Source organism: Argopecten irradians, chromosome 9 (genome assembly GCF_041381155.1).
Source record: "Argopecten irradians isolate NY chromosome 9, Ai_NY, whole genome shotgun sequence".
In the NCBI taxonomy this organism is placed as follows: Eukaryota; Metazoa; Mollusca; class Bivalvia; order Pectinida; family Pectinidae; genus Argopecten; species Argopecten irradians.
The window spans coordinates 37,792,239-37,936,417 of record NC_091142.1 but is presented as its reverse complement, the minus strand read 5'-3'; the positions used below and the strand labels follow the sequence as shown (position 1 = coordinate 37,936,417).

The 144,179-nt window shown below is 36.4% G+C and overlaps 2 protein-coding genes and 1 long non-coding RNA gene across 3 annotated transcripts; 2 read left to right on the top strand and 1 right to left on the bottom strand.

Annotated features, from left to right (window-relative positions):
• Nucleotides 1–36,973: 36,973 nt before the first annotated feature.
• Nucleotides 36,974–42,092, bottom strand: LOC138332255 (uncharacterized). Its single transcript, XM_069280275.1, has 2 exons — nt 41,129–42,092; nt 36,974–38,398 (listed from the first exon to the last, which is right to left on the bottom strand). The coding sequence occupies exons 1-2, from the start codon at nt 41,532–41,534 to the stop codon at nt 37,413–37,415; spliced, it is 1,392 nt and encodes a 463-aa protein (XP_069136376.1). The 5' UTR covers nt 41,535–42,092; the 3' UTR covers nt 36,974–37,412.
• Nucleotides 42,093–53,629: 11,537 nt separating this feature from the next.
• On the top strand, nt 53,630–101,109 carry LOC138330971 (uncharacterized). Its single transcript, XR_011209637.1, has 3 exons — nt 53,630–54,187; nt 80,378–80,430; nt 100,835–101,109. It is a non-coding gene; the product is annotated as an uncharacterized lncRNA (long non-coding RNA).
• A 5,364-nt stretch (nt 101,110–106,473) lies between these two features.
• LOC138332254 (uncharacterized) lies at nt 106,474–142,660 on the top strand. Its single transcript, XM_069280274.1, has 2 exons — nt 106,474–107,144; nt 138,012–142,660. The coding sequence occupies exon 2, from the start codon at nt 138,012–138,014 to the stop codon at nt 140,067–140,069; it is 2,058 nt and encodes a 685-aa protein (XP_069136375.1). The 5' UTR covers nt 106,474–107,144; the 3' UTR covers nt 140,070–142,660.
• The last annotated feature ends 1,519 nt before the right edge of the window (nt 142,661–144,179 follow it).

Genomic DNA, 144,179 nt, shown 5'->3' with positions numbered 1-144,179 from the left:
TGTTGTTTTGGATAGTTACACTGTTGCTTTGGATAAATACACTGTTGTTTTGGATTATTACACTATTGCTTTGGATAGTTACACTGTTGTTTTGGATTGTTACACTGTTGTTTTGGATAGTTACACTGTTGTTTTGGATAGTTATACTGTTGTTTTGGATAGTTACACTGTTGTTTTGGATAGTTACACTGTTGTTTTGGATAGTTACACTGTTGTTTGTTTGATAGTTATACTGTTATTTGGATAGTTACACTTATGTTTTGGATAGTTACACTGTTGTTTTGGATAGTTATACTGTTGTTTTGGATAGTTACACTGTTGTTTGTTTGATAGTTACACTGTTGTTTGTTTGATAGTTACACTGTTGTTTTGGATAGTTACACTGTTGTTTTGGATAGTTACACTATTGTTTTGGATAGTTACACTGTTGTTTTGGATAGTTACACTGTTGTTTTGGATAGGTATACTGTTGTTTTGAATAGTTACACTGTTGTTTTGGATAGTTACACTGTTGTTTTGGATAGTTACACTGTTGTTTTGGATATTTACACTGTTATTTGGATAGGTATACTGTTGTTTTGGATAGTTACACTGTTGTTTTGGATAGTTATACTGTTGTTTGTTTGATAGTTACACTGTTGTTTTGGATAGTTACACTGTTGCTTTGTATAGTTATACTGTTGTTTTGGATATTTACACTGTGGTTTTGGATTATCACACAGTTGCTTTGGATAGTTACACTGTTGTTTTGGATAGTTACACTGTTGGATAGTTACATTGTTGTTTTGGATAGTTACACTGTTGTTTTGGATAGTTACACTGTTGTTTTGGATAGTTACATTGTTGTTTTGGATAGTTACACTGTTGTTTTGGATAGTTACATTGTTGTTTTGGATAGTTATACTGTTGTTTTGGATAGTTATACTGTTGTTTTGGATAGTTACACTGTTGTTTTGGATAGTTACACTGTTGTTTTGGATAGTTACACTGTTGTTTTGGATAGTTACACTGTTGTTTTGGATAGTTACACTCTTGTTTTGGATAAATTTGTATACTGTTGTTTTGGATAGTTACACTGTTGTTTTGGATAGTTACACTGTTGTTTTGGATAGTTACACTGTTGTTTTGGATAGTTACAATGTTGTTTTGGATAGTTACACTGTTGTTTTGGATAGTTACACTGTTGTTTTGGATAGTTATACTGTTGTTTTGGATAGTTACAATGTTGTTTTGGATAGTTACACTGTTGTTTTGGATAGTTACACTGTTGTTTTGGATAATTGGAATAACGCTGTGGGCACTTTAACGTTGTTACCTATACATACTGTCGATACATCCTTTTGTAGTTTTTATAAACATTTACGTTCCTATATTAACATTTTCACTGCAGTCCCACTTTGTAAATTTACAAAGTGCAGTTTGTAGTCATAGAGACTATGTACTACAATCGCTTATAATGACGTCGTTATCATTGTGACGTCGCACTTGTCGTGCCAGCCATCACGGAGAATGGCTGTTAAAATGGCTATTCCATCCTTGACGACAACGAATGATTAATTCATTATAGATGCAAAATCCTTTGGTATATCAGCAAAAAATTGTAACCAAATGAAATATAAGCATTGAACGTCTTTAAGTTGGCATTCATAGCCAATATGAATGCCAACTGGATAGAGACAAATCCAACATGAAGCGCTAGCGCTCCAAGGAATTTGCCTCTGTTCAGTTGGCATTCATATTAGTTATGAATGCCAACTGAAATACGTTCAATGTTTAAATAGTTGCCACTGTTGTTAAAACAATACCATAAACCTCGATATTCTACAGATTTTTATTTCTGTCTGCACTGTTACTTATATTGGTGTTTTTACGCAAGTTCTGTGAGCAAAATTTCAGTGGTAAACTAATTTTAGTTTTATTTCGATTTTTTAAGATCTTTGTTTGACTTTTCAATTTCAGCTTTGGTGGAAGTCTGGGTCATTGGCATTTTTTGTGATTGAATTTATTTTGTTTTCATATTTTATATTAGTGACGGGTTCCATTGTTCTTACGTAATATCAGCCGACAAGAGTTAATGCTATACTTTGTCTCTAAAATACGTCACGCGCCAACGCACGTGGGATGGTATATGTAGTAATACGGCGCTAGACACAGAACCATTGAAACATACATCACTATGTTTGTTATAGAGTATCGTCAAATCAAAAGTTATTTTGGAAATCTTGAGTTTATTTGAATGTTGTTTGTGGTTGTTTTGTGTCGACATCAGTGATACATTTATGACCTGGAGGAATTTGTATAGCGTCATTACTCAAAACCTATACTGACTCGTTACTCTTAGACATTTTGTCGTTTGCTTGTTGAACTCGGACCGAGATTTTGTCGTTTGCTTGTTGAACTCCGAGATTTTGTCGTTTGCTTGTTGATACTCCGAGATTTTGTCGTTTGCTTGTTGAACTCGGACGAGATTTTGTCGTTTGCTTGTTGAACTCCGAGATTTTGTCGTTTGCTTGTTGAACTCCGAGATTTTGTCGTTTGCTTGTTGAACTCCGAGATTTTGTCGTTTGCTTGTTGAACTCCGAGATTTTGTCGTTTGCTTGTTGAACTCCGAGATTTTGTCGTTTGCTTGTTGAACTCCGAGATTTTGTCGTCTGATTGTTGAACACCGAGATTTCGTCATTTGATCGTTGAACTGTGGGATTTTGTCGTTTGATTGTTAAACACCGAGATTTTGTCGGATGATTTACCACATATTGTGTCATTTCATTGTCGGACTAATCTACCATTTCGATTTCATTGTTGATCTACAACATATTGTGTCATTTCATTGTTGAACTACCTCATATTGTGTCATTTCATGGTTGAACTACCACATATTGTGTCATTTCATTGTTGAACTACCACATATTGTGTCATTTCATTGTTGAACTACCACATATTGTGTCATTTCATTGTTGATCTACCACATATTGTGTCATTTCATTGTTGAACTACCACATATTGTGTCATTTCATTGTTGAACTACCACATATTGTGTCATTTCATTGTTGAACTACCACATATTGTGTCATTTCTTTGTTGAACTACCACATATTGTGTCATTTCATTGTTGAACTACCACATATTGTGTCATTTCATTGTTGAACTACCACATATTGTGTCATTTCATTGTTGAACTACCACATATTGTGTCATTTCTTGTTGAACTACCACATATTGTGTCATTTCATTGTTGATCTACCACATATTGTGTCATTTCATTGTTAAAACAACCACATATTGTGTCATTTCATTGTTGATCTACCACATATTGTGTCAATCCATTGATGAACTACCACTTGAACTACCACGTAATGTGCCATTTCATTGTAGATCTATCACGTATTGTGTTATTTCATTGTTGAGCTACCACATATTGTGTCATTTCTTTGTTGAACTACCACGTAATGTGTTATTTCATTGTTGAGCTACCACATATTGTGTCATTTCATTGTAGATCTACCACATATTGTGTCATTTCATTGTTGAACTACCACATATTGTGTCATTTCATTGTTGAACAACCACATATTGTGTCATTTCATTGTAGATCTACCACATATTGTGTCATTTCATTGTTGAACTACCACGTAATGTATCATTTCATTGTAGGTCTACCACGTATTGTGTTATTTCATTGTTGAACTATCACATATTGTGTCATTTCATTGTTGATCTACCACAAATTATCGTGTCATTTCATTGTTGAACTACCACATAATGTGTCATTTCATTGTCCAACTACCACATATTGTGTCATTTCATTGTTGATCTCTCACAGATAGTTTGATCTCTGACCGAGTTGATGAAGGCTGTACTCATGCCCATGTATCTATGTAATCCCGACCATTACCCGTCTTTTCGGCTCCTCGTCTCTCTGTTTGTATCCAATCAGTCATGTCCCACGTGGGCCAGCATTCCAAAATAAACTCAAATCGAATTGCATCACCGAGTTTTCGCTGATTTTTTCCTGCGCACTGTCGTCACTTTTCAAAACTCCAAGCTCTTTATTATTTATATTGAGAATTTAAAACATGCACTTTAATATAAAATATTATCCTAATGATGAATTTTGCGAATGAAAGGTTTCTATGATCCTAAAATATGCCATTGATCCAACCAGTATTAAAAGATAGCCAATACAGACTGCTACAGAAATAATTGATTATAATTACCAATTTCTAAAATAACTAGAACTTACGGTAATCCAATGGCTAACAGATTTATCCTCGCTACCCACACGTGAGGCCATGGTAACTAACTGATGTGTTATTTTTGAAAATGGTACCAAACATGCTCACTAATTACCATTAACAAACGGGGTCGTTTTTGTTCCCTTTGACGCTTGATTGGATAACGGTGGCTACTATAGCCATTGTCATTCATAAAAATCAGATAGCATATTTACAGCTTTATCGAACAATATAATATCTAAATTTTGACAAATCTGAAGCCTCCTTTATGTTTCCATGGTAACCACTATTAATTGTATTAAACCATTTAATGTGTGAAACAATAGGCATCCATATGTTACATCACTTGAATCAAAAATACTAATGAGTTATTGACCATATTAAAAAATCTGTGTATAGTGACCTCATTACCATGACAACCAAAATATTCGATTTTTTCAAAATTGGTTCAGTAGTTTAGGAGTTACGGACGACAGACAGACAGTATAGGGTTACAGACCTACTATTGTACTTGAGTTCGTCCTATCATTATCTTGTATACAGGGGACATCAGGCGAAAACGCGAAGAAAAAACAAATCTTCAAAGACGAAAACCCGCGAGAGCCAAAATCCTACAGACAAATTCTGTGACGAGATGATGCCAAGTCGAGGTTAAAATGTCACCAAAGCATATTAGGTTACTAAAATCAGCATTTGTTTGATTATTGTGAAATAAAAATGTTTCTTACTCCATATATCAATAGTACTTAGCCACATCCAGGCGTCGATGTCTTCTGTGGGGTAGTATTTTACATAAAACATTGGCGGAATATCGGCATCTTATCTGTCTAACATTTAGTGTAAGACGGCAGCATAGTTAGCGTCATGTACCAGCGGTATAACTCGTTCTAATTTAATATCAAAATATGGCTGTAACCATAGCAATAAACTTGGGGGAAATAAACGGTTAAAAGTGTGAAACAAGAAAATAAATTCTTATATGTAATCAATACTCGTAGTTGTGGTAACTGGATGTTTAGGAGATCTTTCCTACTGGCCACCATATAGCTTTTTATTGAGTCTATTTGTATTGTGAACAACGAGATTGATTTGACAAGCACAGGGACTTGGCATGATTTTCCAGTCTATTGTCATTCCATGAACATAGTATGCTGAGATGAAGGACTACCAAGTTTGTTCATAAGAATGTCCTTGACCACCAGTCAAGGTAACTGGGGTTAAATAGGCTACAATCTTCTAACGAGTAAAATAACTACGAGGCCTAGAAACCTGATATGAAGGGCTACCAAGTTTATTTAAATGAATGACCTTGGCCGGCATTCCAGGTCACAGGGGTCAAACAGACTAGACTATTTTAACAACTTATTGCAAATTATTAAGCGGCGTAGAGATATGATATACGACCCGTTAATTACTGGGATAAAGGGCTAACAAGTTTGTTTATATGAATGACCTTGACCACCATCCAAGGTAACAGGGGTCAAACAGGCTAAAATCTTTAAAAGACTTCTCGTGAATAACTAAGAGGCACAGATACCGATATTGAGCCTGTAGAATGCTGGGATGAAGAACTACCAAGTTTATTTAAATGACGGACATTGACCGGCATACTAGGTCACAGGGGTCAAATAGACTAAACTATTTTAACAACTTCTTGTAAATTACTATGCGGCGTAGAGATACGATATGCGGCCTGTGACTTGCTGGGATGAAAGGCTACCAAGGTTGTTTAAATGAATGACCTTGACCACCATCCAAGGTCACAGGGGTCAAACAGGCTAAACTCTTTAAAAGACTTCTCGTGAATAACTATGTAAGAGGCACATATACCGAATATTGAGCCTATAGCATGCTTGGATGAAGGGCTACCAAGTTTGTTCAATGCATAACTGTGACCGCAATTTTTGGTTACAGAGGTCAAGTAGACTAAGAACTTAAAACAACTTCTTGTGTATAGAAAGAGGCCTAGGGACCTGATATTAGACTTGCAGCATGTTCTCGGCCTGAAGGACTACCATGTTTATCAAAATGAATGACCTTGATGCAAGGTCAAATTCATCAAATATATCAGAAACTGAATTTAGTCTATTTAAGAGTTCGTTGTGCTTGCCACTGCTATTCCATGAGGTGTTGTATCGTGCCAACTGATCCGTGAAGGTCCATGGGTTTTTTGTTATTTGATACTTGAACTCGTGAAAAGTATGAGACAAATGCAAATTCTTACCGGTACAAACCAACAAATTGATTTTCTATGTAATGTTAAGATATTAGCAGATTTTAAGTCCTCTTATAAACTACAATCCAAATTAATAACTCAAATACAAACTGCGATAAACCAGCGAGATCAATAGAAAATATTTTCGACTACTAATGTTATGACCATACTTCCCAGTGTGTATAAATAAATATATAATGATACACGGCACAGGAGGTATGAGATTTACCCTTCGACATATGTTGACATTTTTTCAGTGGCACTCTTTTGATAACCCACTTAGCCCGAATTTTAGTTATTCATCTTATCAAGCACCTTTTATAACACGTTACAGTTGAGCTAAAACATTGTTACGTCATATCGATACAGGACACGCTTGATTACCTAACGCTAAAGTCCTCGTCGGTTACTCACGTAATGGTCGAGCATAGTGGAGTTTATACGCGGGGTTTCCGAGGGAGTATTATATTTCATTTGCACTTCAATCCATACATTGATATCTTATGATGATAAAGAAATAAAATGAATTGTATTTCTTCAGCATTTCATGTCGAACAAAAGACCCTCCGAACACTAGCCAGATTCTTTACTCATTGAATAGCCCCCGGAATATCGAGCATGGTCCAGGGGTGGATATAATGACAGTGATAGTAACCACTGGAGTATTTAGCATGGTCCAGGGGTGGATATAATGACAGTGATAGTAACCCCTGGAGTATCGGGCATGGTTCAGGGGTGTATATAACGTCAGTGATAGTAACCCCTGGGATATCGAGCATGAGAGCTGTACCTGAATGACAGGTTAACTACATCTACTACATAGCTCCTTCGTATCTAAAATCTTCATCCCTAAGACACATGTAACAACCAAGGTCAACAACCACTTCCAAGCATTTTCTTTCTAAAACCAAGGTTTAGTCACGGTACAGAATGTACGTGAAGATATAAAATGCACGACTAGATCTGCGTTCGAACCCGGAAGCATTAAAATTAGCTGGTTCGATTTATTTGGCTTATCATTCTATTACCAGCTACAGGGTCAATCATTTAAAGGCGTGTGTTCAATGTCTTCCAGTTATATACAATGTGTCTGTGTTGTGTCTGTTTGTGATACTGAGACTTCGTCATTTTTATAGTGCTATCTCACTGAAACACACCACCATAGACACCGAACAACACACCCCATCCGGTCACATTATACTGAACGCTAAGCAAACTTAATAGGCGGAAACTTATCCGAACTAGCTGGTCGTTGTTGCTGAGTATATTTCAGATCTACAACGGGTACCTATACACAAATGTTCCTATACACAAATGTACCTATACGCACATGTACCTATACACACATGTACCTATACACACATGTACCTATACACAAATGTACCTATACACACATGTACCTATACACAAATGTACCTATACACAAATGTACCTATACACACATGTACCTATACACAAATGTACCTATACACAAATGTACCTATACACACATGTACCTATACACACATGTACCTATACACAAATGTACCTATACACACATGTACCTATACACAAATGTACCTATACACAAATGTACCTATACACAAATGTACCTATACACACATGTACTTATACACAAATGTACCTATACACACATGTACCTACACACAAATGTACCTATACACAAATGTACCTATACACACATGTACATAGTGATATGCGTGCCATTGTTCCGATTATATAATATGCAGTTGTTAAATACGTTTGATGTTATATAAAAACAGCAATGGCCATTAATATCCTATAAATTAGCAGACAAGCCTAAATTTCATATAAAACTACGTAGTAATTTGGTGTCAACTTTACAAGGTACATTTATCTAATACATTAATGATAGAACGTATGACGTCAGACAGAGTGATATGGAGACAGTTCGTGACCAGACAGTCCCAGGGTGCCGTGGGACACTAGCCTGCCCCCTGGTGGCAGTGGTCACTTAGGCGGCGTACTGTGGACTAATGGCGATGGTACATAAAACTCGACAATAACACAACATCCACTGGCACCCATTACCATTGTAATGTAAGACTGGGGTAGGTTTTAGTCTCTCGTCCTAATAATCCCGGTCATACACTCCGCTCTCTTGTACTTTGTTATAGATGGATGGCACATCGTAAATGTTTCTTAATGAATAATCTCTATATTGTTTCCATACATGATCGATCCGTATTTCGTGCGTTCTGGTAAGTTCGGACTAACGTTTAAAAGGCAGATTTATCTCTCCTTTGATTGCTGCACCGCTAGGTGGCGCTTCATACCCATGGGACGTATGTGCAGTTTAAACATGGCGCCGGTAATTGTATTAGCGAAGTTATTGGAGTCGGGTTACTGTGATATGTATTTGTATGGTCGCTATCCAACATTACCAAACATTTAACGGTCGATAGAGAGGCACGTGACAAGAGATGATGATGGGCGGCTGTCACAACGAACAATCTAAGATGTCGGCTTGATGGTATTCAAGATATATACACACTGCCAAAATAACAACAGAATATATTTATATTATGACAGATTAAAGCTATTATGATAGAGAAATTGGCAACGTAACGGCAAACTGAGGACATGCCGACTTTTAAAACTGCTGACAGATTGTATGCACTATCATCATCACAAAATCGAGACCTTATGACAAATTGATAGCTTTGGGATATGCTTATTGGCACATTACGACACATCGAAGACATAACGAAACAATGACAACATTGTGACAGATTTGAGAAGTTTCTATATTTTGGAGATATGACGAAACATCGATAAAAAAACCAAAAAACTGACATTTTTGAGACATTACGACAAATGGAAGTCGTACTAGAATATAAAAGAGACATAATAGAGACAATAGAACAGTAGAGATTGGTGTCACTGTAGGACAGATGAAAGTCATACTAGAATAGAGATATAATAGAGACAATAGAACAGTAGAGATTGGTGTCACTGTAGGACAGATGAAAGTCATACTAGAATAGAGATATAATAGAGACAATAGAACAGTAGAGATTGGTGTCACTGTAGGACAGATGAAAGTCATACTAGAATAGAGATATAATAGAGACAATAGAACAGTAGAGATTGGTGTCACTGTAGGACAGATGAAAGTCATACTGAATAGAGATATAATAGAGACAATAGAACAGTAGATTGGTGACACTGTAGGACAGATGAAAGTCATACTAGAATAGAGATATAATAGAGACAATAGAACAGTAGGATTGTGCACTGTAGGACAGATGAAGTCATACTAGAATAGAGATATAATAGAGACAATAGAACAGTAGAGATTGGTGACACTGTAGACAGATGAAGTCATACTAGAATAGAGATATAATAGAGACAATAGAACAGTAGGATTGGTGCACTGTAGACAGATGAAAGTATACTAGAATAGAGATATAATAGAGACAATAGAACAGTAGAGATTGGTGTCACTGTAGGACAGATGAAAGTCATACTAGAATAGAGATATAATAGAGACAACAGAACAGTAGAGATTGGTGTCACTGTAGGACAGATGAAAGTCATACTAGAATAGAGATATAATAGAGACAATAGAACAGTAGAGATTGGTGTCACTGTAGGACAGATGAAAGTCATACTAGAATAGAGATATAATAGAGACAATAGAACAGTAGAGATTGGTGTCACTGTAGGACAGATGAAAGTCATACTAGAATAGAGATATAATAGAGACAATAGAACAGTAGAGATTGGTGTCACTGTAGGACAGATGAAAGTCATACTAGAATAGAGATATAATAGAGACAATAGAACAGTAGAGATTGGTGTCACTGTAGGACAGATGAAAGTCATACTAGAATAGAGAATATAATAGAGACAATAGAACAGTAGAGATTGGTGTCACTGTAGGACAGATGAAAGTCATACTAGAATAGAGATATAATAGAGACAATAGAACAGTAGAGATTGGTGTCACTGTAGGACAGATGAAAGTCATACTAGAATATAAAAGAGACATAATAGAGACAATAGAACAGTAGAGATTGGTGTCACTGTAGGACAGATGAAAGTCATACTAGAATAGAGATATAATAGAGACAATAGAACAGTAGAGATTGGTGTCACTGTAGGACAGATGAAAGTCATACTAGAATAGAGATATAATAGAGACAATAGAACAGCAGAGATTGGTGACACTGTAGGACAGATGAAAGTCATACTAGAATAGAGATATAATAGAGACAACAGAACAGTAGAGATTGGTGTCACTGTAGGACAGATGAAAGTCATACTAGAATAGAGATATAATAGAGACAACAGAACAGTAGAGATTGGTGTCACTGTAGGACAGATGAAAGTCATACTAGAATAGAGATATAATAGAGACAATAGAACAGTAGAGATTGGTGTCACTGTAAGACAGATGAAAGTCATACTAGAATAGAGATATAATAGAGACAATAGAACAGTAGAGATTGGTGTCACTGTAGGACAGATGAAAGTCATACTAGAATAGAGATAAAATAGAGACAATAGAACAGTAGAGATTGGTGTCACTGTAAGACAGATGAAAGTCATACTAGAATAGAGATATAATAGAGACAATAGAACAGTAGAGATTGGTGTCACTGTAGGACAGATGAAAGTCATACTAGAATAGAGATATAATAGAGACAATAGAACAGTAGAGATTGGTGTCACTGTAGGACAGATGAAAGTCATACTAGAATAGAGATATAATAGAGACAATAGAACAGTAGAGATTGGTGTCACTGTAGGACAGATGAAAGTCATACTAGAATAGAGATATAATAGAGACAATAGAACAGTAGAGATTGGTGTCACTGTAGGACAGATGAAGTCATACTAGAATAGAGATATAATAGAGACAATAGAACAGTAGAGATTGGTGCACTGTACAGATGAAAGTCATACTAGAATAGAGATATAATAGAGACAATAGAACAGTAGAGATTGGTGTCACTGTAGGACAGATGAAAGTCATACTAGAATAGAGATATAATAGAGACAATAGAACAGTAGAGATTGGTGTCACTGTAAGACAGATGAAAGTCATACTAGAATAGAGATATAATAGAGACAATAGAACAGTAGAGATTGGTGACACTGTAGGACAGATGAAAGTCATACTAGAATAGAGATATAATAGAGACAATAGAACAGTAGAGATTGGTGTCACTGTAGGACAGATGAAAGTCATACTAGAATAGAGATATAATAGAGACAATAGAACAGTAGAGATTGGTGTCACTGTAAGACAGATGAAAGTCATACTAGAATAGAGATATAATAGAGACAATAGAACAGTAGAGATTGGTGTCACTGTAAGACAGATTGAAGTCATACTAGAATAGAGATATAATAGAGACAATAGAACAGTAGAGATTGGTGACACTGTAGGACAGATGGAAGTCATACTAGAATAGAGATATAATAGAGACAATAGAACAGTAGAGATTGGTGACACTGTAGGACAGATGGAAGTCATACTAGAATAGAGATAAAATAGAGACAATAGAACAGTAGAGATTGGTGACACTGTAGGACAGATGAAAGTCATACTAGAATAGAGATATAATAGAGACAATAGAACAGTAGAGATTGGTGACACTGTAGGACAGATGAAAGTCATACTAGAATAGAGATATAATAGAGACAATAGAACAGTAGAGATTGGTGTCACTGTAGGACAGATGAAAGTCATACTAGAATAGAGATATAATAGAGACAATAGAACAGTAGAGATTGGTGTCACTGTAAGACAGATTGAAGTCATACTAGAATAGAGATATAATAGAGACAATAGAACAGTAGAGATTGGTGTCACTGTAGGACAGATGAAAGTCATACTATAATATAAAAGAGACATAATAGAGACAATAGAACAGTAGAGATTGGTGTCACTGTAAGACAGATGAAAGTCATACTAGAATAGAGATATAATAGAGACAATAGAACAGTAGAGATTGGTGTCACTGTAGGACAGATGAAAGTCATACTAGAATAGAGATATAATAGAGACAATAGAACAGTAGAGATTGGTGTCACTGTAGGACAGATGAAAGTCATACTAGAATAGAGATATAATAGAGACAAGAACAGAACAGTAGAGATTGGTGTCACTGTAAGACAGATGAAAGTCATACTAGAATAGAGATATAATAGAGACAATAGAACAGTAGAGATTGGTGTCACTGTAGGACAGATGAAAGTCATACTAGAATAGAGATATAATAGAGACAATAGAACAGTAGAGATTGGTGTCACTGTAGGACAGATGAAAGTCATACTAGAATAGAGATATAATAGAGACAATAGAACAGTAGAGATTGGTGTCACTGTAGGACAGATGAATCATACTAGAATAGAGATATAATAGAGACAATAGAACAGTAGAGATTGGTGTCACTGTAGGACAGATGAAAGTCATACTAGAATAGAGATATAATAGAGACAATAGAACAGTAGAGATTGGTGTCACTGTAGGACAGATGAAAGTCATACTAGAATAGAGATATAATAGAGACAATAGAACAGTAGAGATTGGTGTCACTGTAGGACAGATGAAAGTCATACTAGAATAGAGATATAATAGAGACAATAGAACAGTAGAGATTGGTGTCACTGTAGGACAGATGAAAGTCATACTAGAATAGAGATATAATAGAGACAATAGAACAGTAGAGATTGGTGCACTGTAGGACAGATGAAAGTCATACTAGAATAGAGATATAATAGAGACAATAGAACAGTAGAGATTGGTGTCACTGTAGACAGATGAAAGTCATACTAGAATAGAGATATATATAATAGAGACAATAGAACAGTAGAGATTGGTGACACTGTAGGACAGATGGAAGTCATACTAGAATAGAGATATAATAGAGACAATAGAACAGTAGAGATTGGTGTCACTGTAGGACAGATGGAAGTCATACTAGAATAGAGATATAATAGAGACAATAGAACAGTAGAGATTGGTGACACTGTAGGACAGATTGAAGTCATACTAGAATAGAGATATAATAGAGACAATAGAACAGTAGAGATTGGTGTCACTGTAGGACAGATGAAAGTCATACTAGAATAGAGATATAATAGAGACAATAGAACAGTAGAGATTGGTGACACTGTAGGACAGATGAAAGTCATACTAGAATAGAGATATAATGGAGACAATAGAACAGTAGAGATTGGTGTCACTGTAAGACAGATGGAAGTCATACTAGAATAGAGATATAATAGAGACAATAGAACAGTAGAGATTGGTGTCACTGTAAGACAGATGAAAGTCATACTAGAATAGATAGATATATAGAGACAATAGAACAGTAGAGATTGGTGTCACTGTAAGACAGATGAAAGTCATACTAGAATAGAGATATAATAGAGACAATAGAACAGTAGAGATTGGTGTCACTGTAGGACAGATGAAAGTCATACTAGAATAGAGATATAATAGAGACAATAGAACAGTAGAGATTGGTGTCACTGTAGGACAGATGAAAGTCATACTAGAATAGAGATATAATAGAGACAATAGAACAGTAGAGATTGGTGACACTGTAGGACAGATGAAAGTCATACTAGAATAGAGATATAATAGAGACAATAGAACAGTAGAGATTGGTGTCACTGTAGGACAGATGAAAGTCATACTAGAATAGAGATATAATAGAGACAATAGAACAGTAGAGATTGGTGTCACTGTAAGACAGATTGAAGTCATACTAGAATAGAGATATAATAGAGACAATAGAACAGTAGAGATTGGTGTCACTGTAGGACAGATGAAAGTCATACTAGAATAGAGATATAATAGAGACAATAGAACAGTAGAGATTGGTGCACTGTAGGATGTGTCACTGTAGGACAGATGAAAGTCATACTAGAATAGAGATATAATGGAGACAATAGAACAGTAGAGATTGGTGTCACTGTAAGACAGATGGAAGTCATACTAGAATAGAGATATAATAGAGACAATAGAACAGTAGAGATTGGTGACACTGTAGGACAGATGAAAGTCATACTAGAATAGAGATATAATAGAGACAATAGAACAGTAGAGATTGGTGACACTGTAGACAGATGAAGTCATACTAGAATATAATAGAGATATAAATAGAGACAATAGAACAGTAGAGATTGGTGCACTGTAGGACAGATGGAAGTCATACTAGAATAGAGATATAATAGAGACAATAGAACAGTAGAGATTGGTGACACTGTAGGACAGATGAAAGTCATACTAGAATAGAGATATAATGGAGACAATAGAACAGTAGAGATTGGTGTCACTGTAAGACAGATGGAAGTCATACTAGAATAGAGATATAATAGAGACACAATAGAACAGTAGAGATTGGTGACACTGTAAGACAGATTGAAAGTCATACTAGAATAGAGATATAATAGAGACAATAGAACAGTAGAGATTGGTGTCACTGTAAGACAGATTGAAGTCATACTAGAATAGAGATATAATAGAGACAATAGAACAGTAGAGATTGGTGTCACTGTAAGACAGATTGAAGTCATACTAGAATAGAGATATAATAGAGACAATAGAACAGTAGAGATTGGTGACACTGTAAGACAGATGAAGTCATACTAGAATAGAGATATAATAGAGACAATAGAACAGTAGAGATTGGTGTCACTGTAAGACAGATGAAGTCATACTAGAATAGAGATATAATAGAGACAATAGAACAGTAGAGATTGGTGTCACTGTAAGACAGATGAAAGTCATACTAGAATAGAGATATAATAGAGACAATAGAACAGTAGAGATTGGTGTCACTGTAAGACAGATGAAAGTCATACTAGAATAGAGATATAATAGAGACAGTAGAACAGTAGAGATTGGTGACACTGTAAGACAGATGGAAGTCATACTAGAATAGAGATATAATAGAGACAATAGAACAGTAGAGATTGGTGACACTGTAAGACAGATGGAAGTCATACTAGAATAGAGATATAATAGAGACAATAGAACAGTAGAGATTGGTGACACTGTAAGACAGATGGAATATAGTCATACTAGAATAGAGATATAATAGAGACAATAGAACAGAACAGTAGAGATTGGTGACACTGTAGGACAGATGAAAGTCATACTAGAATAGAGATATAATAGAGACAATAGAACAGTAGAGATTGGTGTCACTGTAGGACAGATGAAAGTCATACTAGAATAGAGATATAATAGAGACAATAGAACAGTAGAGATTGGTGACACTGTAAGACAGATTGAAGTCATACTAGAATAGAGATATAATAGAGACAATAGAACAGTAGAGATTGGTGACACTGTAAGACAGATGAAAGTCATACTAGAATAGAGATATAATAGAGACAATAGAACAGTAGAGATTGGTGACACTGTAAGACAGATTGAAGTCATACTAGAATAGAGATATAATGGACAATAGAACAGCAGAGATTGATGACACTGATGACACTGTAAGACAGATTGAAGTCATACTAGAATAGAGATATAATAGAGACAATAGAACAGTAGAGATTGGTGTCACTGTAAGACAGATTGAAGTCATACTAGAATAGAGATATAATGGACAGGAAACAATAGAGCAGTAGAAATTGGAGAAAATGGCATATAGGAGACATTGCAGGAAAGAAGAGATTTTGTTTGATATATCTGAGACGTTCTCTATGATGTGTGCCACCAGGCCTGTTTCATGGTGTCCAGGCGATACTGTCAGTGTCCACGAAAACAACAATAAATGACTTATAGCAAAGAACAATAACTCTCTGTGATTAGCTACACCAGAGGGCGCTGTTTGATGAGGAGCTTTCGGATGTCAATTTGTGTCGTCCTTATTGGATAAAGATAATATCATTTCAAACCGACACTTATCATTGTTTCTTCTCAAAATTAAATCACAACAGCTTCTTCTTTGGCATATTTGTCTCTGGTGGCGTTACTTAGCCTTTTGTCTTCGCCTGGCGATTTAGAAAATTCAAGTTTCAAAAGAAGAAAAGAAATGAATCGAAAATCGTTTATTTTATTATAATGGTGAATTTGAAAAGACATCAAAGCTTAAAATTTTATTTTTAGAGAATATCTTCTTAATGTATTGTCTTGTCTATCTGTGCGACATTGTGATCTACTCTCTCTCTCTACTCTGCTTTGAATTTCACCTTGGTGGTATTTGTACCCGCCGGAATCACTTTATTTTGTTCAATGGAAACCCTTTATTACACACAATAAAAATACTGAAATGTTGATAATATAATAATTCTGTAACGAAACCATTATATTAACTGAATCAGAGGAACACACGCACTCAAAAACCCTATCGATTAATATGGCGGGCAAACTATCAAGAGAAGCGAGAAATGATGAGTGTTTGAAATCGCTTTAGCAAACATATACGTATTCAACGTTTTTTCAGGCATAAAACTTCGTCATATTAACGCTTTGAAATGCTTGGTAGCCGGATCGATCTACTTGTGGTGTGTGGTATTCGGTCGTCGGCAGCAATAGGTTTTCTGCCAAGGCAGAATCCCGGGGGACCCGGGGATAAAGTGTTACTGTCACCCTTACCATAGACACATAGAACAGATAATGACTGAAAACCGCGTGCTTTCTGATTACAACGGAAAACAAATGAAACTCAACAAGTAAATGATTATTTTCAGAACAATTCCGTATCGGATGAGATTGAACTGATATACTTTGATGTGAAATTCTTTCCGAATTACTTCTGAATGCGTGGGATATTGCTATCTACATGTCAAAAATTTCCACACCCAAACCGATTATTTATATCACAGTATTTTAAAGTTATTTTTAACTTTTTTTTTATAAACAACATCCACTCACATCATTCTTAGCGTTTGTCAGAAACAACAAGTCAACCATCTTTCTCCGCATGACCTTGACCTCAATTTCGTCAGTCTGTGACCTTAAACCACAAGCCCGTGACTTTTAGCGCAAAATCAATGATCATCAATTCGTAATAAAATGTAATTTAGATTAAAAATGAAAGTTTATGATAATAGCCCCGTTGGGTATAGTGAGCTGTGATGATAACTTGTCGGAGATTGAATCGACCATCGTTAGGACGGCCCGATCAGAGAGACAATAAGACCTTCGGTTACAAGGCGAGGTGTTCATATTGGCGTTTCAGAAAAAGGCCAATGCTTTATCAATAATAATTAAACTTTTAATGTGAAATTAAATTCCAATATGTGGATTAAGGTCGGGAAACGCTAGTGTTTATGTCGAGTAACTGTAGCTTGGTTTGACATTAGCCACGCCGCTCTCGAGTAGTTGGGTATAAACCAGGGCTCCCGGGGGATATCTTTACCGAACATATTCACCACACATCACCATCCCTTTACTAGGCGATGCTATAGATATCCTTACAGTGTTTAATTCCCCGCCATCGCACATACTTATGCATAACTGCTTTTAAAGCATATTTCATTTTGTTACACTTGGGGTATTTTTAAATTTGATACCAATCCTAAAAGCGCTTTGAATTGGATTTCACCAAGCGATGAGCTTTGAAAATTTATATCGCTGGCGTTACATTAATATAAAGTAAAAGTGACAAAGGGAAATAAATTCCTTGGTGGGCAGGTTACTTAATAGAGCGTACATGTTCTAAGTAACGATGCACAACTTTGATGAAACATTTGAGTTTTGAATGCTCTGCAAAATTGTTAAATATTGTGATCCATACCTTCCTGGTGGTTCGTTTGACTCATCTATCTATATGACACATGGTATTTTATACATGGATATATTTTCATGAGACTGTGTGTGTGTGAAATTTAAGAAAAATCATGCTGGAACGTCTGTAAAAGTTGTAATAATGATTTCGATCCGGGAAGAGCGACAATGCGTCATGCGACAAACACACGGTGTCTCTTCACTTGACACCTTATCGCACTGAGACTCTTTGCTTTCTTCGCATTGCTCTTCGCATTGTTGCACTGTCATTCTTTGCTTGGCACATTGTCGCTCTTCGTTTGGTACATTTTCGCACTGTCGCTCTTCGTATGACGCATTGTCTTTTTCGGATTTCGCATTGTCACACTGTTGCTCTTCGCGTGACGCAATGTCTCACATCGTTTGGCGCATTGCCGCACTGTTGCTCTTCGCGTGGCACAATGTCTCACTTCGTTTGGCGCATTGTCGCACTGTTGCTCTTCGCGTGGCGCAATGTCTTACTTCGTTTGGCGCATTGTCGCACTGTTGCTCTTCGCGTGGCGCAATGTCTTACTTCGTTTGGCGCATTGTAGCACTGTTGCTCTTCGCGTGGCGCAATGTCTCACTTCGTTTGGCACATTGCCGTTCTTCCATTATCGCATTTTCGCTCATCGCATGGCGGGGTCGTCAATACGACAGTACGACACATATTCTTGGCATAAACCAAAACTTTGACAGATGGGAGTTTTTATGCAAATGTTCATGTTGATTTAACCACGGTTTATAAAACCTTGAATATTCAACTGTAAATACTGTATATATATATATTGTCTGTGTATTTATTTACAAGCCTAGTATGATAACAGTCGCAACTATTGCGAAATTCATTATCAGAGAATATAACAAAAATATTGAGTATCGCGTCATTACAATAAAAGATCACAAGATCTAGTCCCTCGATCGAGGCAGTGCGAGTTAATATCTTAATGGATGTTTAAGAGAAGATGTTAATTATCTTATGAAGCGTACGAACAGCAATCGAGGATGTTAGATCAATATGGCTTACGTTTTTACAGAGACGATGCTTGAAAGCTCTGGGTGTCGACTGATACACAGGTAATTATCCTGTACGTAACACAAACAAAACAGACCAAATTAGAGGAGGCTTTCGTCTGACCACTGGCATGTAACAAAAGTATATATAGATGTAAATTAACTAAAAAAAATATGATATACAGATGTAACTGAACTAAATGAAATATGATGACATTCAGAAGAGTATATACAGATGTAAATGAACTGAATGAAATATGATGAAGTTCAGCAATAGTGTCAATACATCAACAATGATCTTAGTAAATCAAACTAAAATTGCCCTTGATATTCCAAGGGTTACTTTGTCTTCCCTGTGATAGGTCACAGTGAAACTGGGCAGTTAAGGAGAAAAAAAACCTGCATGATCGAGGACAACGGAAGCTGTAGTGTCACTTAGTCTAAATCAGATTGTTTAACTGTGATGTTTCTTAATTGCATAAATGTCAATATAAATATACCACATTAAGTTTGAAACCACAAGAACATGGGTCGTGGGTTATATATATTATACCTCAAGTGAGAATTCTGAATTCTGATTGGTCGAAAAATCTTTGGCATTTCACACTGTCACAGGGACAGTTAGTATTAGCACACTAGGAGACAACTGGCACGTTCGTAACAACCCCCTAGTACCGGGTAATATGGCGTCTTACTAAAACAAAAAAAAAGTCATTTAATGACGAGTCAGGTTGATATGGTAGAGGAAAACCAGAATACAAAGATAAAAACCTGCGACCTACCTCATCTAGTCATTACCTAGCAACTGCCTCACATGGGTTTCTAATTCATAACTCACAGTAGAGGACCAGTAGTATTATGTCGATGCATCTTAACCACTCCCCGAGCGACTCCAACCTCAACACGCTTCGTTACTTTTGATTCTCAAAAATCCATTGTTACTAATCGTATTTTCTACGATGCTGATAAAGGATATTAAAATAATGCGCTTAATGCTATTATCTCTGATGTATTTTGATCATTTTAACTTATTAAACGTGACGTGTCTGACCTACTTTTATTCACGTTAAGTTAATTACAATGTAACTGATATTAACTACATGTAAGATATAATGTTACTGTGTAACTCAGTTACATCATCTGAGACAATACTTTACTATAAACTCACTTACATCATCTAAGACCATTCTTTATAATAAACTCAGTTACACCATCTAAGACAATACTTTACTTTAAACAGTTACATCACCTAAGACAATACTTTAATATAAACTCAGTTACATCATCTAAGACAATACTTTACTATAAACTCAGTTACATCATCTAAGACAATACTTTACTATAAACTCAGTTACATCATCTAAGACAATACTTAACTATAAACTCAGTTACATCATCTAAGACAATACTTTACTATAAACTCAGTTACATCATCTAAGACAATACTTTACTATAAACTCAGTTACATCATCTAAGACAATACTTTACTATAAACTCAGTTACATCATCTAAGACAATACTTTACTATAAACTCAGTTACATCATCTAAGACAATGCTTTATAATAAACTCAGTTACAACACCTAAGACAATTCTTTATAATAAACTCAGTTACATCATCTAAGACAATACTTTACTATAAACTCAGTTACATCATCTAAGACAATACTTTACTATAAACTCAGTTACATCATCTAAGACAATACTTTAATATAAACTCAGTTACATCATCTGAGATATAACTTTACTATAAACTCACTTACATCATCTAAGACAATACTTTACTATAAACTCAGTTACATCATCTAAGACAATACTTTACTATAAACTCAGTTACATCATCTAAGACAATACTTTACTATAAACTCAGTTACATCATCTAAGACAATGCTTTATAATAAACTCAGTTACAACACCTAAGACAATTCTTTATAATAAACTCAGTTACATCATCTAAGACAATACTTTACTATAAACTCAGTTACATCATCTAAGACAATACTTTACTATAAACTCACTTACATCATCTAAGACAATACTTTACTATAAACTCAGTTACATCATCTAAGACAATACTTTACTATAAACTCAGTTACATCATCTAAGACAATACTTTACTATAAACTCACTTACATCATCTAAGACAATACTTTACTATAAACTCACTTACATCATCTAAGACAATACTTTACTATAAACTCAGTTACATCATCTAAGACAATACTTTACTATAAACTCAGTTACATCATCTAAGACAATGCTTTATAATAAACTCAGTTACAACACCTAAGACAATTCTTTATAATAAACTCAGTTACATCATCTAAGACAATACTTTACTATAAACTCAGTTACATCATCTAAGACAATACTTTACTATAAACTCAGTTACATCATCTAAGACAATACTTTAATATAAACTCAGTTACATCATCTGAGATATAACTTTACTATAAACTCACTTACATCATCTAAGACAATACTTTACTATAAACTCAGTTACATCATCTAAGACAATACTTTACTATAAACTCAGTTACATCATCTAAGACAATTCTTTATAATAAACTCAGTTACATCATCTTAGACAATTCTTTATAATAAACTCAGTTACATCATCTAAGACAATAATTTACTATAAACAGTTACATCATCTAAGACAATACTTTACTATAAACTCAGTTACATCATCTAAGACAATTCTTTATAATAAACTCAGTTACATCATCTAAGACAATTCTTTATAATAAACTCAGTTACATCATCTAAGACAATACTTTACTATAAATAGTTACATCATCTAAGACAATACTTTACTATAAACTCAGTTACATCATCTAAGACAATAATTTACTATAAACAGTTACATCATCTAAGACAATACTTTACTATAAACTCAGTTACATCATCAAAGACAATACTATATTTTGACACGTTTTTGATCTTACGACAGTTTTCAACTGTTTAAAGCGTTCATAGAAATTAAATCACGTTAATAGCAATATTTTAGTTGCATTATCTAACTTAACTCAAAGACATATTGAGAACGTTTAGTCAAACTTAAACCAAACACACAAAATTTATATGACGTGTTTTAAAACCTGACTTTGATTTAACACAGTTATGTTTAGCATGTTCCTCATGAATGATTTCAATATATGTAACTTGATAAGTCATTATGTAGCTTGAGTTTAACCTACTTCAAAGTTCCAGTTAATGCTTGATACGCCGAGTTTCGTGTTGGTCATTGCGTTCGACGACTCCTCTCAGATGTAGTTTAGTTTTCTATAATGTCGTCTGATTTAATTTCCTAAATTGGTATCAAACCTCTTTAGTATTTTTTTGAATATCTCGTATGAATATAAAGTGTTTTAGGCGGCATATAATACAGATACAGCTTAAAACCAGACAATTGTTTCCAAAACATAAATGAATTTAACGAGATATTCTATTTTGAATTGTTTAAATCTCATTGAAAGTAATAATGATAAACACTGCATCCCATTCCTGGTAGCGAACAAGCTGCTAAATTCTCGTAAAATCACCCGATTCAGCTGACAACACAGCGATAGGCTCGAGTGTTCTCTTCCGTTGGTTTAGAAGGTTATCGCGGGATCGGAGCGTTATGGTTCTCTACTGGGAGAGCGAGGAAACTTGACGAAAATTACCACAGAATCCGAGAAATGGTCGATCTTCGTAGGTTTGTGAAACTAATAATCAAATTGTCGTTACAGCATATGGCAATCCGTGTAACAAAATTATTGAATTTGTGTTCTCTTGGGGGGATTAATTTCCATGCTCGACGATGAATCAGAGGCATTGTGACTGGTCCATTACTCGAACCTTCCTCAAATTTCATAATAAATTCATAATAAGTCCTACAATTGTCTTCACATCGCTTCAAACATTAATCCTTTTCGTCTTAATCCGAAATGCTGCTTCTCCGATATACTGCAGCTCATACTCAAGAACTTTGTAAAACAATCTAACTTTATGCCTATTCTGTGTTGTCAAGTATCAAATTTATCATTTCCTTAGGAACGGTAAATTCGGTGTAATACATGTATTTCATTGCAAAGGTTAAATTCGACAATGTTTTATTACGAAAGGTCAAACTCGATACAATTTTTCTTTATGAAAGGTCAAACTCGATACAATGTTTCCATATGAAAGGTCAAACTCGATACAATGTTTCCTTATTTAAGGTCCAACTTGATGCAATGTTTCTTTATGAAAGGTCAAATTCGATACAATGTTTTTTTATGAAAGGTCAAACTCGATACAATGTTTCTTTATGAAAGGTCAAACTCGATACAATGTTTCTATATGAAAGTTCAAATTCAATACAATGTTTCATTTCAAAGAGTCACACTCTACTAAGTGTCACTATGTTTTCGATCGAAAGGTCAAGATAACTCGATACAATGTTTCCATATGAAAAATTAAAATAAATTGATACAATGTCTGCGAGCAAACTTTCAAACTCCATATAATGTATCAAACACAATGGAATATGTATTTTAGGTCAATTTTGATATAGTTCCTAACGACAGCTATAAGATAAAATGATTTTGTATTAAATGTCAAACTTGATAAAGATATCTCCATATAAAGGTCAAATGGAATTAAAGGCCTCCTTATAAAAGGTCAAATTCGATACAATGTCTTCGAATTAATGGTAAATCTAGGTACAGTGTATACCGGTAGTATACTTACAGAATGGACCTTTGTTGAGGTCTATATGGTGTTTTACTGTCCTGATGGAATTAAATAGTCAAATAATTTCAAATTTTATCAGAACGATATTACACCAAATTCAGCCGCCTAAAATGCCTTTATTTTTATATTAGTTAAGGAGTTTGTTTAAGAATATGTTAATATCATCATGTGACATAAGTAATTTTAAAGAAGAACTATGACCTTATGACACCACTTTGAGGAACTCAATGTTTGACCAACGTTATCAAATATATAAGGTCACAAACGCAATAACAACCCGGTTGGGACTTGATGATAATAATATTAATTTGGTGTTTTCTAAAACTGAACACAATGCTTTCCTACGCTTTAAATCGACTTCCGTGCATTTTACCATATATTTGCGAATGAGAACAGTGGAAAACCATAGCATATCTAATACATAATCTGAAATCATGGTGGAGACTGATACTGGAAAGTTTGAAACATTAATCTTTTTTTTTATATTTACAGAAACATCAAAATTACATCAGTGTTGTTTGTTTCGCAAGTCCCAAATTTGAATTTGATAGAAAAAATAAAATACGATACAATTAATATATTTTACTTACTTAGATCTTATTTCAATAAAGACTTTCGAGATTTGTAGTCTGAGTGCCACAGAAACAGTGACGTTAAACTCCCGTTACCTCCCACAATGCATTGTGCATATTAAGTCAATATAAACAAAATGGCTGGTCGAAAACGTTGTTGACGCGAACACCAACATGTTCCTATGAAAACAGTGGCGAATACGATTGGGACATTAGGTAAATACAAATGGATCGGTGTAATGGAAGAGACGGGAGCAATTTCCCACTTTATACTTGTGTGATGTACATGTGCAATTAAGACAGTGATCTCCCTTTGTGGTACCCCGTAGAATGAAAACTTTTCATTTGACTTTCGATTTATATTTATATCATTCTTACGCTAAAAACGAATTGCTTTATAACGAATATTAACAAATATGGCTGATACCTCATATGTCAACAATCGTAGAAAGCGAATGTTCCTTGCCGTGGCAGCATCTTTTTTGTTCAGTACAGCCTTATTTTCGACCAACTTTCGTTTTGCGTTCCAAAAATAGAATCTGACGAGAGATTTTTTATTCCCAAAGCTTTTCGGACTTTTTAGACATTGTAGTGGAATCATTAATTAACATCTAAAAATCATATTTAAACATACAGAACAACTTCTTATGGGTCCATGTCTCTTTTAATATCTGATTGTTCTAGGTTGGCATAACATCATATTAACCTGAACAAAAGTCAATAAATAATAAATAATATATCAACTGTAAATAGAGAATAAGGAATGAAATTATAAAATATGTACACACGTAAAATATACAGACATGTTGTGTATATCTATACATATCTCACTTTACCAGAATACTAAATTTGGAATGCCGAATTAGATTACAATGCCAGAATTATCTAGGAAAGTGATAATGTTTTACCAAACCAATACACTAGTTGTCGACATAGTCGGTGAACTCAGATGGGACCATCTTCTCACGGTCATTGATCTAACAGTTGATCCAGTGTGGTAGGCTTCCAGGGAAATCTAACTTGACGTTTATGGTATTAAGTAGAAAATCTCATATTCTTCGCGACCTGATGCAGAAAAGTTAACGCAAAACATAGGTCTCACCGGGGTATAGAAATTTGATAGAAATTTCATTTCACAAGTTAACCTACAAAGCGCATGCTCGGTGGCAAAAAAACAGGATATAGAGTCAGTGTTTCAATGTAATCCAAGATCTGTAAAAGATATTGATAGGTTAGATAATAGTGATGATAAAGGTGGCGACTAAAACAAATAGGTTTCTCCCACAAGGACATAATCAATGTTCTCTATGAAGACAAAAACTAACATGTCGAGGAAGACGACTACAACAACAACGACAACGACGACAGCGACGACCTGTCGACGACGAAAATGATGGGGTCGAAATAACAGCGACAATATAATAGATGATAAAACAGTGATGTTTCGTAAGCTTCAAAATGGGGAGGAAGATGACGACGATAATTGACTTCGACGATGATGACGACGACGTCCGACGATGACGACAATGATGTCCCTCTGCTTTGATATCAATATAAAAAAATGATTGAGGTTATAGTATCCATATCAATCATAATATTTTAATCGGCAATCATCGTCAGACACCGGATTACATTCGGGGATCCCCGACGGACACCGGATTATGTTCGGTTATCCCCGTCAATCATTGGATTATATTTGTGTATGGATGTCAGGCCGCGGATTATGTGAGGTTGTCAGTCAGCCGGTCTTTGGCTTTTTCGCCGTTAAAACATGTTAATCCTTTTTTATATCATTTTGTGTGTGAGGCGTAATACGGTAACTTTTTTCAAAACTGTAACTATGATTGTGATTTTAATCCATGATAATTTGTTTCCTCATATAATATAATATAATATAATAATATAAACTTTATTTATTTTACATCGATTGAGATACAACTTATATAAATCACTCTCGATGGCCCGAATGTAAGCACGCGAGGGGTCCTTTTCACGTCCGTGCCGGGGATCGAACCTCGGCCGGCTAGGTGAAAGGCGAGCCGCTTCACCACTACACCACCCGATCACCCTAATACATTTTGGAGATTATCGATAAAACATCCTCAAATTAGAACATCAGTCTACAATATAATGTCATTAGTTGTTGATTTAAGAAGTCCAGAGACGGATAAATTAGATTTATGTCATAGGTGTGGGAAAATGTATAATGATATATATACGCATATTGTTTTACAGTGTGGATTTACGGAAGAGGTGCGAGGTCGGTTATGGTGTGAGCTTATAAGTATAGATGGAATCGGTTTTAACGTATACTTACATTCCCATTCAGACTTCCAATTATTTCATATACTTATAGGTGGTAAAATTATGTATGATTTGAACAGTATAGATATAATAAAATTTCGCCACGTTTCTGTCAGATATGTTTCAAAAATGTTAAATGATTTTTTTTCAAATAGTTATCACGTCTAATTATGACTATTCTTACTACTTGTATGTGTAATAAATTGATTGGGTTCATTGTGTATATACATACTGAAGTGTTAATTTTTTCCCCTGTTTTTTTAATTTTTTTATTATTATTATTACTCTTTTTTATTTATTTACTATTATTATCATCATTCTATTATTATCTTTTAATTATCTTTCACCACTATAATGCACTATAGATAGTACTTAATAGTTGTATGTACATTTGCTCTACTAGTTGTCACATCACTTACATTATTCTTTGTACAGATTAAGCCATGTTGAATATTGTATTACATGTATGTTATTCTATTTATGTAATCTTCAAATCGGAGGAAATAAAGAGAATAATAATGATAATAACCGAGCACACATGCACACAGACATCCACGCCCATAGAAATAAATACAACTGTTGTAACCGAAATCAAAGGTCCCAAAATAAGTAATTAACCAATATTTAATATTTACCATGACGTATGCTCATATCATACTTGTAATTAAGAGAAATTCAAATTCAAAAGTGAATTTGAACCGGTTACCACTTAGTACAACATGATGAAAGACTTAGTACGATGCACATTATATTTGGTTTGTCAGATTGTCTTAGTCTGGTGTCAGGGAGAGAGGAAAGTCGGGCTAAGTTTTTTTTTTATTGCTATCACATGAAGCTTGTTATTTTTTTTATCCTAGATCATGCCGACTGTACCAATCTGCCTGATGATATCAACGCTATAGAGATGTTTTACCATGAATATTCACACGTGAGTATAAGTGTATCTGTAATGATTATGTGTTTATACTGTAATGTGTCCCGTCAACTATCTAAACTGTGGCAAATCGTGGACCGTGCTGAATGTTTTGTTGAGAATTGAAATAACATGTATTAAGGATTGCGAGGGGGTCACACTGGTGGAGAAAACTGGACTGCGTGGTCAAACATATTCAGGAAAAAGCTGCTTTAATCGAGTGATTTAAAATGTGTCTAGACACATTACTATTAGCGCTTCACCTCGGAGTAGCGAGTTCGAACCCCATACAGTCGAGAATGGTTTTCTCCGGGTACTCCGACTTTCGTCCAACACATAGACTTGGTGCGTCCCTTAATCTTGCTGTCACACATAAACAGAACGAAGAAACGAATGTATTCAGTAATCGAACCACCGACCACCTCAGTGAAAAAAATATGATAATTAACACCTTGTTATGTGGACTTGAGTTCGAATCCGCTCTCGCAATCTCTTAAAATGTGCGATGTTTACTTTCGACAATAAGCATATCAATAAACAGAACGTAAACTTAAACAACTTAAGTGGCTGACGATTCGGCCTACGTGGACACCATAATAATTCTATAACATTTCATAATAAAACCGTTGTTCTTGTTGATGTAAGGCAACACCACCTGTTTTGACATGATGCATGGCGATGGGGAGGTATCTGTGTGGACCATTGAAAGTCTAACTTTGGTGTTAGAGCTAGAGGATACTCGGACTTACATGTAATATATTGACATAGTGTGTCGAAAACCAAATGTCTGAAAGTTATAAAAAATTAGAAATTCTTAGAGAATATTTAAAGAAAATAATTAAAAACGCATATTAGAAATAGAAATATCTCGAACTAAATAACCTACGTAATTTTGTGAATAACACGAAATTTGAAAAAACGAAGAAATACAAAACAATCAAACACAAGTTACAAGAAGCACGATTTCGAATTATGAATTTCTTGATTAACTTTGGTGGAATAGATGAAAACTCTCAAGTTTAAATGTTGAAACTGACTTAATGGATTACATGGATTTTATCATGTGTTTAATATCTGGTAACAAGGACGATTACATGGTTGTTTATGGGACCAAGGAGGAATTTAATACCAGAATCAGACTTGATAAACATCGCGAGATCAATCTCTCCAAGACAAGATAGGCAAGAAGGTCCATATGCTTTTCAAATACAAATGTAACTAACTTATGGAGAGTACTTTAATCATTGAGTTTTATTCTGATTTTAATTTTCAAATCTTAAATTGAATAAGTATGTCACGCACAACAACGCTATGATACACGATGCTAACAGATTAACGCTGCAGTTGTATAACACTCCACTCGGGAGCCTTCAGTAATTTCCGTAGACGAGAAAATATGAGATCATACTAGGCATTCTCTGGTTACGGAAAGTTCCCGATTATCTCATAGTACAGTTAAATCGCAACATTTCGGGAAATTTCCGACATTATTTGGTTATATTTCCGAAGATTGCCGGAAATTTCTCCGAGGTACTGTGATGAAGACAAAAAGACGTTGTTGTATCCATGTTTTCCCCTACTGTCAAGTATCTGTACTTTGTATATTAGAGAGACAATTGGACAGCAAGAGTTAATAAATAAAGTTTACTGTCGCTGTCTTTTGACCGTGAAAACATCGTCGTGAACTCTTAACAATTATTTTCTTCAAAAAATGAAATGTCAAAAGTGCCATAATCTCCCGGGAACACGACTCCATTGAACGGTCAATGGAATATTAGGAGTTTCTTACATTAGTTAAAAACTAGCCACTATATAAAAACAAACATGCGTGTACAGATATACACATCAGACGTGAAAGACATTAAAACAAATTACAAGATGTCGTCAATATACGATGGCTGATTAAAAGCTATACAGAATTTTTTGAATAGCTTAATTAGGCCACTAGTCAGCAGTGCTTTCATTTGAGTTTATCAAATCAATGCAATTCTTATAATAAATCAGAAGAATTTGAAAAACAGGATTCAGAACTGTTTAAATCTGATAAAAATCAAACATAAGAAGAGACAATCAAGTCTTTTATAACTAGCAATTAGACTACACTAGTGGTACGTAATATAACGGAATACATCAATCACTAAGCTACACTAGTGGTACGTAATATAACGAAGTACATTAATCACTCAGCTACACTAGTGGTACGTAATATAACGGAGCACATTAATCACTCAGCTACACTAGTGGTACGTGGTACGTAATATAACGGAGTACATTAATCACTCAGCTACACTAGTGGTACGTAATATAACGGAGTACATTAATCACTCAGCTACACTAGTGGTACGTAATATAACGGAGTACATTAATCACTCAGCTACACTAGTGGTACGTAATATAACGGAGTACATTAATCACTCAGCTACACTAGTGGTACGTAATACAACGGAGTACATTAATCACTCAGCTACACTAGTGGTACGTAATATAACGGAGTACATTAATCACTCAGCTACACTAGTGATACGTAATACAACGGAGTACATTAATCACTCAGCTACACTAGTGGTACGTAATATAACGGAGTACACTTAACATAACGGAGTACATTAATCACTCAGCTACACTAGTGGTACGTAATATAACGGAATACACTAATCACTCAGCTACACTAGTGGTACGTAATATAACGGAGTACATTAATCACTCAGCTACACTAGTTACGTAATATAACGGAGTACATTAATCACTCAGCTACACTAGTGGTACGTAATATAACGGAGTACATTAATCACTCAGCTACTCACTAGTGGTACGTAATATAACGGAGTACATTAATCACTCAGCTACACTAGTGGTACGTAATATAACGGAGTACATTAATCACTCAGCTACACTAGTGTACGTAATATAACGGAGTACATTAATCACTCAGCTACACTAGTAGTACGTAATATAACGGAGTACATTAATCACTCAGCTACACTAGTGATACGTAATACAACGGAGTACATTAATCACTCAGCTACACTAGTGGTACGTAATATAACGGAGTACATTAATCACTCAGCTACACTAGTGGTACGTAATATAACGGAGTACATTAATCACTCAGCTACACTAGTGGTACGTAATATAACGGAGTACATTAATCACTCAGCTACACTAGTGTGTACGTAATATAACGGAGTACATTAATCACTCAGCTACACTAGTGGTACGTAATATAACGGAGTACATTAATCACTCAGCTACACTAGTGGTACGTAATATAACGGAGTACATTAATCACTCAGCTACACTAGTGGTACGTAATATAACGGAGTACATTAATCACTCAGCTACACTAGTGGTACGTAATATAACGGAGTACATTAATCACTCAGCTACACTAGTGGTACGTAATATAACGGAGTACATTAATCACTCAGCTACACTAGTGATACGTAATACAACGGAGTACATTAATCAGTCAGCTACACTAGTGGTACGTAATATAACGGAGTACATTAATCACTCAGCTACACTAGTGGTACGTAATACAACGGAGTACATTAATCAGTCAGCTACACTAGTGGTACGTAATATAAACGGAGTACATTAATCACTCAGCTTCACTAGTGATACGTAATACAACGGAGTACGGAGTACACTAATCACTCAGCTACACTAGTGGTACGTAATATAACGGAGTACATTAATCACTCAGCTACACTAGTGGTACGTAATATAACGGAGTACATTAATCACTCAGCTACACTAGTGGTACGTAATATAACGGAGTACACTAATCACTCAGCTACACTAGTGTTCGTAATATAACGGAGTACATTAATCACTCAGCTACACTAGTGGTACGTAATATAACGGAGTACATTAATCACTCAGCTACACTAGTGGTACGTAATATAACGGAGTACATTAATCACTCAGCTACACTAGTGGTACGTAATATAACGGAGTACACTAATCACTCAGCTACACTAGTGGTACGTAATATAACGAAGTACATTAATCACTCAGCTACACTAGTGGTACGTAATATAACGGAGTACATTAATCACTCAGCTACACTAGTGGTACGTAATATAACGGAGTACATTAATCACTCAGCTACACTAGTGGTACGTAATATAACGGAGTACATTAATCACTCAGCTACACTAGTGACGTAATATAACGGAGTACATTAATCACTCAGCTACACTAGTGGTACGTAATATAACGGAGTACATTAATCACTCAGCTACACTAGTGGTACGTAATATAACGGAGTACATTAATCACTCAGCTACACTAGTGGTACGTAATATAACGGAGTACACTAATCATTCAGTTATACTAGTGGTACGTAATATAACGAAGTACATTAATCACTCAGCTACACTAGTGGTACGTAATATAACGGAGTACATTAATCACTCAGCTACACTAGTGGTACGTAATATAACGGAGTACACTAATCACTCAGCTACACTAGTGGTACGTAATATAACGGAGTACACTAATCACTCAGCTACACTAGTGGTACGTAATATAACGGAGTACATTAATCACTCAGCTACACTAGTGGTACGTAATATAACGGAGTACATTAATCACTCAGCTACACTAGTGGTACGTAATATAACGGAGTACATTAATCACTCAGCTACACTAGTGGTACGTAATATAACGAAGTACATTAATCACTCAGCTACACTAGTGGTACGTAATATAACGAAGTACATTAATCACTCAGCTACACTAGTGGTACGTAATATAACGGAGTACATTAATCCCACGAATACATCGACGAATAGTTGTTTTAGATACAAATGAATGTATGAAAAAGTCCACGACACTAAAAGTCGTTGTCGATATGTACAATAATATTCCTCCATTTAATGCCTCAATAACCATAGCACTATTTCGCTGGCGCGCAATAATATATTTTACGATGTCTTTCCTTAGCAATCATTCCTGCGTACTGATGGCATGATATACCATTTTTTGTTATATCGATATCAGCCCACGTTTTCAGACGACATGACACGGGTTCATAGTTACTTTATAATATAACAGTATGTCAGGTTTCTCTACACACCTGAAAATCAAAATCTCAAACTGCCTTAACCCTGCGTGTCATTCCTTTCGTCATTTCAAGTCACCTGTCAGTCAGTAAACAAATGCACATCAAATCAAGATGGCGTGAATTATAATGGGTTCCCTGATTGGCAAGTCCAAAACTTAGAAAGTTTCTCCTATTTAAAGGTTTGAAGCGTGGTTTCCAATAAGCTTCATTCACTCTCAAGTATGACTGTTTGGTGGTTTTGAAATGTAAAAATCTGCATCTATTTCGAAGATCTATCGCATTACTACTGGTATACCAGTTTTTAGGTCACCTGAGACGAAGTCTCAAGTGACCTATTCTAATCGCCTTTTGTCCGTCGTCGTGCGTCGTGCGTTGTCCGTTGTGCGTCGTGCGTCGTATGTCCGTAAACAATTTGCATTTTCGACTTCTTCTCCAAAACTGCTGAAGCAAATTCAATGAAATTTTGTACAAACCTTCTTAGGCATAAGGCCAATCAAAATTGTGAATTATATGGCCCCCACCCCCAGGGGGCTGTGGGAGGGGCCAAAAGGGGTTAAATTGACTAAAATTTCAAAAATCTTCTTGTCCACTCACAGATGTGGTAGAATCAAATACTCTTCATAGATAGAAAGGTCTTAAGGTCCTTTACAAAAATTGTGAATTATATGACCCTGGGGTCTCTAGTTTCCCCCTCGGGAGGGGGTTAAGTTTACTATAGTTTATATTGGGAAAACACATTTTTGCGCATTATTTGGTCATTTGTAATAGGAAATGAGTCAAATGTTGTCAGAATTATCAGTATGAGATGGCCATTTAATCCTATTAACAAATTTTCTATGACTGACCCCCAGGGGACTTAGGGGCGGGGTCAAAAATAGGCTAAAACTTCAAAAATCTTCTTCTGAAATTCTGGAAATGGTAGAATCAAATACTTTTCATAAATAGAAAGGTCTTAAGGTCCCTTACAAAAATTGTGAATTATATGACCCTGGGGTCTCACGTTTCCCCCTGGGGAGGGGGTCAAGTTAACTATAGTTTATATAGGGAAAACACATTTATGAGCATGTTTTGCTCAATTTTCATTGGAAACGAGTCAAACTAGGTTAGAATTATTATCCTGAGATAGCATTTTAATATCATATCCACATTGGTCCTGGCCGACCCCCCTGGGGGCAGAGGGGCGGGGCTAAAAAGGGGTCAAATAGGCTAAAACTTCAAAAATCTTCTTCTGAAATTCTGGAAATGGTAGAACCAAATACTTTTCATAAATAGAAAGGTCTTAAGGTCCCTTACAAAAATTGTGAATTATATGACCCTGGGGTCTCACGTTTCCCCCTGGGGAGGGGGTCAAGTTTACTATAGTTCATATAGAGAAAACACATTTATGAGCATTTGTTGCTCAATTATCATTGGAAACGAGTCAAACTTGGTTAGAATTATTAGCCTGAGATAGCATTTTAATATCATATCCATATTGGTCCAGGCCGACCCCATGGGGGCAGAGGGGCGGGGCAAAAAAAGGTCAAATAGGCTAAAACTTCAAAAATATTCTTTTAAAATTCTGGAAATGGTACAATCAAATACACTTTATAGATGAAAAGGTCTTAAAGTTTGTTTATAAAAATTGTAAATTATATGACCCTGGGGTCTCACATTTCCCCTTGGGGAGGGGGTCAAGTTTACTACAGTTTATATAGGAAAAACACATTAATGAGCATTTTTTGCTCAATTTTCATAGGAAATGAGTCAAACTTGGTTAGAATTATTAGCCTGAGATAGCATTTTAACATCATATCCACATTGGTCCTGGCCGACCCCCTGGGGGCTGAGGGGCGGGGCTAAAAAATGGTCAAATAGGCTAAAACTTCAAAAATCTTCTAAAATTCTGGATATAGTACAATCAAATAATTGTAGATAGAAAGGTCTTAAGGGGTTTTATAAAAATTGTGAATTATATGACCTTGGGGTCTCACGTTACCCCCTGGGGAGGGGTCAAGTTTACTTTAGTTTATATAGGAAAAACATATTTGTGAACATTATTTGCCCAATTTTCGTAGGAAACTAGTCAAACTTGATTAGAATTATTAGCCTAAGATATAGCATTTTAACATCCATATCCGTCCTTGATGACCCCCTGGGGGACCAGAGGGGCAATTAAAATTAAAAAAAAATACCTCTAAGTTCACAGGTTTGATGGAAGCAAATACTCTTCATTGTCTAAAAAGTCAAATTTATAAATCACTGACCAACTTCAAGGCCCAGCATATAGTGTTTATATGTCTTTAATTTTTTTCATTATTTGTTTCATTATATATTCTAACTCAGGTGACCGTTAAGGCCCATGGGCCTCTTGTTTATATCCCCCTCTAATGCTCTTGGTTCTTCACATTCTTCAAATGGACCTATAGAAAGTCGATCTACTGATGTCGGTTAATTGGGTGTCTTGGGTGTCTAGTTTTTAACGTGCCATTACAATGATGATCGCGTACGCCGTTGCATGAAGGTAGGCTGTTCAAATTGTATTTCGTCCGCGATGGACGGTCGTGGCTAAACGTCGTGTTGGTTTTCCCGTTTGTTCCACAGTTGTACTTATTATGTATTTGGATATTACACAGTTATCTCCTCTTACGGGTAGGTATTAATTGTGTTTGCGAGCACAACGTCATACTTTTCGGAGAAAACGACGTGAATTGTTCTCACAAAATAATGACTTAACAATCGATACCTACTCGTAAGGGAGCTAACTCTGTAATATGCAAAGACGGAATTGTTTTGTGGGGATGAAGCGATAACAAGGTATAGTTGATCGGCGGCCATCCTTGATTTTTGACACGTACTAAAGTAAACTCTCTGAAGTATCACGTATATTGTTCATATTGGACCCCAATATTGTAGTTTTGGGACTCAGTTGAAAACAGGAAGCTTGACATACGGCCATCTTTGGTTTTGGTAACTTCAGTTTGTTATCACTATTTTTCGGAAGGTTCTTCATTTTTGAGTGAATTCAACATCAACCTTGATTAGTTCTGTAGCCAATGTTTCCCCAATCCAAAGGTAAACTACAGCGTAGAACCATTGCTTTACCCTCGCTATACCACGTAATAGACGTCACTTCGACCTTATAGTCTACAACTGGTGTAATAATTACGAGATTTCTAACAAATAAGATTTATTGGTATAAGTGCATAAAAGAGCATTTAAATGTTCACAAATCCTTCTAAAGGACTAGGTATGTTAAGGGTCTTTTGTGGCCCCAAATCCGTTATTTTTCAAAGTCTGCTATTTTAATATGTTAATCTTGCATTTCAAATATTAACTACATACCTGACATATTTGATAGTGCTTTTAGGTAATATAGCTGTTCTAGTTGCCATGGCAACCATTTTTATTATACATAAATTATGCAAAATGTAAAAATTTCATCAAAATTGTCCTTTTTATGCGGTTTTTCATCTAGTTAACATAGAGCGCATTCTAGAACAAACTTTAGATTTCTCAAAATGATGTATTCTTCGTGTCGGCTAATTCCCTTAAAATAAAATGCTTGTTCTAGGTTGTGCTCTATTGCTTTTAAAGAGACAATTCACTCAGGCTAATTATTTTACATAACCAAGAGGCCAAATATAGCATAAATGTATTGTTCTACATTTCTTATGAAACATATAACGTAAAACATTGACAAATTCCTCAACATTGTTAAGTATTTTAATTAATATCGTTGAAATATCAAATCGTTGTTCAATACGATTAAGCAGGTACTATATGAACGCTGTACCCATAACCGAGCCAAATTCACGCACGTTAAACAAATGAACTACATAACCACTAAGATGGTGATAAAATGATTTTTTGGCAAGACAATTCACATAATAAGGTAAACACACTACTGTCAGAGCGATTTGAGCAGTTCTAGACAAAAGTTGCATTACTCTACGAGCACGGGATAGGGTTCGGCATACAAGAAGTTTGACCACAGTGTGTAATGGCGGACAGCGAGAGAGTTGGAACATTTCACACACATGTCACCACCATGGGCTTTTCAGGCATATCACAGTAAAACCGACTGATCTAATTTCCATTAGAACTGGGTTTTTTTCGATATATGTACAAATTTTAATGTTCTCTTAGACTGAATTGCCCCTTTAAAAGAAAAAAACTATCAAAAAATATGCCAAAATTGACCAAATTCTCCACCTCCCTATGGATCGATAAACAATCAAGGACTGAAATTTTGCCGGAATAATTTAATGAAAGACAATTATATACACAAGAAAGAGGTGCAGTGCCCCACATATTTCGATAATGTCACTACAGCTGAATGTAATCACTAAAGTCCATCATATACATTTCAGCAATTAACTAGTGAAAGCACTGCACCCCCTTATAAACATATAACATAAAGGCAACATATATTAAGCAAACTAGCACATTTAGCAAACTAGCACATTTAGCAAACTAGCACATTTAGCACAAATCAACACACTGGAAGCTTGCGACTAATAAATATTAAACACATACATCCATTGCCACATTCACAAGACATAACTTGCACATGCACCATTGAAAAATACACCATCATCCGCCCGCCAAGCCATCGGCCCCCAAAAAATAACCCACAGTCATACGGTCAACGAGTCTGATTAACTATAATGGCATCCCTAACATGCCTACAAACGGCTAACTTATCCTCTAAAGAAAAATCCAGATAAGCCTTATATGCGTCGCTGGCCCAATCTCCCTGAAGCTGAATAAGTTCCCCCGGAACCTGACAACGAAAAGCCCAACTGGCGCCCCCTCTCCGAAAGCTATGGGACGAGAAAAGTTTACTGTTATAGCCTGCTCGAGCCAACGAATCCCGCAGAAAGCTCTGAAGCTTGGGGTATGTAACTGGCCTAAGTTTTTTACCCTCAGGAAGCAAGAAAGCCGGGCTGGAAGGGGGAGCTGGAAGCAGGGCACACATATGTTTGAAGGCCTTGACAGGACAGAGAGGAGACTCGGGGATGGCAATGAGGGGGGATCTTACCAAACGACGGCCGAACTGATTAGTTTTGGACCATTTTAAAACCACTAGTAGTAAGTTACCCTCTTGATAAACATCCTGCCTAAGCAACTGCTTCGTCCTATCAAAAGTATTGACAGTGTCTGCCACCAAATTAGATTTTCTTAACAATAAGAAAAAGGCGAAAAGGAAGAGACACCAGAAGCTGGCATGAGAAGGGTCGGACAAATCCAAGATTCTGTAAATATCCTGGAGAATTGAGGGGGTTATAGGGGCTGCCTGGACGGGGAGGTGTGGGTTAAGCCTAGAAATACCTCTCAAGGCCAAATTAACCTCATAGCTCCTGACTTCAAAGGGGATATCGGACAATAAATGCAATGATTTGACCCCACTAACATAATTTCTTATTGAGTCTGAACTTTTCATGGAACGACTTAAAAACTGAATAAATAAACACAAAACTTCTGTACAAGTGGGAATGGCTACCAGTCCAAAGGCTTCGCAAAACAAAAAATATGCCTTCCATTGAGTTTGAAGATTTTGTTGAGTGCCGGCTGCGAACGCTGCCTTCATGGACTCTTTTAAATCCTTCTTCAGGGTAACTAGGGGGGAACCTGAAACAGGGGAAACAACTGTGAGGGACAAACTACCTCCACCTAGTCAAACACACCGAGAAACATATATACAATATACGCGACAATAAAACAATGCCAGCAAATGACTAAGTCATAATAACTACGAATAGTAGAAACTATTCTACCAATCGTGAGAGAAATTGAACATCTCTGGACTTATTCTATATTCACAGACCTCAACACTTCCTGTCAATTGGAGAAAGGCCTCCTTATGAGAGTCGCTGAGATGCCAACGTGATAGGTGATCAGGGATTCTGTTCTCTGCACCCACAATATGCTTGGCCCTAACTTCAAACTCTCCCTGGGCTGCATGAAAGCAAACTTCCCGCAGGCAGCTCTGCATGAACACTGCTCTGGCCTTCCCAGAGTTGAGAACACTTACTGTGGAAGCATTGTCACACCAGATCAGGATTTTCTTACCCCGTAATAGCCTACCCCACAGCTTCACACAAATCATTACTGAGAGAAGCTCTAACACATTGATACTGAGCTTCTGTCTCATAATTTCCTCAGGGAAGACCGTGTGAAAATACCTACCTGCAAAAAAGCCCCCACATCCAGACAGACAGGCGTCAGAAGCAAACTCCTCATCCGGAGAACACCAGAGTTCCAGTGACATCATAGAGACACCATTGTAATCCTCTAGAAAGAAATGCCACCACTGCAAATCCTTCCGAACTTCACCAGGCACACTAAAAACTACCGAATTGCCTGAGTGAAGACTTCTGAGCCAATTCAAAAGTCTGCTTATGAACAGACGACCTGGCCGGACACAAGAGGCCACAAACACCAGCTTCCCTAACAAGGACTGTATTTCTCTGAGGCTCGCCACCTCCTTACCTAGCCAGGCCCCAACTAAGGAAACTATCTCCTCTAACCTCCACCTAGGGACCTCTAAAGTGAGTGTTTCAGAATTGTACAGGACACCCAAAAACACCATTTCTGTGCAGGGAGGGACCGACTTTTCCTCTGATTCTTCTAACCCACAACCTTGTAGAATTGACCCTAGGGTCTCCTAAGCCTCAAAAGCCTTCTGTGGAACCTCTGCCCCAGCAAAATCATCCAAATAATTCAACACTTGGTATCCCGCCTCAAGGGCTAAGTAAGACACAATACTAGTTACCCTTTGACAGATCTGAGCGGCTGACCTAAGCCCCATTGACAACACTCTGTCAAAATAAATAGAGCCTTGCCAAACATAACCTAAGTAAGGGATGTCACAAGGATCTACAGGTATTTGTCTGTATGCTTTTTTCAAGTCCTTTTTAAAAAGAAGACATCCTCTCCCTTTCTCCTTAATTATGTCCACCAAATCATCTACCCTAGGATAAGAGAGAGTAACAGGCTTACCTAAATATGTGTCCTTAGGAATAGCACTATTAACTGAGATGCCCTCTGGCCAACTAGGATCAAGTATAACTCGCCTCTCATCCGAGTCCCTTTTGGGAACCGTGTTCAGCGGAGAGATAACAATGTGGGAGTCAAACGGGTTACTCTTGAAAGGGCCTAAAACTGTACCCTTGGCTACTTCTCTCTCTAGATACTGCTGTATGTCTTTCGGGAAATCCCTAGCCCCCTTATGATTTCTGCGATAAAACACATTACCCAACTCAGTCAACACGTCCGGTTCCCTAATAATACCTACAGGAAACCCAAATCTGATAAGGTCACAGACCTCCTGATCTTTATATTCTCTCAATCTCTCCCTAAGAAACTCTAGATTAAACTTAGAGTAGACTGGAATCCTAGCACCTAAAAAATTTGGAGTACTATCCCTAAGGGGTGAACCTTGGCCTCCGCTATCCAGTTTACTACTATTTTTACATTCCAGCAACTCACCTTCTGAACTTGGTTCTGAGAAATCAACAAAACTAGGGAGAAACCAATCAACACAAGAGGATTCTGGAAATGACTTGCCTTGGCCTAGTCATAACGAATAGGGACAGGCTGAAGCACACTCTGGGTGAACCCGTTTGACAGAGTCCTTCTTCCAACAAGTGGCACAAATGTGCTGGAGTCTGCGTTTAACCCCCCTAATCTCACCATCATGATCCCCAGCCTCTGAACATCTGTTCTTCTGGAACAATACGCAAAACCATACCCGTGTACTCTCCCCATGAGCCGAATTATTTGCCCCCGACTTGAATTTTTCCTGCTTATCTGACCTCAACACGTGCTTTGCTAAAATGGGAACCTCGATAGAAGTGGGGTCATCCCTCCACCTTCTCTCTCCCAATTCAATTCTACGCAACCAGGCTGCATACCATGACAACAACGCCTTCCATTCGTAAACATTACTGTAATATGTGATCTTTTTCAAAAGCGAGGTACGCCCAAACTTTTCCTCCTCAGATGCTGCACGAGCAATCACTTCAAGCTCTCCCGCTACAAATAATCTAAACGAGAGCTCTGAGAATTCTATATTTTTGTTCACAAATTCGTACTGAAGATAATGATGAGGATAAGCTTGAGGGTACCTCACTCTTTCACCTGCCTTGATTTTCAAACCTGACTTTTTAACTGTTTTGGCTGGCATAGACCTTCGACTGTCCCCAGATCCGTCCGATTCAGACGAACTGGAATCGTCGAAATTCGGCCCACTGCGCCTCTCAAATTGTCTAAGATTATTGTTAGCTTTGAATACCAAATCATCCATTTTGCGAAGTCTATTTAAGTCTATGTCGTTATCAAAACGCCTCTCTGCCTCACCTGTGCGGTTGCAACACGGATCGTCCTTGACACCCTCACGCCTGTCAAGCTCCTCCAACTGCTTGCGTAGTCCTCGAATCTTTTGTTGTTTTTGTTGCAATACCTGTGTCGTACGAGCAGCACTCAATCTTTCCTTCAACTCCCGAATTTCTTCGTCAGCTGCAGATATTGCTTTCTGTAACCGGAAGTTGTTCCCGTCGTCACCAGAGTCCTCTCGTTGAGACGCTTGAAATTGGCTAGGCCTATTCTCCGGATCGTCCCGATCCGAAGCCTCATGATCATCAGAACCACACTCCACATTGCCACTTGGCCCTTCAAATCCCTCGTCTGTGCCCCGATGCATGGCCTTATAATCTTTGGGAGGTAGTTTCCTCGTTTCCACGCCCGATTTATTACTGTACGCCATCACACACTAAATCGGACTGTTATCCCTGTTTGGAATCCTGACTATAGTAGTAGCCTAGTGCTTAGAAATGTTGCACTTCCGATGTATGACCCAAGATATTTTCAGGCCATCGGAGACGAGGATTTCATATTTTTATAGATCGAGTTCTATATTTTAATAAAGTCAAACTAGCTTCGAACGTAAGGCACTTCCTTTAACCAGTTCGTGAACTCGGTGATTAATCAATGTCCCATTCGTCTGTGAAACTCGTGTAACTTAGTCGTAAGGTGCGCGACTACTCTTGGCCTACAAGAAGCTCATACAAGCAGCGCAATGTCGTAACAGAAATTATACGTCCGCACTGGACAAGTGTGTATCTCGTAATGCCCGAAAACCCGCCAACTTCGGACAATGAATGGTAAGGGTCAAACTTGACCAATCGCGAGGAAGGTCACGTTTTGACACAGGTGAGAATTTCTCAACACATACATACCCAGAGAGAAGTACTCAAAAGGCATGCACATAGTGTCGTGGATAATTAGGCAATTTGCCAGGGTCAAATTTATACAATTTACATAATTCATGCAAAGTTACTATGGTTATATAGCAAAAACATACTTTCTGTCAACAAAAATATAATTTAGTTTTTATCAGGGGCATATTCAATATTTCAAACGCAGAAACTTAATTTCTAAATACTTAAATTCAAATTTGGTAGACTTAGGGGCCAAAAAGAGCCATTACCATATCTAGTCCTTTGCGGATTACACAAGCGTTATATGTGTACGTATACCCATGTAGTTTTACTATTTTTACGTCTATCTGTTATACTACTTTAGATCGTTCTAATTTCATTGTTTTGTTTAATTTATTATAACGAACTGATTGTATGATAGCCTGCTAGATTGATGAACATAATCATTTCATTCAGATGACGCATGTGTCTTTTAAATGCTTTCTTTACGTCCATGTCAGTATTAAATGTCCGCCAATACGTCCAGTCAATCGTTATTTAGACCCGACAAAAGCCATACTCCACACTCGTTTAAGCTCAGATGAAATATTCAATCGTTACTGTATAAGTTAGTGAAGCATTAGAGTGTTTTGATAGAGTATCGACAGGTCTGTATGATCCCCTCTATACCTCTGTACAGGATCGATCGCCTGCCGTGTCAATCTGTAACCCTATACTCCATTACAAGCTCAGATTCTTGTGTTTACACAACTGATTTAGAGTCACTCTATTATTATCATCACTTATTGTGTTCGGACAACCAACCCACGATCTCACTCGCCTAATAGATATTGTTTATTTCCCGTTCAATATGCACCTGTGTGTCTCAGTGTTCGTTTTGTTCTGTCTATCTTTCTTCCTGCTGTCTCGCCTTTTCTGCGTTATCCCGATTTTACGACGTCCTCTGTATGTTTTCTTGTTTACCCTTGGTTTTTTTTTTATATTTTTTGTTATAAAGATTCCTCAATCTAACTTTTTGACAGATTGCACCAGTACACTGTATACATGATTTGTGATGCATTTCTTGTTATGTCATAATGGAAATAAAAAAAAAACGGTAAATAGCGAAAAAAGAATTTGTATTATATTATTTCTAGACGCTTTATTTTGAACCCGTTACGGATTGTGTTGCTCTCTCCTTTTCATATGCATTGACATTATCGTCTCCTTTCTGGCTTAACAATGATTTGTCCAATGTTTAAGCTTGACGACAATCACTTTATATATTCTTAGCGATATTCAACTGGCCGACAATCAATCAACTATTTGTTGACGATGGTTTTTGCATTATTTCAAGTTTGTTCTCTCTATCATTTCTAGACGACGGTTTTCCATTGCTTCCAGTTTGAAAACAATATTTATCGTTTTTTTGGCGAAGGTTTCTCCGTTTCATCTAATTTGAAAACGTTCTTTCCCAATTTGTTCCATCTGACGACGGTCATTCCATTATTTCTAGTTTAAAAACATTCTGTCTATCATTTCTGGAAAACAGTTTCTCCGTTGCTTTTTTGTTTGAAGACATTTGTTCTTTCCTAATACTTTTTATGACGGCCTTTTCATTGGTTTTTTAAGAAGATAATTTACCATCATTTTTGATTAATGTCTTTCATTCATCTAGTTTGATAAAATCTTTACCGACATACTCTAACGTCTTACATTGTTTTTGGTTTGAGGATAATGTTCCGTCAATTTCTGACGACTGTCTTCCATTGATTTTAGTTTGAAAAAAAACCCACTTTACAACATTTTCTAACAACAGTCATTTCATTATTTTTATTTTGAAGACAATTTTCCATCATTTCTTAACTATGGTCTTCTGATTTTTTCAGGTTTGGAGACAATTCTTCACAATATTTTCTGACATACGATATTTTCATTGTTTCATTGATGGCTTTTAAGCTGTTTTTAGTTTGAAGACAAATATTACTACCATTTCGTCACGGCAGACTTTCTATTGTTTCTTTTGTTTGAATATAAACTTTTCATCTCTTTTGACAACTTTATTCTATTGATTTTAGTCTGGAGATAATTTCCCATCATATCATGTAAAGTAACAATCTTCCGATTGTTTCTAGTTTGAGCGCAGTCTTTCCATTTTTTTTTATTTTGAAGGTAATATTACATCAGGTCCTGACAGTAGTCTTCCATTAATCCATTAATCCCACTTTGAAGAAATTAACTCCCAATATTTTTAACAAGACTTTTTACAGTTTTTAGTTTGGAGACTTTGAAGAAGATCTTTCCAACATTTTTAGGTTCGACTTGGGATTGTTTCTAATTAGAAGAAAATCGTTCCAACTTTTTTTACAATTGTCTTCCATTGTTTTAAATTGAAGATGATTTTTCATCATTTCCTGACGATAGTCTTCCATTAATGCTAGTTTGAAGAAATAATTTCCCAACAACTTCCTTCAATAGCTAGCTTTCCACAACTATCTTTCGATTGTTTCTAGTTTGAAAACAATATTTCCCAACATTTTTTGACGACTATCTTTTTATTGGTTTCAGTTAGATGACATTTCTTCCGTCCTTTGTTGTCAACTACCTTCCATTGTTTCAAATTTTGAAGGCGATTTTCCATCATTTCTTACGCTGGTTTTTCATTGTTGTACGATCTGTACACCATTTCCAGTTCCTGACGACGATTTCTTCATTACTTCTAGTTTGAAGACATTCTTTCTCATTCCCAACATTTCTTCTGGTTGTTTTTAGTTGGAAGATAATCTCTCCATTATCAGAACGACGGTCTTTCATTGCTTCTAGTTTGAAGACATTTTCCCCAACATGTTTGATAAAGATTTTCTTTCAATATGTTTAGGTTAGGGGTACATCATGTCATCATTTCTTGACAACGGTCTACCCATCATTTCGATTTTAAAGAAAAAATGTTCACCATTTCTTGGCAACCGTCTTTTCATCATTGCTTCTATTTTGAATACAATTTTCCCACTTATTCTTGCGGACAGTCTATTCATCGTTGCCAGTTGAAACCAATCTCTTCAATAATCATTAACGACCGTTTTCTCGTTGTTTCTCGTCTGAAACATAATCCCCACTTGTTTGACAACGCCCTCTCCGTCATTTTAGTGCGATGGCAATCTCTCTTACCTGTTTGTCATATTTGACGCCGTTTTTTTATATAGACTGGTTCCCGCCTCAGTTACCTCCCTTGCGTACGTTTCACTGAGGACCGGTAGCGAGTAGCCATCTTGAGTGAGAATTCCAACTCCAGAGTAGTGCGCATCATTTCTGCGCATGATATGTCATCATGAAGACGGCTACTTCCGTTAAGAGAAAATAACGTCATTAACGTCGTTCCTATGAACACACTAAACTCTGTTAGCACGAAATGATTTCAAAACTTAAGATCTTATTTAATTTTGTTTATATATCGTTCAAATAAATTATTTATTCTTTACGTTAAGATCCGTCGCTTCGTGCGTAAAGGGGTTTCCCACGTCTAAAAAAAAATACCAGCGAAACGGATATGTAGATTGACCAATCAAAAAAATCATCATGGTTACCCGCTACCGGTCCCTAGTGAGCGGAGCGCAGCCTGGCGGAGAGTAGAGAACTAAGGGAAGGGAACCAGTCTATTTTTTATACAGTTTTTCCGCGCCATAATCTTGATTCTCCTAACGTTTTCTAAGCGTTTGCTCTGGTCAGTTTTGGTTTACGACTATGCCCTCACTCATCCCTATTTTCACTTTTCAGATTTATGTAAGTCTATATACCTACATCGTGATTAAAAAAGATCCTAATCGGTGTCATTATTTTACATATACTCTATATAGCCATGAAAATCGACCTTGAGAACAATAATCAGTACTCTTTTGTCTTTAATGACGTCTTTCCCATATACATGTACGAAAGACAGATTTAAGAATTAATCCTGTCGTCACCACGTTTAGGCGATACGTTTTATTCTATTACTATTAAATTCAAATCATAAGAACCATTACGTTGACGAGGTCTACTTTTACTTTAACGCGTTCTAAACCTTAGGTAATATCTTACCTCGTACCTAATGGAGTCCATATATTAGAGAATTTATTTTTTCCTTATATTTTTTGCCTGGGTCCACGGTACAAAGAATTGAATGTTACGTGATAAATGTAAAATTGGGAAAATGAGTAATACACTTAACTCCATATTATTCTAGCTAAATATAAATTGAATAGATTTTATGCTTATAATCATAATTCAATATACTATAAATGATCTCTTTAAATTTCTCAATTCATTTTTGGACCCTTTTTAGGTCACCTGAGACGAAGTCCGTCGTCGTGCGTCGTCCGTCGTGTGTCCGTAAACAATTTACATTTTCGATTTCTTCTCCAAAACCATTGAAGCAATTTCAATAAAATTTTGCACAAACCTTGGCATAAGGCCAATCAAAACTGTGAATTATATGACCCCCAACTCCCAGGGCGCTATGAGAGGGGCCAAAATGTGTAGAATTGACTAAGATTTCAAAAATAATCTTCTCCACTCACAGATGTGGTAGAGTCAAATACTCTTCATAAATAGAAAGGTTTCAAGGCCCTCTAAAAATGAGAATCATATTACTCTGGAGTTATTGCTCTTTGCAATAATAATGATTCTTGGACTTTATGAACATGACAACTTGAGTAAATGTGCATTCATTTTCATGAAACTTTGTATTAAGACAATCATTGGAAAGATCTCGGACGAGTTCAAAAAACGAAGTTATTGCCCTTTGCAATAATAATTATTGAACCTTGTGAACACGATCATTTGAGTGAAAATACACAGTGCTTAATGAAACTTTGTATGTAGGCTAACATTTGAAAGATCTCGAACGAATTCAAAAATCACCTTGATTCGATTGTAATTTACAGAGTTATTGCCCTTTGCACTAATGACTATTGAACCTTGTGAACACGTAGACCTATGATATCAATGTTACTATATATTTCTTGAACAAAAGACATCAGTTGGCTAGTAAATAATATCAAATATCAGGTGACAGTTAAGGCCCATGGGCCTCTTGTTTAAAAGTCATATGGCCGCGAAAATTAGTTGGTTTTCAGAATTTCCAAACTCCACGGCTGTATAGTGTAAACAAAAGGACCATAACACATCTCACATAGGGCTCGACAATTTCTGTTAACGTTTTTAGGTTCTTAGTTTTGCTGATTATAACACAAAGGTTCCCTTTATGGCCCAACAAACTATATTTTCTTGTGAGGAATTGGTGTTGATAAACTAATTCGAAAAAAAATGGAAAGTTTTCTTACGACATTTTTCTATGTCATTGGTCACTATCAAACATAGATTCTTGTAAAAAGTAGACTCTGGATGGTCAGAAACTAGGTCACTGTTGCTATATGTGTAAGCTTGTCAATAATTTGGGCGGGATGTCTATCGTGTTCAGTATTACACCATTGGGGCGAGTCGTGGTCGTTCTGCTGGTTTATAGACCAAACAAGGTATGCATGACAGACGCGTACAAAGACTGGTACGGGATGTTTCTAACAAATTTGAATTGATAAGGCCGAAATATACCCTAGACGATCTGAAGCACGACAAGGGTATAGTGTGTATCTATATCGAACCAAGCGTAAAACCTGCTGCTTCTATGTAGCATGCTAACCATTGAACCTTCACTAGACATATACATTAATGTGTATACTATCTTAAAGAATATCCTGTAGCGTGACGGGTCCCCACGTGCATGAAGTCACGTGAGTTTTGATGCATATGCTTATTATCGAAGAACGTAAAGAGACGAAATTGTCTGGAACTGTATATGTACCCCAATCAACGGCATGTAGTCTATTTCAACGACAAGTATTCGAATATCCTGTCATTAGATTTATATAAAATATAATCAATGATATCGCAAATAATAATAATAATAATAATACAACAGTATTTGCTAATTCGTGCCTTTGTGTGTGTGTGTTAAATAACATAAGCCGAGATTTGACACCGAGTTCCGGAAATAGGTAATAACTCCTGCAAATAGAATTCTCAATAAGTAGTGTTCTGTTAACAGAGGTCTGTTTGCTGTCCTTTCCATAACAGTGGATTATGTTATACATTATATAGTCTTCTTCAAAAGGAAAAGCATTCCTACCGATAAACTACTCTAGCTCAAACTGACCACGTATTAGGAAGCTATTTTGAAGAAGAAAAAATCAGCATTTACGTTTTGAAATGTTAAACAAACACAAAAGAAATCTCCAACTTTTGAGAAATTTCTTTAAATTCTCGTCAATACAAATGATTCCCTATTAAAAAGTTCTTATCGGAAAACCTGCTAGCAGTCAGTACAGCAATAAAATCAGGCTTGTTAACAAAACATTTCCTAATGAAACAGTCCGGCGGTCTATATTACGTCACGGTGTCAAGTACCGGAAGATGACGTTTCATTGTACTTGTAAAACAAGACGGACCGCGAATCCGGAGATCATTTGACAGTTAACCGATAGCAAAGGATGGCTCAATTAGCAAGCACTATTATTCTCCACGTATGCGTTTGAGAAAGGAAGAGAACAGAAAAGCGATTATTTGTTTTCTTTCCTTAAATCTTATTTAAAAGAAAATAATTAAGACCTAACAGAATTAAAATAAATTGTACAAAAACAGGATTGTAATCTTGTTGTCATGCTCGTAATACGAGTAACATGTACTTCAACTTGACAGAAACCTCGGAGGATATTTAGTGAAATCAGTAGGCGTTCTAGATTATGAATTAAAGGGGCAGACTTCCACTAAATCACAGAAACTATTAGTGAATTAAAGAGACTCATTCCAACGCAACATGAGTTCAAAGGGAATAGGCAACGAATTGGAGAGAAATTATCTACTTAAAAGTAAACAGTAAAACCTGTCTTAGCCACTACCTATGTAGACGGATAACCTGCGTAATAAGGCAATTTTTCTAGGAAACCAAATCGTCAATTTCAAAGCCAATCTTTGTATAAAGACTTCTTGGCTAAAACGACAATCTCCCTCTGTCCCTTGGGTGGTCTTTATAGATGTTTACTGTCACTAGCTACAGAATGTTCTCATTTCAAAAAAGATACAGTATTTTCTTTCTTGATCATTTACTAAGCGAAGGTACCATATCTGCCTTCTTAACCAGCAAACGTTGTATTTAATTGATTGAAATAGAGCATTTCCAGGAAACCACGGATATTCTCTATTATTTGATAAAATAGAAATAATCATTTAAAAACGGAGAAATTCCGATGTTATCAGAAGACAACTATGATATATATATTATAGTTTAAAATCAATAGATTTAAGGACAAATCCAAAATGGTCATTGGTACCATTCAAACGCATATATGGAGTTGGTTAAAGGGATATCTTCCAATTAAAATCTTGTGCATCTTACTTCGTTTTTAAAGGAATATCCTCGTTTACATGGGCTTATTTGGTATGTGAATTGGTATGTGTGTATTTGAATAAATCAAAATTCATTAGATAGAGTTTGTATTGTTTTTAAATGGTTTAGTGTAATTGTGTAAATGAAAGGTTACCGTTTGTCTAAACAATCCGTGTCTGTTTTAAACGAAGAAACTTAAACTAAAGTCGTAGAAATAAGACGTTTCCGTCTACATATACATTGCCATCGCGGATGTTTAAGCTGTCTTGCCTTTAAACTCCTCATTTGTGCCTTGCGGTCCGCGACAAGTGTTGTGACCACATCCACACAGGATCGGTATTTTCTGTTTCCAATTTACCACAATTTTTACAGGCTGTAATTTCCCGACCATATTGTCTTAGCTAACATCCGCCCTGCGGAGCCGTTTGGCCGCGGTTCCGCCCCCTTCGTCTCTCGACTCATTACCCATAGAGAGTCGCTCGCACTCATCAGTCTTATACAACTATGCAGTAGATTTCCCGTTAAATCACGTGACACATTTGCGAGGAAATATCTCATTTCCGGTTTCACTAGACAACCGGAAAACTATACTTGGGTCACGTGACCAAGTTATTGCACATGTGATGCTCACAAAGCATCTCATTCGATGTTTGGTATCTTTAATTCTATGATGTAGTACAGAATAGCGTTCACTGTCTGATAAAGTTAGATCTTACCAAACCCAGTATTGGAAATCAGACAGAAACCGAATGGTAATTATTGATAATGAGGAAAAACGGTATAAAGCTAGTATATTAATAATCCGAAATAAAAGGCGAAAATAAATTCATAGTAAAATCAAAATCATTTCTATGGAATATATATTCAGCCACTATAGGGCCTTCTTCAGTCCGAAATAACACAAAAACCGAATAATTATTGAGGCACGGATATTTGGTGCTTAAGTTACAAGAACTGAAAAAGTCCTATGGTGCACTATTCCTTTTGCAGGTACTAAATTCCAAATAACCGAGACATATTGGCATTTTAAAAACACAAATGGAATGCAAATAGTCGCAAAACTCAATATAAAGTCCAGTGTCGTAGCCCTAAAATGTCCGTTTGACTGTCGTTCTGTCCACAATTTCTTTTTTTTTAAATGATAAAAACCAACTGACCTACATGCTCGATATTCCAGGGGTTAATATCATCAATGTCGTTATATCTACCACGGAACTATACCATGGCAAAGTTGAAGATTCTTTGTGCGACAACAGTTAAGACATGTACATTATAGTCATTTTTTACATTAAAGGAATGGAATAAAAGCATGACTTTGAAGTTGGGTGTTGCTCTCTGTAATATTCAAAGTAAGTCTGGTTTCTTCAAATGCCTTCAGTTTCGCAATGACATAATTTAGGGGGTAATATAGATTATATCATCCCTAGACTAAAATTCAAACCCATATTTGAATTGTTCCTTAAATCGAAGATGGCTGTTTTTGTCCTCTTGATCTTAATCGTAAAATTGTCCAATTTCGATTGGTATACAGCGGTTCACTGTATCACGGTCATGGTCTCTAGAAGGGAGCTTAAAGCGGCCCTTTCTACCGGACGTCAATGTGTCTGTCCCATTGTTTGAATACTTACTAATAAATACAGTGTAGTATTTTTGTCTTTTGTTCGATATAAAACAAATATATATACTATGTGCCTTTACGGATGGTGTATAACCTTAGTGGAAAGTTTGAAATGTTGCGTATTAGATATTTTAGGTCAATGATTTAAAAACGTTGCCGGGTCCAAGAGATCTGACCAATGTTACGTGCGTCTTGTGAGTTTGTTCCGACACGTAATGTATACACTGATATTTTGTTAGGTGTTGATGTGGCTTGTGGCAACGACAGTATTTCTTAACGGGGTATGCAGATTATCAGTAGTTTTCGCTTTGTCTGCAGTAAATCACACTGGTGATATATATTTATGACGAGTTATAACAGATATGTCTCATGTATATGACAATACGGACACATAGATTTTACGATCTGCGCTTTGTAGATCATCAGGAGCTAACACCTACAGCTAAGCTGTTGAATATGCTAACGTATCAGATCTGGGTTTAGCTTATACCAGCAGAATCCCGCCTATCGCTTAAACACAGTTTTATATATTGGTCTCCGTACATCCATCCAAATATCTTTCCAAGTCGTAGCTGGCGATTCCCGGGGGACGGGGACCGGGACATGCGGGTGATTTAGCAGTAGACCGACCCAAGCTATGCCGACTTTACAGTGTCACAATGAAAGTACAATTCAATTACCTACCCACAGGGAGTTACAGGAATTTAATCGCTCTATCGTTTATGTGGAGTTTTGTGTTTGTGTTGTTTTAGATGGATCCACAGCTAGATATAGGTACAAACTAAAGTCGGTAAAACATGCTTTAAACATGTGATCATCTGGCGAAAAGATGTCACAATGGCTTCTCGCACGGTGCAAGACCGGAAACTGGACAACATATTTTTGATAATGCCCCCATCCCCGACATCTCCTATCTCCCTCCAACTCACCACCCCGTTAACCACTCCCAGATATAGTGACGTTAGGGGTTGTATTCAGGGGGAATAACCTACTGTCGTGAAGTATATTACAATTTAGTGGTAGACTTCGTTGGGGTGACCTGAGCGTCAATATAAAGAAAAGCTCTCTGGATGTCATTAAATGTTGGTGGTAATTACGTCCTGCACAGTGAAAACCTTATGTCTAGAACTACTGAAATCGCTCTTACCTTTTAAGATACGTGATATTGTCTTAAAAGTAACTTTCTATAGGAAAAGGCACTTTTACATGCCTCAACTGACACCGGCTCGGGTATGGGTATCGCGTACACATTGTACTTGCTTGATCGTAAGCTAATTTGCATTTTATTTTCATAAGGGATATAGAATATGAATTTTGTGGTATAACTTCACTGAATTGTACATTTTAGAAATAATTCAAGATTATCTGAACATGATGTATAAAAAATATAGAATGAAGGTCTATTTTGAATAAAGAAGAAAATTAAAGTTCTGGGAGTCTGAGTGTTGCATGCTTCTTCTTTCTTAAATTCTTAAAGGAAGAAGCGGTATCAGAAAGAAGTTTCTCACGTGTTAAAATAGGTAAAGTCATAAACTTACCATGGGATAGGAAGTCTAGCTACTATCTACACTTATTAATCCGCATGCACTACAGTCCAAGTGAGGTGCAACAAAATATTGATTTCCAAGTATGACAATTAATATTCATCGTAAATCGTGAGAATAAAGTGATAATGTGTTGGGCTTGACAGTGTGGCACGGCTGAAGAAATCGTTATACATCCGCTTTATAAATAAAGGAGTATTCAATACGCTTTCCCTATGTACAATGGATCGACTATTTATGAATAGACGGAGTTGCTTCTTACGTAACCATGGCCCTTTATTGTAGATACTTAATAACATCATTTTATTTGTAAGCAGATCATTTGATCATTTATTATAGCGAGATTTGCAGTTGAAATTGTTCTAAGCATTTAATATCAGCAATTACACCTTGTATCACCAATACAAAATTGCTCTGTTCTGATTTCGATTGAAATAAACTTTCTCAATGAAAAAGTGTAGTTTTAACGGATATGAAGTGTTCGATTGCAACACAGAATATTTTAACATGAAATGAAACAAATAAATGAGAAAGGGAGAAGATAGTGTTTACCTTAAGAGGAAGAAATGGTTCTGAATGATAAGGAGAGAAAATGGTAATGATGTTAGGGTGTGTGTGGTGTTCAATGATAAGATCCAAAATTTAAGGCCAAATATTTAAAACCATATCTTTTATTATAACAATCGTATTATACTTATATATATATTAGATATAGTGTTCACATAATAAGCATATTTAAATTAGCTCATGTGTCCATATTACTGACGTTGGTTGGTGAAATTAATGTTTTATGATTTTTAGGACACAGTCAAATATAAAAACACTGTATAAAACGGTCATATGTCCTGAAGATGCTCATTTGGGCTGATTTATTTAGTCAATTGGTAATGTTTTGGTCAGTTTTAGGATAATTTAGTAAATGGGTAATGTTTCAAGCATGGTTCAAAACGGATAAAAATGTGTTATCTAAACACCATTGTATATTAATGAAGTGGGCGCTAACAAACGATATATGTCGTTTATTGTAATAGAACCAGTATCTATATTTCGTAGTGTCAGCCCCAGATGACTGCTGTTGGTGGCACAATGGCCTAGCGCACGTGCTTATGTTAGTAAACCTATCATACTACCATTTTAGGCTCGGCAAACAATAACCCTACAATTACCATAGTATCGAATGCCTACATCTACAGAGTTTATCAAATATTTATCCAGGCAAACCTGAGGGGGACCAGAGGCCTTGTACTCTGGCGATGTACGGGTGTGACGGTGTAACGTCTGTGACACACGACCAGAAGTGTACATACTACCCGGCATTGATCTGTCTGTCCAAACACACAGTGTCCGGGGTATAGTACCAGGATCATCGGTAGATCTAGGGACTTTTAGTACAGTCTCCCAAACCTTGTGGAGTGTATCGAGCCATACTGTTGCTTGCAACCAAATTAAAGCTGAGAAGCGTGCTAAAAGCCTCCTGTCTCTAGATTCATAATTTAGAGACGTGTTTCTCCTGTGACTATTGTAACCGCACGTGCCGAGTGTCTAGTGAGTGACAGGGATCAGGAGGCACAAATAACCTCACCCTAAAAGGGGTCATTACCTTTGAGGACTGTTATATCGGGATTTCACTGTAGACAGGTAGGTTACAATATTTTATTATATTTATTGTTATATGTGTATACTGGGGTCAGAGTAAAACAGTATCGTGTCGTCTGGGGTCGGAATCCTGTCTCCGTCCTAACATTATCATTGCTCCCGGGGTGGGGATACAGCGACCACGCCTCCCGGGGTGGGGATACAGCGACCACGCCTTCACTTCATCCTGGCACCCGGAATACAGGCAACGTCGCCGCGTCACCCAGATTACATGTATGGGGTGGGAACAACTTCCTTATACTAACATTATCATGTCACTCCGGGGGTGGAAAGTTACCCCGGGTGGGAACAACGTTCCCGCTTTGACAGTCCTGGGGGTTAGGGGTCAAGTCCCTATACTGACTCACGTGATCGTATCTTGTCGTTGAAAGTTTAATTGCCAACACAAGCCGTTACGACCTTGAAACACTTGTCGCTGTGTTCCTGTCACTGAGGCAGGGAATCCCATGTGTGCTAAAGCAGTTTGATGTTCTAATTAGTTGACACGTGACTCGTCATCTGAAGCCATTCAGCGAGATGACAGAAAGTCCGTCGGTTACTGTTAAGAAATCTCTCCGTCAGCCTGTCATTGTGTACGCCGAACCTACCGTGTGCTCGCGTCGGCCGTCACTATAGGACGACGTCGAGGACATCTCAATACAGGTGAAACATGTCAGATAAACGGTTTGGTCACGGACGCACGGTCTTCTATCGGCGGAATTAGCCGTCATTATTGGTGTCTGATTCGCGCTGTATAATGATAATCATTACAATTACGTCAGGGGATGAGGGATGGAGGCAGTTAGGGAGCATTCGTACCTGTCAATCAAACCGCGGGGTGTTCAACACAGCAGATATACATCAGCATGTCGCGTAACGTTCGTGTTCAGTTATTTAAGGATTAACTTGAATAGATTTTTTACGTTATGGAGATATAACACAAAAATCTGAGTGTACTCTAAATAAACCGTGAAGCGGTTTATGATGAGAGTACACTCAGATTTTTGTGTTATATCTCCATAACATAAAAAATCTATTCAAATTAATCCTTATAATTCAATTTACTAAAGATAATCTCTCCAACATTTAAAATTCATTTTGGGACTCTTTTGTCTATGAAATTATTACGCCGTCATCTCAGCCAATCAGAAGCGACGTTACAAACGGCGACGCCATTTTTCCCTTTATGGGCTGATAAAGTAAATTGTTAAGCCAATGAAAATGCTCGTAACAAGCAAAATTGAATTATATATATATAGTCATGCTTACATTGTGGGCTATTGTACACGCATATACTGCTGATATCGTGGTAACGTATTCTGTAATCGTACTTATTTAAGCGGTAGTTTTATTTTAGCGCTTTTTTGCGATGTACTTGAAGCGCAACTTCATGCTCAGCGCTAACTTTTGTAAAAAGTTATTTCCAGTAATTAACCACCAAACTGTGCTGCTAATATAATGGTTGATTACACATACGTGTTCAGCTGATATCGTGGTTAATTTTACACACGTGTACAGCTGATATCGTGGTTAATTTTACACACGTGTACTGATAATTACACACAGGTGTACCGCTAATATCGTGGTTAATTATACACACGTATACTGCTGATATTATGGTTAATTACACACATCTGTACTGCTGATATCGTGGTTAATTATACACACGTGTACTGCTGATATCGTGGTTAATTACACACACGTGTACTGCTGATATCGTGGTTAATTTTACACACGTCTACTTCTGATATCGTGATTAAATCTTCAAACGTGTACTGTTGATATCGTGGTTAATTAAACACACTTCTACTGCCGATATCGTGATTAAATATACGCACGTGTATTTCTGATATCGTGGTTAATTATACACACTTGTACTGCTGATATCGTGATTAAATATACGCACGTGTATTTCTGATATCGTGGTTAATTATACTACCTTGTTCTGCTGATATCGTGATTAATTACACACACGTGTACTGCTGATATTATGGTTAATTATACACACGGGTACTGCTAATATCGTGGTTAATTATACACACGTGTACTGCTGATATCGTGGTTAATTATACACACGGGTACTGCTGATATCGTGGTTAATTATACACACGTGTACTGCTGATATCGTGGTTAATTATACACACGTGTACTGCTGATATCGTGGTTAATTATACACACGTTTACTGTTGATATCGTGGTTAATTATACACACGTGTACTGCTGATATCGTGGTTAATTATACACACGTGTACTGCTGATATCGTGATTAATTATACACACTTGTACTGCTGATATCGTGGTTAATTGCACACACGTTTACTGTTGATATCGTGGTTAATTAAACACACATGTTCTGCTGATATCGTTGTTAATTATACACACGTGTACTGCTGATATCGTGATTAATTATACACACGGGTACTGCTAATATCGTGATTAATTATACACACGTGTACTGCTGATATCGTGGTTAATTATACACACTTGTACTGCTGATATTATGGTTAATTATACACAAGTGTACTGCTGATATTATGGTTAATTAAACACAAGTGTACTGCTGATATTATGGTTAATCATACACACGGGTACTGCTGATATAGAGATTAAATATACGCACGGGTACTGCTGATATCGTTGGTAAATATACGCACGGGTACTGCTGATATCGTTGGTAATTACACACACGTGTACTGCTGATATAATGGTCAATTATACACACGGGTACTGCTGATATCGTGGTTAATTATACACACGTGTACTGCTGATATTATGGTTAATTATACACACGTGTACTGCTGATATCGTGGTTAATTATACACACGTGTACTGCTGATATTATGGTTAATTATACACACGTGTACTGCTGATATTATGGTTAATTAAACACACGTGTACTGCTGATATTATGGTTAATCATACACACGGGTACTGCTGATATAGAGATTAAATATACGCACCGGTACTGCTGATATCGTTGGTAATTACACACACGTGTACTGCTGATATAATGGTCAATTATACACACTGGTACTACTGATATCGTGATTAATTATACACACGTGTTCTGCTGATATCGTGATTAATTATACACACGTGTACTGCTGATATCGTTGTTAATTATACACACGTGTACTACTGATATTATGGTTAATTATACACACGTGTACTGCTGATATCGTTGGTAATTACACACACGTGTACTGCTGATATTATGGTTAATTATACACACGGGTACTGCTGATATCGTGGTTAATTATACGCACGGGTACTGCTGATATCGTTGTTAATTACACACACGTGTACTGCTGATATCGTTGTTAATTACACACACGTGTACTGCTGATATAATGGTCAATTATACACACGGGTACTGCTGATATCGTGATTAATTATACACACGTGTACTGCTGATATCGTGATTAATTATACACACGTGTACTGCTGATATCGTTGTTAATTACACACACGTGTACTGTTGATATAATGGTCAATTATACACACGGGTACTGCTGATATCGTGATTAATTATACACACGTGTACTGCTGATATAATGGTTAATTATACACACGTGTACTTCTGATATCGTGGTTAATTATACACACTTGTACTGCTGATATCGTGATTAAATATACACACGGGTACTGCTGATATCGTGATTAATTATACACACGTGTACTGCTGATATCGTGGTTAATCATACAAACGTGTACTGCTGATATCGTGGTTAATTATACACACGTGTACTGCTGATATAATGGTTAATTATACACGGGTACTGCTGATATCGTGATTAATTATACAAACGTGTACTGCTGATATCCTGGTTAATCATACAAACGTGTACTGCTGATATTATGGTTAATTATACACACGTGTACTGCTGATATTATGGTTAATTATACACACGTGTACTGCTGTTATAATGGTTAATTATACACACGGGTACTGCTGATATCGTGATTAATTATACACACGTGTACTGCTGATATCGTGATTAATTATACACACTTGTACTGCTGATATCGTGATGAATTATACACACATGTACTGCTGATATCGTTGTTAATTACACACACGTGTACTGCTGATATTATGGTTAATAATACACACGGGTACTGCTGATATCGTGATTAATTATACACACGGGTACTGCTGATATCGTTGTTAATTACACACACGTGTACTGCTGATATTATGGTTAATAATACACACGGGTACTGCTGATATCGTGATTAATTATACACACGGGTACTGCTGATATCGTTGTTAATTACACACACGTGTACTGCTGATATCGTGGTTAATTATACACACGTGTACTGCTGATATAATGGTTAATTATACACACGGGTACTGCTGATATCGTGGTTAATTATACACACGTGTACTGCTGATATCGTGATTAATTATACACACGTGTACTGCTGATATAATGGTTAATTATACACACGGGTACTGCTGATATCGTGATTAATTATACACACGTGTACTGCTGATATCGTGGTTAATTATACACACGTGTACTGCTGATATCGTGATTAATTATAAACACGTGTACTGCTGATATCGTTGTTAATTATACACACGTGTACTGCTGATATCGTGATTAATTATAATCACGTGTACTGCTGATATCGTGATTAATTATACACACGGGTACTGCTGATATCGTTGTTAATTACACACACGTGTATGCTGATAGCTTTAGTATTTTAGCGGGAGTATTTTCAAAATTCGCGCCATTGAATCCGGTTACAAAGGAAACATTACGTCATTTCTAGGCACATATTATTACGCTCATGAGAGTGATTAGTATTATTTATGCATAATGATAATGGAAATTACAATTAATGGGTAATGTAGCGGCGACCATTTACATAATGAGGTCAGCTGTAACTACAGTTTGTATCCGACATTACACATAACATATCCAGAGTTGTGACGCCAAGTTTTGTGTTACCATTAAAATGTCGTTATTAAATTATACCGGCTGTGAGAACGCGACCAAAGTGATGTGGTCCCAAGGCTGGGCTTGAGTTTCTCCTGTTATTGTCACATTTAGAGAACACTCAGTGTAAATGGATTTCTGTAACGGTGCATTAAAGTTTAATAGCACACTATATCGCGTACAAGTTCGTTCCAGTATCGGAGGACCAACAAAGCGTTTGTTTATATCACGACCGGGCGCTCATCTCGCTCCTAAAACACGTGACACATTGGCGCGAGATTTACACCACGTGCGCTTTCTTAAATTTTCAGTTTTGGAAACCTGATATAGATGGGAAGGATTCATAAACGACCACCAGCATACGCACAACTCGTGATTGCTACGAGAACGCGCCGACAAATACACGACTTTCTACTTATGCTATATATCATGAATGTATGTTTATCGGAGCTATTTCTCAGCTTTTGCAGAATACTTGGGTGTTCGGAGACTGACATTTCAATGAAGATTGATCTAATATATCACAATGTTCCGGCTCTGACACGTCACCCATCTAATTATTTACATATCGTATATCAAATTCAACACGAGCACTGTCACTACCGAGGGCGTATGTGTACGGACAGTAGGCCCACAATGGAAACTACTACGACACTTTAAAAAATAGAAAGTGTATTTTGAGAGATAATGAAAGGTTAAAAAATACTATGCATTTAATTGTAATTTTTATATTCCTTTTCTAGATAACTCAACATACATTGTATGAATGTACAAAGTTAGTTTTTTACCTTAGTAGAATGGAAGTCTCTAAAGGCCTGTAATTAGCCTATATTTAACTTTAGTATTGACTTCAGTTTTGCTATGAAATTATCCAGGGGTGGATGTCACAACAGTGATAGTAACCCCGAGAGTATCGAGGATGTGTCCTACGAGCACATTGAAGTGGGATGTTGTAAATGGATCATATTCAATTATAAAACAATAAAAATCCTTCTTTACAATATAGATGACTCGAGTTTTAACATGGTATAAATAAACAAGAGGCCCAGAGGGCCTGTATCGCTCACCTGGTTTGTAATGCCAAGTAATGTTCTGAATACAGGTTCATTGTTTCTTTTCTGAAGGAATTTTAATATTAACCTCTAAATCCCCTATTGGGCCCCACCCCTCCTGCCCCTAGGGGGTCAGAGCCAAAATTTATACAAGTCTGTTCCCCTTCCCCCAAGGATGTTTATGGCCAAATTTGGTCACATTCCAAGCAAAACTCTAGGACAAGTAGCGATTTAAAGGATTTACCTCTATTTCCCCTATTGGGCCCCACATCTCCTGCCCCCGGGGTATCAGAGCCAAAATTTATACATGTTCTGTTCCCCTTCCCTCAAGGATGTTCATGGCCAAATTTGGTTACAATCCATGCAGAACTCTAGGACAAGTACCGATTTATAGGATTTACCTATAATTCCCCTATTGGGCCCCACCCCTCCTGCCCCCATGGACCAAAGCCAAATTTATACAAACTCAGTTCTTATTCTCCCAAAGATATTTCTGGCCAAATTTGGTTACAATCCATGTAGAACTCTACGACTAGTAGCGATTTAAAGGATTTACCTCTATTTCCCCTATTGGGCCCCGCCCCTCCCGCCCCCGGGGGGTCAGAGCCAAAATTTATACAAGTTCTGTTCCCCTTCCCCCAAGGATGTTTGTGGCCAAATTTGGTTACAATTCATGTAGAACTCTATGACTAGTAGCGATTTAAAGGATTTACCTCTATTTCCCCTATTGGGCCCCGCCCCTTCTGCCCCTGGGGGACCAGAGCCAAAATTTATACAAGTTCTGTTCCCCTTCCCCCAAGGATGTTTGTGGCCAAATTTGGTTACATTCCATTCAGAACTCTATGACTAGTAGCGATTTAAACAATCTGATTGAAATACAGATCCTTATAACCACTCCGTTCAATAGAGGATCTGAGAAAATCCGATTAAGGGTCATGTTCGGATGACCTTTATACCACGTGTAATTCAAATCAGATGCATTTTCTGCACGTTGCTCTGTCAATTGACAACGCCATTTCGCCCTTGCATACAAATACTATTAGCTTTATTGTGCTCTTTGGGCGAGATGACTACGTACACGGAAATTATTCTGACAGATTTTCAAACTATTTCGTCCCCTGAAATTCACTGTCAAAATTTTGCCAGCAGCAATTTGATTGGCCGTTTACAAAGGTCATTTGGACATGACCCCTAATGGGACTTTCTCAGATCCTCTTATCTAACGTAGTGATAATAAGGATCTGTATTTTAATCAGATTGCGATTTAAAGGATTTACCTCTATTGGGTCCCGCCCTATTGGGCCCTATTGGGTCCCGCCCTTCCTGCCCCCAGGGGACCAGAGCCAAAATTTATACATGTTCTGTTCCCCTTCCCCCAAGGATGTTTGTGGCCAAATTTGATTACATTCCATTCAGAACTCTATGACTAGAAGTAATTTAAAGGATTTACCTCTATTTCCCCTATTGGGCCCCGCCTCTCCTGCCCCCGGGGGACTAGAGCCAAAATTTATACAAGTTCTGTTCCCCTTCCCCCAAGGATGTTTATGGCCAAATTTGGTCAAAATCCAAGCAAAACTCTAGGACAAGTAGCGATTTAAAGGAGTTACCTCTGTTTCCCCTATTGGGTCCTACCCGTCCTGCCCCCGGGGGGCCAGAGCCAAAATTTATACATGTTCTGTTCCCCTTCCCTCAAGGATGTTCATGGCCAAATTTGGTTACAATCCATGCAGAACTCTAGGACAAGTACCGATTTATAGGATTTACCTATAATTCCCCTATTGGGCCCCGCCCCTTCTGCCCCTGGGGGACCAGAGCCAAAATTTATACAAGTTCTGTTCCCCTTTCCCCAAGGATTTTTGTGGCCAAATTTGGTTACATTCCATTACAGAACTCTATGACTAGTAGCAATTTAAAGGATTTACCTCTATTTCCCCTATTGGGCCCCGCCCCTCCTGCCCCCGGGGGACCAGAGCCAAAATTTATACAAGTTCTGTTCCCCTTTTCCCAAGGATTTTTGTGGCCAAATTTGGTTACATTCCATTACAGAACTCTATGACTAGTAGCAATTTAAAGGATTTACCTCTATTTCCCCTATTGGGCCCCGCCCCTCCTGCCCCCGGGGGACCAGAGCCAAAATTTATACAAGTTCTGTTCCCCTTCCCCCAAGGATTTTTGTGGCCAAATTTGGTTACATTCCATGCAGAACTCTATGACTAGTAGCGATTTAAAGGATTTACCTCTATTTCCCCTATTGGGCCCCGCCCCTCCTGCCCCCGGGGGACCAGAGCCAAAATTTATACAAGTTCTGTTCCCCTTCCCCCAAGGATGTTTGTGGCTAATTTTGGTTACAATCCATGCAGAACTCTAGGACAAGTAGCGATTTATAGGATTTACCTCTATTTCCCCTATTGGGCCCCGCCCCTCCTGCCCCCAGGGGGTCAGAGCCAAAATTTATACAAGTTCTTTTCCCCCTCCCCTAAGGATGTTTGTGGCCAAATTTGGTTACAATCCATGCAGAACTCTATGACTAGTAGCGATTTAAAGTAAATGTTGACGGACAGACGGACGACGACGGACGACGGACGACGGACGACGGACGCCGCACCATGACATAAGCTCACCGGCCCTTCGGGCCAGGTGAGCAAAAAAAACGGAAGGCAAGCCAAGCACGAGCGGTTTTATCAAAGCACGTGTTTTGAGTCGCGAGACTTGGCTTTGGTACCCCTCGGACGTGACGAAACGACCTGAGCCCTGCGAGCACCTTGATCGATACTCTCAACTTAACGGCTAATACCACTTTACCTTATTACATTTGATGCCACTTTAAATATGATTTTCCTGTTCGCCATTCGTTAGATAATTCTAGGGTTGTAGCATAGCAGTCACTTTGTGTCTTCAAGAAGGCGGTATCTTGTCTTTATTTTGTCCTCAACGACTCGTAATGTCTGAATCCTCGTCAGCGCTCTCCCGGGACAGCGAACAAATGGCGAAAAGATTACACGAATCTTGTCAGGATGGAATCATTGCAAGTGATGAACATCTCGGTTTTTTTTCTATCCGTTATTAATGCAAATTTCAAGACATTTTATAGTTTAATACATGCGAAGACAACTATAAATTTGCCATTACTATTTCCGCCTATTGACAAAAATCAAATTATTTTATTTTGAATATTTTAATTGAATTGTAGAGAGAAAATTCTTTTGAAAACATCTTGGAGAGGTGTGGCTATATAATTCTTTTGAAAACATCTTGGAGAGGTGTGGCTGCTTTAATCAAGTAAGAAGTTAGTTATTGGATAATTTAATCCACACAAAAGATCTGGATTATCAATTAGAGTCTTCACAGAAATCTAAAGAAATGTTAATGTCAGAATGTGGTACACATAGAGAATCCCCCAACCCCCGACCATCTCAAAATGAAAAAAAACCCAGAAAGATGAAGAAAAAAATATTTATGTACATTTTGGTAATGAGTTATTATATTTTTTATCGTATTAATTTTATACTGCGTAAATAATCGTAATGTTTCAAGCAACGATAAAAAAGGAACTCTTTCCATGACACCATCCCAGGTAAGAACTGTATAGACTGATGTAAATAAGACATGTACGTTTTGTTCAACACAGGGAAGATAGAGTTCCAGCATAAGATCACAACTTCCCACGGGAAATAAAGCGCCAATGCTTCTACAATTTTCTGTGCGACAAATTCTGGAAATCAGTGATTAATTTCAAAGCTAGAAATCCTATTTTCTCAAGGATATGTGTGTGCTGTTCGTAGTATAATAGTCAGATTATATAACTACAATACAATGTATAAACACTGCAAAACATTTACTGTACAACATATACATACACTACAACTCATACAATACACTAAAACACAAACATAAACTACAACGCAAAAACTACAACACATACATTACAACACATTCAAATTTACACATACATAAAACACATACATAAACTACAACACATACATATTCTACAAAATATATACATACACTACAACACATACAATACACTAAAACACAAACATTAACTACAACACATACATATTCTACAAAATATATACATACACTACAACACATACAATACACTAAAACACAAACATTAACTACAACGCAAAAACTACAACACATACATTACAACACATTCAAATTTACACATACATAAAACACATACATAAACTACAACACATACATATTCTACAAAATATATACATACACTACAACACATACATATTCTACAACATATACATACACTACAACACATAAACTACATTGCATACATTACAACACATACATGTACTACATACATAAAGTACAACACGTACATGTACTACATACATAAAGTACAACACATACATGTACTACATACATAAAGTACAACACATACATGTACTACATACATAAAGTACAACACATACATGTACTACATACATAAAGTACAACGCATACATGTACTACATACATTAAGTACAACACATACATGTACTATAATACATAAACTACAACACAAACAAACTTCAACACATACACTACAACATACACTACAAAAGATACATAAACTACAACACATACATATTCTACAAAATATATACATACACTACAACACATACATATTCTACAACATATACATACACTACAACACATAAACTACATTGCATACATTACAACACATACATGTACTACATACATAAAGTACAACACGTACATGTACTACATACATAAAGTACAACACATACATGTAGTACAACACATACATGTACTACATACATAAAGTACAACACATACATGTACTACATACATAAAGTACAACACATACATGTACTACATACATAAAGTACAACACATACATGTACTACATACATAAATTACAACACATACATGTACTACATACATAAACTACAACACAAACAAACTTCAACACATACACTACAACATACACTACAAAAGATACAAAAACTACAACACATACATAAGCTACAACACAAACAAACTTCAACACATACACTACAACATATACATAAACTACAACACAAAATCTACAACACATTGATTACAACATAAACACATTCTACAACCCATAAATACGCTACAACACATACATATTCTACAACCCACACATACACTAAAACACATAAACTTCAACACATACATGTAATACAACACAAACATACACTACAACACATACATCAGCTACAACACATACATCAACTACAACATGCACACTGCAACACATGCACAAACTACACAACAAAACATACATAAACTACAACACATAATTTACAACACATACATAACAAGACATATATATTGTAAAAGATATATATACACTACAACACATACATAACAACATATATATACACTACAACACATACATAACAACATATATATACACTACAACACATACATAAACTATAACACATAAACTTAAACATATACATACACCACTATACATACATGAACTTCAACATTTACGTAAGCTACATCATATTCATACATTACAACACATACATAATCTACAACACATAAACTACATGTTCAACACACAAAAACTACAACACATACACTACAACACCTAAACTACAACACACACAAAAACTTAAACGCAAACATAAACTACAACACATACATAAACTACAACACATATACTGCAACACATACATAAACTACAGCATACACTACAACGCATACATAAACCAGAACACATACATTACATCACGTACATATCCAGCAATTACATACACTACTGTTTTATCGTAAACTGTAACACATATATATTCTATAACACATACATATTCTACAACCCATACATACAAAAAAGGCATAAACCACAACGCATACATAAACTACAACACATTCATAAATTACAAGACATACATCAACTACAACACATACATCAACTACAACACATGCATCAACTACAACATACACACTTCAACACATACATAAACTACAATACAAACATGAACTACAACACACACATAAACTACAACACAAATATAAACTACAACAAATACATTAGATACAACACATATAATACAAAACATTCATAAACTACAACACATACATAACAACATATATATTCACTACAACACATGAAATACAACACTTACATAAACTACATCACATCCATACATTACAACACATGCATACACAACAACTAATATATAAACCACATCAAATACATTCGCTGCTACACATACATGCGCTGCTACACATACATGCACTGCTACACATACATGCGCTGCTACACATACATGCGATGCTACACATACATGCGCTGCTACACATACATTCGCTGCTACACATACATGCGCTGCTACACATACATGCGCTGCTACACATACATGCGCTGCTACACATACATGCGCTGCTACACATACATTCGCTGCTACACATACATGCGCTGCTACACATACATGCGCTGCTACACATACATTCGCTGCTACACATACATTCGCTGCTACACATACATGCGCTGCTACACATACATGCGCTGCTACACATACATGCGCTGCTACACATACATGCGCTGCTACACATACATGCGCTGCTACACATACATGCGTTGCTACACATACATTCGCTGCTACACATACATTCGCTGCTACAAATACATGCGCTGCTACACATACATTCGCTGCTACACATACATGCGCTGCTACACATACATGCGCTGCTACACATACATGCGCTGCTACACATACATGCGCTGCTACACATACATGCGCTGCTACACATACATTCGCTGCTACACATACATGCGCTGCTACACATACATGCGCTGCTACACATACATGCGCTGCTACACATACATGCGCTGCTACACATACATGCGCTGCTACACATACATGCGCTGCTACACATACATGCGCTGCTACACATACATTCGCTGCTACAAATACATGCGCTGCTACACATACATGCGCTGCTACACATACATTCGCTGCTACATACATGCGCTGCTACACATACACATTATTTGATAATGCAACTCATACCCATTAAGTAACTCATTCATACACCGAAAATATATCGTCGTGGTGAAAGACTGCCATGTTGTAGTTTCACCGCCCGAACATGTTATTATGTATGCATAGACATGCTTGGGATTGTGTATTAAGGTTAACTTTCGACAATTTTTGCTTCTGTACCCAATAAACAACTAAGAGACAGAGATCGTTCTAGCGCGCTAGATTTAATAGCTACGTTTCCTCTCGATGCTGTGACGTCACAATGAGTCTTGCTCCACCAATGAATGCTTATTGTTCGGTTGAGGAATTTCTGAGTTAAGTTAATCTAACTGGATGGAAATTGTAGTAATTCTGGATCTCTTCCAGTCGGTGGTATGTTATTAAATTTATTTCCTTCTTCTGGCACACACAGGATTAAATTTTGTTCATAGACTGTAGAAAATAGATCGCCATTTTACACATATGTATTTACCCGCCATTACAAACTTTCTATAGATTTGTCGTGTATCGCTTTATGGTTAACAATTCACAAAGAAACCAAGAAACCGACAAAGCAGCAACAGTTATAATGGTGGAAATACATTCCTAGTTAAAAGTCCAAATTAGGAGAAGAGTAGAATGGCGGTTATATTTGTGACAAGTTAGGAGAAGGGTAGAATGGCGGTTATATTTGTTATAAGTTAGGAGAAGGGTAGAATGGAGGTTATATTTGTTACCAAGTCCAAGTTAGGAGAAGGGTAGAATGGCGGTTATATTTGTTACCAAGTCCAAGTTAGGAGAAGAGTAGAATGGCGGTTATATTTGTTATAAGTTAGGAGAAGAGTAGAATGGCGGTTATATTTGTTACCATGTCCAAGTTAGGAGAAGAGTAGAATGGCGGTTATATTTGTTGTAAGTTAGGAGAAGAGTAGAATGGCGGTTATATTTGTTATAAGTTAGGAGAAGAGTAGAATGGCGGTTATATTTGTTACCAAGTCCAAGTTAGGAGAAGGGTAGAATGGCGGTTATATTTGTTATAAGTTAGGAGAAGAGTAGAATGGCGGTTATATTTGTTATAAGTTAGGAGAAGAGTAGAATGGCGGTTATATTTGTTATAAGTTAGGAGAAGAGTAGAATGGCGGTTACATTTGTTATAAGTTAGGAGAAGAGTAGAATGGCGGTTATATTTGTTATAAGTTAGGAGAAGAGTAGAATGGCGGTTATATTTGTTATAAGTTAGGAGAAGGGTAGAATGGCGGTTATATTTGTTATAAGTTAGGAGAAAGGTAGAATGGAGGTTATATTTGTTACCAAGTCCAAGTTAGGAGAAGGGTAGAATGGCGGTTATATTTGTTACCAAGTCCAAGTTAGGAGAAGAGTAGAATGGCGGTTATATTTGTTATAAGTTAGGAGAAGATCAGAGTAGAATGGCGGTTATATTTGTTACCAAGTCCAAGTTAGGAGAAGAGTAGAATGGCAGTTATATTTGTTACCAAGTCCAAGTTAGGAGAAGAGTAGAATGGCGGTTATATTTGTTATAAGTTAGGAGAAGAGTAGAATGGCGGTTATATTTGTTACCATGTCCAAGTTAGGAGAAGAGTAGAATGGCGGTTATATTTGTTGTAAGTTAGGAGAAGAGTAGAATGGCGGTTATATTTGTTATAAGTTAGGAGAAGACTAGAATGGCGGTTATATTTGTTACCAAGTCCAAGTTAGGAGAAGGGTAGAATGGCGGTTATATTTGTTATAAGTTAGGAGAAGAGTAGAATGGCGGTTATATTTGTTATAAGTTAGGAGAAGAGTAGAATGGCGGTTATATTTGTTATAAGTTAGGAGAAGAGTAGAATGGCGGTTATATTTGTTATAAGTTAGGAGAAGAGTAGAATGGCGGTTATATTTGTTATAAGTTAGGAGAAGAGTAGAATGGCGGTTATATTTGTTACAAAGTCCAAGTTAGGAGAAGGGTAGAATGTCGGTTATATTTGTGACAAGTTAGGAGAAGGGAAGAATGGCAGTTATATTTGTTACAAAATAGGAGAAGAGTAGAATGGCGGTTATATTTGTTATCAATAACAAAGTCCAAGTTAGGAGAAGGGTAGAATGGCGGATATTTTTGCTATCGAGTAAGGAGTTAGGTCGGTCGAATCTCGGTTATCCTGGATGAAGATCTATCAAGTTAGATAACGACTGTCTTTGACACCTAGCTAATAGAATGACAGTTTTATAACCTTGGCGCCTAGTTAATTGATTAGCAGTTATCCATGAACAAGGTTGTTTAATGGAAGTTGCCCTTAATACTGGTTAAAGTTTACACTGTAAATGATGGTTATCCTTGGCGCCCACTTAATAGATGGTTATCCTTGGCGTCCAGTTAATAGATGGTTAGCCTTTGCGCCCAATTCATAGATGGTTATCCTTGGCGCCAACTTATTAGATGGTTATCTGTGGCGCCCAATTAAAAGACGGTTATGCTTTGAGACCAATTAATAAATGGTTATCCTTGGCGCCCATTTAATAGTTGTTATCCTTGGCGCCACTTGATATATGATTATCCTTTGCGTCCAGTTGATATATTGTTATCCTCGGTGTAAGGTTTAGAGAGTTTGCTACAATAGACAATGCACGAAGAAACATATTTCAGTTTTATCTCAATGTTAGTTGACAAATCGTACAAGAACACGATACTGACAAATGCAAATGAACAGCATTTGTGATGGTAATTGTTTTGACAGGATTTTGTCGTTCTTAATTTTGTAACACGCTTCCGTCAAACAGCTCTCCCACTTGTACGTGATCATCCTTCATTCACAAAAGTGTGGCGCGAAAAGACACATGAGAGTACCTATTTAAAATAGGATAAAATGTTTTAATGACGGTGTATGAATTACTCAAAATGAATCCCGATTCTACACATACATAAAAAAACCTCTAAATAACATTTTGGCACCATTTGTCTATTCTTTGCTAGCGATGTGGCGCATTCGTTTCCAATTTAGCGTCTGCTCAAGTGTCTGTTTAAAAAAGTGACGTCTCTTTTGACACGGTGACGCCGTCTTTGACACTATGAGGACAGTTTTGGTATTGAGACGTTTGTAATGATATCATGACGTTTTCTTTGAAAACTATGAGTTTGTCTCACTGTGACGTATGTTATGACACATAGAAGTTTGCTATGATACCATGTTGAATTTGTGACGCCGTCTTTGACACTGTGACGTCGTCTTTGAAACTGTGACGCCGTCTTTGACACTGTGACGCCGTCTTTGACACTGTGACGCCGTCTTTGACATTGTGACGTCGTCTTTGACATTATGACGCCGTCTTTGACACTGTGACGCCGTCTTTGGCACTGACGCCGCCTTTGACACCGTGACGCTGTCTTTGACACTGTGACGCCGTCTTTGACACTGTGACGCCTAATTTAAAACAACAGCGTGGCATTTTCCTGGTGAGTTGTGTTAATCTGCCACTCCCGCGATTTGATGAGCACCTCAGGAAGTGTGACAGTTTGGTAGAAATCATAACCTTGTGAGATTCTGTGGAAGCCTGTCGACCTAACCCTGATTTAAAGCGCCTATGAACTGATTAGCCCGGCCCCCGGGGACATCCACGGGCAGGGCGGCAGCTCTCATTCCACCACGTGCCTCGTCTCCACATAGCAACTTTAAAAAGCAATTTCTCGTTGTATCTTGAAAAGTACAAGGCACCAGATGAAATCAATTTCAGCTCTGAAGATTCAAGTCTCACGATTATTGACACACACCTTGAGAAAGTAAAAACAAATCAGAAGATAATATAGACCTCTTCCACAGATCCGTCTTAATGTGTAATGTGTAAGAGAGCTGACGATATAGAGACTTCTACAATCAAATTGCGATGCTTTAGTAGTGTTTAATATGACGTTGATTTCGATTCTCGATAATAATTGAAAATCTCCTCATCCGAAGCTTTGACGAGCATGATGTCGTCAGGGAGAGTTAACCCCTGCTCGGGCTGACACTTCTAATCCTAGCCTAAGATTGGCAGTAAAGTGACATCTACACATGATTATATACACCCGTACAAGTGAACTTATCTCCTAGTAATCTCGATACCTACCGTTCACGGGGTCAAAGGTCATGATGTCGTGAATAATACTTTTCTTCTGTATTCAATTATTTGTTTCTTTTCATTGATAACTAATTCGTTTGTTTTGTATGTAACCTTTTCATAATTTTTCTAAATTCTAATATGCATTTTAAAAAAAATAAGTGCATTTACATTTTTCATATGCAAATTCTTTCAAACCACTGTCTGCCATACCTTAATTTTCGTGTTTTCAATTTACAAGACATGCAGCGTTGTTTTGTGGATATCTCCTGGCAATAAAACGTTATCCGGGACATAACCTCGCTAAACAGGATACCCTGAACAACTATTCCATAGTATATGTTCCTTGCCTAGAAACTCACGATACAAGTGTTAGTTGGCCGTTATTAAGTTTTGTTTACTATATACTTCCCAATATTCGTCTCATGGTGTCGAGTCCAATTTTCTAACCAATTGTAGTCATACAATTTGACCTTGAACTCACAATGGCTTTGAGCACTTTGTGCCAGATTGATATTGTTTAGCAGAGAATATAATAACTTTACCTTAATGCTATCTGTTTGTTCGGAATTCGACCACCGACGTTCTGTCAAAGTATTTAGTTACCAGATTTGCTTATAACTTATTACCACGGTGCTTGGTTACCACTTATTACCACGGTGCTTGGTTACCACGGTGCTTGGTTACCACGGTGCTTGGTTACCACGTTACTTAAAAGCCACCGTACGTAGTTGCTACGTTGTTGACTAGTTACAACGCTGTTTAGTTATGACTAACACTACATGTGCTTATTTAGGTCGTGTCACGTTAAAAGAGTTGAAGGAGACCGGAAAAATTTATCGCCCATAGGTCACTCTCTAGAAACTGCCCATCATGGGAATTGAACTCGAATCACAGAGGTGGAGGGCTAGTAATATATATGTTGGAACACTTTGACCATCCAGCTACCGTACCCACATTTTGTTGTTATTTCATATGATATAAAAACCTAAACTGCGGAACATTCATCCAATTTCAGATAAGCCAAAGGGTTGAAGACTAAATGAATCTAAGCACTGATATTGTATTTATGTTTTGTATTTTGGTAGTATGTGACTGCCTGGAATTGTTTTAAATTTCAATGAATTTCTGTTGATTGTGATAGGGCCTGATAATGCACCAATTTCAGCAAAGTTTATTAGATTTCTATTCGAAACTTAATTGAAGGAAGGACATGATATAGAAATATTTATATAAGTAGAAAATACAACTCTTAATAGGACTTTAATTGTTTTCTATATTTAGACGCGATAAGTAGTTTTCATGAAAACAATATTTCAGTGACACGTAGACTTTGACAACTCAGCCAACAGAATTCATTCTTGGAAATGCTCAAAACTTTACCAGATATTGAGATTATGTGGAACTCTTTTTTTTAGACAATTCAAGGTTTGATAATGGATTTGAGTTGTCGATTGTCTGTAAAACTGTATAGTATATAATGTTAAACCGTAGAGCTGAAGAGATTATTAGTGCAATTTCCGTTTTTTTTGGATTTGTTACAATTGTTTTCACTGTTTTCTTAATCTAAAGTACCGTCTGAATTAATCCTTTGTTGGTATTTCTAGACTTGTAGACAATGAACCGTAACAGAAGTAGCGTCCGTGTTTATTCGTGACGTCACGCCCTTGTGTACCCAGTCCACTTATGATTGTTAGCGAACAAGTAAATATAAGCGTACGGATGGGAGATAGAGAAATCTACAATTCAGCCCAGGATCGATATGTACATGTATGAATGTCCATTGCCAGCATTAATAAACGGGATCGAGTTGTCAGAGCGGATAGCGGAATATCGGGGCCTGGGTCTTACTCACAGATCTTAATTGTTTCTGATGTATCCCACGGGATCAGAGCCGCGCGCTATATAACCGGGTGACACAGGGCCTTGGTGTATCTATTGATGAAACAAACATAGCTTGTTACACAACATAGGGTATATATGAGTCTCTTTGATAAACACGAGGGCTTGGTTTGTTTAGTTTTACGTCCTATTAACAGCCAGGGTCATGTAAGGACGTGCCAGGTTTGTTGGTGGAGGAAAGCCGGAGTACCCGGAGAAAAACCACCGGCCAGCGGTCAGTACCTGGCAACTGCCCCACATGGGATTCGAACCCGCATCCCAGAGGTGGAGGGCTTGTGGTAATATGTCGGGACATCTTAACCACTCGGCCACCGCGGCCCCCACACACACTGATCACAGGCGCTCTACTTAACAGAGTGGTCCAAAGGTATCACAGGATCTACTCATCCGGGTGACCTAGAAGTAGCACAGGCGTTCTACACATCCGGGTGACCTAGAAGTAGCACATGCGCTCTACACATCCGGGTGACCTAGAAGTAGCACAGGCGCTCTATTTCAGAAAACAAGATGTGACATGTAACGGTTAATGCAAATATTACAGTATCTGTGGTATCGCAGGCGCAGTCAGTTGACATAGGGCCTAGAAGCTCATGGCTAGAAGCAGCTTCTGTTTGATATAAAACAACATCTGCGTTTTCCGGAAATAGTCCATGTATGGCCGGAAACAGTCTTAATCTTCATGTATGATCGGAAAGTTAGTAACGGTCTATCCACGGTGATGCGTAGATAAAGTCACTGTATTGTCAAAAACTGTCTCTGTATAATCAGAAATCTCAGAAATAGTCCTTGTTTGACCAGGAAAAGACTCTGCATTGTCACGACGGTTCATGTATGGTTAATAATAGTATCGGTATGATAAAAACCAGCCCCTGTTTAACTTTCATGGATAGTCACTGTGACGACCCAGTTTGTGTCTGAGGCCATCTTCCCCCCGAAGGCTAACCTTTTTTCACACTCCGACCCATCTAAACGTGCCATAGAGATACATAAATTGTCTAGACTCTGTCGTATGTTCTCTATAAAACAAGACCCCAAAAACACTGTCCTAGCCATCATATTAAAAAAAAAGTCTTGACTTTCACAAATAAGGTAAAAAATTGAAGCCTCTTCATTTCGATTTTGTTATATTCAGCGTTTGACTGAAGTATTTATCAAAGTAAACTTTAAAAAATGAAAAAAAACCGGTCTCATTTCAAGTTGTTTTTTATTACGCACGCGAAATTCAGATGTGGGCAGAGAAACGAAGTTTTCGTAAAAAAGAAGATTAAGCTAGGTAATCGTGATATTTGTGAATTATCTCAAGCCTTATATAGATACCTAAATTTCTTTTTAACCGAGGAACTTTATTTAATTGATGATAGCAGTTTTAGTCCCTGCGGTAGGCGCACCCTCACATATATACACGAACATACACTCGACCCTTCCGACTATAAATCTATACTAACTGCATTAAGCCACAGTCGATACGTAATTGTCTGTTTATCTCCTCCGCATCACACATACGTTCAAACTTCCTAATTTGTATCAGGTTCTTTGTTGTGCTTTAATTATTATATTTGACATCATCAATAGGCATTTATTTAAGCATTTAACTAGTCGGGTTATGGGATCCAGCGCTCCGGTTCAACACTATTTATCATAATACCGATACAGGCTTTGAGAGATTGATGGTCTGATAAACGTACGCCACATGGCGGGAGTTGATGCATGTTCACATCAGTGGAACAATTTCACGTGACGATATCAGTCAGGAAAAACTTTGTCATCACTTCGCTAGCTAGCAACTGCATATGATCTTCATCAACGTTTTGTGACATACAGGAGACACGATTGTAAGGGCAATATCAAGGAGACATCAATAGCCAGGGGTGTATAGGAGGAATATCAAAAAGGGCGTAGCAATAAGACCATCACCTTTACACTAGTTCCCATAATACTCTGTCTTAGTCAAACACCCGCGCCAGTATGTCCATGACACCCATCCTCACATGACCCTGACTGTTGGTGTCTCTTTGACACCCATCCTCACATGACCCTGACTGTTGGTGTTTCCTTGACACCCATCCTCATATAACCCTGACTGTTGGTGTCTCCATGACACCCATCCTCACATGACCCTGACTGTTGGTGTTTCCTTGACACCCATCCTCACATGACCCTGACTGTTGGTGTCTCCTTGACACCCATCCTCACATAACCCTGACTGTTGGTGTCTCCATGACACCCATCCTCACATGACCCTGACTGTTGGTGTTTCCTTGACACCCATCCTCACATGACCCTGACTGTTGGTGTCTCCTTGACACCCATCCTCACATGACCCTGACTGTTGGTGTCTCCTTGACACCCATCCTCACATGACCCTGACTGTTAGTGTCTCCTTGACACCCATTCTCACATGATCCTGACTGTGACTGTTGGTGTCTCCATGACACCCATCCTCATATGACCCTGACTGTTGGTGTCTCCATGACACCCATCCTCACATGACCCTGACTGTTGGTGTTTCCTTGACACCCATCCTCACATGACCCTGACTGTTGGTGTCTCCTTGACACCCATCCTCACATGACCCTGACTGTTGGTGTCTCCTTGACACCCATCCTCACATGACCCTGACTGTTAGTGTCTCCTTGACACCCATTCTCACATGATCCTGACTGTGACTGTTGGTGTCTCCATGACACCCATCCTCACATGACCCTGACTGTTGGTGTCTCTATGACACCCATCCTCATATCACCCTGGCTTCTGGTGTGTCCTTGATATCCATCTTCGTGCCGTATACGTATTGGCGTCTTTTTGACGTAATTCCTGGTGTGACCTGGGGTATTGTTGTCTCCTTGTCATTCATTCCTTTCTGACCTTGACATTGGGAGAATATACAGCCCTAACGGAATGTTACAGTTAATTACCTAGTTGACTGTGGATAACGATTTATTCTGTCCCGTTGGCTACATAAAGTATCGCCCAAACAAACCACGGATACAGCGATGACTGTTAATGAAGCAAAAACAGCACAATAGATGTGAAACTCGAGTGATTGGTCAATAAATAGGTCCTTGTGTATACACATTCATTGATAGATTTGTACCAGCCAATCAGATCCCGGCGTGGAGGGATACTGGTCGTGTCCGAGGAAGCGTTAATACGTTGTTTTGTCAACCTTTAACCACAATTAACATACATTCCTGATGTTATTGCTGTTTTACACTTTTAGCGTAAATCTGATATATTATCTTTATCTACTGCTCAAACATAAAAAAGATTATGTGATTACATATATGTATATCTTCCTGCGATGTATTTTTCATGCGAGATTCTTATTTGAAACATCAGAGCGTTTCTCCTTTTTTGTCTAGTACGCAGTTTTGTGAGGACCAGAAGATGGCATGTATAACGAGAGATAAACGGAGGGATTTCATCACCACACTAAATACCCCCGATTATTCCGCGTATCTTGCCGTAATCAGATTCTTGGCCGACTTGATGACCATGTGATACGGCATGCAGTACATTTTTACCAAATTGGCGTAAAATCTAGAGCAATAAATAGCCTATCATTGTTTATCAGTTTGGACGTCGCGTTTTGATGGGTATAGGGCGATTTTCTCTGACAACATCCTGATACATTTGACGGTTTCTGATGTGTCTTCTGTCAAAGTACCATAAAATCGAGTTGTCCAATGACTGAACTTTGTTAACATTTCCCAGCAGCTGATTATCAAACCGTCCTAGTGGTACACAAAGGTCGTCCACAAACGTGTAGACATTTTCAGAACTGCAAACGACATCAGAACAGACAAATTGGTTCGGTATATCTGATTATGCGAATATTTTTTAAAGATGCTCCACCGCTGACAAATTGTAATCTTTCTCTATCAAAAACAGGAGCAGACAGTTTAGTATATTTGTTCAGTTACAAAAGTTCCTTACTGTACACCATTACCACCATTAAAAAGTTAAAGCTTCTGATTTTACTTCAAGATTAAAATAATTAATTGCATCCCGAAAAATTCCGTGGCACTATGTCCTATATGGAATGCAGTACTGTTTGCGCATGCACCGAAAGCAAAATAAATTATTTTGAATTATTTTTTGCTTTAATTAGACATATATATACACGAGTACACACCAATTATTGTTCAAATGATGAGCATCATTATGCTCTGTCGGCTGTGGAGCAGCTTTAAATGCGGATTTATAACTGTAATACATTCTTTGTCTGTTGTCTGTTCAGTTTTTCGGCGGAAGGTAATTTATGATTACTTTATACGACCATTTCATATCTATAAATAGTATTTAACTTTAATTGTGCCGGCCTCATTGCGTCGTGCATACAACTGCTTCATTCAAGACGCTATACTCCTTCCTAAACCGAAATTGGATGTTTACCTGTTTTCTAAAGCATCATTGAGGAATGACAATGAAATCTGATATAAATAGGTTGGATCGCCCCCTGAGGGGGAGAGCGATGGACCTTAAAGGGGAGCTTATTGTTTGAATGTTTTATATAAATAAGGCTGGTTTGATTGATGTAGAAAATCTAGAATGACTAGGTCCAAAAGGAGGAACATTTCTGAATTTTTTCATTAGGACTGCTAAACTCTGGATTGCAATACCAACCAAGCTAGCCAAACTAGTCCATACAAATTGGCCATAACACCCAATGGTGAACAAAACTTCATAAGATGCATATTCCTTTTGAGAACTAGCTTATCTAGGAATGTTGTCTTTCATTTAAAAATAATTCCATTGGGCATTTTGTTTTCAAATACTGCCCTTTTCATTTCATGATGGATCCATCATTTCATACTTGAACATAAATTTCACGGTTGACCTTTTTTCCATGGTTATATGCGAGTGTATTATGCCACTCGTATTGTTGACCTACCATTAAGTGGTTTGGATTCGTTGTATGCCTCACCTCTTTATTCCTGTAACTCCGTTTCTTGGTTAAGGACATGCAATGTATTGATAATACTTGACCGTAAATTAATTCGGGACGAAAAGTCATCACAAAAAGAAGACGAACAATGCGCAAAGATTTAGATAAGACACTTTAATTAGCGCTCTCTATTTTTATCTTTAAACATCTATATTTTAGCACTGGAAAAATAGACAAAAATTTGCATGCTAAAAATCTCGTCATTTGGTCCAAATATAATAAACCTAAGTATGGTGGCATATTTCTTCTTTCATATTATTTTAGGTCTCGTTGAAGCAACTCAACTTTTCAGAAATATTTACATTAATTTCCTATATTGGGACAAAAAGGCGAAAAGAACAACTTAACTTTCGACTTAACTCATTTTCGTGGCTAAGATTGGTCTATAATGAATGAATGGAAAAACATGGAACAACTGCTAATAATAATAATTTGTAAAAATGCAAAATCATAATGGAAAATGTGAAATCTTGATGGAAAATGTGAAATCTTGTTGGAAGATTTATTTGCTAAGTCTTGAAAAAAAATCTGAATCTTTATGGAAACTGCTAAATCCTGATGAAAAATGCCAAATCTTGATGCAAAATTTATTTCAATGTTATGAAAAAATGTAAAATCTTTATGAAAATGCAAAATCTTGATGGAACATTCAGTACCTGTATTTATTTTTAGTTATATCATAAAGGCATTCTATTAATTAATTGGCGAGATAATTGTACCTTTACATTGTATAATAAAACAATAGAAAACTATAGTGCTTTCACCAATAACTAAATGTACGGACACTGTCCTCTTACGTAATGCCGGACCGGATTTATAAACGACCACTTGACCTTTAGACATCTACTGTTTTCGCCCTTTGTCTTTTACGTTATGTTTTGTAATTCCTGAATGGCGTAGATTTGTTTCTGGTTGTACAATTTATACAGTATACCTATTTCAGACGATGTTTTCCACAGAAAAGCAATTTATTTACATAAAAAGACAATTACACTAATATGGCACTAATTCATTTGTTAGGTCATTAGTAGACTGTTGGGACTTCTACCCATTATGCTGCATGTTTTGATATCTACTACCAATGATATCGTTACGAATTGCATAGGTAGTTGATGTAGGGTAAACAATATTGTCACTGTTTAGGATAATTAGTACATACGATATTTGGTTTTACCCTTGTTTATCAATGAAGTATATATATATGTCTGATATTACTTTTCGCCGGTACCATTAAGTTCCATTTCGGCACCCTACAGCTGTTTCAAACGACGGAATGGGATTTTAATTCAATGTTCCTAACTGAAACCAAAAATGTTACCTTACAATGAAATTAGCATTTTAAAAACATCTGTCATAAGAAATCTCTTGTTCAATAATTTGGTACTATGAAGCTGTTTTGTTTTACACAAAATCTCAGTTTTAGTCAATTTCAATCCATACCGAGGCTATGACCTTTTACAACAAGTGTCCTTTTGGGCTCCTAACACCATGTTATAGAAATAAAGCACTCACGATTCTAAACATTCGCTGTTAACTTTGGGTCGATGGCACAAATCTCAGAAGTAAAATTATAAACGAACATCCACCACGACATATCAAATATACGGCAATGACGTGATAGAACTCTCAATTCGCGGGAACCTCGGTCTGCTTGAGTCACAGGCACCTGACACGATTTACACTTACAAGAACGCGATAGAACTCTCAATTCGCGGGAACCTCGGTCTGCTCGAGTCACAGGCACCTGACACGATTTACACTTACAAGAACGCGATAGAACTCTCAGTCCGCGAGAACCTCGGTCTGTTTGAGTCACAGGCACCTGGTACAATTTACACTTATAAGAACGCGATAGAACTCTCAGTTCGTGTGAACCTCGGTCTGTTTGAGTCACAGGCACCTGGTACAATTTACACTTATAAGAACGCGATAGAACTCTCAGTCCGCAAGAACCTCGGTCTGTTTGAGTCACAGGCACCTGGTACGATTTACACTTACAAGAACGCGATAGAACTTTCAGTTTGCGGGAACCTTGCTCTGCTTGTGTCACAGGCACCTGGTCAATTGACATCGTGCAACCATTGTCTTTATATGCATAATGATACTAAGAAAATACTCCATTGATGTCGTCATGGTTGGTCGATAAAATTGAATTTGAACCTATGCAGTGCGAATACAGACAACATGACGATTTATCCTACAAGTTTAATACCTGTCGATATCAAAGTCAAACAGATATCCATCCTTATTTATTCATTCCAGTTTACCTTTTTTCTTTTATTTGATAGGTGAATGAAGTTGAAGACACGATGAGCTATTTTTAAACAAAGTAGACATTCAGGTAGGTTTTTGTTGTGTTGTTGTTGTTCTTCTTATTTTTATTATTGCCCTCCTCCTCCTCCTTATTGTCCTCCTCATTGCCCCCCTCCTCCTCCTCCTTATTGTCCTCCTCATTGTCCTCCTCCACCTCCTTATTGTCCTCCTCATTGTCCTCCTCCTCCTCCTTATTGTCCTCCTCATTGTCCTCCTCCTCCTCCTTATTGTCCTCCTCATTGCCCTCCTCCTCCTTATTGTCCTCCTCATTGCCCTCCTCCTCCTTATTGTCCTCCTCATTGCCCTCCTCCTCCTTATTGTCCTCCTCATTGCCCTCCTCCTCCTTATTGTCCTCCTCATTGCCCTCCTCCTCCTCCTTATTGTCCTCCTCATTGCCCTCCTCCTCCTCCTCCTTATTGTCCTCCTCATTGCCCTCCTCCTCCTCCTTATTGTCCTCCTCATTGCCCTCCTCCTCCTCCTCCTTATTGTCCTCCTCATTGCCCTCCTCCTCCTCCTTATTGTCCTCCTCATTGCCCTCCTCCTCCTTATTGTCCTCCTCCTCCTCCTTATTGTCCTCCTCATTGCCCTCCTCCTCCTCCTTATTGTCCTCCTCATTGCCCTCCTCCTCCTCCTTATTGTCCTCCTCATTGTCCTCCTCCTCCTCCTTATTGTCCTCCTAATTGCCCCCCTCCTCCTCCTTATTGTCCTCCTCATTGCCCTCCTCCTCCTCCTCCTTATTGTCCTCCTCATTGCCCTCCTCCTCCTCCTTATTGTCCTCCTCATTGCCCTCCTCCTCCTCCTCCTTATTGTCCTCCTCATTGCCCTCCTCCTCCTCCTTATTGTCCTCCTCATTGCCCTCCTCCTCCTCCTTATTGTCCTCCTCATTGTCCTCCTCCTCCTCCTCCTTATTGTCCTCCTCATTGCCCTCCTCCTCCTCCTTATTGTCCTCCTCATTGCCCTCCTCCTCCTCCTTATTGTCCTCCTCATTGCCCTCCTCCTCCTCCTTATTGTCCTCCTCATTGTCCTCCTCCTCCTCCTCCTTATTGTCCTCCTCATTGCCCTCCTCCTCCTCCTCCTCCTTATTGTCCTCCTCATTGCCCTCCTCCTCCTCCTCCTTATTGTCCTCCTCATTGCCTCCTCCTCCTCCTTATTGTCCTCCTCATTGCCCTCCTCCTCCTCCTTATTGTCCTCCTCATTGCCCTCCTCCTCCTCCTCCTTATTGTCCTCCTCATTGCCCTCCTCCTCCTCCTTATTGTCCTCCTCATTGCCCTCCTCCTCCTCCTTATTGTCCTCCTCATTGCCCTCCTCCTCCTCCTTATTGTCCTCCTCATTGCCCTCCTCCTCCTCCTCCTTATTGTCCTCCTCATTGCCCTCCTCCTCCTCCTTATTGTCCTCCTCATTGCCCTCCTCCTCCTCCTTATTGTCCTCCTCATTGTCCTCCTCCTCCTCCTTATTGTCCTCCTAATTGCCCCCCCTCCTCCTCCTCCTTATTGTCCTCCTCATTGCCCTCCTCCTCCTCCTCCTTATTGTCCTCCTCATTGCCCTCCTCCTCCTCATTGCACTCCTCCTCCTCATTGCCCTCCTCCTCCTCATTGTCCTCCTCCTCCTCATTGTCCTCCTCCTCCTCCTCCTCCTCCTCATTGTCCTCCTCCTCCTCCTCATTGTCCTCCTCCTCCTCCTCCTCCTCATTGTCCTCCTCCTCCTCCTCATTGTCCTCCTCCTCCTCCTCCTCATTGTCCTCCTCCTCCTCCTCATTGTCCTCCTCCTCCTCATTGTCCTCCTCCTCATTGTCCTCCTCCTCCTCATTGTCCTACTCCTCCTCATTGTCCTCCTCCTCCTCATTGTCCTCCTCCTCCTCCTCATTGCCCTCCTCCTCCTCCTCATTGCCCTCCTCCTCCTCATTGCCCTCCTCCTCATTGTCCTCCTCCTCCTCATTGTCCTCCTCCTCCTCATTGTCCTCCTCCTCCTCCTCATTGTCCTCCTCCTCCTCATTGTCCTCCTCCTCCTCCTCATTGCCCTCCTTCTCCTCCTCATTGCCCTCCTCCTCCTCATTGTCCTCCTCCTCCTCATTGCCCTCCTCCTCCTCATTGCCCTCCTCCTCCTCATTGTCCTCCTCCTCCTCCTCATTGTCCTCCTCCTCCTCCTCCTCATTGTCCTCCTCCTCATTGTCCTCCTCCTCCTCCTCCTCATTGTCCTCCTCCTCCTCCTCATTGTCCTCCTCCTCCTCCTCATTGTCCTCCTCCTCCTCCTCATTGTCCTCCTCCTCCTCCTCATTGTCCTCCTCCTCCTCCTCCTCCTCATTGCCCTCCTCCTCCTCCTCCTCATTGTCCTCCTCCTCCTCCTCATTGTCCTCCTCTCCCTCCTCTCCTCCCCCTCCTTATAATTCCTCTAACGTTGAAGATGTGTAATGGGTAACATGAAGATACCAATGGTGTTGAAATAGGTTGGACATCTTGTTGTGGTTGATGGGAGATTGGAGGAAGGACATGATCTGGGCTTTTTGGGAATAAAATGCGGATTGGAAAGCTTTTGATGCGAGGATGGATCTTTAACTTACAAAAAATATGTAACTGCGATTGTTGCTCATCACATCTGTGTGTGTTTTGTTAAACACGGTCCAATCAGGGGATAACAATATTTTTCTAGCTGTTCATTTACCGAGTATAGTACTGTTGTCTTCTTTGAGGATTGCCCCTTGCTAAATATGTAAAAAATATCCTATCCAAATCTGTTTGCAATACTCACCAACAATTAATCTTACCTACATATTGTATTTCAACGTTTTCTCTGCAATGCGCAGCCATTTTGAAACGAGTCGGTAGCGTCAACCAATCAAAAGCTTTTACGAAAAAAATTATTAGCCTCGTTCTAAAGTTAGAGCAACCATATGCAAACATCAGCTTTTTAATCGCCCGGCATAGTATGAGCAGAGCAGATGAACGAGATAATGATTTCCTCTTTTTTAGGGAATGTACTCAATAACCATCTACGATGATATTGTAACAGACGTTTTCTTTTACGTATTGTGTCAGCGACATTTCTATTACGATATTTGATATGTCCCTCTTTACGACACATGATATTTCCTGCCTTTACGGCGCATGCACGTCTTTTTATAACACAGGATACCTTCCGTTCACGTGACCTGTAGGAGAGTTAAGCAATGGTCTATTGTTACGGTCACCGTGCAGATCAAACGCGCATATCACGCAGACTGATTCTGTTAAATGAATCGTGATCAAGTGTACGCAGCATACTGTAGTTTTATGGAAAGAAACATTACAACAATTCAAAATATTTTTTTATTTTGATTTACACCGTGAATCATTCTACAAGACAGAGTTAATATGTCCGGGCACGACAAATCGACATCTTATCTAAGGCCATTATCAGCGTCCGTAAAAGGCGAATCGTTCCCCACCAACACCTTTTTACAGCCGTTATAATGTGCCTCGCCCCCCGGAGACCCCTGTGACGTAAACAAAACGTCTGATATGTTCAAGGAGGTTCTCAAATCTTATATACGAATTCCACGTTCAAAGGGGCACCATGGGGGAAATTAAACCTTTTTATTTGCCGTCACGTATAGGCCTACCACAGAACAAGCAGAGCTATATTAATGCACTGAGAAAGAGGACGGCACATGCTTTAAAGCATGAGAATGACTAGAACAAAATATTTGCCAATTAATAACGTTAGAGAGATCAATAATGATGCATTAATTGCATTCGATGCATGTTATTTTCCTGGTGAACCGATCCCGCCTCACCATCGACTCAGCTTGACAGCCAGCCACAAGTAATGGGTAATTGTCTCCATTCCGTGTTGTTAATTCGACCTTAATTAGCAGGATCTCTGACGTCACAGGGCTTAGATTTGAAATAAAAGCTAAATCCTTGACAAGCATATATATATATATATAATGTTTAGAGCATTGTGTTTGAGGTCAGACGTAATGAGATATAATGCTCATTTTCCGTATAGATAAACTGTATGTATATATTGTAGTGAGTATTAACTCCAACATTTCTACATGGATCTTGATTGCAGAAATTTCAAAAAGAAGGAAAATTCTTTTTATATATATATAAACGTTAATCCTCCCCAGCCTTCGGTATGTGCGTTCGAATCCCATGTGAGGTGTCCCCAGGTACCGACTTTAGGCCATTTTTTCGGATACTTCAGATTTCATCATGATCTGCATAACCATGGAACACCGTTTACTATATGTTGTCTGTAAACTGTATCTGGAAAACCCAGAAAAATATAACAAAACGTGCACTTTCCATAGATTTTATTTCTTTCAAATGGACGTTTTGTGTCTTTTCTTTGTTTAATGGACCTTTTGCTTGGTTTATGGTGCCGCCATAATGAAGGTAAAATTTGTAACCGTATATAACCATTAATCACGTTATACTTATATTTATGTTAAATGTTTAAAATCTCCTTGTATGACGTCATTTACGATATTTGATTTCATTTCCACGGACATACTACCTAATGTCCTCATCCTTATGAAATAATGAATAGTGTTGGAGACCATTTCCACGAAGCACTACCACTCTTTTTACATGTTCAGACAATTCTATCCCGACTAATAAATAACCCAAGTACACAGTGCTGCAATAGACAATGCAGTATAAACAAGACGGAGCCCAAACTGTTTACGACATCGGCCCAGGCTGACATCACATATCAAATTTTCACCGGAATATGTGCTATAATATGAATTTTGCGCGATAGAATTGAATTATGTGGGCCATTACTGAACGCTATGGAGAGAGGAGTGAGGCAGGATATTGGGTTACGATTGGTAGACACAGAATGTTGTGGATCAGCGTCACTATAGGCTGAGGTAAGACGCCATTTATCTCTTCATCAACACAATTCTGGTACCAACGAGGCTTCAGCGTCACGCATGACCCTGTGGCGTCAACGTTACGCATGGTCATCCGGCATGGCAACGGCGTCATAGCATCAGCGTCACGCATGACCAGATGGCATGAGATGACCGTCACGCTTGACCACGTGACATAAGCGAATCTAACATAAAACAAAACAATTGAAGCATTTCATTATTTCCAATATTATTGAGCTTGAGACATCAACATTAAATGGTAGTTTTGTTACTGAGCATGAAATACCATAAAAAACATAGACCTTCAATGTAAATAAGCAAGACACATAATGGCACATCAACTCTAAATGGCACTGAACATAAAATATCAATTTTCAGCAGAATAGAGCATGCAATTTAAAACAACGTCGACATTAAAATCAATGAGCAATGAGCATGACATTTAAAAACATCAACTTTGAATGGAATTGAGCATGGAATTAAAAAACATCAACTTTGAATGGAATTGAGCACGGAATTAAAAAACATCAACTTTGAATGGAATTGAGCATGGAATTACAAAACATCAACTTTGAATGGAATTGAGCATGGAATTAAAAAAACATCAAATTTGAATGGAATTGAGCATGGAATTGAAAAACATCAACTTTGAATGGAATTGAGCATGGAATTAAAAAACAACACCATTTTGAATGGAATTGAGCATTGAATTGAAAAACATCAACTTTGAATGGAATTGAGCATGGAATTGAAAAACATCAACTTTGAATGAAATTGAGCACGGAATTAAAAAAACATCAACTTTGAATGAAATTGAGCATGGAATTAAAAAACATCAACTTTGAATGAAATTGAGCATGGAATTAAAAAACATCAACTTTGAATGGAATTGAGCACGGAATTAAAAAACAACATCATCCAACATTGAGCAAGAAATAAAAAAAAATTAATCTTCGTCTTTGAAATTCAATACGAATAAATATTATAAGACACTTCACATGAAATATGATAAAACAATATTTTTATATTTTACATAATTCTTAAATGGTACAAAGCATTAAAGATGCTCCACCGCTGACAAAAGGTATTTTTTCACTATCAAAAACAGGAGCAGACGATTTAGTATTTTTCTTCTGTTACCAAAGTTACTTACTTTACACCATTACCACCATTGAAAAGTTTGAGCTTCTTTTACTTCAAGTTAAATATATGAAAAATAATTAATTGCATCCCGAAAAAATTCCGTGGCACTATATTCTGTATGAAATGAAGTACTGATTGCGCATGCACCAAAGGCGAAATAAATTATTTTATATTATTTTTTGTGTTAATTATGCATATATATACACGATTAAACACAAATTATTGTTCGAATGATGAATATTATTTATGCTCTGTCGGCGGTGGAGCATCTTTAAAATATAATTTAGATATTATATATTACACTGATTTGAGCATATAATGAAATAAAACACGAACTTTAATAGGTACTAATTATAAAATAAAATGTAATATGAACCTTATGAGCATTAAATATGATATATATATATATTTGGAAATAGGATTTCATACCATAAAAGAAAATGGAAGAAAAACCATATGCCCGTGTGCTCGTTTTTGAGCTGTTGTCACTCAAAGATAGCTAGTTGACAAAGTATTGGATTTTAGGGGAGTTTTGCCGTTTTGACCATATAAACAAGAGATTAAAGCCATAATTTTTTAACGAGATGTTTGATATGTATGGATGTTTGTAGAATTTATTTTCCTGTAGTCTTCTTTAAAAATATAACAGTTTTGATTGATAAGACTAATATTTTTTTCTCAGAATAACAACAAATGCTACCTCTACCCCTTAATTTGGAGCTACAAAATGCACCATTTTCAGTCATTTTTGCCAAATTTAACCCTCTATAGAAAAAGTTCTGGTCTTAAACTTTATTAATATTTTGCAAATCAATAGGGAATGGGTTGTTCTTTCTAAATTAGGCAGAAAAATGGGGGGTCCGAGTGCTTATTTTTTTGCCCCATTTAAATATTTGTTATTTTTCAGTATTTTAGAGTAAACAATAAAAGTGCTCAAATTAAATGTAAAAATAAAGTGACAAAAATGTCTCATTTCACGCATTAATGCTAAATATTGTATTAACCACGAACCTAGTAAAGATTTACAGCAAAACTTAGCTCGATACAGCTAACAATGCTGGCACAGTGATGATTTAAGTAAAAGAAATATCAGTAAAAAATGTTTAAACTGTGGCTCTACTCAAAGCGGAAAACGACACAATTTCAAAATGGCCGCCAAATGGGCCATTTCTTAAAATTCTTGTATAAAAGATTCTACTGAAAACAGAAATGAAATATTTTGACAAAATTTGCATCTGGCAACTTGCTATAGATAATGATAAATTGTATTTCAAAATCTCATAACTTCTTCGATCTTTGTCCAAACGAGACTTCAACGGGACTGAAACCTCAGAAGAATACATCCGTAATGTTAAAGACTATGTATTTCATAAGGCTGTATTGTCCATGTTTGTCTTTAGTTCTTTATGCTTTGTATTTCGTTAACATATACCATCGTTAACAAGGACTTCATATCTTGAGACTTAGACTTGTAACGTTTGACACGTTGCTACTTTGTAAGATTTTGATACATTAATTGCCATTTTGTAACGTTTTGATTGTAACTTTTTGACTCATTGGTACACTGTAACTTTTGATATATTGCTACTTTGTAACGATTTTGATATACTACTTTGTACCTTTTTAGATATATTGAAATAGTAACTTTTTTTTTTATATTTTGCTATTTTGTAACGACTTTGACATATAGCTACACCGTAACTTATTTGATTGTTTGCAGCATTGAAACTGTCATAATTCATAGCTACTTTTTAACTTTTTGATTTATTGCTATTTTGTAACTCTTTTGACATCTTGCTACTTTTTTTGATTAATTGTTACTTTGTTACTGTTTTGACATACTGCTACTTTGAAAATTTTTGAAAGTTTATTCATCGTGACGTGGTAACTTTTTTGATTTATTGTTGCTTTATAACGTTTTTGATTCATTGCTACATTGGTACTCTTTTGACATATTGACACATTATAACTTTTATTACTATTTAATAATTATACACTACACTTGTTCCCGTGTAAAACCTATTACAAATAGATACAATCATATCATTATCAGTGTTATTGCTTTAATGACGTTATTTGGATACTTTCATATTGCTATTTCACTTTTGCTTCCTAAAAGGACAACGCCAGTTCTACATATATTCCTCTACGTTATGTGTTTCTATAGTTATTACTGTTGACTAGGGCTAGTAGGCTTGTTGTCAAATTTGTTATGAAAATATATACTAGTTATATATAACTCATTACTAACTGTTTGCTCCTGTCGGCTAGCGCTACTAAGCTTGTTGTCACTATGTAACCTTGATTGACAACACGACTGACAGAGTACTCAGTGAACTTGATGAAATTGGCTGAAACAAAGACAATGTGATGTACGGAGCTTGTCTAAAGGCCGTGGAGGTATCGATCATCAAGCTCTCTCTCATACAGATCGGCAGCATACTGGCCGCTGCTGGCTAGCACACACTCGGGACGGCTTTTCTATATCAGCTACAGAACTTAAGAAAAGAGAACGCGATGTGTATAGTGTTAATGCTATTTGTAATTTATTATGGATGAGGATTACACCTGGTTGATGGGCAGAGTCACCAGCCACTGTCATGTGACTGACTTGTAACCGATTAGGAAATCTATTAGTTCACGTGACTAAACAATTAAGGCAACTATCAAATAGCATCATATTAGGCGGCTGTACTCGGGTACGGAATAGGTTCTGTGTTACATTTCTTACCAAATGAGGCCGACTTTTGGAGTCTTGTTGGCATAAGAACACATCATCTGCCACTGTTAGTCATTGCTTTGTTTGGTGTTAGCCTAACGCTAAGCTCAATATTGGTTGTTGTTTGTTTGTTTATATTAGTACAATGTTTAATTGATGTCTGGAGGAATCATTCAATTTTTTAGTAGAGATATTTAAAAATAAAATAAACCAAATTGTTTACTGCTTGTGCTGGTAATGAATGGTTGCTGGTTTGAGAACAGACAGAGTTTTATCTTTTTATTTGTTAAATGTTTAAAGAATATAAGGTAACAAAATCAGAACAAATACCATGGTAAACCTCGCGAAATTTAGTGGGTTTTTTCCGAAAAAGAAAATATAGTAGTTCACACATAATAAACCAATCGCGATCTTAAGGAAGTATCGACTGATCTGCTGTCGTAGATAATATACCACATTCTCCACTACAAATTTACACCGTAAGTTAATGTGCCTCTATGCTTCGTAACCTTGTGCAATGTCCCTTAAGGTTTATTTTCAATATTCTCACGGAATGAAACGAAACAATATCGAATTATCTTCCCAGGTATTGGGATTTACAGAACATAAATAAGGCCTTCGCCCAGGTAGCAGGAATTTACGGAAACGGGTATAGATAAAAGACGACATCTATTTATTAGAGAAAATCTATATTAAAAGCTGAGGAAGTGTCACAGCAAACGCTAAGTGATTTAACGCAGAATTGGAAGAGACATTCATTACAACATCTATAGGAGGGCCATTGTACTATGTTGTGCTGATAGGCCGGAGACACCCGCTGTCTTATCGATCTTCATTATCGCCTTTTAATTTGTAGACTCTCACAGCTTTTTTGTCACAATGCGTAATTTGCATATTGCCAAATGTCGTAGCACTGTTACGTGATTTCCTATGACCTGCGTCGTTGTGCACGCGCAGACATGCTGTTGATCGTTCTACTGTACACAAAGCCCTAAAAGAGTTGATGTATGTCCATGGCGACGGTTGAAATAAAGCGTAGATTGAGTTTTAGCATTAGAAAAGTTTTCCTATTAACCAAACATAATGATTTGATTGTTATGGAGTTACAACCCTGTAACATCCATGTAACACCAATGTCGATCAGTCAATAGACAACCAATCAATGAGGCTGTCTCATCCTTCCAATCAGACAGATTGTAACACAATTGATAAAAGACCTAACAGTTCCAGACGTATTGAACACTGACGGTCTGTGCTATTTATTTTATATTTACCACAATGTCTCCCCTCTACCTTTCACTGATCGTACCGTTATTGCGGAAGACACTTTCCCCATGATGACGATATGATGTTTATATTTTATCTCCTTATCACAGGGTCGTTCACTGACCTTAGCGTTATTACTGGATTTTTAGGTCACCTGAGACGAAGTCTCAAGTGACTTATTCTAATCGCCTTTTGTCCGTCGTCGTGAGTCGTGCGTCGTCCGTCCGTGAGTAAAATTTCAAAAATCTTCTTCTCTACTCACAGATGTGGTAGAATCACATACTCTTCATAGATAGAAAGGTCTTAAGGTCCTTTACAAAAATTGTGAATTATATGACCCTAGGGACTCTAGTTTCCCCCTGGGGAGGAGGTTAAGTTTACTATAGTTTATATTAGGAAAACACATTTTTAAGCATTATATGGTCATTTGTAATAGGAAATGAGTCAAATGTTGTCAGAATTATCGGTATGAGATGGCCATTTAATCCTATTAACAAATTTTCTATAACCGACCCCCAGGGGCCTTAGGGGCGGGGTCAAAAGGGGTCAAATAGGCTAAAACTTCAAAAATATTCTAAAATTCTGGAAATGGTAGAATCAAATACACTTTATAGATGAAAAGGTCTAAAAGTGTGTTTTATAAAATTTGTAAATAATATGACCCTAGGGTCTCACATTTCCCCTTGGGGAGGGGGTCAAGTTTACTATAGTTTATATAGGAAAAACACATTAATGAGCATTTTTTGCTCAATTTTCATTGGAAATGAGTCCAACTTGGTAAGAATTATTAGCCTGAGATAGCAATTTAATTATTGGTCCTGGCCGACCCCCTGGGGGCAAAGGGGCGGGGCTAAAAAAGGGTCAAATAGGCTAAAACTTAAAATATCTTCTAAAATTCTGGAAATAGTAGAATCAAATGATTATAGATGGAAAGGTCTTAAGGTGTTTTATAAAAAAATGTGAATTATATGACCTTGGAGTCTCACGTTACCCCTTGGGAGGGGTCAAGTTTACTTTGGTTTATATAGGAAAAACATATTTGTGAACATTATTTGCCCAATCTTCATAGGAAATTAGTCCAACTTGATTAGAATTATTAGCCTAAGATATTATATAAATACTACCTGCATTAGAGGGTGACAGTGCCTAGTGTCACCCCGAGGATATCACTGTCACCCGAGGCTTCGCCCCGTTGCTAGGGGTTGCTACGAACGTGTCTATTGTTTCCAATTGTTCTAATGTTACCTGCCGTGTGATAGTGTAAAATACCAAATATCTCTCGACCAATCAGAATGCAGGATTCTCACTTGAGGTATAATAAAGCATTTTAACATCCATATCCGTCCTCGATGACCCCCTAGGGGACCAGCCCCCTGGGGGACCAGAGGGGCAGGACCAAATAGGGTCAAAATGATTAAGATTTAAAAAAATACTTCTAAGTTCACAGGTTTGATGGAAGCAAATACTCTTCAAAGTCTAAAAAGTCAAATTTATAAATCACTGACCAACTTCAAGGCCCAGCATATAGTGTTTATATGTCTTTAATTTGTTTTATTATTTGTTTCATTAAATATTCTAACTCGGGTGACCATTAAGGCCCATGGGCCTCTTGTTTTTAATATTACTTTGATGACCACTTTTTACCAATTCGCTCTTCTCTCTTTCATTTAGATTGTACATTTTTTTACCAACTTGCTCTTCCCCTCTTTGGACTCGTCTTAATTACGGAATCTATTTTCTATACTATTTATATTATTTCCCTATATCACAATGTGTCTCCCTCTGACCCGACCGTAATTACAGAACACACATTTTTCATACTGCCTTTGTATGGACAGTTATTTCCCATTGGTAACACCATCGATATTACTGTGACAGGTGTACTAATCATCTATATAGGATTGATTGTCTCAATGAAATTCTTCCACGGGGATATTTTACTGGGGACCCAGAATTTACCTTCAGTGACCAACAACGAATTCATTATAACTTATGGGACGAGAAATGTGTTTTTTCTGATATAAATGAAAAATATCCGCATAGTACAAGACCTTTTCTATAACGTAAGTTTTGTAAGAGAAAATAACCCAACAATTATGTACATGTATCTTAAAAGTCATCATCACAAGCTCGGATTTTTCTCCATTTTAAGTTGTTAGAATCAACTTTTGTAATTTGGGCACTGCGAAATGTAATAGATGTGCTGTAATTTATTCTTAATTAATATGTATATTTGACAGATTGGTAACAATTCATTTTTGGTTTGCATCTGTGCATATAATGTTCAACACGTACTTCTATTTGTTGTGTTTGTATATTCAACAGCAAAAAGTAGATATTTTGTAATGATAATGGATAGTCATTGATTTCAACTTAACCAGAAATGACATAACATTCGAGTCACTGTAGTTACTTTATATAGATCTTTATTTTCAATTAAAAAACCCGGGAAAATCAGGAAAGGTTGGACGATGTCCAGATTCTCTAAATCAGGAAAGGTTGGACGATGTCTAGATTCTCTAAATCAGGAAAGGTTGGACGATGTCTAGATTCTCTAAATCAGGAAAGGTTGGACGATTTCTCTCAAATCAGGAAAGTTGACGATCTAAAAATCAGGAAAAGTTGGACGATATCTAGATTCTCTAATCAGGAAGGTTGGACGATTCTAGATTCTCAAACAGGAAAGGTTGGACATTCTAGATTCTCTAAATCAGAAAGTTGACGATTCTAGATTCCTAAATCTAGAAAGGTTGGACTCTAGATTCTCTAAATCAGGAAGGTTGGACGATGTCTAGATTCTCTAATCAGGAAAGTTGGACGATTTCAGTTCTCTAAATCAGGAAAAGTTGGACGATATCTAGATTCTCTAAATCAGGAAAGGTTGGACGATATCTAGATTCTCTAAACCAGGAAAGGTTGGACAATATCTAGATTCTCTAAATCAGTAAAGGTTAGACGATGTCTAGATTCTCTAAATCAGGAAAGGTTGGACGATTTCTAGATTCTCTAAATCAGGAAAGGTTGGACGATGTCTAGATTCTCTAAACCAGGAAAGGTTGGACGATTTCCAGATTCTCTAAATCAGGAAAAGTTGGACGATATCTAGATTCTCTAAATCAGGAAAGGTTGGACGATTTCTAGATTCTCTAAATCAGGAAAGGTTGGACGATGTCTTGATTCTCTAAACCAGGAAAGGTTGGACGATATCTAGATTCTCTAAATCAGGAAAAGTTGGACGATATCTAGATTCTCTTATTCAGGAAAAGTTGAACGATGTCTTGATTCTCTAAATCAGGAAAGGTTGGACGATATCTAGATTCTCTAAATGAGGAAAAGTTGGACGATGTCTAGATTCTCTAAATGAGGAAAGGTTAGACGATGTCTAGATTCTCTAAACCAGGAAAGGTTAGACGATGTCTTGATTCTATATGTCAGAAAAGGTTGCAAGATGTCCAGATTCTCTATACCAGGATTTCAAGCTAGAGAAGATGATGTTTTGGCAGATATGTCTTTATACATTAGTGATCATTAATTCATTTTGCTTCCCTATTTTCCACCAAACGTTGTAAAATGTAAAAAGTATTATTTAACTATTTTATTGTTCTACCATGGGTTCATGATATCAATTTTGACTGTGGTCCCCCCATGATAAACATATTGTTATTTTGCATTGAGATACTTTAAGGTCAGCTGCATATTCTGTGTTGTTCAAATTCAAAACTTTTCTTTGTGGTTCGTGCAAGATTTAAAGGTCAAAAGTAAGAAGAAATACTTAATTTCTATAGTTGAGTTCGCAAACATTCATTGTTAGAATAAAAAGAAAACGTTGTTGTAGTCCTTGCCTGAGAAGCATCCCGGGTACTTCAGTTTAGGAAACATTATTTAACACTCTAGAGTATAGGTTACTGTGACTTTTGTTAGTTTTCTCATTGAATACTAATTATAGAAGGAAATAAAAATTTTGCAACCACGTTCACTCAGTTTGAGTCTGCTTGAGTGGGTATGGCAGACCCAGACTTGTCGTTGGATAATAACAAAAAAAGGGTCACATGGGTATGTTGAAGGGTACAGATATCATTTACATGTACTGATTTAGGGTATAAAAACCCCATTGATTTGAATGTTTCGTGTTGTTTTACGTCTTATAAAGAACCATGACAATTTGAGTACAAGTGGAAAAAGCAAATTTCATATCATTTCACGTAATGGTATGATATTAACTCGGAAATTAAGCATCAACGAAATATCAGCATGGAAACTCTATATCAAGTACAGAAACTAAAGTGCATGCGAACTAGGGTATTCATTAACACGCATAAACGACCTTATTCATCTATTTAAGGCTGAAGAGAAATGTTCATTGATCTTAGATTGTTGTCATTGCTTTATTATGTGTGAACGGTGACCTGATACTTGACCTTGTTTACATTTCTCTGATTACTAACCACCCCTTACCTAAAACGCGCAGTTATGATTTAGAAATTATCAACGAATTTCGCAATCTACTATACTGGGAGAAAGGTCACCTTGTGCTTGTGTTTGAAAAATATTATGTCGGTTCCATAAGATGGATTCAACCCGGAACAATTAACTAATCGACCCCCTATCACAACACTGGCAGCGACATGTTTAATCTGCCGGAGAAAAGACGGGTAGAAATTCTACGCTCATTTCCCTAATGTTAGTATTGTCTCTGATAGCTTTGCACGGTGAAGCCGACAGCGTGTTAAAACAGACGAGCTAAATGTATCGACCTTCCTGACTATCAGCGTAAATCATCAGCATATGGTTTCATGGCAAATACCTACGGTATGCCATTGTATATCGTCTGTCTCATAGCAAGTGTGATGGCGGTATGATAGTGTCAAAGGTCATTTCCGGTCGGTTTCATTAACAGTAAAATGTGATTGGTTGATGTTTTATTGAGAACATTTTATTAGTTGATATTTCATCTTCGTTAAAATTTTACTGGATGATGTTTAAAAGGCGACATAATTTGAATGTTGTGTGGTTTAGTTTCGTGGGAATAGGTGATAAATGCCCGGTTCGATGAGAAGTAACAGTCGCAACATATCACTTTTTTAGTAGTGCTCTTTTTGTGCTGTTTTTTTTTTTATTAATTTCTGTCGATCATTATATTGTTCTCTGCTTACACGTATTCCATTGTTCTAAACATTATTAAGATTACAATGTAATGACCTCAAACAGCAGGGATTGATTTCGAAATTCAATATTCACGCCACAGAGATAAGATTTTAGTCACATTACCCAAACACAGGCGACAGCAATGTCTCTGCCTAAAGTCGACACTAATTCACAATTCATAAAGCAAGCAATAACAGTATCAATATAATTGGCGTCAAAAAGATCATAACAAATATGAAATCACTCCCAGTTATTTATTCACTTTTTAAAATTTTCATTTCAAAATTAGCCATGCAGACATTTTATACTATTACTTTGTTTACGAATGGATTTAATTTTTCCCATCAAGAAAAAGTGTCGATTTCAAACAATGGTCGATCTGGTCGACTTACCTAAGTTTATATTGTGCCCCAGTAGATAAATATAATATTATCACTATTTAATTCTTTTCAACTGGTAAAAATTTTATAGGCGGAAGGATACCTTTCCGGCTCAGGTTATAACTGTTGTCGGTTTTTAAATAGTTCTTTAAGTACAGCACGCTTCCATCTCATTAAATACTTGAAGAAGTACATGTTCAGAAGAGTTGAGTTGTTTCCTGAAGATTGAACATCCTATCAGTTTAATGTAGTAGGATCTAATCGTGATTTCAGTGACGTCTGTCAAGTTATCTACAGGGTGTATTATTGTCGTGTGTTGTAAGTACACTACTGTGCCATAAGTATGGAAATAAAGTCCCCCCCCATTGAATTTACTGCTTTTTCACCCTTTGATTTTTTTTTAATATAACAAAGAAACTCAACTTGGTAAAAGAAAACATACTTAATTTTCTTTTGATATAACCTCCATCTTAAAAGAATGGAATTTTTGAAACCAGTTGACGAGACAACATTTCTCTCCTACTAACGTGAACTATAGATCATTTTGTTTTAACCGGTTGCAATTTCTTATATCCATTTCAAATACATGTTTTTAATGTGAAAAAGCACAATATTCAAAGTAGAAATTGAAGTAAGACACAATATGTACATCATGTGTATCGGCCACACGGAAACATACTGCAGACAATACACAGTGGATTTCTCCATACAGTCATATTATACTTACGTTTATTTACTAAAACTACATATATGTATAGTGCTACCTTACCGAACTGACATTTCATTCCCAGACGTTGAGCACTAAGAGTAAAATTTTATCTTGGAATAAGTATTATACAATACAGGTGCTTGTCGTGTTAGATCATCATGGTAACACAATTATAGTGGGACGTTTATCCTTTCTCTCTTAGACTAGACTGTTTAATGTGAAGTAAACCGCCCTTACCTCCGCGACTTATCTCACAGACTATTGATGTCTCTAACACAGCTTCCAAGGTATTATATTTCATTCCTCACGTATATAACACACAAATATCGTTTCAAATGTTCAAAACAATTTTCTTGAAGTCAAATATATCCATGTTAGAATTATCCTAGGGGAACAAGAACAGGTGCAGTCAAGTTGAGAAAATATCTAATCTGGCAAAGATTGGAATATATCCAAGATATATGTGGTTCGGTCACTTTTCCGGTTGTAATTTGAATAGAATATGTCGCATTGGGAGACAAAATATTTTCATACGATGTTTTACGATGACAAACAGAGAGTTAACACCGACATACGCCCGAGCAGTGACGTATATATATTACCTCGTCCCAGACTATATCAACGCCCCCGGAGACCAAATATACGACAGCATGGACCTGAAACATTCACTTGTGAAACAACGACACCAATGTAGTCACTCACAAAGCAGACGGCATAAATATTCAAAGGTGAACATATTCACACTTAACGTGACCCACAAAGCAGGTGACAGCACTGATGTCACTCACAAAACAGGTGACAGCACTGATGTCACTCACAAAACAGATATCTCTGACGTCACTCAGAAAACAAAAATATCTGACGTCACTCATAAAAGAAACGACATCTCTGACGTCATTAACAAAACATATGAAATCTATGACATCACTTACAAAGCAGATGACAACACTGACGTCTCTCACAACAGACATCTTTGACGTCACTCCACAAAACAAACAACACCTGACGTCACTCACAAAGCATTTAATATCTCTGACATCACTCATAAAACAGACATCTCTGACGTCACCCACAAAACAGACATCAATGACGTCACTTAGAAAACAATTTATATATCTGTCGTTACACACAAAGTAGGTGATAGCATCCTATATCACTTACAATGTAAGAAATATGTATACAATACTGACGTCACGAAACAGAGTATTTTACAATATTTATGCACCCAACAAAAATGACGTCACTCAAAGGGCAGTTGACACAAATAATGTCGCGTCACTCAGAAAGCAGACGACAGTAATAGCATTGTTGTAACTAGCAATCATAGAACAGCAAAGTCTTCGTTAAAAGATAGGCGACATCACTGCCAGGAGCAGACACTAATCCACACCTCACAAAGCAATAACATCTTTCACCAACAGCTGTGACTTCACTCTCAGTGAATATGATTGTTTTAAATCTTAGACATGGTCCTATCGAATTTTCGAATACATTGTGCCTAAATAAAAAGAAGAATAAAGTTTATACTTTGTATATTTTTGTAAAATAGAATTTCAGAACCATTTTAAGAAGCGTTTTGAATAGTGGTTGGCATTATTAAGTAAAAGAAATCAACTAGAAAATTCTATTACTGATCATAGATCCTAAAAATGATATTTCAACTTTTTTCAATACTTTCGAAACTTTTAAGAAATAATTTGCGTTTCTACAAAACAAGCCCCATCAGTGTAGTAATGGTCATTTAAGAACAGTGGTGTTTGTGTTGCCTCTCTAGGAGGCTGAGGCCTGATTTCGTCTCCTTGAAACAATCTGCTTCTATCGTCTTGTGTATAGTACTTTTAAATACAAACAGTAGGGTTATATTGACAGTCAGACAACCTGCTTCAATCGTCTTGTGTATAGTACTGCTAAATACAAACAGTAGGGTTATATTGACAGTCAGACAACCTGCTTCTATCGTCTTGTGTATAGTACTGCTAAATACAAACAGTAGGGTTATATTGACAGTCAGACAACCTGCTTCTATCGTCTTGTGTATAGTACTGCTAAATACAAACAGTAGGGTTATATTGACAGTCAGACAACCTGCTTCTATCGTCTTGTGTATAGTACTGCTAAATACAAACAGTAGGGTTATATTGACAGTCACACAACTTGTTTTTCAGGTCTCAATGTATTGGAAAAAACGTAATTGAAAATTTGAAAGGCATCCTTGTAGAATTGGAAATTGATTTAAGTCTGCCTTTGTTTTTCGAGAATTGGAGACTAAATGCAGAGTAAAGTACAGGTTAAGAAAGGATTGTTGTTATGGCAGGTAAAGTGTTGAAATACATCACCGCCTTTATATGTAGGGGAGAACGTGCCAGGAGAGTCGTCCATACATTGAGTTTGGCGATAATGTAACGAGATAGCAGGTACGATTTGCTTCTCACATGCAGAATTTGGTTTATAAGGGATCGTCAAAAGCATGATTTAATCCAACTTTATCATATGTAACCGAATGGCAAACATGTTTTTAAATATTACGAATTTTTACTATGCATCAACAATTGCTTATGAGAGTTATCGCCTAATAAAACATGGTCATGCCATCACATCTGGAGCGGCCAGTGAAAGACGGGGATGAAGGGAACCTTAATATTGACACTATCCATTGTTATCAAGGAGGGACTTACATGTCTAAATACATGTGATGAGATTCCATTCAAACATCGTCACTGTTTACCTTGTGATACCTACACGACTGTAAATTCTACCGAAGTACGTTTGAGTAGGCGGACGAGAGGCGTGAAATTTGTTTACCAAGCATTTTGAGATATGGGTAAGGATCTGTATGGCAACTGTTGCCAGCGCCAAGGACATGCTAGAAATAATTCACTTGTGTTTAAAATCACATGTCCATGTGTGCTGTATTGAAGTTTCCCACCCACCTAAATACCTGTTATACGATGTTAACCAAATAAATCTCATCATCAAATCAAAATCGGACAAGCCTGCTCACGGAAGGCTATAACATACATGCATCTTAGAAATAATGTGTTTGGAGAAAAATATTGTTCATCCTAAAAGTGGACATCAAAAAATTAATTGGAACACACATGATGTACTTGTCGGAAAATGTACCCCAACAATTTGCGGATGTACTTGACAATATCAAATGTTTTTATCCTTTTAAACTTGAATAAAGTTTAGCGTGTATTAACAACTGTTTCCTGAACGCATCAAACGTGTAGTCCTGGTTTTATCGAGAAAGATGTCGGAAAATTTGATATACGATCTACTAGTGAACAATCTGAAGTGATAGGTGGGATTCCGTGGTGGAACAATGTACATATTTTAATGGGTTTCCCGTATGTTTTTCAGACTTTGCTCTGTGTGTATGTGTACAGGGTTATGATTGCAATCAGAATTGCTTTAATATCAGTATAGAGGACCCGCATAAACGCATGTGATTGATTTTCGGAAGTCAAATTCGCATCTCGAGACGAAACGTTGTCGCCACATCTCCCTCACACTCTCGTTCGTAGTTTTACTTAATCTATCCGTAAAGCTATTTTAATCAAATAAATCCGAAATAATTGCGACCGTTCCGTAAATGTTTTGCTATTGTTTTGTTTCAGATATAATCTGTTTGATTTTCGAAAATTAAGAACACCAGTCGAAATGTATTTGAATTGAACGTGATAAAGTCAGAAAGTTTTCCTATGCCGTTCCAGAATGCCGCCTCAACCATGGTACTAGCTTTATAAGAACAAAATACTTAGATCATCAGAGAACGTCACTGACATATAGTATGACATGTGTATTCACAGTCAGAAGTTTGAATTATCCCACATTCCGGTGATTGTGACATCACAAAAACACGTAAAAATATGACGCCACGTCGTTTTGGTATCTCGGAGTCGGCATTTTATATCTTGGGATGGCATATCTAATCCAGCTGTTCGATGATACATTCAGTCAACCATTTTGATACTCTACCTAATTAAACAGCGCATTGATACAGTCGCTACATCTTATGATATTCAAACACTATAAAATAACCAATCAAATTATTTGGTGATTTGTCAAATCAAATTAACTTTATTTGGATGAATTGCACATCAGCTAAAAAACGCTGATTTTATTTTGCGATATTTTCATTAATTATCTACACTGTGATTTTGTTTTGTGATGTTTTTTTTTTATTAATGATCTATTTCTGATTTTCAGACAGGAGGTTAAGAACTGTTGACGCGGCAGTGGATGAGTATAGATATTCCATATCCCAATTTTATGTTATAAATCAGTGATAAACGACGCAATAGATTTCCGTTTACCTGGTCCATTGTCTGATTGGTTCGAGTTTTTACCTTTCTTCATTCAGTATGATAATGGACCCAGTCCTGTCTGCACGTGTCACTTTCAAGGCATCGATTAGTTAATTGGTTCGATCAATGTATTGTATACATGTTTCAATAATATAATAAACGACTTCCGTCATTAAAGTCGTCACCACGTGCTCATTTGTCATAAAAAATGTCGATTTGATTTTATTTCTCAGTCGGGCAATACACAATATAAGCGTCAGGCTTTTAGAAGTATGGGAAAACATTGGCGGAATTGTGCCGACATGTTTTGAACGGATCCATGAACGACACATTATTTAAATGTCAGTTTCCCAGTTAGGCAAGCACCGTGGTGTAAAGTATCCGTTTAATGGGCTTCAATAAAAACAAAGCACAGATGGAAAGTTTAAAAATGAATGAATTTGTTATAGGAAGATTAGTGAATGAATGAATGAATAAATGAATGAATGAATAAATGAAATGAATGAAATGAATGAATGAATGAATAAATGAATGAATGAATAAATGAAATGAATGAAATGAATTGATAAATGGATGAAATGATGGATGGAAGGGATAGATGATTGGATAAATAATGGGTGGATGGATCGATGGATTGATGGATAAATGGATGGATGAATGGATTGGTGGATGGATATACGGAAGAATGAAGGAATGGTGAGTAAATTGATAGAATAAATGAATCAAACAATTGTGCTGAAAATAGCATCATAATACTGGCAGTATTCTTTAACATGAATGGTTTGTGTCATGTAGCAATGTATATAAACATCATACATACTATAAATATAAATATCATGACATTGATGTCATTGGTGAGAGTATTTCGTCTGTGTTGAAGTGACACAAAGTAATTAATCAGTTTTGTGTAAATAAAATTCCAAGAGTGTGTTGATGATAGTGCTAGAATACCCTGTTTAAAGAGAAAATGTGTTAAAGTGCAGAGAAAGTCGTTTTGTTAAATGTTAAAAACAAGACGCATTATCAGGGAACTAAATACTTTGTTTTCTTTATATAAGAAAACTATATATAATTAGAGAGATATTACATGTCTAACGAGTTTTTTAATCAGGGACCTCTAGAACCAGTATGGTAAATTCTAAATCATGATGACGTGACACTTTAGACATCGTAACGCTCAATTGCCTCATATGGCTAAACCCCAAGAGACTCTAACCGTTAGAAGCTCTGAAATACATTGACTATTTCGACGGAACAAGACCATTATGCCAGCGAATAGCTTCTTTTAAACGTCGCAAAACACATTGTTCAAAGACTAGAAGTTCAAAATAAGATCACTTTAAAACGATTCAAACGTACAGTGATACCTTGTACTTTTCAGAAAAAGGGAGCGCTTGCCAGTTTTTAATGTTTGCTAACTGGTCTTGAATTGTTTTGACGTTCATACGAAAAATTTGTATTCCTCTGGAAGAGAAACACACTCTCATTTAGTCTGTTTAAACACTCTTAGCACCCCATTTGTTTACCCGGTGTGCTGTATGTGATATTTAGGTAATTGTAATACTAGCTGGATCATTATCGGATTGGTAAGGACCATTAATGATTGCAATATTTGGGACGAAACACTTGGCTGTATTCCCTCCTCGCTTCTGTAGCGTTTTGTGTTTACATATCCCGAAAAACCGCCATTCGCCGGGATCCCTCTCCCCGGGGACTGTAGATTTATAATTATTCTCCTAGAATTTATATCTAAAAATCGATTTGAAGAATCAGTTATGGCCATTCCGATAGAATGCCTCGGATAATGATTTGTCATAGAAAGTCTGGGAAATCTCATCCTGACGTGAGATAGCTTACACGTGACCACATGGGATAGCTCCGCAGTAAATACACACCTCAAGGAATAGCCCCGCAGTAAAGTTATGCAAATTCCAACCATCATGTCTGATGCGCTTAGACAAGAGTGGCGAAATGCCTAATATGTTTAATAGCTTTTTCCATCTACACCAGAAGAAAGCAGGAATTTTATATTTTATAAGTTAGCCCATTACGGGTTAGATGTATGAAACGATGAAGTCAGGCTAAAGATACATCGGACGGCCTCCCCTTATAAAGTCTTGGACCAGGGTTCAGAAGTCCTGTGGACGAGATTTGATCTAGATTTCATCTTTAGACCCACCAACGTTTGTATCATGGTGAGTTTTAATGTCGACAAGCTAGAACGGTCCTTGGGAAATCCGGCATTGGGTCAAGCCTCATGAATATTATTTAAGCGATAGCATTTTAACAGGTGCTTGTTCCTATTTAGACACAAATCTGAGATGCTTTATTTGATTTGTAGAAGATAACGTCCAGTTAACACTGAAGTCAAGTTGTATGTCATGGCGGCCTCTTGTGCCTCTTGTGTGTGTTAAATTCGCGTGTATGGTGAGTTTACTTGTTTGTTTTGTTGCCATATCGATGGACAAATAACGACGTATAGTGATGTCCCACTGCATCGTACTGCTGACATCTCGGACACTCCGTGCTGTATAAGACGTATTCTGTATATGATATAATAACGGACAGAATTGTCGACTCTATATAGCGCAATATCATTGTATGGTAATCTTGGCACACTTTGGTTGATCCGTGCTATTATTAACGTTCCGTAAATCATATTTCATATTTAAAAGTGTTTAATTTCACACAGAAAATAGATGGTACGAACTGACGGCGTTCTAGAGCATCAAAGCATTAGTCCTGCGTCATGTTTGTTTGATAGCATCAATACAAACAACAGACTGTCTCTATTATGTATTAGAGAAAATAATAAACCACGAATAGTTAGATCCTTGATATAAAACAATAAAACAAAAGTTCATGAAATTACCAAAAACAATGTAATGAATAATTAAAACGTAGGAACGGTTATTAAATGATAAATAGAGAATCACTTATGTTTTTAGACGAACCCAAGACAAGATATTCATAAACAAAGCATCGTAAGGAAAGCGAGGCTTTTTGTAATGATAAGAACACTTCCATCTTTTGCAATTGAATAAGTGTATTTTATATGATTTTGTAAGAATGGTAACGATTAAGTAAAGGGTATTTGAATTATCTTCTATAACCATTTTGGCGTTTCCAAAGTCTACATTTCACAACGCTTGCCTAATAATATGATTTAGAATGCCGATATACTTCGTCTTGTTCGCAACATATCCACAAGGACGTTTTAATTGTTGGCAATATACATTTGTGTGTAATTTATCGTAAAATTTTGTGATTCATAATTCGAACCGGTTGGTAGAATTTCACTTTGAGTTCTGTTTCAACCATAATTTTAATTAAATGGACCAGTAGATGTAAAACAAAACCACACACGTTTTGAAACGTTAATGATTATGAATTTTTTAACATGAAACATAATATATATAGTTAGTGTAAATAGATTAAAAAAAACGGCGTCACCATTAACACTACAACTTCCTATTCTAATTCATTTATCATACTACATGTACATTATGTAAGGGACTCTCCGGAAAAAAGCACTTGTGTGATACACTTAAAACGTTATGATACGGGAATACTGTGATTTGATAAATTCAATTAATATTCCTTATCAGATGTGGAATATTATCTTTTGAGAACATTTTAATGTCAACTCTACAACGAAAATAAAAACTTAACGTGAGCGTAGGTTAGTTTCCTGAATTAATGCAAATCTTGCTTGTAACGAGTCTTTTCATTGGTTTAGAATTGTTGTCATTATCTAATTACGTAGAGATGCCATCGCTGTTTGTAACGTCACCTCTGATACGCCGACATAACTTAGAAAAAGAGTCCGTCAAGAACTGTAAAACATTCGATTAACTGACTGATTCAAGACGATAAACTAAAAATATATTTCACATCTACAAAAATTTGTACAAAATAAGAAAAAGATGACTAAGTTCGAATTTTGAACATAATGTTTTCAGATTTGAAGATTCGAAGAAAGTCGGTATGATCGTATATATATAAATGTTGGGTTTTTTACCGGAAGTTATACATGTATACAATTGTAGGCTTCGGATAATGCGTCTTTTAATAATAATGCTTTAAATATATATTAGATTCCATTAATCGTCAAATGATAATAACTATTCAAAATCATTTAGAACTAGTATTTCCTTGGTTTAGAAGATTATCAACAAATTTATTTTATTTAGTATCATTTAAATACATACAACCTGTACTTATATTAGTCGACACAGCTGTTGTGATGTTCTAAAGCTCATCTGTAATGCGCAAAACCGGAAATTGGACGTCTTAATCGATGGAACTGAAGATCTGAAAATCCTAATTTGTCTAAAATATACGCCCGGGAATAGTGTTTACACCATAATCCAATAGACCTGTTGAGGTGACTATAAACCCTGGTGTAGCTAAACTATGGTGAAATACAAAAAAAAAACCAACTTAGCAAAATCAATGCGGGGTTCGAATTTTTATTTGCAGACAAGTGATGTTCCTGCGATATTTTGAAAATGGTGTATGTAGGGAATCGCGGAGCAAGTGTGAAATTTTGAAAATTTTTTCCAATACTTGCATCGTTATATGAAGCGTTTTAAAAATTTCTATATACATCAACCACAACGAGATGTATTAGGCAATAAGTAAATATTTGATAAATCGTTTTCACATTTACCATGCACAATGGCGTAAGGTTAGTTATACTTCAGGAGTGGAAAACATAACTACGATCACCCTCTTTTTTGTTTCTATAACTGTGTTCAATTTTGTCCAAATGCGCATGATTAATGTAAAATGTAGCATGTCCTGTATGATCTTGCAACGTACTAACCACTTACCAAATACTACTACCTGTAAAGTATATTGACAGCGGTGAATGGAGGATATCTAAACCGTGATCAAACGTTCACGCATGCTCTGATAAGTTCTAGTCAAAATAATGAAGAGATTTCATTGATGACGAACCATATTGCAAAGGCAAGTATCCCTAGCTTTAATATCTCTTCAATACTTAAATTGTGATGTGTGACAGTCACGCATGCGTCGTCATCAAGTCCCCATTCAATCTCGTCATGTACCAATCAGTGACATTCGACACGTTAAAAACGAATTTCGTGTTCGGAAATTCCTGCACATACAAAAATCGCATTAGGGAGAAATGAATAGATACATTACGCATTAAGTAGACATTATATGAAAGGAGCACTCTTTAATCCTTTAATTAAGATCTTCTAACAAAGATGAATGAGGGTATTGCGTCGAAGTTCAAACTTATACAAAGACGATATTAGTTATGATTGGGATTACAGGGCCTTGTGATATTGTGCGTGTTGGGCCCAGGGGATTTAAGGGCGAGGCAGGCCGCTTATAAAGTATCAACAGTCGAGAGGCGATCACTTTGATAACGAGGCCGTTGTTACACTTCGGCGCATGCCCAGTTCCCGGTTTTTGTCTCGTTATTGTTTTCTGAGCTTTTGCAGCCGATTAATGACACGTGTAATATGTGTGTTACTGATCAGATGATTATCAAAGAGTATTTAGTCTGGTATCGATACTGATACCATCAACACAGATCACAGTACTGTCCTGTCATTGTGTACTCTACCTGTAAACATGAATACCGGATACTACTAATTGCCCATGCGTGAGCGTTCATGGATGTTTATTTAACTGGTTTTGTTTAATTACGCACTCGATATTAATCACGGCTATATAATCATACGAGTTAGTATATCAAGCGCGCGGGTCACGATGGTATTATAAACATTATCTATACTCGGTGATGGATTATTTGACAGAAGCTCGTACTGCCAGGCTTTAAGACCACGCATGCGTATCCAATACTAAACTGAGAGGATGAATTCCTTTGGTTTTTATATCTATTTTATATAAATGTTGCTGGAAGCCGGGCCTTATCAAATTAATATTGATTCGTAAAGACGATTGGCGACTTGGTTGTGTGATGAAAGATCAAGGCGGCGATAATGATGGTCAAATCCCCGTCATTTTCAACTCTCTCCGCTTTGTAGCGAGATGTAGAAATACCAGGGGACAGTGAATTTTATATGAAGCTATATATCGGGAGCTAGTGAGTTGTGTCAGCGCGTGTGTGTGTTCCGCGCCCTCTGCGATACTCCTACAAAACTACTGCCGTAACCGGCCTTACATTCACATGGAATTTATCTTATCAATGGACAAAGTCATAAGCGAGGCAGGTAGGCTCAATTTTCATTTCATTTTTTGTCAATTTCAATTTTATTTATAATTATTCGATAGTGTACCACTTGTCGAAACTTAGGTTTTTAAAGATATGATGTTTACTGATTTAAAATGACTTGCTATGTAGTACCGGCAGGAAGACTTGTATATGACTATATAATGTAGATGCGATAAATGACATTATAACAATTTCGCTTTATAAAAAATGACATTTTTATTGACTAATATAAACGTAATAACCTTTATTTGTTCTAAAAAAATTGCCTGGCTTCAAAATAATATATAACATAAGTACATTTACTGGCGGAATACACTGCGACCGAAAAGTAGGCGGAGCTGGTCTTCACAATGGGCCCCTCCGATGGATACTTTCATGGGTAGGCCCTACCTCTGGACATTTGTTGGTAGACCGTCCACCCAAGTGGACAAAGCGGAGTCATATGGTGTCACCCATGTGTAATAATGATGTTTTGTGCTGATAACGCCACCTGTCACGGAACACATGTTACGGAACACACGTCAAACAAAAACAACAAGTCGCTAATTTGTTTACTGGTAATTAGTAATTAACAGCGATTCATATCGGGGACATGGCCAGATGGTTCCGGCGTACACAATATCCTACCATGATGAGTCCGGGGACCCCCTAGCTGTTTTTATCTACTGGAAGTAAAAGTAAATGATAATTTAACAAACATAATCTTCCAGATCTGTCTATTTGTCATGCATAAATAACCTAACACCCGATCAATTACACTCGTTGTTACAATTACCTATACATAATGTATTGCGATGAGCTGGCGGGCGGTTGCTTGCTCGTCCAATCCACCCGGTGCTGCATAATTGATCGGGTTCATGGTAGGCAGAGTAAACGGCTCCTGACAGCCTGTCAGTAATGCAATGATTTACGGAGAATATCCGCAACTTTTTTTAGCGGATATATTAATTGAGTGTTAAATTCAAGTAATTTTATGAAAGAAATTGGAAATTTTTTATTGAATAAATAAATATTTAAAAAAAAAATCCACCAATGAATATTATGGATTATACTCGTAATGAATTCTAAAACAAGCAGAAACAACTACATCACAACCGGAGTCAAGACAATATCATTTGACTTATCTTTTTTCATTTTTTATGAATACATATATATCTAAAATGTTTCTTATTCCAAATAAGTCAAAATAAAAAAAGCAAGTTTTCCTTATCCATTTTTTTAATTGTCTTTTTTTTAATCTAAACATTTAAAATAATTACCAATTTATTATTTGGAATTCTCTGTTAATCTATAGCACAGGCTTACATACTGGAAAGTACTTACTGAGTTGTTACTTGTTTGTTACATGTTTTAGAAATGATAAAATTGAAATATTAATTTCCGGAAAGATACTTCACGCCTTTTTGATATTTTAATTGCTATGTCTGTGAACATATATTTCGCCTGAACGGTTTCTATTTCATATGCATCTATTTAAGGATGCTGTAAATAGCCTACTGTATAACCGCATCAGCGGGCAGACAGATTTAGAAAATACAACCGAATTATCTAATAAAATGGACATTATATGGGGTTAATTTTGTTAACTTACTGTCCCGGCGCCAATAGATATCTGAACCACAGGGTTGATAACCTGAATCAGTTAGTATACAACGATATTAATATTAAAACAATCCATACACAAAACACGTGTAATCTTGGGCAGCCCGCGTGGCTAGAGCGATGAAGGCTGGGTAGAATGATACAATTGGAAAAATGTATGTAGGTAACAGTGAGTGATGTACGTGTGTATGTAGGTAACAGTGAGTGATGTACGTGTGTGTGTGTTGTGTGTGTAACAGTGAGTAATGTACGTGTGTATGTAGGTAACAGTGAGTGATGTACGTGTGTATGTAGGTAACAGTGTGTGATGTACGTGTGTTGTAGTAACAGTAGTGTACGTGTATGTGCATGAGTATGTACGTGTGTATGTAGGTAACAGTGAGTGATGTACGTGTGTATGTAGTAGTAACAGTGAGTGATGTACGTGTGTATGTAGGTGTGAGTATGTACTGTATAGTGAGTGATGTAGTGTTTAGGTAACAGTGAGTGTATGTAGGTACAGTGAGTGATGTACGTGTTATGTAGGTAACAGTGAGTGATGTAGTGTGTATGTAGGTACAGTGAGTGATGTACGTGTGTATGTAGGTAACAGTGAGTGATGTACGTGTGTATGTAGGTAACAGTGAGTGATGTATGTGTGTATGTAGGTAACAGTGAGTGATGAACGTGTGTGTATGTAGGTAACAGTGAGTGATGTACGTGTGTATGTAGGTAACAGTGAGTGATGTACGTGTGTATGTAGGTAACAGTGAGTGATGTATGTGTGTATGTAGGTAACAGTGAGTGATGTACGTGTGTATGTAGGTAACAGTGAGTGATGTACGTGTGTATGTAGGTAACAGTGAGTGATGTACGTGTGTATGTAGGTAACAGTGAGTGATGTACGTGTGTATGTAGGTAACAGTGAGTGATGTACGTGTGTATGTAGGTAACAGTGAGTGATGTACGTGTGTATGTAGGTAACAGTGAGTGATGTACGTGTGTATGTAGGTAACAGTGAGTGATGTACGTGTGTATGTAGGTAACAGTGAGTGATGTACGTGTGTATGTAGGTAACAGTGAGTGATGTACGTGTGTATGTAGGTAACAGTGAGTGATGTACGTGTGTATGTAGGTAACAGTGAGTGATGTACGTGTGTATGTAGGTAACAGTGAGTGATGTACGTGTGTATGTAGGTAACAGTGAGTGATGAACGTGTGTATATGAAGGTAACAGTGAGTGATGTACGTGTGTATGTAGGTAACAGTGAGTGATGTACGTGTGTATGTAGGTAACAGTGAGTGATGTACGTGTGTATGTATGTAGGTAACAGTGAGTGATGTACGTGTGTATGTAGGTAACAGTGAGTGATGTACGTGTGTATGTAGGTAACAGTGAGTGATGTACGTGTGTATGTAGGTAACAGTGAGTGATGTACGTGTGTATGTAGGTAACAGTGAGTGATGTACGTGTGTATGTAGGTAACAGTGAGTGATGTACGTGTGTATGTAGGTAACAGTGAGTGATGTACAGGTGTATGTAGGTAACAGTGAGTGATGTACGTGTGTATGTAAGTAACAGTGAGTGATGTACGTATGTATGTAGGTAACAGTGAGTGATGTACGTGTGTATGTAGGTAACAGTGAGTGATGAACGTGTGTATATGTAGGTAAAGTGAGTGATACAGTTGGGTGATGTACGTGTATGTAGGTAACAGTGAGTGAGTGTGTATGTAGTGATATGTAGGTAACAGTGAGTGATGTACGTGTGTATGTAGGTAACAGTGAGTGATGTACGTGTGTATGTAGGTAACAGTGAGTGATGTACGTGTTATGTATGGTAACAGTGAGTGATGTACGTTGTATGTAGGTAACAGTGAGTGATGTACGTATGTATGTAGGTAACAGTGAGTGATGTACGTGTGTATGTAGGTAACAGTGAGTGATGTACGTGTGTATGTAGGTAACAGTGAGTGATGTACGTGTGTATGTAGGTAACAGTGAGTGTGTGTACGTATGTATGTAGGTAACAGTGACAGTGATGTGTACGTGTGTATGTAGGTAACAGTGAGTGATGTATGTAGATAGTGAGTATTATGTAGGTAACAGTGAGTGATGTACGTGTGTGTGTGTAGGTAACAGTGAGTGATGTACGTGTGTATGTAGGTAACAGTGAGTGATGTACGTGTGTATGTAGGTAACAGTGAGTGATGTACGTGTGTATGTAGGTAACAGTGAGTGATGTACGTGTGTATGTAGGTAACAGTGAGTGATGTACGTGTGTATGTAGGTAACAGTGAGTGATGTACGTGTGTATGTAGGTAACAGTGAGTGATGTACGTGTGTATGTAGGTAACAGTGAGTGATGTACGTGTGTATGTAGGTAACAGTGAGTGATGTACGTGTGTATGTAGGTAACAGTGGTGAGTGATATACGTGTATATATAGGTAACAGTGAGTGATATACGTGTATATATAGGTAACAGTGAGTGATTACGTGTGTATTAGGGAACAGTGAGTGATATACGTGTATATATAGGGAACAGTGAGTGATATACGTGTATATATAGGGAACAGTGAGTGATATACGTGTATATATAGGGAACAGTGAGTGATATACGTGTGTATGTAGGTAACAGTGAGTGATGTACGTGTGTATGTAGGGAACAGTGAGTGAGATACGTGTATATACAGGGAACAGTGAGTGATATACGTGTGTAGGTATGTAACGGTGAGTGATGTACGTGTATATATAGGGAACAGTGAGTGATGTACGTGTAGATATAGGGAACAGTGAGTGATATACGTGTATATATAGGGAACAGTGAGTGAGATACGTGTATATATAGGTAACAGTGAGTGATATACGTGTATATATAGGGAACAGTGAGTGATATACGTGTATATATAGGTAACAGTGAGTGATATACGTGTATATATAGGGAACAGTGAGTGATATACGTGTATATATAGTTAACAGTGAGTGATGTACGTGTGTATATAGGGAACAGTGAGTGATATACGTGTATATACAGGGAACAGTTAGTGATATACGTGTGTAGGTAGTAGTAGGTAACGGTGAGTGATATACGTGTATATATAGTTAACAGTGAGTGATGTACGTGTATATATAGGGAACAGTGAGTGATGTACGTGTATATATAGTTAACAGTGAGTGATGTACGTGTATATACAGGGAACAGTGAGTGATATACGTGTATATATAGGTAACAGTGAGTGATATACGTGTGTATGGTAGGTAACGGTGAGTGATGTACGTGTATATATAGTTAACAGTGAGTGATATACGTGTATATACAGGGAACAGTGAGTGATATACGTGTATATATAGGGAACAGTGAGTGATATACGTGTATATATAGGGAACAGTGAGTGATATACGTGTGTAGGTAGGTAACGGTGAGTGATGTACGTGTATATATAGGGAACAGTGAGCGATATACGTGTATATATAGGGAACAGTGAGTGATATACGTGTATATATAGTTAACAGTGAGTGATATACGTGTATATATAGGGAACAGTGAGTGATATACGTGTATATATAGGGAACAGTGAAGATATACGTGTATATATAGGGAACAGTGAGTGATATACGTGTATATATAGGGAACAGTGAGTGATATACGTGTGTAGGTAGGTAACGGTGAGTGATGTACGTGTATATATAGGGAACAGTGAGTGATATACGTGTATATATAGTTAACAGTGAGTGATATACGTGATAATATAGGGAACAGTGAGTGATATACGTGTAGTATATATAGGGAACAGTGAGCGATATACGTGTATATATAGTTAACAGTGAGTGATATACGTGTATATATAGGGAACAGTGAGTGATATACGTGTATATATAGGGAACAGTGAGTGATATACGTGTATATATAGGGAACAGTGAGTGATATACGTGTATATATAGGGAACAGTGAGTGATATACGTGTATATATAGGGAACAGTGAGTGATATACGTGTATATATAGGGAACAGTGAGTGATATACGTGTATATATAGGGAACAGTGAGTGATATACGTGTGTATATAGGTAACAGTGAGTGATGTACGTGTATATATAGGGAACAGTGAGTGATATACGTGTATATATAGGGAACAGTGAGTGATATACGTGTGTAGGTAGGTAACGGTGAGTGATGTACGTGTATATATAGGGAACAGTGAGTGATATACGTGTATATATAGGGAACAGTGAATGATATACGTGTGTAGGTAGGTAACGGTGAGTGATGTACGTATTTAGGTAATTTGCAATGTTTAATGTATATTTTGTGTATTTCGGTAAAAAATATTATATAACATATGTTTTTAATCTCGGATGTTTTTCTGTTGATAATTGATTAGTGCTATTCAGCTATGGTGGATTCGATAGACATTTATACTGAAACAAACACCCAATATCTATTGTTTGCTGTCTAGACCACCTTTGGCCTGTAATACGTCGGGCATTTGTTGGAATTGACGATCCCCTTATCACAAAGTGCCTTGTCAAATCGTATCTCTAACCAGCAAATGGATATTGGATATTTATAATGTCTTCACAATGTAAGGAAATAAAATTAAAAAAAAAAAAAAAAAAAAAAAAAAAAGAAAAAAAGAATCGTCATTCGTATGCCATCTTTCACATTTAACGTATACTATATGCACCTTTTTGATTGACACTTGTGGGTATTTGAGTAATTAATGTTGAAGTTCATAGAAATGATCTTGCTACATGTTTAAGCATTCATAAAATAAGAATTTTGATATTTCTTAGTTTTATTATAAATTTTAGTATTTGTAAAAGCTAAAATAAAATTTACATAAATGTCCTTTTTGCAATATCGTGTGTATCTTTAAATAAGCAAACTGATGGTCATTATGAAATATATTTATAATTAGAAAAATAAGAACTGAAAAAAATCATCGATATCAAAATGATAATAAACTGCGAGTTTGATAATTACTACATTTGTTGTATCAATAATAGACAATATGTCATACCATTACGTATTGTCTGTACAGTAAAACCTGTCTTAGCGACCATCTCTGTATCAAGATCACGCGCTTAATAAGACCGCTTTTTGCGGTTACCAAATAGCCAAATTTTACGTTTTGATCTGTGTATACAGATAATTTGGCAATGAAGACATTTTTATGTCAAATAAATAGTGTTTATATACAGGTTTGTCCGAAGAAGTATATTTCTGTAATATATGAAGGATAACACCTTTGCATACAGGAAAGCATGGTTATAACGAACCTCTAGGGACCAACGAAAGCTCTTCGTTTTAAGCGTAGCTCGTTATATATAAGTATCTTATAGGAATCTTGATGAGGAATTAAAGATAATGTAGTACGTAATAACCATGAATTCACTGTATGGTATGTCCGTTATAACCATGAATTCACTGTATGGTTTGTCCGTTATAACCATGAATTCACTGTATGGTATGTCCGTTATAACCATGAATTCACTGTATGGTATGTCCGTTATAACCATGAATTCACTGTATGGTTTGTCCGATATAAATATGATTGACTGTATGGTATGTCCGTTATAACCATGAATTCACTGTATGGTATGTCCGTTATAAACATGAATTCACTGTATGGTATGTCCGTTATAACCATGAATTCACTGTATGGTATGTCCGTTATAACCATGAATTCACTGTATGGTATGTCCGTTATAACCATGAATTCACTGTATGGTATGTCCGTTATAACCATGAATTCACTGTATGGTATGTCCGTTATAACCATGAATTCACTGTATGGTATGTCCGTTATAACCATGAATTCACTGTATGGTATGTCCGTTATAACCATGAAGTCACTGTATGGTATGTCCGTTATAAACATGAATTCACTGTATGGTATGTCCGTTATAACCATGAATTCACTGTATGGTTTGTCCGATATAAATATGATTGACTGTACAGTTAATCTGAACAGTAATGTACATAGATGTATGTGTACTTGGGGTCAGTTTTACCAGCCCATTCATTCAGACTACAAATGTCATATCGGTACTGTTTAAACGTTTCTCAGAGTTGTTTTCCGACCGAGCTGATAATGACTTTTCGAGTATGTGCAAAAATGACACCCGCTTATCTCCCCTGGGTGGCTCTTCAGCCAACAGAAATCAGAAACAGTACTTAGACAGGGGAACTATAGACACCAATTAATGGAGCTGCCTTCCTCTGTTTACTGATATTTGATTTGTCGATCAGGGGCCATCCAAAGTCAGTCACACACATGTAACACCTTAAGGAATAAACAAAGCATTAAAATCTCGTCACGGACTCGCGGATGTATACATCCATCTTTTTGCTATTGATTGTACTGTACTGTATGGTACTGGAGGGATTCCCTATGGTAGCAGTGTTCAGGTCGACTTATGGCCGAATGCGATTTTTATTAGATCCAGTATTAATCATGGAAGGTAGGGAATACAGCTGGGAAGGGCGGGGGAGCAGTGGAAGGTAGAACTAGGAAGGATGAGGAACAGTGGAAGGTAGAACTGGGAAGGGCGAGGAACAGTGGAAGGTAGAACTGGGAAGGGCGAGGAACAGCGGAAGGTAGAACTGGGAAGGGCGAGAAACGATGGAAGGTAAAACTGGGAAGGGCGAGGAACAGTGGAAGGTAGAACTTGGAAGGGCGAGGAACAGTGGAAGGTTGAATTGGGAAGGGCAATAAACAGTGGAAAGTAGAACTGGGAAGGGCAATGAACAGTGGAAAGTAGAACTGGGAAGGGCGAGGAACAGTGGAAGGTAGAACTGGGAAGGGGGCATTGGTTTGATGAAACCAAAATAGGGATGGAAGCGAATCTTTTCCCACAGTTTCGTTTACTCATTAACATTGCTTATACCTTTACCCTTTCCATATTTGGAGCTAACAATGAATTCCTCATTACTATGCCGGAGATTAGCAAACGTTTAGACAAAACAATTTTTCAAAAGACACCAAAATTAAAATGATAATAAGAATTCCCCATCCCCCCCCCCCCAAAAAAAAAAAAAAAAAAAACAAAAAAAAACCACAATAAAATAACCACCCAAATAAGACGAATTGAATAGACAGGATAAGGAAGTTGATATACCAGGTATGGTTGTTCTATATAGCAATAGATGTCGATATACCAGGTATGGTTGTTCTATATAGCAATAGATGTCGATATACCAGGTATGGTTGTTCTATATAGCAATAGATGTCGATATACAGGATGATATGGTTGTTGTTCTATATAGCAATAGATGTCGATATACCAGGTATGGTTGTTCTATATAGCAATAGATGTCGATATACCAGGTATGGTTGTTCTATATAGCAATAGATGTCGATATACCAGGTATGGTTGTTCTATATAGCAATAGATGTCGATATACCAGGTATGGTTGTTCTATATAGCAATAGATGTCGATATACCAGGTATGGTTTTCTATATAGCAATAGATGTCGATATACCAGTATGGTTGTTCTATATAGCAATAGATGTCGATATACCAGGTATGGTTGTTCTATATAGCAATAGATGTCGATATACCAGGTATGGTTGTTCTATATAGCAATAGATGTCGATATACCAGGTATGGTTGTTCTATATAGCAATAGATGTCGATAACAGTTCATGTCTATAAGTTCGTCATATACATATATGTACGAGAACAAGAACCTGTATTGACATTATATGTAGGCAAATATAAGTGTATGTAGTATACTTTATAATAAACAAAGCATCCTTTGTCATGTAAACAAATTAAGGTATCCGATGTCGACAAAACATACAATGTCTATTATCTTTGTAAAATAGATAAAGATGAGGTCAAGTGGCATTCCTGTCAAATCGCCTGTTTGTGTAACCATCTATACACAGTTGAGTTTGAAACTAAATGTTTGTAGCTGTAATGAACATGTATTCATACTTTTGCTCACCACTAACAGGGCTCATTATAAGTCTACACAGTCACTCTATTGTCTTAGCTGTCAGCAATACAAGTTAATTCAAAACGAAGGCATTTTTAACGGTTACGTACAGATGAAGGAAGTAAAATGCCAGTATGGTTAAACTGGAACCTGCCGTCTGTGTTCTGTTGTTCGTTGATGTATAGTGTGTGCAGTATTACATATGCCATGTGTGAAGTTCAAACTCATGAAACCTGAAATCTTGAGGGTCTCGAGAGTTTTCCATGGTTTTAGAGACACGTGCATCGTGATCTTATTATATATGTTTATTATTTTGTTCGACTTGGCACTGTGCCAAGATTGAATGCCGTCCTACAAGCGTTTATTGGATTATTAGTATGTCTCATTTCAAGACTTTATACGACTTTCAACAAGCATTAACCTGACTATGATCCACCCGGAAAAAGTTTTCTTCAAAAATGTTTGACCAATATGGCGGCATAGTTTAGCTATCTGGTAGTGAATGTTACTGTAACTCGACCTGCAGAGATCATTATTTTTTAAGTTGAGAAATGACACGATATTTTGGAGTAATTAATTAAGGCGACCTAACATATACAAATGACGGAAATATGCCACCATGCAATATCTACTCAATATCTCTATCAATGTACATATATATATATATATGTATGGGACAAGGAAGTAATTCCAACCGTATGGACAAAACAAAATTGTCAAATTTTCGAGACGATCTGCCCCTTTATCAAGACACACAAAACGAACACGATTGCATGATAGGATACGAACAGTAATGTTGGGCAAATAAAGTAGACAAATATTTAAATATATATATATATGTTTGTATATTGAAGCAGGTATAGTTTAGTTCACTCTTGATCTCAATGCTCTCTAGCTACAACACAAATCCTCTAAAGTAAGATATCACTATTATAGTGCTGATAAAATGTTAGAATATATAACTCCCTCAAGGAGGAAACATTCTAAAATTGAAGGTATCATTACCATCAACACATTAGTATCTCGGTAAAGTACACCGAATTCTGGAAGGTGCTGTATAAACAGGTTGGAAAGCTATTCCATAAAATGATCCTTGAAAGAGAATCAGCCCCTTTCCTTCATGTTGTCTCTGTAATGTTTCATTCCCCTGCTAACTGACTCGGATATATCCGTTCTGTTAACCATCTATCGATCCTTTTGTTTTTAAATAACAAGGTGGCTTAGATGGCATTGTTTCGCGATTATATATGGCATAGGGGTTGAATTCAAGGTCACTGTCGACTTACATGTATCAGTGTAATGGGCGATTATTTTACAAACTAAAAAAACTACTGGACAGTGGAAATGAGTCTCAGTGTTGAAGGTAAACGGTGAGGTTTATTGCTTGCTCGTTGGTTCTGACTGGAGCTTGTCCACGTTCTCGTGCAATTTTAGGATTCGTCAAACATGATCCTCTGGGCCCAGTTGCACAGTTTAACGACAATTTTCAAATCAATAGAAAAAATTTGTTATTGTAAACTTTACAATGAAAGTTTTATGAGATTTTAAGGAAATCCATCATTGATCTACTTACTAATTGTAATGAAGATATAACCATTTTTTGTAATATTATAATAATAAACCTAGCAGGGCCGAATTGATTCAAATTCTGGAAATAAAAAATGATAAAGAATTATCTAATTTAGAAAAAGTTATCGTTATGGTCATGAAAAAAAGAATAAATACTGTTTGAAACAAACGTAGAAACACCCTCTACACTAGCGTATCGGTTGGGTATGTGACGGGTGTATCTGTACTATGTAAGTGTGCCTGTGTGTTAAATATCTATGTTATTGTAAATCAGTTTTGTTGCACTGTATATTATAATGCACCTTTTCAGATGAACCGTAAAGTTCAAAGAAACATAGAATTGAATTGCAGTAAATTGAAATGAAAATTCCACTTATCATATGATTAAACTACTCGCCGTTTGAACAACTGGACCCTGGGTATAAAGTGATCGGCTTTTAATTTTGTTTCGGACACTAAATCATTTTTGTTTTCAAATTTTATAACAGTCAAACGTTTCTTTTTTCATCATACATTTGGACACTGAATCATTTTCATTACATAGACTTTGTTTCATATGTGTTCCTTATATTAAAAAAAGAAATCAATTTGAATCTCTATGGCTTTTAGAGCTTTGGCACTATTTCGCTATCATTTATTCCATATATATTATGATTAGAAAAACTGGATTTTTTCTTGTGGTATATTCAATTCTTGACTTTGGCGATAATTGGGAAAATATTCTCCAACATTTTCTAGACTTGCGGATAGATGTTGTTTTGAAATAAGGTTTGAATTCGATATTCATTGACATTTATACATCTAGATTTAAATAAGTTGTATATACAGTGGCATCTATACATTAAGGATATCCCTGCTGAAACAAAACAAATTAGGTTAGCTATAAAATATGGTAAAATAAATAGGCAATCAAGAACTTTATGAACAGCTACCGGCAAATTCAAGTATAGTTTAATTATAAATAACGATAATATTTATACATAATCAATATGCGATGAAATTAGTATTTTATTGAAACACAAGATCAAGAGAAGTGTATCATTTATGTTGTTTTTACAGCTGTAGTATATATACAAACATTACAATGAAATACCATTACATGTATTGGCAAAGTAATTCAGAAACAAATGAGCTATTATACTTGCTTTGTAAAATATATTAGTGAGAGAATACTCGTACTATATTCTTGTACTAGATTAGTACTTATCGATTGATTGGTAGAACAATTTGTATGTAGTATTAATGATAAATATTTTATTATCCGCTCTATAAATTATATATGTTCATACAAATGTCTTGTTTTATCGTGTACACCGTTACCTCACCCTATTTATGGATTCAGGAAAATAGTAAAATGATTTAATAACGTCTATTTACAAACATGGTTGTTCACTTTTGATTCTAAGTAAATGTTGTCCTCAAAAACACATCACATGAACTAATTGTAGGTATACATTAGTCTTAAATCAACATAATTCTATTAATTAATACAAAACTGTATATTTTTATTTGGGTTAAAAATTATCATTCATATTATTCGAATGGGCGTTGGTTTGTGGGCTAATAATCTTGTTTTGGTGTCTACGTTGACAAAGCCGTTGCTGTTGTCTGTGAACGTTTAAAAGTATTTCTACTACTAAACAAAAGGCATGCGTGGTTACTGTTGCTCACAATCTTATTAAACTTTCCACCATTCCTAATATGGGCCACTAGAGGCGACCTATGTTCTCAATCAGGCATTGTCAAACATTATTCATAATACTCTTTACATGCCTACTTCATACTGTGGTATATTTTATTGTGTGCTTACAATTTTTTATGAATATAAGACTTCCTTGGATTGAATATTTCCTATAGAATTGGTGTCGTAAGAGAACGTCATAGAACTTGTGTTAGTGAGGAAGCCTGACAATGGCTGCCATATTTGGCTTTCAATTTCTGAAAAGGGCTTGGTTGTCAAGGTGACAAGTCAAATACTCCGCTGATGATCAAGCACAGAGAGTTCAATCTTCTTTGTCTCGCCTACAATTTCGATTTCTAATGCACATACAGTGTTTTGGTGTTGTGACTTGGTTCTTTGAGCTACCTTTATGTGGAAAAAAGATATTTTCAAAATTAATCATTATTCATAACACATATTTAAGAATTCTATTAGAATAAAAATGATGAAATATGATGGAATTACTCTATGGTGCATACAGTGAGACCTGCTAAAGCGGTCACCTCTGTATAATGACCACCTATTCATATGACCACTCGTGGATGCTCCAACTGGCTAATTTCTTCTCAATCTAACCTGTATATAAAGACTTAATAGTTATGATAGTTTGTACCTTATCAAATTGGTATTCTTTGTGGACAATTTTGACTGTTACATGTTTTAAGTGCATTTTTGGTTTTGAATTTGGACCAGAAACAAAAGAGGATACCATAACTTCTCACTACTGTTTTCTTAATATCTTACTACCACTTGCCGAAGGGTAAATTGCGCTCCATTGTGCTGTATAGTTAAATATTTGTCTACTTTGTCCCGCATTACTGTTCGTATCCTATTATGTAATCGTGTTCGTTTTGCATGTCTTGATAAAGGGGCAAATCGCCTCGAAAGTTTGACTTTTTTTGTCCACGCGGTTGGAATTACTTCCTTGTCCCATATTTACCATTTGAAGTAATTTGAATCCATCAGACTTTCGTTTGATTGAATTTCGTGTCATCTGGAAAATCCTGTTGATATTACTTCTTTGACCATTAATATCTTACTAATATATTAAACTATTACTATTATATTAATCTCTTACTGTTATATTGATCTCTTACTATTATATTAATCTCTTATTACTACATTAATCTCTTATTTCAATTATAATCTCTTTTTTTAATGTTAATCTCTTACTGTTATACTAATCTCTTGCTTTAATATATATACTATTTTGTTGAGGTCTTATAATTAAATTAATCTCTCACTATTATTAATTCTTACTGTTATATTAATCTCATGCTATTATATTAATCTCTTCCTATCATATTGATCTCTTACTATTATATTAATATCTTATCATTACATTAATCTCTTATTTTAATGTTATTCTCTTACTATAATGTTAATCTCTTACTGTTATATTAATCTCTTGCTATCATATTAATCTCTTACTGTTATATTAATCTCTTACTGTTATACAAATCGCTTAGTATTATATTAATATTGCATGGCATGTTGGTCATAATGGTGATACTGTCAACCAAAACTGAAGTTTTTAATATTTGTTTTCTGGAATTAATTGATGTTTCCCCAATTCATTAATCCTTTGTTTTCAGATTTTAATACTATCAACTGTATCTGCTATAAAAAACTATATACCTCATAGAAAAAAAAAAAAAGAAAGAAATTGCTGTATGATTCTTACCTTATACATGTGCATTATACAGATAGTCTCTTTTTTTATATTCTTTGTCAGTAATATCAGATATGCTTTGTGTTAATACCAACTTTCTAAAGGAACTTGTTGTATAAGTTATTATTTTATTATTGTAATATTGTAGGTTTGAATTAATACTGAGAGATATATATACATGTTTTTTTCAATTATTTGAAATGACATAAAATACTAATGATATATTTTCAAACATTACAATAAAAATAATGTTTTATTATGTAATTTTAAATTACTTATAATGGATTCTATTTTAATCAATCAAATATGGTACAATTTTAATGATTGTCACGAGTTTTGATCGCGAATGTTTTTTTTGTTTTTAATTAATAAGCCTGCCAACGAATTATTTTATGAAACTAATTTTACATTTTCTGCTCAAAGTATTAATTTCCAAAACTATTTAAACAAAAGAGGTGGCACTAGTTTTCTTACAAACTATGGATACATGTATGCGACTATAATTAACACGAGGGTTCATTTCACATCTGTACCTTAATAGTATACAAAAACAATACATGCCAACTGTAAACCTGGACTAATAAAGCGTATAGCCAGTTATTTTCACAAGCAAATTGTCGTGATTTCGACAAAATACTAGAAAATTCGATTTGAATGGATTTAAAATTTGCGATTTAGGTATAGGTACCAATTATCTTGATTTTATTGATTTCTAGATATTTTGCGAATCTCATTTTAGTTACCATAACAATGCCCCGCGAAATCGCAAACATATCTTCCTCGCAATAAAAAATAACTGACTATACGGTATCTAGTTATAAAATAACTGGCTATACGGTAACCAGTTATAAAATAAATGGCTATACGGTAACAAGTTATAAAATAACTGTCTATACAGTATCTAGTTATAAAATAACTGTCTAAACGGTATCTAGTTATAAAATAACTGTCTATACGGTATCTAGTTATAAAATAAATGTCTATACGGTATCTAGTTATAAAATAAATGTCTATACGGTATCTAGTTATAAAATAACTGGCTATACGGTATCTAGTTATAAATAAAATAACTGTGCTATACGGTATCTAGTTATAAAATAACTGACTATACGGTATCTAGTTATAAAATAACTGGCTATACGGTATCTAGTTATAAAATAAACTGTCTATACGGTATCTAGTTATAAAATAAATGGCTATAACGGTATCTAGTTATAAAATAACTGGCTATACGGTATCTAGTTATAAAATAACTGTTCTATACGGTATCTAGTTATAAAATAACTGGTCTATACGGTATCTAGTTATAAAATAACTGTGTCTATACGGTATCTAGTTATAAAATAACTGGCTATACGGTATCTAGTTATAAAATAACTGTGTCTATACGGTATCTAGTTATAAAATAACTGGCTATACGGTATCTAGTTATAAAATAACTGGCTATACGGTATCTAGTTATAAAATAACTGTGTCTATACGGTATCTAGTTATAAAATAACTGTCTATACGGTATCTAGTTATAAAATAACTGTCTATACGGTATCTAGTTATAAAATAACTGTCTATATCGGTAATCTAGTTATAAAAAATAACTGGCTATACGGTATTAGTTATAAATTATAACTGTCTCTTACGGTTTCAAGTTATACTGGCTATACTAGTTATAGTTATAAAATAACTGGCTATACGGTATCTAGTTATTTAAATATAACTGTTCTATACGGTATCTAGTTATAAATTAACTGGCTATACGGTATTTGTCTAGTTATAAAATTAACTGGCTATTACGGTATCTAGTTATAAAATAACTGTGTCTATACAGTATCTAGTTATAAAATAACTGTCTATACGGTATCTAGTTATAAAATAACTGTCTATACGGTATCTAGTTATAAAATAAACTGGGCTATACGGTATCTAGTTATAAAATAACAGGTGTACTATACTACTAGTATCTATTATAATAAATAACTGCTGTCTATACGGTATCTAGTTATAAAATAAACTGGCTATAAGGTATCTAGTTTTATAAATTAACTGTGACTATACGGTATCCTAGTTATAAAATAACTGGCTATACGGTATCTAGTTATAAAATAATGCTATACGTATCTATTATAAATAACTGGTCTATACAGTATCTAGTTATTAAAATAACTGTATTTATACTAGTATTAAATAACTTGGCTATAAATTATAAAATAACTGTGTCTATACGGTATCTAGTTATAAAATAACTAACTGTGTTACTATTTTATACAAATAACTGAGTCTATACAGTATCTATTTATAAAATAACTAGTCTATACGGGTATTTAGTTATAAAATAACTGTCTATACGGTATCTAGTTACAAAATAACTATGTCTATACGGTATCTAGTTATAAAATTACTGGCTATACGGTATCTAGTTATAAAATAACTGTGTCTATACGGTATCTAGTTATATAAAATAACTGGCTATAAGGTATCTAGTTATAAAATAACTGTCTATACGGTATCTAGTTATAAAATAACTGATAGTCTATACGGTATCTAGTTAGTATAATAACTAGTTATAAAATAAAAACTGTGTCTATACGGTATCTAGTAATAAAATAAGTGTCTATGGCGGTCTCTACGGTATCTAGTTTCATAAAATAACTGTCTATACGGTATCTAGTTATAAAATAACTGGCTATACGGTATCTAGTTATAAAATAACTGGCTATACGGTATCTAGTTATAAAATAACTGGCTATACGGTATCTAGTTATAAAATAACTGGCTATACGGTAATCTAGTTATAAAATAACTGGCTATACGGTATCTAGTTATAAAATAACTGGCTATACGGTATCTAGTTATAAAATAACTGGCTATACGGTATCTAGTTATAAAATAACTGGACTATACGGTATCTAGTTATAAAATAACTGGCTCTATACGGTATCTAGTTATAAAATAACTGTCTATTCGGTATCTAGTTATAAAATAACTGGCTATACGGTATCTAGTTATAAAATAACTGTCTATACGGTATCTAGTTATAAAATAACTGGCTATACGGTATCTAGTTATAAATAACTGGTCTATACGGTATCTAGTTATAAAATAACTGACGATACGGTATCTAGTTATAAAATAACTGGCTATACGGTATTCTAGTTATAAAATAACTGGCTATACGGTATCTAGTTATAAAAGTAACTGTCTATACGGTATCTAGTTATAAAATAACTGTCTATACGGTATCTAGTTATAAAATAACTGGCTATACGGTATCTAGTTAGTTGGCTATACGGAATCTAGTTATAAAATAACTGGCTATATGGTATCTAGTTATAAAATAACTGACTATACGGTATCTAGTTATAAAATAACTGTATCTAGTTAAAATAACTGCTATACGGTATCTAGTTATAAAATAACTGGCTATATATAACGGTATCTAGTTATAAAATAACTGACTATACGGTCTATTAGTTATATTATATCTAGTTATAAAATAACTGGCTATACGGTATCTAGTTATAAAATAAGTGTCTATGCGGTATCTGGTTGGCTATATACGGTATCTAGTTATAAAATAACTGTGTCTATACAGTATCTAGTTATAAAATAACTGTCTATACGGTATCTAGTTATAAAATAACTGTCTATACGGTATCTAGTTTATAAATAACTGGCTATACGGTATCTAGTTATAAAATAACTGGCTATACGGTATCTAGTTATAAAATAACTGAATATGGTATCTAGTTAAGCTGGCTATATGGTATCTAGTTATAAAATAACTGACTATACGGTATCTAGTTATATAAATAACTGGCTATACGGTATCTAGTTATAAAAAACTGTCTATACGGTATCTAGTTATAAAATAACTGTCTATACGGTATCTATTATAAAATAATGGCTATACGGTATCTAGTCATAAAATAACTGACTATACGGTATCTAGTTATAAATAACTGACTATACGGTATCTAGTTATAAAATAACTGTCTATACGGTATCTAGTTATAAAATAACTGCCTATACGGTATCTAGTTATAAAATAACTGGCTATTACGGTATCTAGTTATAAAACAACTGGCTATATGGTATCTAGTTATAAAATAACTGTCTATACTGTGTCTAGTTATAAAATAAACTGTCTATACGGTATCTAGTTATAAAATAAACTGGCTATACGGTATCTAGTTATAAAATAACTGGCTATACGGTATCTAGTTATAAAATAACTGGCTATACTGTGTCTAGTTATAAAATAACTGTCTATACGGTATCTAGTTATAAAATAACTGTCTATACGGTATCTAGTTATAAAATAACTGTCTATACGGTATCTAGTTATAAAATAACTGGCTATACGGTATCTAGTTATAAAATAACTTGTTATACGGTATCTAGTTATAAAATAACTGGCTATACGGTATCTAGTAATAAAATAACTGGCTATACGGTATCTAGTTATGATATAACCGGTGTAAAAACGGGATTAGTTTTCGTTGAGGTATAAAAGGTAAATCTTCCCTGAAACTATAAAGAAATCTGCATTCTGCAGTGAAATAACAAAATTTTGTCTACCATCTGTATAACGAGACGACAAGACTAATGTTCTTTACTGTTCTAAATGGCAAATGTTATATGTAACATAACCTCACCATTGTATAAAGACCATGTGACGATAAAGGTTTCTTTTTGGACTGTCCTATAGACAGATTTGCAATAAAGTTTTACATGATGATCATATTACCATCTTCAATATGGTCGGTTTATGTAGATCACTTGGCGTTACGTGTAACTATATTTCCTTTGGTGACCTTTATACCCAGGTTTGTAGTCATATTTTGGAATGCCTATAGCCACCAAATGAAAACAATAGGCGTGTATAGCGTTGTTACATGGAATCCGGGCGATTTATCGACACCGTGCTGTATCATTGTTTGTAAACGTTATACTAGTTCTAAAATGAAAAGTCAATATTGGTGTGATTACACAACACTCAAAATTGAAATAATGAAAGTTGACTTTCTCAAAAACTTGTTGACGAATATTACATTTTCTTTTATTTCAAAGGAAACTTGTATATGATTTATTCAATAGAGAAGCCAAATGCATATATTGCTTTGTAAATTACGTTGAGCAGGCCTTTGATGTTGTATTTAAATAATAGTGGAGAGATTGAATCCAAATGGTTCCATAGAGACCAATCTATTATCATTGTCGGTGTTCATATCATGCCGCTATCACCAAACGATCTGGTCTATGCTATGCAGCATCAACGCCGCCTTCCAGCGCGTGAGCCATTGCCAGCAGTTCCTTAGGGAGGTCCCAGCGCGTGGCAGTCACGTGCTTATTGTTGATGAGAGAGGCCGATAAAGGCTTCACTGCATAGTGTAAACACACACTAGCGCTACTAAGTGTAGTCCGTACCCGACCCCAGTCCAGAATAATGTGCTTTTATGATGATGGCTTTGGGACAAAACAAGAGCAGAGTGTCCCAGGATAGACAGGGTTTTCTTTGGTAACTAAGGAAGTGTTGGTGATGTGCTTATAATTATATAATTTCTTTTCACTGTTTTATATTGTTATTGTCGAATTCACATCATTTTTATCAAGTATATCAGATTTCCGCCTCTTGGTTATTTTACTGACATGCGAACATTTTTGCCAGAGCCTTTTGCTATGGTCTTTCTTAGTGTTTTCATATGAAGAGATGACACAGATGAGATATTATTGAAGACATTGAATACGGAATTATCTTTTTACTGAGATACGCACTATTCTATAATAATCTTGCATTTGATACGAAATGGTAGGAATAGAATTAACACCCCTACCCAACACCAAAATAGTGGACTTTACAGCACTTAATATCAAAATCATCGCGAGATAAGGAATGTTTTAAAACAATATTTGAAATGCTTTATTTAAATATCAGGAGAGGAAGTAGCCTCCTTTATCTGGATGATTAATTTGCTTATTGTACAAAAGCTAATTAACAAGCACAATGAAGCATTAAGTGCATAGTAATGATGGATATATTAAGTAATGTCTCAAAACTTTCTAAAATATTACTCACCTCTGTTACCGACCGTCCTGGGCTGGAATTTTCAAATGACTTAAAATATAACTTTGTAACTGTAAGAAAATCTAGAGAAAGTAAACTTTTTTGAGAATTATTGAAAATTTGTCAAAATGAATGAAATAGTGATACTATGACTTGACCGAATACTTTTGGCACGTTAGTTTTTCCTCAATAAGGTGTTACACCTTCATCATTGATTTATAATAGTTAGTTTGGTACCTTATTGGTTTCGGGAAGAAGTCAGTAACTTTAGCTGTATCACTGTCGGGGGAAATGACAGAGACAGTGTTCCCCACCCCGATACCGAGCAAACGACCCTTGTTTCACACCAATTCACGTCAAAAGAGCTTGGATACTATTCCATCGATTCTCCGACACATCACGGAAACAGGTGACTCACAGGAGACCAAACCACGCTAACCAATCCGTCTTGCTTAAACCTGTTTGTTTTCCGAAATATAATTATGTATCATTTTAAAATGAAATAAATCTAATACGCATATGGTTTTCCTCAACGCCGTTAAAATGATTGTGCGATTTCTGAAACAGAAACGTTGCCTCTACCTGCATTATTGATTCCTATGTGACTTTAAGGCTATAAAAGATATGGCGGTTGATGTTAAGATGTACGCAGGATATAATGATGGAAATATGTATAATTCATGTTCTGTAAGCTAGTAGTTTCCTTTCCCTAAATTAACCACATAAAGCTAGTATATTGGTTGGTTTACATTAAGATGACTGTGTTTTTATAAATTTCTCGAAGTGGCTGATCTCTTTTTCTACCCATTACATGTATTAGTATTGGATTAACTAGTGGAATAGGTCTTCCTTGATTGATAAACTACAACCATGCTTAATTTTCTAATGGAAACAAAAATTACACGTCGTTATAAAGTCAATACGCCTAAAAGTGAAAAGTGAAAATATTCAGCACTGTGATATATATCTTTCTTGAAATATAGACGGAAAATTACTAGAGAAACCGATAATAAAATTTGATCGATAACTCCAATAAAATCAATTAAGAATTTTGCCATGAGCAACCCCTTACAGTTGGACAAAAGGTTATATACAGTATGGTACTGTGGTACTATATTACAAAGAATGATATTTTCAGATTTATTTGCTTCGTGTCTGTATATATTAAATGATCTTTTGTTTTCAATTCTTTTGCCATAGGTGTCTCTGTTTTCCTTAATAGTCTTATATACATTCAACACATACATACAACACATACATTCAACACACACATACAACACATACATACAATACATACATACAACACATATATACAACACATGCATACAACACATATATACAACACATGCATACAAAAACATACATACAACACATACATACACCACATACATACAACACATACAAATAACACATACATACAACACATACATACACCACATACATACAACACATACAAACAACACATACATACAACACATACATACAACATATACATACAATACATACATACAACACATACATATAACACATGCATACAAAAACATACATACAACACATACATACAACACATACATATAACACATGCATACAAAAACATACATACAACACATACATACAAAAACATACATACAACACATACATACAAAAACATACACACAACACATACATACAACACATACATATAACACATGCATACAAAAACATACATACCACACATACATACAAAAACATAACGTTTATTCTACAAGGTTTTCATATTTGCATTATATTTCCGAAAAAACCAACAGTTAACACATGTGGCTAGGATTTGTATAATGATGCGTTCAGTCCGTAAAAAAGTTAATGATAACAGAAATAGTGATTGAAAGTGAATAATGTGATTTATCTGGATTATACATGACGCATTAAAATTACACTTCACATTTTGTACAGAATTGCAAAAATGATTGACATGTGGATGTAACAAAATGATAAGAACCTTGTTCATACAAAAATGGGGCTCAACTTGCCTCAACATATAACTGGGTAGTGGATATCCATCCTACTCTCCAGTTATGTTCCCCTACATACATTTTACTGAAACAGTAAATATGAATTATTTTTGTAATAATATACAATTGAAGTTTGCTGATTAGCATGTCATGTTTCGAAACATCATACAATAATAAAACATGGGTTGACGAGTGGTTTATGATTGGCCGCCTATGTATTGCTATGCCAATTCACGTAAGAAATAGCTATATTTGTGTCTAGGTGATGATGTTGATTTTGTATCGAATTTATATATTAAGTGAATGAGAGTTTCTTTAAGATAACAACAGTATTATGTTAGGTATTTGTCGTTTGCAATGTTAGGCTTGCATCTGAATGGTGTTGAATCAGTATAAGGCATGTTCAATGCAATTTTAAATGACAGGTTGAAGACGTAGGCCGACACCCTCAATGTCCATATCATAAGACATATTACACAGAAGATATTGACATATCTATGATAAGATTGACACAATGTTCCAAAGTTAATGATAGATTATATTTAAGATATTAACATCTCGATTAAAATATATATGTAAGATATTGACATCTCAATGTTAATATTGACACAATGTTCCAAAGTTGATAACAGAATTTATTACATTTTTCGGAGTGAAATATTAAGGTTTTACGATGAACATAAAAGCGGTATATTTTCCTCAAGTAAAATATCAATTTTAATATTTTCACTCGCTTTTGACCAATCGGAATGCAGCGTTGACTGTGAAAATAGCATGTTGATTGTTACTTCATTAGTTTGTGCACAAAAATAACGTCATATTTTTGTGTAGAAATTTGACGTTATCCTCACAAAAATATGGCATAATAATCGCAAGGGCAAAGAACTGTGTTCGATACAATGGTGCAATAACCTTTGGCGGAACTAGTAGTAATGGTCTTCTGTTCATGAAAGCGAGAAAACAAATGTAATGTTTCGTGAGGTGGAAACTTTGATGAAACTCGATTCACCCGATGAAATATAACTGGTATTCTTCAAGAAACAAGGAATTTCCTCTATATATTTAAGATATTGATATCTCAATGGTAACATTGACACAATATTACAAAGTTAATAACAGAATATATTTAAGATATTGACATTCCAATGATAATATTGACACAATGTTCCAAAGTTGACAACTGAATATATTTACGATATTGATATCCCTATGATAACATAGTCATCCTGTACCACAGTTTATTTCAGAATGTATTTGAGATGTTGAAATCTCAGGGATATTAACACATTGTTCGATAGTTTGTTTCAGAATATATATAACATATTGACATCTCTATATTTACATTGATACAATGTTCAACAGTTTGCTTCAGAATATATTTAAGATATTGACATCTCTATGAAAACATTGATATATTGTTTAAAACTTGCTTCAGAATATATGAAAGATATTGACATCGCTATATCAACATTGAGACAAGGTTCAACAATTTGCTTTAGAATATATATTTAAGATATTGACATCTCTATGAAAGCATTGATACAATGTTCAACAGTTAGCTTTAGAATATATACATGTATTTAATATATTGACATCTCAATGAAAACATTTATATAATGTTCAACAATTTGCTTCAGAATATGATAAATTATGTAAAATATTGACATTTTATGAAAACATTGATACAATGTTCAACAATTTGCTTTAGAATATATATTTAAGATATTGACATCTCTATGAAAGCATTGATACAATGTTTCAACAGTTAGCTTTAGAATATATATATTTAAGATATTGATATCTCTATGAAAACATTTATATAATGTTCAACAATTTGCTTCAGAATATATGTAAAATATTGACATCTTTATGAAAACATTGATACAATGTTCAACAGTTTGCTTTAGAATATATTTAAGATATTGACATCTCTATGAAAGCATTGATACAATGTTCAACAGTTAGCTTTAGAATATATACTTAAGATATTGACATCTCTATGAAAGCATTGATACAACGTTCAACAGTGTGCTTCAGAATATATATTTAAGATATTGACATCTCTATATAAAGCATTGATACAATGTTCAACAGAAGATATTGACATTTCTATGAAAACATTGACACACTGTTCCACAGTTGATATGATACTGAGTATATATTAAGGTACAAGGTATTGGTATCTCTATGAAGACATTGACGCACCCTACCACAGTTAATGCTATGGTGTATTTAACCCCTGTCCCCGATGACAAGTGTTCGCCTCCCTGTACAATGTAGGAGGAGGATAATTACTACAATAGTGACAGTCGGATCAGGAATCAATGGCGGGAAAGGTTTCGGTATATTGTCATGTAAAAACCGTTTACTGAATCAGTAGGAGTGTCGGAGCGTGAAATCCTTGTAAAGTGTTCATCATCGGTAATAACTGCGTGTGTCTGTATACTGGTGGGGGGAGGGTGGCGGTGCTGGTCGGCGTAGTGGTAGATTCCTGTTGTAATCTAAGTGACACTAATAGAGAGCGGACAGCAATGAAGTGAGGCGGTATAATCAGACTACTGTATAAACTCTCTCGGTTATTGATACTTCTGGCCAGGCGCTGGTGTAGTCACTTACATGGATATTAATATCAGAACAAAAGAATGTTTCAATGTTAGTGAAAAGTGAGACATGTAGAATCATTGACAAAAAAGAATATTATGGTTAGCTCCAGTGGTAGAAAATACATATCACTTCAGAATTAGAATAGATTAATGGATACGTAGTTAGGGGGTTATATTGAAACCAGCGTGTCGATCTGTCCGTTAGTAGAAAAAATGTTTGTCCGGAGAATTCCTAAACTATTGGGTCAATTTCAATGAAACTAGGCAGCAGTTGTTGAAAATTTGGTTGCCATGATAACCAGGTGGTCACTATACACAAGTTGTCTAAAACGGTCATAAACCCATTACGTTTCTGTTCAATTTGGTCAAGTGATTAACTATATGAATATCTATAGACTCATTCCATACTTTATCAAAAATTACCATGGAAACGTAAATGGCAGACATGTGGTTGTCTTAATCTCATATAAAGGGTAGCGGGCAGGTATAAGTTATAACGGACAGTTACTACATTAATTACAGCGTGCATGTATTAGTTACAGCGGACAGGTACTAGTTATAGCGGACAGTTACTACATTAATTACAGCGTACAGGTATTAGTTACAGCGGACAGGTACTAGTTATAGCGGACAATTACTACATTAATTACAGCGTGCAGGTATTAGTTACAGCGGACAGGTATTAGTTATAGCGGACAGGTACTAGTTATAGCGGGATGGTATTAGTTAAAGCGGACAGTGTTTAGTTATAGCGGGCAGGTATTAGTTATAGCAGACAGTTACTACATTAATTACAGCGTGCAGGTATTAGTTACAGCGGGCAGGTACTAGTTATAGCGGGCAGGTATTAGTTATAGCGGACAGGTATTAGTTATAGCGGGCAGGTATTAGTTATAGCGGGCAGGTATTAGTTATAGCGGACAGTGTATTAGTTATAGCGGACAGGTATTAGTTACAGCGGGCAGGTACTAGTTATAGCAGGCAGGTACTAGTTATAGCAGACAGTTACTACATTAATTACAGCGTGCAGGTATTAGTTACAGCGGGCAGGTACTAGTTATAGCGGGCAGGTATTAGTTATAGCGGACAGGTATTAGTAACAGCGAGCAGGTATTAGTTATAGCAGACAGTTACTACATTAATTACAGCGTGCAGGTATTAGTTACAGCGGGCAGGTATTAGTTATAGCGGGCAGGTATTAGTTATAGCGGACAGTGTTTAGTTATAGCGGACAGGTATTAGTTACAGCGGACAGGTATTAGTTACAGCGGGCAGGTACTAGTTATAGCGGGCAGGTATTAGTTATAGCGGACAGGTATTAGTAACAGCGAGCAGGTATTAGTTATAGCAGACAGTTACTACATTAATTACAGCGTGCAGGTATTAGTTACAGCGGGCAGGTACTAGTTATAGCGGGCAGGTATTAGTTATAGCGGACAGTGTTTAGTTATAGCGGGCAGGTATTAGTTATAGCGGACAGGTATTAGTTACAGCGGGTAGGTTTTAGTTACAGCGGACAGGTATTAGTTATAGCGGACAGTGTTTAGTTACAGCGGTCAGGTATTAGTTACAGCGGTCAGGTATTAGTTACAGCGGGCAGGTATTAGTTATAGCGGACAGTGTTTAGTTATAGCGGGCAGGTATTAGTTATAGCGGACAGGTATTAGTTACAGCGGGTAGGTTTTAGTTACAGCGGACATGTATTAGTTATAGCGGGCAGGTATTAGTTATAGCGGACAGGTATTAGTTACAGCGGGTAGGTTTTAGTTACAGCGGACATGTATTAGTTATAGCGGGCAGGTATTAGTTATAGCGGACAGTGTTTAGTTACAGCGGTCAGGTATTAGTTACAGCGGTCAGGTATTAGTTACAGCGGGCAGGTTTAAGTTTTAGCGGACAGTTTTTAGTTACAGCGGGCAGGTTTAAGTTATAACGGACAGTTATTGGCTTAGAGTTCTAGATTTTTTATTATATTGCATATATTTTAATACCTATGGGATACGATACAAACTAAGCGACATACGATACATATCTCCTGGTGTACGATATATACGCACAATGTACAATACAATTTATGTATCAAGGAAATGAAAACCAATTAAGATGTTAATACACATCCGTTGCTCCCATTCCAGTGAAAAGGGATTCATATACAAATAAATTATGTATGTATTTTAATAATTATGTTGGTATTTGATTTTATGCGTACCACAAATCGTTACCAGGCTGATAACGAGAGTCATTATTCATGTATTAAACTACAAATGATATCATGTATTTTAAGAGTTTACGTAGTTGATACGTTTTCCAGCTTCTGGTATTATTACAGCGCAATATACTTAGTCGGTGTTACACAACATGCTAAACAAAATCTACAATTTGACAGATGGTGGCATTTTAACTGCTGAAATTCAAAACAAAAGTTGAATGATCTTTGCACAAAGTATCTGTCTCTGTGATTTACTAAAAGAAAACACATGGCAAGGTCTAATAAAGCGAACTATCAGAGAGGCCCAGATTTGTGTGGCGTGTGGACAAAGTGTGACAAATTGCCTGTAATCAGCGTCAGTTGTCTCGCTGATGTGAAACAAGCCTCTCGCCGCCAATAGGATAAATAGCAGTTTTCTTTAACCTCCGACAGGGGGAGCTGTGAGCAATGTATTGGTATAATGGGGCATAACCTCACCACCATCAGGGGAAGCTGCGAACGGTTTGCCAGTGTACTTGTTAAGTAACCTTATCACCGTCAGGAGGAGCTGCGAACGGTTAAATAACCCCGTGACCTTATCGAAAGAAGATATTGTACTTGAATAGGGCACTTAACTTTTCCCAGTAAAGCTGTAAATCAGGACATGATAAATACGTAACTTTAAACAAAGAAATGGCAACTCATGCATTGTATTGTAGTGAATGGCGGTGACTTGTTCACAAGAATAATCTTACAAATGTTATGAGCACAGAATGCAATAAATAACATGAGATAATCACGTTATGATACGTATAGGGTTCAGTCGTAGATTTGTCAGACTCGGAAGCCCCTCGGATGGGGTGGCGCCATGTGACCTCGTCATACGGGAGTGACGTCATTCCGCTTCCGGAGGTTTGGTGTTCACAACAGTATAATGAGAGCCGACAAAAATATCTGATAGTTCAGAAAAACAACAGAAGATTATGAAATAAGTCGATATCTAGGTTTGTTTACCGCATTGGAACTCTTTTGTTGTTGATACGACGAAATAATGAGTTACAGGTTTGGAGCGGTTGGTCAGATATCATCGGGATGTAAATACATATCTCAAACCAAACAACTCGTGGTTCGTTGGTTAGCTAATGAAGCGATCGACAAAGTATCCTTTCCAATGATAGATCGTGTATTTACATTCAATGCATTTTTATATCTCGTTATGACTTAAAACTGGTAGAGCATTCATGGCGTCTGTTGTCTATGTTAGAAAGGTAGAAAAGCGTTGACAACACATTTGCCTTTTACATAGATAACAACACGTATCACTCGTATTTCCCGTAACGGGTTGATACAGGGTTCTTCTAATCCCTAAAAATACGAATTCATACTGTGCTTTTCATCCGAAACTACATTTGTTGTTCCAACATCACATCAAAGAAATTTTCAATATTCTATCTTTTAAATAATATCTAATTTTTTGATGAAAGCCATTGATCTCTTCAATATTTTGTATCCAAATGATATGCTAGAAAATTCCCTAAGCGACGTTACTACATACACTTTCACGTCATGCTTGCATATTCCCTTGCTCGCTTACATATTGATGACGTCACAATTCTGACTGCAAAGACAGATAACAGTTTTGTTATGTATTGGATCGTCGGGATAAGTCCTGATTATAGTATGTACCCGTTTAGTGGTCACGTGAATAAATAAAGCCTCGTTCTGGTGTAGTACACACATGTATGTTGTAGTTGTTTATTTGGCGTCCGCTCCCAACATTGTTGATACACAACAAGTTTTATACAAAGATAGAATATACAAGCTAATAATAAATTTTCTTTGATTTCATACTAAATCTGGCTTTCTTATTGGCCGATCATTTTTTTCAAACCACTATATTTCAATTTTCATTGAGGCTGGACTCAATGAAACTACTTTAAAAATCCGGATTCATTTGCTCATGAACTTGGGTATGAACTTGGGTATCTTATCATCTGCCTTCGCGCAAGAAAATATTTCATCTAGACCTACTTTTACCTAAGAAGCTTCCTACAAGGCCTAGGCATATATCTTAACAGCGAGGGCTTAAATCTACAATTTTAAAAAACATTTTTATGAACTCGCGTTTTACTGACTCTGTTACTCTTGTGTATCGTTCGAGTCAGCAACATTGCCTACCGAAGCAAAATAAAATGTGCCATGCCCCTGTGTGACGTGTATCGAAACTACGTTAGAACTTCTCAGTTACAAACAAATCATAAAGCCTAAACGGTGATAAGAAATACTATAAAAAAAATCAACGAGTGTTGATTTACCTTTAATCAGTTGTTTAAAGTGAACAGTCGGGCAAGGATGGCTAAAGTCGGTAAAAATGGTGTGAATGTATCCAGTATAATTTCTTATGAAATGGAAAAATAAAATCTCTCGTCAAAACCTGTCTGCGTACGAAGAAATTAATTTAAAGTATGGAAATTCTAAAACGTCCTCCCGGCTCACTATGTCCGTGGTTACATTTCCACGCAGCCTCGCTTTCAATGCTTTCAACTTTTCTTTATTTCAATGGTCAGAACTGGGAAACTAAGCAGAACTTGGCCGTCGTATTAATATGTGAGAACTTTTGGAAGGCCAATGAACGCATTTAGACTGGTTTTCTTTGTCCGACTATTCACTTTAACTTGTATCAAGGCTAAAGGCTACATAAACCACTAGAACCTTTCCGTTCCCATCACGTTACGGTGACTTTCCATTTTGAATCGAAGCGGGAGACAACCATATCACACAGTCAAGACATTATCCTTCCGCATCTTCGGCGGACGATTTTTGCAATCACTTCCAAATATATTGTAAATGTTTTATGTTTCATCTGGATTGCATTGATAATAAAGTTGTTTTTAAATAAATGTATGGCAAATTGTAATATTTGCGCTATTTATTTCTAATTATTTGTATTCTAATGACGCACTATTTTCTAACGTCTCTCGTTGTAGGCTTGCACAAGCCCAGAAACTCGCAATTTTTTTTTAAACAAAAATCAACAAAAATCTAATACGATTGAATTGAAATATAAGGATTGAATCTTGCTTTGATCGATTTCACGGGGTGATGAATTGAGTTGCTCTTGAAATAACTTCAACATGAACTATGAACTGCGAAGCAGTTCATTCAATTTGTTTCAAGAGCATCACCCCATGAAATCGACCAAAGCAAGATACTTACCTTAAATGAAAAAATCTGAGAATGGTGGGAAAACCCGACGTTATCGTGACGTCACAACAGAAACATTTGACGTTGCGTATACGATTAAACGTGCTTTATTATATAAAGTAATTTGGAAAATTAATTAAAAGCATAGTTATCACTATTTTTCAATTTCATCTATTTATGAAATAAATTTTGTTTGCAAACTTTTGTGAGAATCTACTTATACTACGAATTCTTTCATACCCCGATGAAATTATAAAATAGTGACGTCAATGCTCAAATGAAAATGCGTGTTTTACAATGTTATATTAATATTACTTTTTCCTATTCACAGATGAGTGAAGTGGTCCGCAGCCTAAGGATCAGGATGACTTGGCCAGTGCGGTGTATACTTCTAATCCTTGCCTGGTGCACTCCCCCAGTCTTGTCTAACTGTGACTTCCCTTCCTATCTCCCCCCGGGCGTAGTCTGGACAGCTACCTACAGAAATAAGGGCTATCTCACGCTTTATTTTAAACAAAATATGATTGACGCCATGTACTGCCCTTCAAGCGACCAGAACTGTATAAAATACGAGCGGACTTGTATCCAGGAGGTTGAGCCTGGGAAATATCTGGTCAAACATCAGCCCAAAGGTCGGAACTTTAATAGCCATCCTGAATATATGTGTATACAATTTATCAAACGGTCGGATTATATAGTGCAATTTAAAACATCCGCAAAGCTTAATTATCAAAATCCGAATTTTTGTTCGGAAGAAAATTTAAATTTAGATCATTGGCCTATATTATCGCCCACAATGACCAAGAGCACGCCAATCACGTGTCCGATAGTGGGAGGGTATAATATGCGAATCCTAGGGCCAGACGGAGAAATATGTCCCGGAAAGCTTGTACTTCCGCGCATGGAAAGTGAGTGTGAAGAAGGCGACGGCATAAGATTCGACTTCCGGTATGCCGATTGTTTACATCCAAATTTAAATATGCGTATCCAGCAAAGTGTCAAATGTGTGACGTCATGGGAATATGGTAAATACACTTTTGTAATTCTTCGACCTCAAACGGACGAGTTTGAGGCTTGGTGTTTACGTATTACTCGGGACAACTTAGGCGAGGTGTCACAAATTCACTTGTTTATGGATCCTGTGTGCGATCCCGGAACCGGAAATGGTCACGGTCAAATCACCGAAACGGATAACTATTTGTCGATTACACTTCAAAAAATCACCATTCCCTCTGTTTGCGCTAACGAGTTTGAGGGATGTACTGATAGGCGTTTCTGTGACAACGAGGTGGTGGCATTTTGTCATTTGTCCTGTAACCGATGTGAGCAAGAAACACAACCGTGCACGTTCCAGGAGAACGTCCGAGGCTCCTGGTTACTGGACACTCGAGACGGTGCACAATATATGAATATATCATCTTACCAGCTTGTTGTTCCTAAATTTGGAAAATTTCTGTGTTTGGGCAGAAATGTGTCCGAAAATGATAGTCGCACTGCTCTTCTGCATGTGTTTGATAACGGTTGTTTCCCGCGGTTCGCTTGTCTAGAGATGTACCAGCCTGCCACTTCAGTTCGTCAGTTCAGACTCAGCAAACGGGTCAACTGGCCTTTCTGGCCTATAGAGGAAGCGAAAAGATACACGTGTAAAAACAACAAATTTAAGATTCAGGTCGATTTAGGCGAGTCGTCAAAAACAGTGGATATTCCAACTCAAGTTTTGCTCGAGACAAAGGTCCACTACAGTACCAATTGTAAACTACCAGACCTCGGTTTTACCTCGAATTCTCTGTTCTTCAGGGAAGGAGATAGGTGTAACGGGTGTCTAATATATGACCCGGCTACCAGGCCTGACAAAATTGACATCGTGATGATAAACTGTGAGGAGGCGGCGAGTCATATTCAGTACTTATGTCTGGCCTCCCTGGACCTAGGCCCTGACACCAGGGGCGTGGTCACGGGCACAATGCCGGACCGTGAAGGTCGCATGACCAAATTCTACTGCTGGGTTTTCACATTGGACGGCACGAAACGAAAGATCATTGTCCTGAAGGCGTCAGACTGTAACATGCTGTCTGTGGAAAAGGTTCTAGAAGGTCTCTTGACGCCCGAGGGCAAGTTTGACGTGGTCGAAACGGAGCCGGGAGCTTGTCCTCGGGTCGAGGAAAGGTATATTCCCCTCAGTCGCCGTCCAGATCTGGAAGAAACACCATTGACATTTCACGAGAGGTCCACGCGGCGGCCTATCTATAGAAACACCCCAACGCTTCTTATAAATCAGCACAGTCAGCATACTGTTCCCGATTCCGCCCCGCCCAGGGGAGCTCACTCTGTCGGACTATTAACGGTTCTCGTCATCCTTTCGCTACTGACGGGGGCAATTCTTGCATAGTCTCGAGAGACTTCTGCAAGTGCTTACCAGAGACTGTGAAACTAATTATATCAATGTGTTTTGTCGTACAGACTGCTGGCCAGAAATCAATTCACGCTCATCAGTCGGAAGTTAAAAGGAAACAGGCGCTAAATACGCCATCAGTTTTCATAAATCGTAAACATTGATATTGAAGAATGGACTTATGTGGAGGATAATGATCTTGAAGGAAGCTTAACTTTCATTGTATAGCCTTGTAGTCAAAATCAAATAGGACATATATTTTTTCTTGAACATTTTGATAAAATTGTTATGGAAGTTATGTTGGTAATGTTAGAGGGCACGTGTTCTGTATAAAGGGAGATCACTCTTACTGATCATTGCTGCTGATTTTGTCCAATTTCCATTTAATTATGCTGTTCTGTTGTTAGCGAATGAGCTACGGTGGTTGACATTGGCTCAAAGAGTCATAAAATACATCACTGCATGGTCATTATAGCAAAATGTATTCCATATCTAGCATATATTTAGTCGCATAGTTCAACGTCATTGAAGCCATTGAACGATTGTACATACATGTTTACATATTGCTCAGCCCACGATGGTACTTAAGGAATCGTGGTAAACGTATATCATGTTATTGGATATCACCATGAAAGATCATGTTGCCAAAACAAGTTAAAAAACGAAATATTTCATTTGTTCACTTCGCTAATTCTACTTTATAACATATTTTTCCAACTTGGAAATATTCAATTCATTCCGTATGCTCATATTGACTTGTGTTGTTCCATTATATATACTGGCGTGTTTGTAATGAGTGTGTCTTGTTGTAAAGTATTGTTCAAAATGTGGTGAATTATTCAATATATTTCTATCAAGATATCTGCGGTTATTGCTAATTTACACTGCCGTCGGGATGTGGGTATTGAAAAAGTATTTTTAGCTTAAATTATCAGGATAACTATATCAATATAGGTTTATATTTCTTGTTGTTTCGGTTTGTGAAGTCTTACTATATGATAGTCATTTATTTGTTTAAAGATGTGTTTTTGATTTTATAAACAAATGGAAACATTCTGAATGTTTCGCGTTGTGGCGGAAATCGATCATACTTCCTTATAAGGCAGTGAACGCCAGCTAATGGGGCGAGTATTCCGTGACGTCATCACGTACGCCAGGTTATCAATGTTTGTTCCGTGACGTCATCATGTTAATTAAACATGTTAGTTGTTTCAAAGGATAGGTAGAATTATTACTGTAAGGAAATGTAAATAATTATCATTGTGATGTAGATGTATTAGAGTTATCTCCCCTCGTTTGATATATGACGGGAGCGTTGTATATATCATTTGTAAAATGTTTTATTTTACCATACGATAACTCGTTATCGCTAATATACATTGTAAGTATGTATGTATGTAACTATTCCATAAGATAATCACTTGTCTCATTTTCCCCCCAATTTTACATATAATGATATCTATTTATCATCTTATTTACTTGTATGATTTTTACATTTTTACATCTAGTTTCCGGAAAAGTTAAAATGAGTATTATTGTGTTTATGCTACTGTATAAAACTAAAATGATGTTTGATGTTAGAAATTTGCTGTCATTCTCATTGTTTAGAATATTTATTTCTAACCAATTGAGTATCTAAGGCAAAACTTCATTAGTTTCACTTTTATTACAATTGTTGTCCAAACTTTGCCAAGATAATATAGGTGTGTGTCAAGGACGACAACTCTGAGAGGCGATAGATTATTTGTGTTACACTAAATCGCAGACATATTGTACTGTTTTTTTCACATAAAGTTGCTATTCTACATTGATTTATTGAAGCCAAAAATGAAACATTCCACCTTATAAAATTCTTATTGTAATTGTGTATGAATTACAAGATATAGCTGAATAACATATTATGATACTGGCAAATGCTCTATTTCAATATTCATTCATTGAGAAATTTTGCACATTAGTGAAACATTTCACTGAAATAATTTACTAAATACAACTGTTCTGTATTGATAAGTACATAGGACATTGCACTATTGGCTATTCTCAACGTCAGTCGAGTCCTTGGACCATCCTGATGTCAATGGCTTCATGTGATGTGGACCAGAAATTGTCAATGACCCAATCTGATGTCAACCAGAAATTGTCAATGACCAATTCTGAAATCAACTGGAAATTGTCAATGACCAATTCTGAAATCAACTGGAAATTGTCAATAATTAAATTGAATATCTGTCGGAATACATTCAGTGTGGTTACTAGATGCTTCCAACTTTCTTTAGCGTGCGATTTTAATTTTCGCGAATTTCGCAATCCAAATTCATGAATTTCTTATCGCAAATTAATATCTACTTCATTTATATTGATAAGGATTTCCGTTCATTGTTCTTAATCCGCAAATGTTAATATTCGCAAACTTTAAAATCTATATCGTGATAAATTCGCGAAAGAAAGTCGGCGTACACTATCCAGAACATGTAAATTGGACCCTATATTACTTATCATTACTTATTATCATTACTATTTTGAGTAAATAATTACTCATCTATCGTTTTATGTGTTTTTATTCTGAATAAACATGTTGAAATATACTATGTGATGTGTTTCTGTTTCTCTGCTCTTTGGTGAAATTGACATGTAATTTCTCATTATGTTGTGTGGTATAATTATACAAAAAGCAAAGTTGATATGAGAGAAAATTCGTCGACGTTTGGACAGAATCTTGAAATAATCAGATATTAACGAAACTTTGTATTTAAACTAACATTAAAAAGATCTTGGACCAATATTTCTTCATAATTATTTTAAAATACCATAAACTGTACAGTTTAAACATCACATTTTGAATATTAAGGAAATGGTTAATGATTTTAGGAGCCACTGTTTCATGTTTCCGCTTTGTGTCTCGTAAACACATTATATCAATAACAAAAATTTACTTTATCAATTCACGTATTCAATTTTGGTTGTGTAAGAAACATGAACTATACATATGAGAAAGAGACACATGCATTCATTCCTACATGACACAGAGTAACACAGACGTATTTTTAGAAAGCACGCATGATTTCGTGTGTGACTATACATTCCCAGTCTGTGTTTCACTGTTTTTCCATCATCTCTGAACTCTTTATTAGCAAACTGACATTTATAGAGACCCCTTAGTGGTTATATCCGACATAAAGATTACTTACAATTCAAGTAACTAAGGCCAACGTCAAAGTTTATACAATATGGTATAAATCGGTTTGATCACCACACATTTTAACATTAGGATGTACACAAGTATCTCAAAACCTTTATCGGAACCCTTCCTTTTGTATCTTATTACTAATTTGCGACATAGGGTCAGTAATTCTAATCTGATTTCAAGAAAATGTTCACTACACTCAGCCGTATAGAGACAAGTGCATCATACTGACGCTATCCAATTTTCACTTTCATCAATTACTTTCACATTTGAAGGACTTGAAGTAGCCAACATAAGTAAAACTAGATTTGATCGCGATTAAAACACGGGATTTCCATCCACCAAAACAATCACGTTATCGATCAGACGATCGATCATTTTAGTACGTTTTCTCTTCGCATACTATACTATATCTTTAAATGAAATCTCAACATTTTGTGTGATTTATGTGAAATGGAGCCGCCACTTTTGTATAAACTATAGTTCTGTTTTAGATGTGGTTATTAACACGTAACACTGGGTAGCGGCCAGATCTAACGGCATTCAAACAACGATGTATGTGTTAACATTATGAAAACGTGAAAGTATATCTTTATTCAAACGTAGTCCTTCAATACAAACGATATTACTTACTACCGTCAGAGATAAACTACAATATATTACTTAAAACACATTTACGAAGTATTTTACTTTATTAGATACGAAGCCATGCTGACAAGGATTTTTTTTAGGTACAACGAAGTCCTTCTGGTCATATAAAGAGGTTAACATTGGCTGTTTCATTTTCATATCAATTGCACAAAGTGTTGAGATTGTATTCATAGATATGCTATATCCGGTATATAACTTATGAGTAAAATATGAGTCGAGGTCCAAGATGTCCCAAACGTTTCAAAATTGTCCCTTTTACAAACAGTTTTAAT

What these genes read in the sequence shown, in the direction of transcription:
- LOC138332254 (XM_069280274.1), top strand. Translation starts at nt 138,012, where the DNA reads ATGAGTGAAGTGGTCCGCAGCCTAAGGATCAGGATGACTTGGCCAGTG.
- LOC138332255 (XM_069280275.1), bottom strand. Translation starts at nt 41,534, where the DNA reads ATGGCGTACAGTAATAAATCGGGCGTGGAAACGAGGAAACTACCTCCC. An exon ending in TCCGTGTTGCAACCGCACAG is followed by an intron (nt 38,399 to 41,128) that starts GTGAGGCAGAGA and finishes CCCCTGTTTCAG; the next exon opens with GTTCCCCCCTAGTTACCCTG.